Source organism: Rutidosis leptorrhynchoides, chromosome 5 (assembly GCF_046630445.1).
Source record: "Rutidosis leptorrhynchoides isolate AG116_Rl617_1_P2 chromosome 5, CSIRO_AGI_Rlap_v1, whole genome shotgun sequence".
NCBI classification, from domain to species: domain Eukaryota; kingdom Viridiplantae; phylum Streptophyta; class Magnoliopsida; order Asterales; family Asteraceae; genus Rutidosis; species Rutidosis leptorrhynchoides.
The window spans coordinates 445626406-445770584 of record NC_092337.1 but is presented as its reverse complement, the minus strand read 5'-3'; the positions used below and the strand labels follow the sequence as shown (position 1 = coordinate 445770584).

The 144179-nt window shown below is 33.5% G+C and overlaps 7 protein-coding genes across 7 annotated transcripts; 4 read left to right on the top strand and 3 right to left on the bottom strand.

The window, feature by feature from the left end:
* Nucleotides 1-73882: 73882 nt before the first annotated feature.
* Nucleotides 73883-77664, bottom strand: LOC139847344 (mitochondrial adenine nucleotide transporter ADNT1-like). The gene is made up of 8 exons (XM_071837011.1): nt 77345-77664; nt 76974-77022; nt 76373-76536; nt 76203-76240; nt 75981-76093; nt 75784-75897; nt 74952-75290; nt 73883-74244 (listed from the first exon to the last, which is right to left on the bottom strand). Exons 1-8 carry the CDS (start codon nt 77497-77499, stop codon nt 74161-74163), a joined length of 1056 nt encoding a protein of 351 aa, XP_071693112.1. The 5' UTR covers nt 77500-77664; the 3' UTR covers nt 73883-74160.
* Nucleotides 77665-96993: 19329 nt separating this feature from the next.
* On the bottom strand, nt 96994-97845 carry LOC139850132 (uncharacterized). Its single transcript, XM_071839721.1, has 2 exons — nt 97656-97845; nt 96994-97340 (listed from the first exon to the last, which is right to left on the bottom strand). Exons 1-2 carry the CDS (start codon nt 97843-97845, stop codon nt 96994-96996), a joined length of 537 nt encoding a protein of 178 aa, XP_071695822.1.
* Nucleotides 97846-97872: 27 nt separating this feature from the next.
* Nucleotides 97873-98919, bottom strand: LOC139850131 (uncharacterized). Its single transcript, XM_071839719.1, has one exon. It carries the CDS (start codon nt 98917-98919, stop codon nt 97873-97875), a length of 1047 nt encoding a protein of 348 aa, XP_071695820.1.
* Nucleotides 98920-100192: 1273 nt separating this feature from the next.
* On the top strand, nt 100193-103044 carry LOC139850130 (uncharacterized). The gene is made up of 5 exons (XM_071839718.1): nt 100193-100310; nt 100856-102407; nt 102529-102589; nt 102676-102899; nt 102987-103044. The coding sequence occupies exons 1-5, from the start codon at nt 100193-100195 to the stop codon at nt 103042-103044; spliced, it is 2013 nt and encodes a 670-aa protein (XP_071695819.1).
* Nucleotides 103045-119749: 16705 nt separating this feature from the next.
* Nucleotides 119750-122587, top strand: LOC139848368 (protein trichome birefringence-like 23). The gene is made up of 3 exons (XM_071838100.1): nt 119750-120076; nt 120597-120886; nt 121650-122587. Exons 1-3 carry the CDS (start codon nt 119860-119862, stop codon nt 122421-122423), a joined length of 1281 nt encoding a protein of 426 aa, XP_071694201.1. The 5' UTR covers nt 119750-119859; the 3' UTR covers nt 122424-122587.
* A 676-nt stretch (nt 122588-123263) lies between these two features.
* Nucleotides 123264-124940, top strand: LOC139850129 (protein trichome birefringence-like 24). Its single transcript, XM_071839717.1, has 3 exons — nt 123264-123480; nt 123637-123926; nt 124170-124940. The coding sequence occupies exons 1-3, from the start codon at nt 123264-123266 to the stop codon at nt 124938-124940; spliced, it is 1278 nt and encodes a 425-aa protein (XP_071695818.1).
* Nucleotides 124941-125564: 624 nt separating this feature from the next.
* LOC139848001 (high mobility group B protein 13-like) lies at nt 125565-128302 on the top strand. Its single transcript, XM_071837739.1, has 7 exons — nt 125565-125969; nt 126451-126570; nt 126670-126947; nt 127022-127127; nt 127224-127460; nt 127557-127657; nt 127901-128302. Exons 1-7 carry the CDS (start codon nt 125565-125567, stop codon nt 128115-128117), a joined length of 1464 nt encoding a protein of 487 aa, XP_071693840.1. The 3' UTR covers nt 128118-128302.
* Nucleotides 128303-144179: the final 15877 nt, after the last annotated feature.

Below are 144179 nucleotides of genomic sequence, written 5' to 3'. Positions count from 1 at the left end.
CCCCATCATCAACGCCGACAATACCCTTATCACCCCAACCACAATCACGTCATAAATCTCAACGTCACGATCTGTACCTCGGATATCAACATCACACGCTTCAATATCATCATCTGTACTTCAAGTATACTCCTTGTTTTACATATCATTCTACATCGATTAATTTCGTTCTACGTATTGTTCTACCTCATTTACCTTCGTTCGGCATGGCAATTATGTAATCTCTAAAGTTTTAGAGATCATATAATCAAGTGCTAACAATAAATCAAATGAGTAAAAAAAAAAAAATATCTTATTGACTCATTAAATCCATAATTACATCTGAAGAAAATATATATGCAAGTATATTTTCATAAAGATCGTAATTAAAAATTCTTTCGTACAAACTATTAATGATGAAAATATTTTAACGGGTGGGTAGTACCCAAGGAATATTTAAAATTCACATTAACAAGTTACACTGTACATTCTTCGAATCTGATTCAACGGTCATTTACTATCCTACTTACAATCACCGATATACGTATCCATTCATCACAGAATAACCATTTCCATTCAAATTTCATATTTGGATTTTTACCTATCCGAATCCAACAAGTGGCATAAAGAAGAAACATTGGACAAATTAAAAATTATTAGAAACACACGAATTAACTAATTGAAAATCTGTTAAGGATTCTACGCTAACTGTTCCGGCTAACTATTCCCAGCTAACTGATTAACATTTAATTTATCGCAGTTTACATTCTCGCAATTTTAATTTCTGCACTGTCAGGACACATGTACAACAATACGTCGGATTAATTCTGAGACAACACGTTGTATAATGGGTCATGATATACATTTATTTATTTTACGCACTTTAAATAACGGGACACGTATGCAAGATTTCGACTTATCATATCGACCCATCTATATATACATTTCGGAACAACCGTAGACACTCTATATGTGAAGGTGGGAGTTGGCTATACAGGGTCGGAGTTGATTCCAAAATATATATATACTTTGAGTTGTGATCGACACCGAGACCGGTACACGGGTCACGATACGTATTAAGTAATTCGAATATTATATATATCAAATTTATATATGAATCTATTGAACCATTGGACAATCGGACTATTGGACTGCTAACTTTGGATAACTAAAATGAGTTAAAATACTGATTATAACATATGAAAATAAACAATTCTTCAAGTTTGCCACTTGATTCCATTTTAAACCTCATTCGTATCTTGACGATTACAATTCGCATTCACAACTTTTCATGATTCTTGAAAACGCCTCGATCGAGAAGTTGAACCAGTCGCACCTCGTCTACGGAAGAAAGATTCATGCATATGGTTATGCACCTGAAAACTCTCGGAAACTGAGTCAACACGTAGCAGTGTAAATTCCTTTAGTGTTATTATTACTCAAAATAACTTTGCAATTTCTTTCCAAATTAGCCACTTTTATCACAACTCCACTTTGACTTCTCAGTAAAACTAGTCTCATTATCATCTCGATATAAATACGTTGTCCTTTCGCCGTCGTTACTGGAGACCCTTTCACGACATCATGTACCAGCAGCTCGACATCCTTTTGACGGAATCCGCAAGTCGTATTTTGAAAATCAGGCAGAACTTCTCCAGCTATACTTACGACGTTTATTTCTAAGAATTTCATACCCCGAATGTGAAGTTTCTGAAAAACGTCTTGAACTATGAAGTAGTTCTTGAAATGCTGACAAAGTAGTATGTTGTAGACAGTTTTAATGACCAAAAGTTGATGATAAAAGGAGGAAGTGTTAGGAACGCTCGATAGAAAATTTGGTACTGAAAACCGGATTAAGCAAACCGTGAAAGAGACTCTGAACAAATTACAAGGACTAAACTTGTACATAAAAAAAATAAAAATAAAAAAAAAATATGACGATTCTGTAGCAAACATCTTGCTTCTGAATCCAAACCCTTACGGGTCAATCTTCATCATCACCCTTCGACATTAGAAATTCCAAGATATTATCATATCTTTCATTATAAATATCCTTAATATTTCTGAAAATATTTTCACAGCTATCCTTATCTGAAATCATTTATTCCTCCGTAATATCTGCGTTACAGTATAAAAGAAACTGTGTTAGTTTCTAAGTTCTAAAACCTTCGAGTTTAAAATAGGAATGTTCTGAAGCAGTGTTGGGAACTGATGCATGAATTAGTATAATATAATGAAACTTGATCAACTTCATCATATTACAGTAAGTCATGTTGAGTTTCTAATGGAATGTGATGATTCACAGTACCATCATCATATGCCATGTTACACGACTCTTACATTCTATTCAAATTCTAAAAATATCAGGAAATTATTTCTTGATAATTCAGTCTGTTCCAAGATAATATGGTAATTTGACAAATCAAAAATCGTGTCGTTACCATTTCTTTCTAAGAGCATTAGCTATGTTCATCCCGAAATCTCTACCTACGAATTCCGGACCATTATTCGCTTGACTCGAAGTCGGGTGGAGAAAACGATAGCATGAAGCTCCGAAGAATAATGAAAAATAAAAAGCTCAATAACGACTTCGAAATTTCAAACTGTGTATATCGATACAGATAGCGATATAAAGACACGGGAGAACTAGAAACACTATAAACACAAGAGTATAGTAGAAGTAAATAGATTCTTCTGGTGGTAGATGAAAAAGAAGAATTATAAATACCAAAGTTAAGAATATATCAAGAATTAGGACTGGATGGAGCATATTGATGAATACTTTAAAGTATGAATCAGGGAAGAAAGAATAGAAGGTGTGAGTTGTGAAAAATAAGGAAATGAAGGGGGTGAATTTATAGTGAAATATCCGACAGAGAAATCAAAACAGATTGCCGCATCAAATCAAAGAAGATCCTGATCGCCGAAAGAACCAAATCTTATTACATAAGATTTTCTTTAAATCCCTTAAATTCTGGAAACCAATCCTAATCGCGTCATCGGTTAAAACAATTCCATATTCACTCATTTCACTCTTTTGTGATAGCTTCATTCGTGCGTTTCACATGATCGAATCGTTTTATCCATATCTTCCAATAATGATAAAACTCTATTATTACCTCATATTCGTCATTGTTATTTATGACAACCTCTACCAAATTTCGGGGACGAAATTTCTTTAACGGGTGGGTACTGTAACGACTCGGAAATTTCCGACCAAATTTAAACCTTAAACTCTATATGTTTCCGACACGATAAGCAAAATCTTTATTATTGAGTCTAGAGAGTCTGAAATCTATAATCAGACAGTCAGTTACCCTTTGACCGTGCCTGACGATTCACGAACCTATAATTAAACTGAAATATATTATATAATTAATAAATATTACATGGCTAATGAATTATAATATATATATATTAAATATGGTTTCAAGAAGAATATAGTTGTTATACTAATATAATTATCATTACTTCGTTATTGTATAATATTCATGTTAATATTAATAACAGCATTATTGATATTATTAAATACGAAACTTGATACAAATAATGCGATAAAATTTCTAATATTATTATTATCAATATAAGTACTATTATTATATTGTTGTTACTAAATTATCATAAAGATTTAAGATATTAATATGATTATTTTTTTTTTAAAATATTAGTATTATATTGATATTATTTATCTTTATTGTTAACTCTATTATTATTATTTTTAACTTATTAGCAACATTATAATATTAATAAAAATTAAAATATATATATATATATATATATATATATATATATTTAAATACAGAATCAAATACAGATTCATTATAAGTTAAAAAAAAATATACAAGTAATTCATATTCAGATATATAATAAACAGATTTATATAAATAATTACCTAAACAAATACAGAATTATAGATATATACGGATTATATGTAAATAAATAAAAATTTTGTATAATTTCTGTTTCCAATCGTTATCCCAACTGTATCATAATTTAATTTAGTCAACTAATCAGTACAATTTGATTTTTTGTGTTTCAATAACAAACAAAAATTAGTGGATTCGATTGAATTTTTAGAACTAACCGAATATTTTGTGTCGGGTAAATTGAACTACAAAACAAACGTTTCATTGAACCATATTAGCTGTACTATTATCTTCAACCTGTATATAATACTCTGTAAATGTAAAACGGTTCAAAATAACAAGAATTAAATTTAATTTCAAAATCTCTGCACGTCGTCCCTGTTCTTAGTTCATTTTCCAGACTTCATAAATTCGAATAATATCTCAAAATGTGTAAATGCAGTAACATCATAAATCATTCGTTTTAACTGTCTGCAAAATTTCATAACTCGAATTTTCCTATCGATGTTCAATTTCGAAATCAGAAGTTTATGAACAAAAAGTCAAGCGGCCGTTCATCATGAAATTCGAGTTTAAAACCGATGTTTTGAATCCAATTAAGGTTACAGAAAGATTATAGAAGCAAGTTAGAATCTTTTTCATGAAGAAACTATAAGCTAAAACGTTCAAAAGTTTTAATTTGATTTATGGGTTCTTCGTGTGAAAATATAACTGATACAGGTTATTTAATTTCTTTGTTTTCTGTTTTAAATAATTTAATCAATCCAATTTTGTTTCTGTATCAACCCTTAATCCTAAAACTAGATGAGATATTCGTGGATGGTATGATTTGATTCTCTGGTCGAATCCAAAGATGAAGAAGATGATCGGTAACAGGAATTAGTTAAATATAAATGGGTTGAGTGTCTAAACAGAAAAGCGGAATCAGAGGGATGGTTAGGACGAGTGTGGGTAATCAACAGGTTATGGGTTCGAGTCCCGGGGCTATTCAGTTTTTTTTTTAAGAGTTTCTACAAAGGTATAAATTAATAAAATTATTATAATTATTATAATCATTATTACTTTGATTAATATCATTTACGTTACTACTATTATAACTGTTATAATTATTATTATGACTACTATAATCATTATTATAATTATTATTATTTTGTTATCACTTTCATTATTATTATTATTATTATTATTATTATTATTATTATTATTATTATTATTATTATTATTATTATTATTATTATTTTCACCATTATAAATAAATCTAATAAAATATTATATTTTTTTTTTCTTAAAATTTAATATTATTATCAAAGTTGTTACTTTTATTAAAGCTATTAATCTAAAAATTAACATCATTATTGGTATTATTATTATCATCATTATAATTATTATTATTATTATTGTTAAATATTAACATTATAACTCAAATTAATATTATTATTACTATTATTATTAACATAAATATATTAATAATGTTATTATTATCATTAATTTTATCTTTACTAATATTAATTTAATATAAATAGAACTATTGTTTTGATAAACAAATTAAATATATATACATAAATAACAAAGTATTTCTATATATAAAAACGAACATATGAAGCATAAATAAATTATATATATGAAAATGATATAAATAATAAGTTATATGTATACAAATTTATTAGACTGCGATTGTGTGTACTTATAAATATATAATTAATATAGGTTCGTGAATCCGAGGCCAACCTTAAACGTGTTCAAAGATGTTATATGTATTTTTACTACAAAATACATTAGGTGAGTATATTGACCCCTTTTAAACTCTAAATATTTTTGGGCTGAGAATACATGCGCTATTTTTATAAATGATTTACATTATGGACACAAGTGATCAAAAATAAATTCTACGTTGAGTTGTACCATGGCATATCTCTTTATACTTGGTAACTGCTAATTACGTGAGGAGCGTAAACGCGAATCCTGTTGATAGATCTATCGGGCTGACATCCCCAACCGGGCTGGACGACCAGCATTTAACGGTTGCACAGTACTTCGTTCTCGTTACTACACTTGGTACGGTGTAGGGTTTATTTAAGAGTATGCTGCTGTGACTTTTAGTTAAGTATGGTTACCAAGTGCTCAACGTCTTTTCTATACAAGAGGAGTGTATTATGTATAAACTTTAAATCTTGTGGTCCATTGTTATAACGCTGCTAGCATCAAACCTATATATCTCACCAACTTTATGTTGACCTTTTAAAGCATGTTATTCTCAGGTACGAATTAAGTCTTCCGCTGTGCAATAGCTCATATTAAGGACCTTACTTGGAGCCGATCATCGCAATGGGACCAACTGTTGAAGACTTCGTCCGGGAGGATTAGTTCGGGTCTCTACACCTGTTCACGGGATCCTCATACCTAGTTAGAAGGCCGTTCGACCCTCTCATCAAAATGTTCGCCCTTGTATAACTCACTCTATCAAAGGCAATCATATGTTTCTCCTCTAACCCACTTGTGTTGATTCAAAAATGTTCGGCAATCCTGGTTACAAAATGGCCGCCCATGATTGGTGTAATCTTTTTCCTTTCTTCGAGGGGGAAAGTGAGAATCATTCGTGGGATATGAACATGGGAGTGATCCATTATCGCGTGAATGTACCATATATCCAAGTTGGTGACTTTTTCACTACTGTCTTTTCGACAGTTTATGGTACTTGAAATGAATCGTTGGACGTATCGGTGCTCGTAGGTACGTAGCTTGCTACAAGTCTGATTGCTTGCACTATATGCGGTATTGCTCATGTCCACCCATGCTTCTGATTGATTAAAAGAAGAAACATAGTATATACATTGATTAAAGTAATTTTGCATCAGTTGATGTGGCAACCCTTCATAAATATCCAACGCCTTCACAAATTGCAGCAGCGTTAATGTCCTATCTTGCCCTCCAAGACGAAATCTCATAAATGTACCCGATGTTGGTGACGTGTAATCAACCCTAAGTGAACCAACGAATTCTTTGACTAAAAGTGGATACACTTTTTCTTGCATTCTGAACAGGTTTTCCCAAGCATATATTCGATGGCCGTGATACGTTACTCGGAAAAGGTTGCGAAAATTTTGATATTCGCCGGCTTCCTCTAATGGTGTCCAATCGATATATTTCCCCGGATATACATCTTTGTGTAGAAGTGCCTTCATCCGTTCATGGTATTCCGGATGCCTCAAAACTGCATTGATCCATGGATCCGGAGTGGTTAATCCACGGACATTTAACTGCCGGTTATCAATATCCATTTCTTCCTCTTCAGCAGCATGTTCTTCTTCACTTGTATCCTCATCTACAATTGCTGGGGCTTTTTGCTTCTTTGATTTTGGGTTTGATGATGATGCTCTAGTCTACAAAAACACAACAAAACCAAACAAACAAAATAACAAACCAAGTTGATTAGCGTTAAAGAATTTCAAAACATCTTTCATATTGTACCTAGCGAAAACCATGTGGATATGTTAAGTTCCAATTAAATCTCAATGTTTATGTTAACCAATATCTTAACATGGTATGAACTATTTTCACTCTTAGCAAACATGAACTAGTATGCCAATTGATTCAAATCACTTTACAAGTATAATCATACATAGCATGTTTCATTTCACCAAACACTTGCAATGTCATAACATATGGAACCATAGGCATTCATCAAAAAGCATGTTAAACAATATGCAATCAATGGTTTTCATACATTTAGAACATTAAATTCATCTCAAGTCAACAACTTCATCAAAATGCTTAATCATATAATCCTTAACTTATATAATAATTACTTTCAAATCGAAATAACACCAAGTTAAGGTTCACATGTGTTTACCATAAGTAATGATTTGCATAACTTCAACTTAGAACACTTACTAGTTAACAAAGGTCAAAATCCCTAATTCAAGAACCCTAAAATTCAATAATTTGTGTGTTCGTGTAATTCAACAAAGGTTCATGCGATTTTGTTAATGTATACTAGTAATCAAACTTCAAAATATCTCAATTGAATAATTTAATGGCCAAAAGTCCGAAACCCCTAAATTCATGAAGAACCCTAATTTCCAAAGTAAAGATTTAAGCAAATAATCATGAAATTAGAGCATGAATAAGGATTAGTAGCAACAATTTAAGCATATAATGACCAAAACATGAACATTCAAACATCCTCACACTAAGAACAAGCTAAATCTGATTTTTAGATTGAAGAACACAAGAATCATGAAGTGTTTAGGATTAATCTTACATTTCTCATGTTGATATTCGGATTTGATGCTCAAAGATGGGATTAATCGGTTCAATTAGTGAGTAGAGATTGAAATTTTGAGAGAGAATGAGATGGAATTCGGAGTAGTAGGTGAAAAAATGAGAAAAAATGATAGACTCCCGTATTTGTGCAAAAAAAATTGGGCAGAATCCAACATACAGACACAGATGCGGCGCATCTGGCTCAGATGCGGCACATCAGATGGTCCAAACGCGGCGCATGACCCTTTCTTGGCGCATTCAAAGTTTACGGGATTTTTCTTGTCTGCAGATGCGGCGCATCCATCACAGATGCGGCGCATCTGCACCTGTTGCACCAGCTTTTGACGTTTTTTCGCGTTTTAAACATTTCGGAAGGTCCCTAAACAACTTGGTTCGTATAATAACTTAGAAATCACTCAAAACACTCAAATATATTAAAATACGTACACGAATGGGACTATATACATGTTGTGAAGTTTAACGAGTCGTTCACGCGACTCCGTCCCAAGCTAATTAGCGTTGGGGAATAGGGTGATGTCATCTCGAACCGTGGTGTCCACTCCATCGAAATAGAGTTTCAAGCGATGACCATTCACCTTGAAGGTATTTCCGTTTCCAAACAACTCAACATATCCCGATGGGAATGCTTGTTTCACCAAATAAGGTCCCGTCCATCGGGACTTCAACTTTCAGGGAGAAAATTTAAACCGTGAGTTAAAAACCAAAACCTTATCACCGGTTTTAAATTCTTTCACTTCTTTCAATCGGGCATCATGCCACCTTTTCGTTTTCTCCTTATACGAGCTCGAATTCTCGTACGCTTCTAACCTCAACTCTTCCAATTCATGCAATTGCATGAATCGGTTTTCACCAGCCTTTTCCATGTCTAAATTACAAAGTTTTAATGCCCAGTATGCTCTATGTTCTACTTCAACCGGAAGATGTCATGCTTTACCGTATACAAGTCTAAATGGTGTGGTACCGATTGGTATTTTAAAAGCAGTCCTAAAGGCCCACAACGCATCATCCAACTTGCGTTGCCAAATCTTAGGGTTGTTATCAACCGTCTTCTCAAGTATGCGTTTCAAGGCACAATTTGTGTTCTCCACTTGACCACTCGTTTGCGGGTGGTACGGAGTAGAGAAACGATGAGTTACACCATACTTCTTCAACACCTTTTCAAGAAGGTTGTTGGCAAAATGAGTTCCTCGATCGGATATGAGCACTTTTGGGATTTCAAAGCGCGAGAAGAGATTTTTCAAGAAGTTCACCACCACCCTAGCATCATTCGTAGGTAAAGCTTTTGCTTCAGCCCACTTAGATACATAGTCAACGGATACTAGGATGTATTTGCACTTATGGGAACTTGGAAATGGTCCCATGAAATCGATTCCCCAAATATCAAAGATTTCACAAACTTGGATGCCGGTTTGAGGCATCTCATCCTTTTTCGTGATGTTACCCGTTCGTTGGCATGCATTGCAAGTCCGAACAAAATTATGGGCATCTTTAAAGATCGTGGGCCAATAAAAGCCCGAGTCAAGGATTTTTCTTGCGGTGTGGTTTGGTCCGAAATGACCGCCGGTGGGCCCTTGATGGCAATGCTCGAGAATTTGTTGAACCTCTTTTCCGTACACACAACGGCGAATCATTTGATCTGCACCAACACGGAATAGGTCGGGATGTTCCCAGAAATAGGACTTCAAATCCGCAAAGAATTTCTTCTTTTGTTGATAAGAAAGTCCTTTTTGAAGAATGCTTGAAGCAAGATAGTTTGCAAAATGGGCAAACCATGGGATTTCAGATTCCTTGTCAACCCTCATTAGAGATTCGTCCGGAAATGTGTCCTTGATGATTGTATCATCGAGTTTATCTAATTCGGGGTTTTCTAGTCGGGATAAATGATCGGCGGCTAGATTCTCGGCTCCTTTCTTATCACGTATCTCAATGTCAAACTCTTGAAGTAGAAGAACCCAACGTATGAGACGATGTTTTGCATCTAGTTTCGAGAATAAGTACCTAAGAGCCGAATGATCCGTGTAAACAATAGTTTTGGACAACACCAAATATGACCAAAATTTATCAAACGCATAAACAATCGCTAGGAGCTCTTTTTCCGTGGTGGTGTAATTAATTTGAGTTCCCGTTAGCGTTTTGCTTGCATAATAAATTGGAAGAAAATGATTATCGGGTCGTTGTCCTAAGACAGCACCTAAGGCATAGTCGCTTGCGTCACACATTAGCTCAAATGGCATACTCCAATCCGGAGATACGATAATGGGAGCTTGTGTGAGTTTTGACTTTAGAATCGATAATGCATTTTCGCAATTAGAATCAAAGTCAAATGGAGCATCCTTTTCAAGAAGCTTGGTCAATGGGCGGGCGATTTTAGAATTTCTTTGATAAATCGCCTATAGAATCCCGCGTGACCAAGAAAGCTTCTAATTGCCTTGACATTCGTTGGTATAGGTAGCTTAGAGATAACTTCAATTTTAGCTTTATCTACCTCTATTCCCGCACGAGATATTTTGTGACCAAGTACAATGCCCTCCTTCACCATGAAGTGGCATTTTTCCCAATTCAGAACCAAATTTGCTTTCTCACATCGGATAAGCATACGTTCAAGGTTAAAAAGACACGATTCAAAGGAGTCTCCAAACACGGAAAAGTCATCCATGAAGACTTCCATACAATCCTCTACCATATCATCAAAAATTGCCATCATGCACCTTTGAAAGGTTCCGGGTGCATTGCATAAACCAAATGGCATGCCGAGATAGGCAAAGGTCCCAAAAGGACAAGTGAATGTGGTCTTTTCTTGGTCGTTGGGATCAATTGGAATTTGGAAGTAACCGGAGAAACCATCTAGAAAGCAATAGTATTCTTTCCCCGCTAATCGTTCAATCATTTGATCAATAAAAGGTAACGGGAAATGATCTTTTCTAGTGGCATCATTGAGACGCCTGTAATCAATACAGACTCTCCAGCCGGTAACCGTTCTAGTTGGAACGAGTTCGTCTTTTTCATTTACAATAACGGTTGTACCCCCCTTTTTGGGTACTACTTGTACTGGACTAACCCAAGGACTATCGGAGATGGGGTAGATTAACCCGGCGTCAAGAAGCTTGACTACCTCCTTTTTAACAACCTCTTTCATATTAGGATTTAGCCTGCGTTGTCTTTGTACTGCTGGTTTGAAGTCATTTTCAAGGAGAATTTTATGTGTACAATAAGACGGGTTTATCCCTGGAATGTCGGTCGTTTTCCAGGCTATAGCCTTTTTGTGGGTTTTCAAAACAGAGATTAACCTTTTCTTCTCGTTACCGGAAAGATGTGAAGCAATAATTACTAGCAATTGAGATGTACCTTCGAGGTAAGCATACTCCAAGTGTTTGGGTAGCTCCTTAAGCTCTAGTATGGGTGGTTCTTCCAAGGAATTCTTTATTCGGAATCTATCTTTATTTCCGATATCTTCAAATGATTCTTCTTCCTTAGGAAACTCTTCTTTCATGGTCTCATCATCCGTGACCGCTTTCATCAACTCATCAAAATCCTCATCAATATTGAAATATTGATTTTCACTCACCGGGGCAAACCCCGAGGTATCAATTTCAAGTAGCTCCTGTAATTCATTCTCAACACAAAAGTTTATAACATCAATTTGAAAACAAGAGTCATCGGTGGAAGTGGGTCTTTTCATGGCTTTGTCAATATTACAAACTATTCTCTCGTCTCCCACACCTAGACTTAATTGTTCTTTTTGGACATTAATGATAGCATCTGCAGTGTTAAGGAAAGGACGTCCTAAAATGATAGGAACTTTTGTGTCCTCTTGCATTTCTAGAATAACAAAGTCGACGGGAAAGACAAGTGAGCCAACTTTTACAAGAATATCCTCGGCTATACCTATGGGGGTATCAAATGATTGGTTTACTAATCGAATACCCATCCGGGTTGGTTTCAAATCTCCTAAGTCAAGTTTCAAGTATAACGAGTAAGGCATTAGGTTAACACTTGCACCTAGGTCGGCTAGCGCATCATACACTACCGAATCACCCATCATACATGGTATGATAAAACTACCCGGATCTCCCAATTTTGGAGGTACATTTTGCTTTTTCAAGATGGCCGAACACTCCTCGTGGAGGAATGTGGCAGATACTTTTTGGTATTTTCCTTTCGAGGATATGAGATCTTTCAAAAACTTCCCGTAATGGGGCATACCCTTAAGAACCTCTGCGAGTGGCATGTTAATGCTGATTTGCTTGATCATATCTGCAAATTTCTGATATTGGCTCGCGATTCTGTCTTTCTTCAACGCTTTTGGGTATGGAATAGGTGCCTTGTACACCTTCACTGGTGGTTCTTCACTTTTCTTCGATATGACCTCCGGTGGATCACCTTTCTCTTGCTCTTTTTCAACATGCTCATCTATATAAACAGGCTCCTGCAAAACAGAAGGAGACAAGGGAACTTTCGGGGACTTAAGGGTCTCTGGGTTAGTAGTTAAACCGCTTCTAGTGGTTATAGCATTTACATGCTCATTCCTTGTTTGATTGTTACTAGGATTCACTTGAGTATTTGAGGGGAGAGCACCAGGTGGTCTCTCTGCTAGTAACTGTGAGATCCTTCCAACATCCCTTTCTAAGTTTTGAATCGTAGCTTGTTGATTGCGAATTTGCTGAGTTTGAATTTCTGCATTTTGTTCGTGTTTAACCATAAAATCTCTCAACAGATCTTCTAAACCGGATTTCTTCTCAGGTTGTGGTTGTATAATTGCTTGTGGTTGTGCTTGTGGTTGATTGTGTTGGAAATTATTTTGGTAATTTCGTGGCGGTTGATTACGATTGTTTAGATGATTGTAACCCGGTGGTGTATTTCTTTGATTTTGATTCTGGAAATTTCGGTTATTTTGGTAACCTGCATTCCCTCCGTGGTAGTTGTTGTTTGAACTTGAAGGTCCTCCTATTTGATAACTGTTGACAGGAGGATATTTCCGGTTATTTGCTTCAACCGCCGCAAAGTCGTCAAAATTCATCTCACCTTTTCGCATGTAACCTAGGAAATTTGCTTGCTCTTCCATCGTCGTTTGGTCGCAATCTCGTGTGAGATGGGGACCTTGGCACAACTCGCACCCTACCCTGATAGCGTGCATTTCTTTGGTTACCTTCTAAATTTGCCTTGCTTGATTTGCCAATTGAACTTTTAATGCAGCGATTTCATCGTTGCTTTCGACATTAGCAACTGTTGACGATCTAGAGAATTCCATCTCCTGATGCCAATTATGAGAATGGGCTGCTATATCGGCAATTATCGTGTGAGCGTCTTCGGGAGTTTTTTTCATGATTGATCCTCCTGCTGCAACATATATATCCTTCCGGGTAGCCACATTGACTCCTTTATAGAAAATTTGGACTTTTTGGAATGTATTCAACCCATGTTGAGGACATACCCTAAGCATTTTATTAAATCGGGTCCAAGCTTCATAAAGAGTCTCGTTAGACTTTTGCTTGAAGTGATTTATGTCACTTTGCAATTTTGCTGCTTTCGAAGCGGGGAAGAATTCTGACAAAAATTTGTCCATCATATCATTCCAGTTTTCAATATAACCTTCCGGTAATGAGTCTAGCCAATCTCTTGCATCATCCTTTAGGGACCATGGAAAGATTTTTAGACATGCAACTTCATCGGAGACATCTTTGATTTTGAAAAGCTTGCAAATGCTTACAAACTTACGAAGATGCTCGTTAGCATCCTCATTTGGGGCTCCACCGAATTGACATGTATTATTCACCATGTGGAGAAATTATCCCTTTATTTCAAAACCATCAGTCATCGTAGGTTGAACAATTGCGTGGCCTTGTCCTGTCCTTGTTGCCTTCATCAAAGCATCCATCGTTTGATTTGTAGCAGTCATCTCTTCCTCTTCTTTAATGACTGGCTCGATGATTGGTTGAACAATTGGTTCAGAGTTAGAATCTAACGAAAGTGATTCTAAACCTTGAGCAAGAGATTCTACTTCTTGAGCTCTTAAGCGTTCGTGAAGTTCTCTTTCAGGTTCAGGATATGAAGGAATTAAATTAGAGTTGGAAGAACGTAGATTCATGCACTAATGCCTATCCTGCAATCACAACACCACAAACAAACCAATTGCAAAAATACAAGCTTACAATAAAAAGTAACTTTTCTAGGAATTGAATTCCTACAAAAGGATCGAATAATTCAAAGTTTATTAAAATCTTTTAACAAAACCGCTCCCCGGCAGCGGCGCCAAAAAGTTGATGTGTCAAGACGTAACCTTTAAAATGTAGACAATATGCTTAATAATTAACACATAATACAGGCAACTAAAACCCGATCATGTAGTAACTAGCAAGTAAATTGACCAGTTCGATCCACAGGGAGAAGTTTGTTTAAATGATTTTACCACGATTAATTATTCTAAAAAGGGGGTTTATATTTGAAGTTGTGTTTTTGTTTAACGAAACAGTAAATAAATATAATGAATGACAATAATGAGAATGCGGTGTTTACTTCTATGCTTGATAGATGACAGGGATTGTTCTTTTATAATTAAAACCGTTATGCGATAGTTACAATAGAGTAGTTTATATCAATTTCACAATATCTATAAACTTAAGAACTATGTTTAATCAACAGGATTCTTTCTTGGTTAAATTCACATAAAACTTAGTTTACTAAGATCACTCTAAGTAAACTACATGATTGTAAAACCTAAATATCATCCAATTACCATCCTATATTCACATATAGGTGTCTAGATCACTAGGTGTTGAAGTACAAATTATAGCCTTTGATAAATTCACATAAATCAAGTCATAATTCATATAATTGAACTAGAATATAAAGATAGTTACAACAATGGATTTCTTGAAAGAACATGGTGATTTAGATTGATTAACTAACTAGATTCAACCCGGTTAAACTCACGTGAAACCTTAATTACAACAATCACTTGAGGTAATTTCATAACTATGTTGCTTTGGAACTTATTCAATTACCGAATTAAACACATAACAAAATCACTTAAGTGTATGTATCTAATCGTCTAGATTACCAGATGTATTGAAGTATAGATTGTTTTCCTAGTTAACTCACATTAATAGGTTGCAATCTATATAATTGAAGTAATGATCTAAACATGCATAACAATGGTTCTTACGGTTAAACTAGATAATTAAATCAATCAAACATATCTATAACTAGCATAACATCAAAGTATAGAACAATCCCAAGCCATAAATCTTACATTGAAGCAAACACACAAGGCTTTTAGCCTAACATAATCATAGTAGAACTAATGAAACAGTAAATACAAGTTGAATTCATGTTAAAAAGATATAGAACAATAGTACCAATTACGATAAACGATCCTAGCTTAATATTGATGTTGAAAGAGTGGAGATTAACTTGCAGCCTTCCTTGGACCTTGAAAATCGTCTTAAAACTGGGGGAGAACGTAGCAGTGAAAAATCTCCAGTAAGTAACCATTTGCCTCATTAAATAGCCTAAAAAGTTAGGTATTTTGGCCAGAAAGTGACCAGATGCGCCGCATCTCTTTGGGATGCGCCGTATCTCTTTACGTTCAGTAGATTCCAGCTCGATTCTGCACTCAGGACTGTCGACAGGGGGTCAGATGCGCCGCATCTGGGACAGATGCGCCGCATCTGGCTTGGATGCACCGCATCCATCTCAGATGCGCCGCATCTGTTGCTATTTTGGCCCAGAAGTCTTCATGCTCCGCATCTGAAACTGTCGGGAGTTATTTGGTGTAAAGATGCGCCGCATCTAAGAGAGATGCGCCGCATTTGGACCTGTTTCAGTGGTTTCAGGCTGTTTTACGCATTCGATCTTCATTTTAACTCTGTTTTCGCTGTTGGTCTTCATTTATTCATTCACAATGGACTTTTTACAAATGTACATGAATTACAATACATACGTATAACAATTACATACAAATGGAACAACAATGGATCGAAATAACGACAATAATCATGTAAAATTTTGGCGTTATTAGTGGCCGGGCATGAAGCGTGATGTTGTGAAGTATGTTGAGCAATGCGTCACGTGTTTGCAAGTAAAAGCCGAACACCAAAAGCCGTATGGTAAATTGCAACCGTTAGAAATCCCGAAATGGAAATGGGAGCACATTACCATGGATTTCATTACAAAGTTACCTAAAACGGCGAGAACCCAATTCGATTCGATTTGGGTTATAGTTGACCGATTGACAAAGAGCGCTTTGTTTCTTCCCATTAAAGAAGCGATATCGTCGGAGACCTTGGCTAAGTTGTTTATCAAGGAAGTGGTCTCGCGACATGGGGTTCCTATATCTATTATTTCGGATCGAGATACCCATTTTACATCTCGGTTTTGGGAAAAGTTTCATGAAGATATGGGTACGCAATTGAAGTTGAGCACGGCGTATCATCCTCAAACGGACGGTCAAACCGAACGTACGAATCAAACTTTGGAAGATATGTTACGGGCATGCATCATTGACTTTGGTGGTAGTTGGGATGAGCATTTGCCTTTGGTGGAATTCTCGTACAATAATAGTTATCATACTAGTATCGGGTGTAGTGACCCGAACTTTTCCATGTTTATATATATTAATTGAGATTGATATTTACATGATTAAATGTTTCCAACATGTTAAGCAATCAAACTTGTTAAGACTTGATTAATTGAAATATGTTTCATATAGACAATTGACCACCCAAGTTGACCGGTGATTCACGAACGTTAAAACTTGTAAAAACTATATGATGACATATATATGGATATATATATAGTTAACATGATACTATGATAAGTAAACATATCATTAAGTATATTAACAATGAACTACATATGTAAAAACAAGACTACTAACTTAATGATTTTTAAACGAGACATATATGTAACGATTATCGTTGTAAAGACATTTAATGTATATATATCATATTAAGAGATATTCATACATGATAATATCATGATAATATAATAATTTAAAATCTCATTTGATATTATAAACATTGGGTTAACAACATTTAACAAGATTGTTAACCTAAAGGTTTCAAAACAACACTTACATGTAACGACTAACGATGACTTAACGACTCAGTTAAAATGTATATACATGTAGTGTTTTAATATGTATTTATACACTTTTAAAAGACTTCAATACACTTATCAAAATACTTCTACTTAACAAAAATGCTTACAATTACATCCTCGTTCAGTTTCATCAACAATTCTACTCGTATGCACCCGTATTCGTACTCGTACAATACACAGCTTTTAGATGTATGTACTATTGGTATATACACTCCAATGATCAGCTCTTAGCAGCCCATGTGAGTCACCTAACACATGTGGGAACCATCATTTGGCAACTAGCATGAAATATCTCATAAAATTACAAAAATATGAGTAATCATTCATGACTTATTTACATGAAAACAAAATTACATATCCTTTATATCTAATCCATACACCAACGACCAAAAACACCTAAAAACACTTTCATTCTTCAATTTTCTTCATCTAATTGATCTCTCTCAAGTTCTATCTTCAAGTTCTAAGTGTTCTTCATAAATTCCAAAAGTTCTAGTTTCATAAAATCAAGAATACTTTCAAGTTTGCTAGCTCACTTCCAATCTTGTAAGGTGATCATCCAACCTCAAGAAATCTTTGTTTCTTACAGTAGGTTATCATTCTAATACAAGGTAATAATCATATTCAAACTTTGGTTCAATTTCTATAACTATAACAATCTTATTTCAAGTGATGATCTTACTTGAACTTGTTTTCGTGTCATGATTCTGCTTCAAGAACTTCGAGCCATCCAAGGATCCATTGAAGCTAGATCCATTTTTCTATTTTCCAGTAGGTTTATCCAAGGAACTTAAGGTAGTAATGATGTTCATAACATCATTCGATTCATACATATAAAGCTATCTTATTCGAAGGTTTAAACTTGTAATCACTAGAACATAGTTTAGTTAATTCTAAACTTGTTCGCAAACAAAAGTTAATCCTTCTAACTTGACTTTTAAAATCAACTAAACACATGTTCTATATCTATATGATATGCTAACTTAATGATTTAAAACCTGGAAACACGAAAAACACCGTAAAACCGGATTTACGCCGTCGTAGTAACACCGCGGGCTGTTTTGGGTTAGTTAATTAAAAACTATGATAAACTTTGATTTAAAAGTTGTTATTCAGAGAAAATGATTTTTATTATGAACATGAAACTATATCCAAAAATTATGGTTAAACTCAAAGTGGAAGTATGTTTTCTAAAATGGTCATCTAGACGTCGTTCTTTCGACTGAAATGACTACCTTTACAAAAACGACTTGTAACTTATTTTTCCGACTATAAACCTATACTTTTCTGTTTAGATTCATAAAATAGAGTTCAATATGAAACCATAGCAATTTGATTCACTCAAAACGGATTTAAAATGAAGAAGTTATGGGTAAAACAAGATTGGATAATTTTTCTCATTTTAGCTACGTGAAAATTGGTAACAAATCTATTTCAACCATAACTTAATCAACTTGTATTGTATATTATGTAATCTTGAGATACCATAGACACGTATACAATGTTTCGACCTATCATGTCGACACATCTATATATATTTCGGAACAACCATAGACACTCTATATGTGAATGTTGGAGTTAGCTATACAGGGTTGAGGTTGATTCCAAAATATATATAGTTTGAGTTGTGATCAATACTGAGATACGTATACACTGGGTCGTGGATTGATTCAAGATAATATTTATCGATTTATTTCTGTACATCTAACTGTGGACAACTAGTTGTAGGTTACTAACGAGGACAGCTGACTTAATAAACTTAAAACATCAAAATATATTAAAAGTGTTGTAAATATATTTTGAACATACTTTGATATATATGTATATATTGTTATAGGTTCGTGAATCAACCAGTGGCCAAGTCTTACTTCCCGACGAAGTAAAAATCTGTGAAAGTGAGTTATAGTCCCACTTTTAAAATCTAATATTTTTGGGATGAGAATACATGCAGGTTTTATAAATGATTTACAAAATAGACACAAGTACGTGAAACTACATTCTATGGTTGAATTATCGAAATCGAATATGCCCCTTTTTATTAAGTCTGGTAATCTAAGAATTAGGGAACAGACACCCTAATTGATGCGAATCCTAAAGATAGATCTATCGGGCCCAACAAGCCCCATCCAAAGTACCAGATGCTTTAGTACTTCGAAATTTATATCATATCCGAAGGGTGTCCCGGAATGATGGGGATATTCTTATATATGCATCTTGTTAATGTCGGTTACCAGGTGTTCACCATATGAATGATTTTTATCTCTATGTATGGGATGTGTATTGAAATATGAAATCTTGTGGTCTATTATTATGATTTGATATATATAGGTTAAACCTATAACTCACCAACATTTTTGTTGACGTTTTAAGCATGTTTATTCTCAGGTGATTATTAAGAGCTTCCGCTGTCGCATAGTTAAATAAGGACGAGATTTGGAGTCCATGCTTATATGATATTGTGTAAAAACTGCATTCAAGAAACTTATTTTGTTGTAACATATTTGTATTGTAAACTATTATGTAATGGTCGTGTGTAAACAGGATATTTTAGATTATCATTATTTGATAATCTACGTAAAGCTTTTTAAAACCTTTATCTATGAAATAAAGGTTATGGTTTGTTTTAAAAATGAATGCAGTCTTTGAAAAACGTCTCATATAGAGGTCAAAACCTCGCAACGAAATCAATTAATATGGAACGTTTTTAATCAATAAGAACGGGACATTTCATCGGGATGCCACCTTACGAAATGCTTTATGGGCGTAGGTGTCGAACTCCCGTTTGTTGGGGAGAAGTGGGTCAAAGAGAGATCGGGAGTACCGATTTGGTTTTAGAGACCAATAGCAAGATCGATTTGATTCGGGAACATTTGAAGAAGGCTCAAGATAGGCAAAAGTCGTATGCCGATAGACGTAGGCGATTGATTGAGTTCCAAGAAGGCGATATGGTGATGCTTAAGGTTTCGCCATGGAAGGGTATTATTCGATTTCGAAAACGGGGAAAGTTAGCTCCTCGGTTTATTGGGCCGTTCAAGGTTTCAGCTCGTGTTGGTAAAGTTGCATATCGATTGGAATTACCCGAAGAGCTTGCGGGGATCCATAATACATTTCATGTTTCCCACCTCCGTAAGTGTCTTGCGGATGATTCCTCATGGATGCCTTTAGACGAGATCGAGCTAAACAACAAGTTAGAATATGTCGAGGAACCGATTGCTATCCTTGACGAGAAGGTGAAAATGTTGAGGAATAAAGAGGTGAGAACTTTCAAGGTTCAATGGCGGCGAAGTAAAGGTTCCGAGTTTACTTGGGAGCCCGAAGAGTTTGTCGTGGTTTATCTTCCTACTTGTCATGCGGCGTGGATTGCGAGGTCGCAATCCGGTTCAAGTAGGGGAGAGTTGTAAGATCCTGTTTTCCTTTTCGAGTTTGGACGCCGTCCAAAAATTTGGGACGCCGTCCCATTTTGAAGACCTGGACGCCGTCCAACATTCTGGGATGCCGTCCAGGATGGCTGGCAGGCATGTCTTTTTGCTTTTAAATATTTTAGATGGGTAAATTGGTAATTTCACTTGGTGGACGAATTAAAGGCCTTAGGATCAGTTTGGTGAGCTCATTACTTCATTTTGGTGAGCTCATTACTTCATTTCTCAACCACCAAACATCATCCATTCATTCTAGAGAGAGAGGGGGTGGTTAAGTGTGAGAAAGCTTAAATCGGGGAAGAAGAAGCTCATTTCGGGTTAGAACTCGGGAGTTAAAGTTGTTCATCTCCTCCTTAACTATGTTTTGATTGTTGTGGTAAGCCCTAAACTTGATTACCTTAGTTTAATGTGTTTAAGGGTTAGGGTTTGGGTTAGTATTGCACATAAAACCCATTTGTGAGTAATTGGGGGTTTTGGGTAAGTTTGGGTCATGAAGACCCAAATGGTGACTAACCTAGGGTTTTGAAAGGGTTAATGGTGTAAATGGGTCTTAAAGACCTAAGTAAATACTAATACACTTATAGTTAATGTTAGTGGGTATGATTTGGGTTGTGGGTGACCCAAATGGGTCTGTTGACCTAGAAATGGGTCAAATGGGTCTTTGATGACCTAGGTTGTCTTGCATGTATAAAAACGAGTTAACTTTATGGTTAAAAGTGTGTTAATACCTTAATCGGCTAAAGTTAGGGTTTTTGGTGAAGTTAACCCATTATTAGGGTTAAAGGTGCAAAATGGGTCGGGATTGCACTTAGGGTCAAAAGACTCTAGGTTGTTGAGTAAGTTGCTTGACCGACTTGAGTTGTGAATTGATTATGTGCTAAAATGTAATAGGTACGTTACATTGACGTTGCAAGTTCGGTTATCTTACACGAAAACTTTGAGGTGAGTGGAATAATTATATGCGTATGTATATAATGTATCTATTTGTTGTAGCGTGAAAGGTGTAGTGTCGAGGTGTTAAGACACCACGTTTCACGTGAAGAGTGTAGCATCGAGGTGTTAAGATGCCACTCGGGTGTAGCATCGAGGTGTTAAGATGCCACCTAGGAGTGTAGTGTCGAGGTGTTAAGACACCACTCCGTAAAATAATGAGTGTTGCATCGAGGTGTTAAGATGCCACTCGGGGTGATGTGCCGAGGTGTTAAGGTGCCACCCTAGGGGTTAGTGGTGCGAGGTGTTAAGTGCCCTAACGGATGTTATGAACACCGATGGCGTTTTCGCGAGCGTCGTTCCCTTGTACTATTGGTTAACCATGGTTATTTGTGTTGTAAGCATATTATATTATTCGAGTTATATTTATATGCGGTTGTTATGCTAGCTTGTGGTATTGGCAAATTATAGCTTGTTATTGCGACGATAAGCTAATGTTGTTTGCTAGCATGTTTGCGGTTGTGTAAGTGTATGCAAGTAGGTATAATTATATATGTATTCGTATAATTATTGCATTCACTAAGCTTTGCTTACCCTCTCGTTGTTTACTTTTTTTATAGGCTCGGGCGTTGACAAGGGTAAGAGCGTTCAATTGGATTAGTGATCTCCCGCTTGTTTTGTTAGGGGATGCTTTTGGGTGTTAGCTTTTGGAGTTCGACCGAGATTGGGTAGTTTAACCCCAAACACCATGCTCTAGTGTCGTTTGGAACTTAAACTTATATTTGGTCGAAACTTTTATTTTTGAACGAAACTCGTAAAATGGGCGATGTGGGCCCGTTGATGTAAAACTTGATTTGATGATGAAAATCTCTTAGTTTCACTTATATTGACTTGTGGTAAAAAGGTTTTCGTTTGAAAGTGTCGGGAAGCGGGTTTTCCGCTCGTGTGAGTTGGACCCGTGATCAGTGGCTGTAAGGCCATTGGGACGCCGTCCCAATTTCTTGGACGCCGTACCAGTTGCTTGAGCTGGACGCCGTCCTAAAACTCTGGACGCCGTCCCACCTTTCTGAGCTGGACGCCGTCCAGGATTCTGGACGCCGTCCAGATGCACTGACCTACAAATTTTTTTTTTGGTACGCGTTTTGAGTTTATGAAGTCGGGTTGTTACAGAACGTATTCTCACGATTTGACTTGTCAAATTACCAGAATTTCTGAGGATAGAACTATCAAGAATATATTTTCTTGATATGTTTAGAAGTTAAGCAGAATGAAAGAGTTATGTAACATGGCACATGATGACGTTATGTTTTGTGAATCATCACGTCCCATTAGAAACTTAGCATGACTTACTGTAATATAATCACGTTGGCCAAGCATCATTATATTATACTAACCCATGCTTCAATTTCCAACACTTCTCCACAATTCATTCATAATTTATACTTAGATTTTACAGAAGTTTCCAATATAATGAAATACAGAAAACACGAAGAGGTAGAGGATTTCGGACAAGAATATTTATGAAAATATCCTCAGAAATATCGAAGATATTTATGATGATATTTTGGAATTTCTAAGTTCGAAGGTTGATGAAGAAAATTTTTCGCAAGATTTTTAACATGACTTCGGAGCAAGATATTCTCTAAAGATTTCGTCGGATCCTGTATTACCGGGATTCTTTGAATATAGGGTTTGGTCCTTGTATTTGTCCTTGGTCTCATTCATGGTTAGCTCAATCCGTTTTTCAGTACCAAATTTTCTATCGAGCGTTCCCAACACTCCATTCTTTATCATCAAACTCTTGGCTATTCAGGCCATCTACAATTTTACTGTTTCGTATGCATTTAATGCAGCCATATCTGAATTGTTGGTTATCAATCCGAGGTGGTTTCAAGAGAATTGTGTTTTTAGGTGATTAAATGCTGATGGTAAAATGGTGGAATTTAAAAGATTCCCTAGTAAAAATAAGAGAGCACGCAGATATATCAAAATTATAATAAGGTTGTTTCGAATGAAAGGTCGAAGTTGTCTTGCTGGAGCTGTGATAAAATTGGCTATTTTGAAAAAGAATTGCAAAGTTATTTTGGGTAATAATAACACTAAAGGAACTAGCACAGCTACGTGTTAAACGTTTACTCGGTTTCCGAGAGTTTTTTAGGTGCATAACTATATGTATCAACCTTTCCTTCCGTATATGAAATGCGGTTGGTTCATTCTCTCAATCGAAGTGTTTTCAAGAATTATGAAAGGTTTGAATCGCAGATTGTAATCGTCAAGATACAAATGAGGTTTAAGACGAAATCAAGTGGCAAACTTGAAGAATTGTTTAGTTTCATATGTTATAATCAATATTTTAATTCATTTTAATTGTCCAATGTCGGCAGTCCACAGTTGATAGTCCACAGTTGACAGTCCAATATTTCATATATAGCTTAATATATAATATTCGAATTAATTAATATGTATCGTGGCCCGTGTACATGTCTTAAACTCGATCACAACTCAAAGTATATATATTATTTGAGAATCAACCTCAACCCTATATAGAGAACTCGATCATTACTGTATATAGAGTGTCTATGGTGATTCCAAATAATATATATAGATGCGTCGATATGATATGTCAAAACCTTGTATACGTGTCCCGATATTTAAAGTGCGTAAAATAAATAACAGAAATTAAATGACGATAAATTAAATGCGTAAAGTAAATATCAGAAATTAAATGACAATAAATAAAATTGTGATAATTAAACTGCGATAAATAAAATGTAATCAGTTAGCTAGGAACAGTTAGCTAGGAACAGTTAGCGTGGATTCTTAACAAAATTCTTCATAGTTAATTTGTTTGTTTCTAACAAATTTTATTTTGTCAAATGTTTTTTTTCATTATGCCACTTGTTGGATTCTGATAAATCAAAATCCAAATATGAAATTGGATGAATATGGTTATTCTATGGTGAACGGTTTTGTATATCGGTGAATGTAAGTAGGATAGTAAACGACTGTTGAATCAGCTTTGAAGAATGTACATTGTAACTTATTAATGTGAAATCTGAATATTCCTCGGGTATTACCTACCCGTTAAAATATTTTCACAATTAACACTTTGTACGAAAGAATTTTTAATTATAATCTTTATGAAAACATATATACATATATATTTTCATCAGATGTAATCATATATTCAATGAGTTAATATGTAACACCCCAGCTTAACATGACCACAATATTGTCCGCTTTGCCCGTAGGCGCACGGCTTTTTTCTTGGCGACCACACACGAGAAGCACTTTCCCAGGAGGTCACCCATCCTGGTAGTGCTCTCGCCCGAGCACGCTTAACTGCAGTATACTCACACATCTGCTCTGCCTGTGGTCCCAAAACGCGTTGTGTCATTTAAGCGTGAGTATTACCTTATAATCCCATGATCACTCATGTCCGTGGGCGATGTGGGATTTGCCTAGGGTGTTACATTCACCCCCCCTTAGGGACTCATCGTCCTCGATGAGGTTTGCCCCACCACCCCCAACGGCACATGAGTGGCTCTGATACCATTCTGTAACACCCCAGCTTAACATGACCACAATATTGTCCGCTTTGCCCGTAGGCGCACGGCTTTTTTCTTGGCGACCACACACGAGAAGCACTTTTCCAGGAGGTCAGCCATCCTGGTAGTGCTCTCGCCCGAGCACGCTTAACTGCAGCATACTCACACATCTGCTCTGCCTGTGGTCCCAAAACGCGTTGTGTCATTTAAGCGTGAGTATTACCTTATAATCCCATGATCACTCATGTCTGTGGGCGATGTGGGATTTGCCTAGGGTGTTACATAATATAATATTAATCTCATTTGATTTACCGTTATAACTAGAATACATAATCTCTAAAACCTTAGAGATTACATAATCGCCATGAAGAACGAAGATAATTGATGTAGAACGATACGTAGAACGATGATTGTACTCGAGGTACTGAATGGGATGTTGAGGCATGGATTGTTGATGGTACTGGTGCTGTTACTGATGATACTGTTGGTGCTACTGAAGCTGCTAAATTTTGCACCATATTCTCCAAATTGATTACTCGAGCGCGAAGTTCGTTGAATTCTTCTATTACACCGGGATGATTGTCGGTCGGAACGAGCGGATGAATAAGGTGTAGAATTTTAGATAGAATATAATCGTGGTGAGATATTCGGGAAATGAGAGTGAAAATGGTGTTTCGGACTGGTTCACTGGTAAGTGGTTCAGGTTTTTCGCCAAGAGGTAAATTTGGTTGGTGGAAAAAATTGCCTTCTTCGCTTCTCCATTGATTAAGTCGACTACGAACCCATCTCCAATTTATCCAGAATAAATGATGGCTAATTGGTTGATTCATTTTGGTTACACTGCTTTCAGAGATCGAGTGGAAATCCATATCGGAATAGCTGTCGGAATAACTATCGGAATTGCTATCGAAATCTGAGGGACTCGAACTGGTTGAGGGATTCATCTTGTACGATCAGATAAAGGATTTTCGATAAGAAATAGATTATAGGATGTAGATTAGTACCCTGCAATACATAATTTACATATGCATATATAATACTAAAATCCCATAAGTTACGGAGGAATATACGGAAGCTGTCAGGCAAAGGTCTATAGTAACAGATACGCTAAGATATGAATTTTTGTCTATACACTATCGATGCACTAAATGCAGTAAGACGTGTCTAGACTTAAGATGATAAGCAAGCAATTCCCTAAGAATGATAAGTAGATAATTTTCGACACGAAATGATAAGCAAAACTTTTGACATGCAGACACGGTCGAAGTCCAGACCCACTAATTGTAGTGACCCGAACTTTTCCATGTTTATATATATTAATTGAGATTGATATTTACATGATTAAATGTTTCCAACATGTTAAGCAATCAAACTTGTTAAGACTTGATTAATTGAAATATGTTTCATATAGACAATTGACCACCCAAGTTGATCGGTGATTCACGAACGTTAAAACTTGTAAAAACTATATGATGACATATATATGGATATATATATATAGTTAACATGATACTATGATAAGAAAACATATCATAAAGTATATTAACAATGAACTACATATGTAAAAACAAGTCTACTAACTTAATGATTTTTAAACGAGACATATATGTAACGATTATCGTTGTAAAGACATTTAATGTATATATATCATATTAAGAGATATTCATACATGATAATATCATGATAATATAATAATTTAAAATCTCATTTGATATTATAAACATTGGGTTAACAACATTTAACAAGATCGTTAACCTAAAGGTTTCAAAACAACACTTACATGTAACGACTAACGATGACTTAACGACTCAGTTAAAATGTATATACATGTAGTGTTTTAATATGTATTTATACACTTTTGAAAGACTTCAATACACTTATCAAAATACTTCTACTTAACAAAAATGCTTACAATTACATCCTCGTTCAGTTTCATCAACAATTCTACTCGTATGCACCCGTATTCGTACTCGTACAATACACAGCTTTTAGATGTATGTACTATTGGTATATACACTCCAATGATCAGCTCTTAGCAGCCCATGTGAGTCACCTAACACATGTGGGAACCATCATTTGGCAACTAGCATGAAATATCTCATAAGATTACAAAAATATGAGTAATCATTCATGACTTATTTACATGAAAACAAAATTACATATCCTTTATATCTAATCCATACACCAACGACCAAAAACACCTACAAACACTTTCATTCTTCAATTTTCTTCATCTAATTGAACTCTCTCAAGTTCTATCTTCAAGTTCTAAGTGTTCTTCATAAATTCCAAAAGTTCTAGTTTCATAAAATCAAGAATACTTTCAAGTTTGCTAGCTCACTTCCAATCTTGTAAGGTGATCATCCAACCTCAAGAAATCTTTGTTTCTTACAGTAGGTTATCATTCTAATACAAGGTAATAATCATATTCAAACTTTGGTTCAATTTCTATAACTATAACAATCTTATTTCAAGTGATGATCTTACTTGAACTTGTTTTCGTGTCATGATTTTGCTTCAAGAACTTTGAGCCATCCAAGGATCCATTGAAGCTAGATCCATTTTTCTCTTTTCCAGTAGGTTCATCCAAGGAACTTAAGGTAGTAATGATGTTCATAACATCATTCGATTCATACATATAAAGCTATCTTATTCGAAGGTTTAAACTTGTAATCACTAGAACATAGTTTAGTTAATTCTAAACTTGTTCGCAAACAAAAGTTAATCCTTCTAACTTGACTTTTAAAATCAACTAAACACATGTTCTATATCTATATGATATGCTAACTTAATGATTTAAAACCTGGAAACACGAAAAACACCGTAAAACCGAATTTACGCCGTCGTAGTAACACCGCGGGCTGTTTTGGGTTAGTTAATTAAAAACTATGATAAACTTTGATTTAAAAGTTTTTATTCTGAGAAAATGATTTTTATTATGAACATGAAACTATATCCAAAAATTATGGTTAAACTCAAAGTGGAAGTATGTTTTCTAAAATGGTCATCTAGACGTCGTTCTTTCGACTGAAATGACTACCTTTACAAAAACGACTTGTAACTTATTTTTCCGACTAGAAACCTATACTTTTTTGGTTTAGATTCATAAAATAGAGTTCAATATGAAACCATAGCAATTTGATTCACTTAAAACGGATTTAAAATGAAGAAGTTATGGGTAAAACAAGATTGGATAATTTTTCTCATTTTAGCTACGTGAAAATTGGTAACAAATCAATTCCAACCATAACTTAATCAACTTGTATTATATATTATGTAATCTTGAGATACCATAGACACGTATACAATGTTTCGACCTATCATGTCGACACATCTATATATATTTCGGAACAACCATAGACACTCTATATGTGAATGTTGGAGTTAGCTATACAGGGTTGAGGTTGATTCCAAAATATATATAGTTTGAGTTGTGATCAATACTGAGATACGTATACACTGGGTCGTGGATTGATTCAAGATAATATTTATCGATTTATTTCTCTACATCTAACTGTGGACAACTAGTTGTAGGTTACTAACGAGGACAGCTGACTTAATAAACTTAAAACATCAAAATATATTAAAAGTGTTGTAAATATATTTTGAACATACTTTGATATATATGTATATATTGTTATAGGTTCGTGAATCAACCAGTGGCCAAGTCTTACTTCCCGACGAAGTAAAAATCTGTGAAAGTGAGTTATAGTCCCACTTTTAAAATCTAATATTTTTGGGATGAGAATACATGCAGGTTTTATAAATGATTTACAAAATAGACACAAGTACGTGAAACTACATTCTATGGTTGAATTATCGAAATCGAATATGCCCCTTTTTATTAAGTCTGGTAATCTAAGAATTAGGGAACAGACACCCTAATTGACGCGAATCCTAAAGATAGATCTATTGGGCCTAACAAACCCCATCCAAAGTACCGGATGCTTTAGTACTTCGAAATTTATATCATATCCGAAGGGTGTCCCGGAATGATGGGGATATTCTTATATATGCATCTTGTTATTGTCGGTTACCAGGTGTTCACCATATGAATGATTTTTATCTCTATGTATGGGATGTGTATTGAAATATGAAATCTTGTGGTCTATTGTTACGATTTGATATATATAGGTTAAACCTATAACTCACCAACATTTTTGTTGACGTTTTAAGCATGTTTATTCTCAGGTGATTATTAAGAGCTTCCGCTGTCGCATACTTAAATAAGGACAAGATTTGGAGTCCATGCTTGTATGATATTGTGTAAAAACTGCATTCAAGAAACTTATTTTGTTGTAACATATTTGTATTGTAAACCATTATGTAATGGTCGTGTGTAAACAGGATATTTTAGATTATCATTATTTGATAATCTACGTAAAGCTTTTTAAACCTTTATTGATGAAATAAAGGTTATGGTTTGTTTAAAAATGAATGCAGTCTTTGAAAAACGTCTCATATAGAGGTCAAAACCTCGCAACGAAATCAATTAATATGGAACGTTTTTAATCAATAAGAACGGGACATTTCAGTTGGTATCCGAGCGTTGGTCTTAGAGAACCAGAAAATTTGCATTAGTGTGTCTTATCGAGTTTGTTAGGATGCATTAGTGAGTCTGGACTTCGACCGTGTTTTCTTTAAAAATGATTGCTTAACATTTTTGTTGGAAACTATATATTTTTAACATATGAATATTATGTGATATATTAATCTCTTAACGTGTTTGATATTATGTGATAGATGTCTACCTCTAGAACAAGTCCCATTGACTCACCTAATAATAATGAAGAGTCAAATGTAAATTGGAATGATTTGTGGACTGATTCACAAGTTCCCGAAGAGGAACCGGAAGAAGAGTCGGAACCGGAAGAAGAATCGGAACCGGAGGAAGAATCGGAACCGGATGAAGAAATAGAACCGGTGGGGGAAATAATAAAACGGTTAAGTAAAAGAAAATCCTCAACCAACCGACCAAAGTTAATTATGGTCAATGGTGTTTCCGCCAAGGAAGCAAAATATTGGGAGGATTACCAATTCTCCGATGAATCGGATTTCGACGAGAATTCCGATGATGTTATAGAAATTACCCCAACTGAATTTAAAAAGACAAAAGAAAATAATAAGGGAAAGGGCATAAAAATAGAGAAATCTAATTCCAACCCCGATGAACTTTATATGTATCGTCAACCCCCGAAGTCCTTAAGTTGTAACAATGACCCGGGAACCTCTAAACCACCAGGTTTTTCTAAACCAATGTGGACAACGACGGCTCGTATTAGGGGAACATCATATATCCCTAGAAACTTGGAAAAACGAACCAAAACCGAAGAAGAAGAAACGAGCGAGTCGGAATAAGATAGTTGTATTCGTGTGGTGTAATATATGTAATATAGTGTTCTTATGCTTTATGATATATGTAAAAATTGCTTGTATTAATACGTATTTTTTTTATGAAACTAACTCTTGTCTATTTTACAGTTTAAAAACACAAAATGGATAGACAACCCAATATTTTAAGAGACCTACCCGGAGACATGATTGATGAAATCTTGTCTAGAGTCGGCCAGAATTCTTCGGCACAACTATTTAAGGCGAGATCAGTTTGTAAGACATTCGAAGAACGTTCCAAGAATGTCTTGGTTTATAAGAGACTTTTGTTTGAAAGATGGGGGATATCACATTGGGAAACCCATAAGTTACGATGTGTTTACTTTGACGCATATATTGCGGGGAACCCAAATGCTATTTTACGCAACGGGTTAAGAAATTATTTTGACTCAATATATCCGAATATTGGACTTCGTGATTTAGAAAAAGCGGCTAACGTGCAACATAAAGAAGCATGTTATGCTTACGGATTAGTAATGTTCGCTTCTCACCAAAGTGAGAACAAGAACATCGGGCTACAACTATTAAACAAAACGTTTCCACAAGTGACGGAGTCGGTAATTGGGGTAAGAAATGAGGTTTTTAGATTATTACGGGACTGTTGGACATTACGTAACCCTCGTCCCTTTGATGACGTTACAACACGCTGTCTTATCAACGGCCATAACGGTTATGTTGCACAAGACCAAGGATGGGAAGTAGTCCTAGTAAAACCAGAATGCATGACTTGTTTCTGGACGTATGAATTACGTGTCTTTATTGCCTTTGCCGAACGACTTGTGTACTAGCTAGAATTGTCTTCACAACTATCTTGTATCAAAGTTATTGTGTGCTATATTTCATGCTTTATGTAAAATAAGCGGTATTGTAAGTTTGTAAAATATTGTATAAAAGTTTGAACGCGAAATATTATTACAATCAGTTTTTCATATAGAATTGTAGTAGTTGAATTGTATATTAGCTACTAAGTATGAACTTAACGGGTAGGTACTACCCGAATTTAAACTTATAAAACGCTAATATGAAGAAAAAGCTTTTATAAATGAGTTCATATTATGCTACGAAATACTATTAACTACTCTTAATATTCTGTATGATTAACTTGTTCCATTTAACTATTTTGAAGGAAATGGCACCGACTACTCGACACACCGTGAATATGAATGAAGAAGAATTCCGTACTTTTCTAGCTTCAAACATAGCCGCAGTACAGGCTGCGCTACATACCAACAATAACCTTGGATCTAGCAGTACAGGAAATCGTGTAGGATGCACCTACAAAGAATTCACTGCCTGCAAACCTTTGGAATTTGATGGAACCGAAGGACCGATCGGATTGAAACGGTGGACCGAGAAGGTTGAATCGGTGTTTGCCATAAGTAAGTGTACTGAAGAGGACAAAGTGAAGTACGCTACGCATACCTTCACAGGTTCTGCGTTAACATGGTGGAATACCTATCTAGAGCAAGTGGGACAAGATGATGCGTACGCACTACCGTGGTCAGCATTCAAGCACTTGATGAACGAGAAGTACCGTCCCAGAACCGAGGTCAATAAGCTCAAGACAGAACTTAGAGGGTTACGAACCCAAGGATTTGATATTACCACGTACGAAAGACGATTCACAGAATTGTGCCTATTGTGTCCGGGAGCATTCGAAGATGAGGAAGAGAAGATCGACGCGTTTGTGAAAGGATTACCGGAAAGAATCCAAGAAGATATAAGTTCACACGAGCCCGCCTCCATACAACAGGCATGTAGAATGGCTCACAAACTAGTGAACCAGATTGAAGAAAGAATTAAAGAACAGACTGCTGAAGAGGCCAATGTGAAGCAAGTCAAAAGAAAGTGGGAGGAAAACGGTGATAAGAATCACCAATACAACAACAACAGCAATTACAACAATAATCGCAACAATTATCCCAACAATCGCAACATCAATCGCAACTACAACAAATGGCCCAACAACAACAACAATAACAACAACAGCAACTACAACAATCATCCCAACAACAATAATAACCGCAACAACAACAACAATCAGAAGCAGCTATGCCAAAGGTGTGAAAAGAATCACTCGGGGTTCTGCACCAAATTTTGCAACAAGTGTAAAAGAAATGGTCATAGCGCGGCGAAGTGTGAGGTCTACGGACCAGGGGTTAATAGAACGAAAGGAACAAATGGTGTCGGAACGAGTAATGGCGGAGCAAGTAGTGTCGGAGCAAGTTATGCCAATGTAGTTTGTTATAAATGTGGAAAACCAGGCCACATTATTAGAAATTGCCCGAACCAGGAGAACACGAATGGACAAGGCCGTGGAAGAGTTTTCAATATTAATGCGGTAGAGGCACAGGAAGACCCGGAGCTTGTTACGGGTACGTTTCTTATTGACAATAAATCTGCTTACGTTTTATTTGATTCGGGTGCGGATAGAAGCTATATGAGTAGAGATTTTTGTGCTAAATTAAGTTGTCCATTGACGCCTTTGGATAGTAAATTTTTACTCGAATTAGCAAATGGTAAATTAATTTCAGCAGATAATATATGTCGGAATCGAGAAATTAAACTGGTTAGCGAAACATTTAAGATTGATTTGATACCAGTAGAGTTAGGGAGTTTTGATGTGATAATCGGTATGGACTGGTTGAAAGAAGTGAAAGCGGAGATCGTTTGTTACAAAAATGCAATTCGCATTATACGAGAAAAAGGAAAACCCTTAATGGTGTATGGAGAAAAGGGCAACACGAAGCTACATCTTATTAGTAATTTGAAGGCACAAAAACTAATAAGAAAAGGTTGCTATGCTGTTCTAGCACACGTCGAGAAAGTACAAACTGAAGAAAAGAGCATCAATGATGTTCCCATTGCAAAAGAATTTCCCGATGTATTTCCGAAAGAATTACCGGGATTACCCCCACATCGATCCGTTGAATTTCAAATAGATCTTGTACCAGGAGCTGCACCAATAGCTCGTGCTCCTTACAGACTCGCACCCAGCGAGATGAAAGAACTGCAAAGCCAATTACAAGAACTTTTAGAGCGTGGTTTCATTCGACCAAGCACATCACCGTGGGGAGCTCCTGTTTTGTTTGTCAAGAAGAAAGATGGTACATTCAGGTTGTGTATCGACTACCGAGAGTTGAACAAACTTACCATCAAGAACCGCTACCCACTACCGAGAATTGACGACTTATTTGATCAACTACAAGGCTCGTCTGTTTATTCAAAGATTGACTTACGTTCCGGGTATCATCAAATGCGGGTGAAAGAAGATGATATTCCAAAGACTGCTTTCAGAACACGTTACGGTCATTACGAGTTTATGGTCATGCCGTTTGGTTTAACTAATGCACCAGCTGTGTTCATGGACCTTATGAACCGAGTGTGTGGACCATACCTTGACAAGTTTGTCATTGTTTTCATTGATGACATACTTATTTACTCAAAGAATGACCAAGAACACGGTGAACATTTGAGAAAGGTGTTAGAAGTATTGAGGAAGGAAGAATTGTACGCTAAGTTTTCAAAGTGTGCATTTTGGTTGGAAGAAGTTCAATTCCTCGGTCACATAGTGAACAAAGAAGGTATTAAGGTGGATCCGGCAAAGATAGAAACTGTTGAAAAGTGGGAAACCCCGAAAACTCCGAAACACATACGCCAGTTTTTAGGACTAGCTGGTTACTACAGAAGGTTCATCCAAGACTTTTCCAGAATAGCAAAACCCTTGACTGCATTAACGCATAAAGGGAAGAAATTTGAATGGAATGATGAACAAGAGAAAGCGTTTCAGTTATTGAAGAAAAAGCTAACTACGGCACCTATATTGTCATTGCCTGAAGGGAATGATGATTTTGTGATTTATTGTGACGCATCAAAGCAAGGTCTCGGTTGTGTATTAATGCAACGAACGAAGGTGATTGCTTATGCGTCTAGACAATTGAAGATTCACGAACAAAATTATACGACGCATGATTTGGAATTAGGCGCGGTTGTTTTTGCATTAAAGACTTGGAGGCACTACTTATATGGGGTCAAAAGTATTATATATACCGACCACAAAAGTCTTCAACACATATTTAATCAGAAACAACTGAATATGAGGCAGCGTAGGTGGATTGAATTATTGAATGATTACGATTTTGAGATTCGTTACCACCCGGGGAAGGCAAATGTGGTAGCCGATGCCTTGAGCAGGAAGGATAGAGAACCCATTCGAGTAAAATCTATGAATATAATGATTCATAATAACATTACTACTCAAATAAAGGAGGCGCAACAAGGAGTTTTAAAAGAGGGAAATTTAAAGGATGAAATACCCAAAGGATCGGAGCAACATCTTAATATTCGGGAAGACGGAACCCGGTATAGGGCTGAAAGGATTTGGGTACCAAAATTTGGAGATATGAGAGAAATGGTACTTAGAGAAGCTCATAAAACCAGATACTCAATACATCCTGGAACGGGGAAGATGTACAAGGATCTCAAGAAACATTTTTGGTGGCCGGGTATGAAAACCGATGTTGCTAAATACGTAGGAGAATGTTTGACGTGTTCTAAGGTCAAAGCTGAGCATCAGAAACCATCAGGTCTACTTCAACAACCCGAAATCCCGGAATGGAAATGGGAAAACATTACCATGGATTTCATCACTAAATTGCCAAGGACTGCAAGTGGTTTTGATACTATTTGGGTAATAGTTGATCGTCTCACCAAATCAGCACACTTCCTACCAATAAGAGAAGATGACAAGATGGAGAAGTTAGCACGACTGTATTTGAAGGAAGTCGTCTCTAGACATGGAATACCAATCTCTATTATCTCTGATAGGGATGGCAGATTTATTTCAAGATTCTGGCAGACATTACAGCAAGCATTAGGAACTCGTCTAGACATGAGTACTGCCTATCATCCACAAACTGATGGGCAGAGCTAAAGGACGATACAAACGCTTGAAGACATGCTACGAGCATGTGTTATTGATTTCGGAAACAGTTGGGATCGACATCTACCGTTAGCAGAATTTTCCTACAACAACAGCTACCATTCAAGCATTGAGATGGCGCCGTTTGAAGCACTTTATGGTAGAAAGTGCAGGTCTCCGATTTGTTGGAGTGAGGTGGGGGATAGACAGATTACGGGTCCGGAGATTATACAAGAAACTACCGAGAAGATCATCCAAATTCAACAACGGTTGAAAACCGCCCAAAGTCGACAAAAGAGCTACGCTGACATTAAAAGAAAAGATATAGAATTTGAAATTGGAGAGATGGTCATGCTTAAAGTTTCACCTTGGAAAGGCGTTGTTCGATTTGGTAAACGAGGGAAATTAAATCCAAGGTATATTGGACCATTCAAGATTATTGATCGTGTCGGACCAGTAGCTTACCGACTTGAGTTACCTCAACAACTCGCGGCTGTACATAACACTTTCCACGTCTCGAATTTAAAGAAATGTTTTGCTAAAGAAGATCTCACTATTCCGTTAGATGAAATCCAAATCAACGAAAAACTTCAATTCATCGAAGAACCCGTCGAAATAATGGATCGTGAGGTTAAAAGACTTAAGCAAAACAAGATACCAATTGTTAAGGTTCGATGGAATGCTCGTAGAGGACCCGAGTTCACCTGGGAGCGTGAAGATCAGATGAAGAAGAAATACCCGCATCTATTTCCAGAAGATTCGTCAACACCTTCAACAGCTTAAAATTTCGGGACGAAATTTATTTAACGGGTAGGTACTGTAGTGACCCGAACTTTTCCATGTTTATATATATTAATTGAGATTGATATTTACATGATTAAATGTTTCCAACATGTTAAGCAATCAAACTTGTTAAGACTTGATTAATTGAAATATGTTTCATATAGACAATTGACCACCCAAGTTGATCGGTGATTCACGAACGTTAAAACTTGTAAAAACTATATGATGACATATATATGGATATATATATATAGTTAACATGATACTATGATAAGAAAACATATCATAAAGTATATTAACAATGAACTACATATGTAAAAACAAGTCTACTAACTTAATGATTTTTAAACGAGACATATATGTAACGATTATCGTTGTAAAGACATTTAATGTATATATATCATATTAAGAGATATTCATACATGATAATATCATGATAATATAATAATTTAAAATCTCATTTGATATTATAAACATTGGGTTAACAACATTTAACAAGATCGTTAACCTAAAGGTTTCAAAACAACACTTACATGTAACGACTAACGATGACTTAACGACTCAGTTAAAATGTATATACATGTAGTGTTTTAATATGTATTTATACACTTTTGAAAGACTTCAATACACTTATCAAAATACTTCTACTTAACAAAAATGCTTACAATTACATCCTCGTTCAGTTTCATCAACAATTCTACTCGTATGCACCCGTATTCGTACTCGTACAATACACAGCTTTTAGATGTATGTACTATTGGTATATACACTCCAATGATCAGCTCTTAGCAGCCCATGTGAGTCACCTAACACATGTGGGAACCATCATTTGGCAACTAGCATGAAATATCTCATAAGATTACAAAAATATGAGTAATCATTCATGACTTATTTACATGAAAACAAAATTACATATCCTTTATATCTAATCCATACACCAACGACCAAAAACACCTACAAACACTTTCATTCTTCAATTTTCTTCATCTAATTGAACTCTCTCAAGTTCTATCTTCAAGTTCTAAGTGTTCTTCATAAATTCCAAAAGTTCTAGTTTCATAAAATCAAGAATACTTTCAAGTTTGCTAGCTCACTTCCAATCTTGTAAGTGTAGCGACCCCGACAAATCGTCAAGTGACGGCGTCGGCTACGTGGGTCCCATTACCTGATTATAAGTCTTTAAGATAACGTTTGACCAAAATATGTCGCCTTCATTTCAAAATAAGGATTGTTTCAAAGTTTACAAGAATTGTTCAACCACAAGTTAAGTTACAACGTTATAAGTACGATTGAAATCTAGGCGACACGGTTTAAAGTAAAGTCAAAAGACGCTCCATGAAATGCATGTATACTCGACATCGGATGCAAGTATCAAATAGTGAGCGGAAGCATGTATCACATATCGTGCAAGACCTGAGAAAAACATAGAAATCTGTCAACGAAAACGTTGGTGAAATCATAGGTTTAGTAAGTATTAAACGTTGTTTTTGAACCACAAGATTTTGTATTTCCATAACGTAGATTATCCAAATCATTTGCATTCCAAAAGTGTTGTTATACGCGAGCACTCAATTATCAAAACTTAACCAACGTTACCCCATCACACAGTGCTAGAACCCACACTAAAACACAAAAATATATTTCATCCGCATAACGGTAGCGAACCGTCCGAATGAGGGTTTGTTAAACCCGTATGGCCACACAATATAAGTTCTCGCTTACACCCTGCAAGTGTAACTAATGATAATCGAATTGAGGCATTTTTGTTCTAACTCGCACGTGGAATGTTTGTTTTCACACTTGTGTTCAAAACATAAAAGTAAGTAGTACAAGATGTAACAAAGTATATGTTTTCTCAGCCCACGATTTAAAAGTATAAAAGTTGTTGAAAAGGTGGGACTATGATCTCACCTTGAGCGCGAGAGTTAATAAAGTACTTCAACAAGTAAACGTGTGCAAAGAACAATGCTAGTCTTGACCTAAACAATAGGTTTGTATCAATAACGGTAAACATGATAGGTCAAAGATGTTCAATTAGTCCTATGGCTCGTTACGACTCAATAATGTAGCATGTGAATCAAGTTGTCATGTTTCAGGCAAGATACAAGTATAAAAGCATGTTAGAATGATTACACAACCATTTGGTTAAGTTTGATTAAAAGTCAAACTTGGTCAAAGTCAAAGTCAACGGGGTCGGGTCGGGTATCCGACAATTTTTCTAAGTTATATAATCATATATGAGTATGTTGGCCAAGTTTCATGTTAATCGGAGGTCCGTGGCATAGCAAACATTTTTACGTCAAAAGACAACCCAAACAGCCAGTTTTAGTACAATGGGACGGCGTCCCAATTGGCTAGACGACGTCCCACAATGAAGGGTGGGACGGCGTCCTGATATCCTAGACGGCGTCTAGGTTCAAAAGGTGGGACGGCGTCTAGGAGGTTGGGACGGCGTCCCAAAAGGCTTACAGGTCCTGTTTGCAGAAAACACAAGGCACGAGCCAAACTTCAATCAATCCTAGTTTATGATCCGCAAACAATCAAGACATGTATTTTATATCACCGGAAAGCTCTTTCGACAAGGAACATAACTAGATACATTTCCTAAATCAAATTTATCATTGTAGACAACAAAAATCTCGTCGAAAGTTCGTTAAACGTTCCAAAACAAGGTTTCAAGTTCATCAATTGCAATTCAAGTTTCGGGAATCCAATTTATACATATGATATGCCGTTTTGAAGGTAATGAAACATGTAATACAACTAAACACTTATCAATAACATTAATAAGCATTCAACGCATCAAAAGTTCGTTTTAAGAGTTGTCAAACCCTAACCAAACCTCAAATTCACTAATCATGTTAATGTAAGGTTTTCATGTCAATCAACACACCAAAACGAAGCTATTGAAGTAACTAACACTTTGAACACACAACCATTAACATCTAAACACATTTCATCATCCAAAATCAAAGATTAAGCATACACTTTTCATTTTCAAGCTAGTTACACCAAAACATCAAGATCGAGCATACAAATCATATATTCATGTTATACACGAGCCATAGACACTAACTAACAACATATCAAGTCAAAAACACGAATTTGAGAAATCTAGAGTTTTAGAAATGTTACCCAAAATCGATGAAGTTAGTATCAAATCGTGGAGGATGACGAGAGGATTAAGAATATGTAGTCGGATTTGTTGTGAGCTTCCAAGATCAAAATTAGATGATGAATTTTGTGTTTGTGTTCTTGAGAGAAAAGGAAGAAAGAAAAAGAGAAAGAAGATGGTGAAATGAAGTGTGGGGTGGTGAGGAGTCACTAGTTAGCCAAGTTTACCCGAGTGGCGAGATTAGTCCCTCAAGTTTGTTGTCGGGTGCGGGAAATAACCAAACGAATATTTTCAAAACGCAAGTTAACGAGAGATGTTAAAATCGAGTAACGGGATTATCATGAACACTAGTTAACGAAGTGCACGAGTATAGGTGACGAGGGATATTATTTTAAAAAAAAAAGACGGTGTTAAAATAATTTAACGGAAAAACGCGGGATGTTACATTATCCACACCTTAAAAGAAATTTCGTCCCGAAATTTAGTTGGAAGTAGTAGTCGATATCTCTTACTCGAGACCTAGTGTAGTAACTCTACGAATGATTGAAGGTACTTTCTTGGACATTCCACGAATCCGGATAGTCGGGGTGTTACGTTGTATTAGGGCTTGGTTTTACGATCCACAAGTTCAGCCAGTTTTTCCTATGAGGAGGAGTTTGTCATCAATAGTTGGTGCATCTAGAAGGATTGCACGTTCCTGTTCCGCAGGACACGTTTCTAAGTTTGTTACACGAAACGTAGAGTAAACGGAAACTTAATTGAGTCGGCCGTTCTAAATGGTAGGAAGCGGCTCCAATACGCCCCAAGGTTTCAAAAGGTTCGATATTGCGGATATAGCCTTCCTCGATTTCCAAAAATGAATTACACCTTTTCAAGGTGCGGTTTCTCAATATTTCGCGGTTACACACTGGAATTTGTGAGGTTTTCATCTAAGTTTGGTATAACTCTTTTGGGCGACTACGGGTCGTCTCGAGCCCTTCTCGGACTTGGATTATCTCAATTGTTGTTTCTTGGGTGAGTTAAGATTCCGGTGGTTGATGCTTTGGTTAAATGAACAGGGGTATGACATTAGCGGTCATATAGGGTTTCGGAAAGTGCGCGTGAACACACGAGTGGTAACTACTGTTGTAAGAGTGATCTACTAAAGGTGACAATACGAGTTTGTGACATGTCTTTCCAAGACGTAAATCGTTCGTTTGCTCGGTTCGTCAGTTTGTGGGTGGTACGCGGTACTCGTGTCTAAGCGGGTTCCCAAGGTTCCTTGTAAAACTAGAAGTGAAACGAGTATTTCAATACGGAATAATTGACAAAGATACACCGTGTTGGAATAGAATCTCTTAAGATACGTTTGAACAAGTTAGTTAGGGTTCGAAAAATGTTCGTTAGGACTATTCACCCTAGTGGCGAATACTAATGTAATATGAGGAATTTCTCTATCCATGGAGAAATGTTACAAGGAGTTTCTTTAAACGGAAATGCGAACGGTAAAGATAGTAGTGAAATGAGGACTTAGAATACGATGAGTTTACATCTCGAGGTTGCCATAACGTGCCTCTAGTTGTCAAAAGTTGAAGTCTGAAAGGGAAACGAGGTAGTACACGTAGTTGTATAGTTCGGGGTTGAATAATAGTTGACCGATTATCAGAAACACAAGGGCGTTAAGTCAAAGAAGAGTGAAGTATCGTTGGATTGTGTGTTATCTTAATTTCCAGTAATATCAGACGGTAACGGTGAAATAACAGAGGTATGTAGTGTGGTACGTGATGACGAGAATATTTATCGGATCTACAGTTTAGTATTCGAATTCTTCGTGCAAAATAACGAATTTTAGTTATGTTGATTTTTGAGTCGAGAGAGTATGCCTTTCGGCGTTCAAGTAGAAATATTTCCATGTTTGAGTTCCATCTGTTGCTATACGATTTTTAACTAGAAATGTTGGTGTGAAGAATCAGGCTCAAGGCGCGAACACGGAGAGGTTTAAAGTTTTCCTTAGTGAGTTAACGAGTTTAAAAGTCGTGTAACACGAGAAAAGTCAGAAATGAATCTTCGGTAAGAACCGGTGAGATCTAAGATTTTTTTTTTTTTTTTTTTTTTTTTTTTACAAGTCCGAGTTGGTAGAGTTTCCTGATTACATGTGGCTTGATTTCGAGATTGATTGTAATGCCTTGACCATTAATATCATGGTCTAGAAAATTGGACTTCGTTCAACAGAAATTCTCACTCGGAGAATTTGGTATAGAGTTGCTCTTTTCTCAAAAGTTCGAGCGTAAGATGGTGATGTTGTTCGTTTTCTTTCTTTACTTAAATAAGTTAAGATGTCATCTATAAATACGATAATAGATTAGTCTATATAAATTTGCATACGCGGTTTAGGAGGTTTATGAATACGGACGGAGTCCTAAATAAATCAAACGGTACTAAGAGAGATTTACAACTAACGTTGCGAGTTCGGAAATGGCTTAGGAGACATCGTCTCCCTTAACCCCCAATTGGTGATAACCGGAACGGAGGTCGATTTGGAACATACGGGATTCGTGCAAATAATCATGAGGTCATGGATGCGAGGGAGAGGGTATCGGTTTCCAACCGAAAATTTCTTAGTTCACAATAACCTTATACATAAATGTAGGGTAAAAATTTCTCCTTAATGAATAGGTTTTGAGTTCCTTAGTTCTATTGGTTTCGAGTTCAATTTCTTAACGTATATCCTCCGATAATATTTATAGGCACACAATATTTTTTCCGTTGGTCGCTTAAATCGTCTAAGTAGTATCTAGGGGAAAGAGGTGGAATATAAAGAGCACGAGTCAAATCCTTGGTTATAAAACGTCTAACGGTACTCGAATCGAATAAGTATGAAATATACGGTTTGTTGTGAAGAAACGTACCCGTGACTAGTCCATCATCGTCTCGGGCATCCTAGGTGTCGATGTTGTAAGTTCAACGGCGCGCGTTGGTTTTTGCTTTATTCTTTGGGCATTCATTCCTAAAATGACCCGATTGGCCACATTTGTAGCAAATACTCGGCTTTGGTGCGTCGGGCCCCTTTTGAGTGACGGGGGCGGTACTTCCACAATACTTGGCAATATGACCACTACCGTGGCACCGATGGCAAATTAGCTTGCCACATTCATCAAAATGATGCTTGTGGCATTTGTTGCAAAAAGGTCGTGTCCCGGCATAACTTTTCTTGCCGACGGGGGTGAGAGGTTCCTTGGCAAAGTTGTTGTTGTAGTTGCTCGATTGAGGGGCTTCCCATTTTCTTTTGTTGTCACCCGACTCATCCTCGGCTTTAGGTGCCGGCACTTCAATCTCGTCTACCGTTTCGATCAATTGACGGGCCATATTCAGGGCCTCTTGGTGATTACTGGGTTTGGATGACATTACTCCTTGTTTGATGCTCTTGGGAAGACCATCCATGTAAAGTTCAACCCTTAGAGGTTCGGGGGTCACGAGGTTTGGGCACATCAAGGATAGCTCAGAAAATCGTTGATTATATGCCTTTAGGTCATTCCCGACCGCTTTTAAAGTTCTTAGTTCGTGTTCGAGCTTACGGGTCTCTTCGCGCGGGAAGTATTCGGTGATCATCTTTTTCTTTAAGTCGGCCCATGAGAGAGTGTGAGCTTCATCGATACCCACCGACAGCACATACGTATTCCACCATGTGAGGGCGATACCGGCAAAAGTGTGGGTGGAATATTTGACTTTGTCTTGGTCCCGACAACCGCTTATGCTAAAAACGGCTTCTGTTTGCTCAAACCATCGGGTGAGCACAACCGGTCCTCCGGTCCCATCGAAGGTGTGAGGTTTGCACCCCATGAAAGTTTTGTAGGAGCAACCCTCGTTTGAATTACCGGTTCCATGGTTGTTGTGGTTGTGGTTGTTATTGATGTCGGAGGAGATACTAGCCATAGCCGCACCTATGGCGGTGGCTATCATACGTTGGAGGGCTTGTTCGGGAGTTTCGGGAGGAGCGCGTCGACGAGCCATTGTTCCTTCATGACACAAGAATATCGTTGGTTAGTATTCTAAATAATACTAACCGTGGCATGGAATAAGGATAGAGAGAAAATTTTCCTTGACTCGCCTTAAATTCTCTATGTCATAATGTCGGAACGTCCATGTGAATCACCGTAATATAATCCCGGAAATTATATTACCCTGATTCTCATGTGCATTTAACATTACTTCATAAAGTCAAGGTGGCGCGTCAACAAAATTTATTAACGTAAGATCAAGATCGAATACGAGTTAGATATGATAGAAGAGTTCGAGTATAAATGCACAAATAGTCAAGTAATTCCTACTTCAGTCTATATGCCGGTTGTAGTCTAGATTCACCTATGTACCCTATGACTCGGGGTGGACACAAATGAACTCTAAATCCCTACAACCAAGGCTCTGATACCACTTGTAGCGACCCCGACAAATCGTCAAGTGACGGCGTCGGCTACGTGGGTCCCATTACCTGATTATAAGTCTTTAAGATAACGTTTGACCAAAATATGTCGCCTTCATTTCAAAATAAGGATTGTTTCAAAGTTTACAAGAATTGTTCAACCACAAGTTAAGTTACAACGTTATAAGTACGATTGAAATCTAGGCGACACGGTTTAAAGTAAAGTCAAAAGACGCTCCATGAAATGCATGTATACTCGACATCGGATGCAAGTATCAAATAGTGAGCGGAAGCATGTATCACATATCGTGCAAGACCTGAGAAAAACATAGAAATCTGTCAACGAAAACGTTGGTGAAATCATAGGTTTAGTAAGTATTAAACGTTGTTTTTGAACCACAAGATTTTGTATTTCCATAACGTAGATTATCCAAATCATTTGCATTCCAAAAGTGTTGTTATACGCGAGCACTCAATTATCAAAACTTAACCAACGTTACCCCATCACACAGTGCTAGAACCCACACTAAAACACAAAAATATATTTCATCCGCATAACGGTAGCGAACCGTCCGAATGAGGGTTTGTTAAACCCGTATGGCCACACAATATAAGTTCTCGCTTACACCCTGCAAGTGTAACTAATGATAATCGAATTGAGGCATTTTTGTTCTAACTCGCACGTGGAATGTTTGTTTTCACACTTGTGTTCAAAACATAAAAGTAAGTAGTACAAGATGTAACAAAGTATATGTTTTCTCAGCCCACGATTTAAAAGTATAAAAGTTGTTGAAAAGGTGGGACTATGATCTCACCTTGAGCGCGAGAGTTAATAAAGTACTTCAACAAGTAAACGTGTGCAAAGAACAATGCTAGTCTTGACCTAAACAATAGGTTTGTATCAATAACGGTAAACATGATAGGTCAAAGATGTTCAATTAGTCCTATGGCTCGTTACGACTCAATAATGTAGCATGTGAATCAAGTTGTCATGTTTCAGGCAAGATACAAGTATAAAAGCATGTTAGAATGATTACACAACCATTTGGTTAAGTTTGATTAAAAGTCAAACTTGGTCAAAGTCAAAGTCAACGGGGTCGGGTCGGGTATCCGACAATTTTTCTAAGTTATATAATCATATATGAGTATGTTGGCCAAGTTTCATGTTAATCGGAGGTCCGTGGCATAGCAAACATTTTTACGTCAAAAGACAACCCAAACAGCCAGTTTTAGTACAATGGGACGGCGTCCCAATTGGCTAGACGACGTCCCACAATGAAGGGTGGGACGGCGTCCTGATATCCTAGACGGCGTCTAGGTTCAAAAGGTGGGACGGCGTCTAGGAGGTTGGGACGGCGTCCCAAAAGGCTTACAGGTCCTGTTTGCAGAAAACACAAGGCACGAGCCAAACTTCAATCAATCCTAGTTTATGATCCGCAAACAATCAAGACATGTATTTTATATCACCGGAAAGCTCTTTCGACAAGGAACATAACTAGATACATTTCCTAAATCAAATTTATCATTGTAGACAACAAAAATCTCGTCGAAAGTTCGTTAAACGTTCCAAAACAAGGTTTCAAGTTCATCAATTGCAATTCAAGTTTCGGGAATCCAATTTATACATATGATATGCCGTTTTGAAGGTAATGAAACATGTAATACAACTAAACACTTATCAATAACATTAATAAGCATTCAACGCATCAAAAGTTCGTTTTAAGAGTTGTCAAACCCTAACCAAACCTCAAATTCACTAATCATGTTAATGTAAGGTTTTCATGTCAATCAACACACCAAAACGAAGCTATTGAAGTAACTAACACTTTGAACACACAACCATTAACATCTAAACACATTTCATCATCCAAAATCAAAGATTAAGCATACACTTTTCATTTTCAAGCTAGTTACACCAAAACATCAAGATCGAGCATACAAATCATATATTCATGTTATACACGAGCCATAGACACTAACTAACAACATATCAAGTCAAAAACACGAATTTGAGAAATCTAGAGTTTTAGAAATGTTACCCAAAATCGATGAAGTTAGTATCAAATCGTGGAGGATGACGAGAGGATTAAGAATATGTAGTCGGATTTGTTGTGAGCTTCCAAGATCAAAATTAGATGATGAATTTTGTGTTTGTGTTCTTGAGAGAAAAGGAAGAAAGAAAAAGAGAAAGAAGATGGTGAAATGAAGTGTGGGGTGGTGAGGAGTCACTAGTTAGCCAAGTTTACCCGAGTGGCGAGATTAGTCCCTCAAGTTTGTTGTCGGGTGCGGGAAATAACCAAACGAATATTTTCAAAACGCAAGTTAACGAGAGATGTTAAAATCGAGTAACGGGATTATCATGAACACTAGTTAACGAAGTGCACGAGTATAGGTGACGAGGGATATTATTTTAAAAAAAAAAGACGGTGTTAAAATAATTTAACGGAAAAACGCGGGATGTTACAGTAAGGTGATCATCCAACCTCAAGAAATCTTTGTTTCTTACAGTAGGTTATCATTCTAATACAAGGTAATAATCATATTCAAACTTTGGTTCAATTTCTATAACTATAACAATCTTATTTCAAGTGATGATCTTACTTGAACTTGTTTTCGTGTCATGATTTTGCTTCAAGAACTTTGAGCCATCCAAGGATCCATTGAAGCTAGATCCATTTTTCTCTTTTCCAGTAGGTTCATCCAAGGAACTTAAGGTAGTAATGATGTTCATAACATCATTCGATTCATACATATAAATCTATCTTATTCGAAGGTTTAAACTTGTAATCACTAGAACATAGTTTAGTTAATTCTAAACTTGTTCGCAAACAAAAGTTAATCCTTCTAACTTGACTTTTAAAATCAACTAAACACATGTTCTATATCTATATGATATGCTAACTTAATGATTTAAAACCTGGAAACACGAAAAACACCGTAAAACCGAATTTACGCCGTCGTAGTAACACCGCGGGCTGTTTTGGGTTAGTTAATTAAAAACTATGATAAACTTTGATTTAAAAGTTTTTATTCTGAGAAAATGATTTTTATTATGAACATGAAACTATATCCAAAAATTATGGTTAAACTCAAAGTGGAAGTATGTTTTCTAAAATGGTCATCTAGACGTCGTTCTTTCGACTGAAATGACTACCTTTACAAAAACGACTTGTAACTTATTTTTCCGACTAGAAACCTATACTTTTTTGGTTTAGATTCATAAAATATAGTTCAATATGAAACCATAGCAATTTGATTCACTTAAAACGGATTTAAAATGAAGAAGTTATGGGTAAAACAAGATTGGATAATTTTTCTCATTTTAGCTACGTGAAAATTGGTAACAAATCAATTCCAACCATAACTTAATCAACTTGTATTATATATTATGTAATCTTGAGATACCATAGACACGTATACAATGTTTCGACCTATCATGTCGACACATCTATATATATTTCGGAACAACCATAGACACTCTATATGTGAATGTTGGAGTTAGCTATACAGGGTTGAGGTTGATTCCAAAATATATATAGTTTGAGTTGTGATCAATACTGAGATACGTATACACTGGGTCGTGGATTGATTCAAGATAATATTTATCGATTTATTTCTCTACATCTAACTGTGGACAACTAGTTGTAGGTTACTAACGAGGACAGCTGACTTAATAAACTTAAAACATCAAAATATATTAAAAGTGTTGTAAATATATTTTGAACATACTTTGATATATATGTATATATTGTTATAGGTTCGTGAATCAACCAGTGGCCAAGTCTTACTTCCCGACGAAGTAAAAATCTGTGAAAGTGAGTTATAGTCCCACTTTTAAAATCTAATATTTTTGGGATGAGAATACATGCAGGTTTTATAAATGATTTACAAAATAGACACAAGTACGTGAAACTACATTCTATGGTTGAATTATCGAAATCGAATATGCCCCTTTTTATTAAGTCTGGTAATCTAAGAATTAGGGAACAGACACCCTAATTGACGCGAATCCTAAAGATAGATCTATTGGGCCTAACAAACCCCATCCAAAGTACCGGATGCTTTAGTACTTCGAAATTTATATCATATCCGAAGGGTGTCCCGGAATGATGGGGATATTCTTATATATGCATCTTGTTATTGTCGGTTACCAGGTGTTCACCATATGAATGATTTTTATCTCTATGTATGGGATGTGTATTGAAATATGAAATCTTGTGGTCTATTGTTACGATTTGATATATATAGGTTAAACCTATAACTCACCAACATTTTTGTTGACGTTTTAAGCATGTTTATTCTCAGGTGATTATTAAGAGCTTCCGCTATCGCATACTTAAATAAGGACAAGATTTGGAGTCCATGCTTGTATGATATTGTGTAAAAACTGCATTCAAGAAACTTATTTTGTTGTAACATATTTGTATTGTAAACCATTATGTAATGGTCGTGTGTAAACAGGATATTTTAGATTATCATTATTTGATAATCTACGTAAAGCTTTTTAAACCTTTATTGATGAAATAAAGGTTATGGTTTGTTTAAAAATGAATGCAGTCTTTGAAAAACGTCTCATATAGAGGTCAAAACCTCGCAACGAAATCAATTAATATGGAACGTTTTTAATCAATAAGAACGGGACATTTCACTAATGTATCTAAACAACTATCAGTTAGACACACTAATGCAAGACCTGGTTCGCTAAGACCACCGCTCTGATACTAACTGAAACACCCCGTCCTAATCCATCTGGACGAAGTCTTCAACAGTTGATCCCATTGCGAGGTTCTGACCTCTATATGCCATGAACGACTCCATGTAATATGAGCAAATGCACAGCGGAAGATTTCTTTCATACCTGAGAATAAAGATGCTTTAAAGTGTCAACCAAAAGGTTGGTGAGTTCATAGGTTTATCATAAAACAATAAAATTCATCATTTTGATAGACCACAAGATTTAAATCCTGCATGGTACAAATGGGCCCGAATCCTATACCCACCTGTAATGTACATGCTATATCTTTTAAATACAGTACATCTTTCTCGTGTACGAAACCATTTTCATAAATCATAGTAACCGTACACATATCTTGTGCACAAAAATAACATACACATAACCTGTGCAAAAAATATTCTCTCGATATATAACATTCACATCAATTGGTGGCAATTATCATGTTTACATAATTCAATGGTGGCAATTATCATGTCCACATAATTCAATGGTGGCTATTATCATGTCCACATAATTCAATAATAATCCGCAGAACTTCTGTCTGCATAATAATTCATTCGAGGAATGTTTTGCTTGTGTCTATCTCGTCAAACATTTATAAAAGCATTTCATGTATTCGTAGTTCAAAATATATTTCAAAAGCATCTAATAAAGCAGTTGTAAATACAGCGCATGTATTCTCAGTCCCAAAAATGTAAAGAGTAAAAGGGAATCAAATGAACTCACCATACTGTATTTTGTAGTAAAAATACATATGACGTCATTTAAAAAGTGTAGGGTTGACCTCGGATTCACGAACCTATATCAAGTGTACATATTAACGCATATAATTAACAGGTAATAACAATCAAACTGGTTTATATATATTACCTATTTAATTTGGTAATATATTTGTTATTTCCAAGGTTATATATATATATATATATATATATATATATATATATATATATATATATATATATATATATATATATATATATATATATTTTTAATTTGTATACTAATATTTATACATATAGTTATGCTAATACATATATATCTATATAATTAGTATTATATTGTTAAATCAAAAATTTGTTATATGTAAATATTTATGTAAACGATCTTATTAGGTTTGATATATAATGTATATGTAATATTAACGTAGTTATAGTATATGTAGTAAGTATATTTTTATATACAAATTATTTATTTGTTAAAATGATAGTTTTGAAAATAGTGATTTACTAATAATAATAATAATAATAATAATAATAATAATAATAATAATAATAATAATAATAATAGCTTTATTAATAATGATAATACTTAGTAACAACAATGATAATACTAACATTTAATTGTGTTAATGATGGTAATTATAATAATTAGCTTATCCCTATTAAGAATGTTTAATAATAATAATAATAATAATAATAATAATAATAATAATAATAATAATAATAATAATAATAATAATAATAATAATAATTAAGTGTACTACCTCAAAGTAACAAGTTCTTCAAAAAAATAAATGTCGTTGCACGGGCTCGAACTCGCGACCTCCCGCTAACTCAATAATATCCTTAACCATTGAGCTACTAGCTTGATCTTAATTTAAACCCCATATTTATTTTATTTAACCCATCTTTCCAGCCTTAACTATATTTCTAAAAAAAAAGTGTTGCCCCCAAGTCTCGAACCCTTGACCTCTGGTTCCCATATCACACGCCTAACCCATTGAGCTCTTACATGATTTTCTAAAGTAATTCGTATCTTAAATCTATTAACCCTTTAACTGTTTTCATCATCATCATTAAACCTCTTCATCTATCAACACAGGTTTAATCATCTTTATTATAATCTTAGTTCATCTTAAATTCATCATCATTTACGACTTCACTGTTATCATCCACTATCATCATGTTAAACATCTTTATCGTGAACTTCATCATTCATTATCTTTCGGATTATTATTAATTACAGTCACCAACGTTTCATCATCATTACTGTTACAGAAGTTGTAACGTACAGCTGTAGTATTAATTCAGCATTATCGTATCATCTTAGCAAGATCAAACCGTCACCATCGTGTAATTACCAACATGTCAATTCGGCCCAATCCAAAAAGAATTATAACTCGGCCCAATTAAGGAGAAGATATAACTTGGCCCATAGGGATTTTTCATCCACCGTCATTTATTAATCCGAACAATTCGGTGACTAGCATATAATAATATTAAGTATAATACTTGTTCTTTTATACAATTTGAATGGATGAGTTCTTCCTACGATAAAAAAAATAAAAAGCCTAGTTGTCTTCCCACTCATGTCTGCCATACTTCCATTTTGGGTTCCACTTGCATATACAATAATATGATATAAGATAGTACACTTTATTGACAAACTTTAATAAAGTTAAAGTATACAGGATTTGTGTTGTTGACATGGATAGGTGACGGATCGAGTACAGGAGCCAGTAAGTCGAACAAGTAGGTGATGTCGTGAAACTCGTTCCCGTAAAAAAACTGAAGTAAGTAACAAAAAAAATATAAATGATGATGGTGGTTTAGTGGTGAGGATCAATGAAGATAGTGAGGGTGATTGATATATGGGTGTTCGGTTATGGTTACTCAGGACAACAATAGGATCAAGTGGAAGTAAAAAAAATATAGCAACAATCTTTTGTCCAATAACGATGGGGCCGTCTTGACTCAGAAACAGACACGTAAACAATAGTAGCAAACGAACTTGTTTTGATGGTGTTTTAAGCTTTCGAATTTATTGCAACAGTGGCTAATGATAACATAAATGAAAGAGAAGTTGCAGGTGTTGGTTGAATTCGATGATGATGGTGGTCTAGGTTGGCGAGCACGAGCAGCAACCTGAAGTAAAAGTGGTGTTCTGTGGTGGTTGTTCATAATGAAGTGGTGTTTAACTGGTGATAAGGTTGGGTGGTGATAAATGGAGGGTGGCGGTTATAGGTGATATTGTTGGTGGGTTTTGGTGGTTATAAGGTGATGGTTGTTCATTAATCCAAGAATAAGAAAAAGAAAAAGAAAGAAGTGAGTAGCAGTGGTTTGAGTGATAGTTCATAAAGATGAGATAGATAGAGATATTTGAAATGAAGTGAAGCACTAACAAACACACAGTGAGCACAGTAATCATTCAATCAATATCTAAAATGAAATCACGGGTGCATGAATCAGGGAAAGTGAAAAGAGACTTGTAACAGAAATTGAAATCTGTCTGTTTGATTTTATGTATTTAATAATTAATGAATATAATCCTATTAATAATAATAATATTTTTAATATTATTAATAATAATTAATAATAATAAAAGTAATAATACAAATAACAAGAATAATGATAATAAATTTAAATAAAAATACTAACTTAATAATAATTAATAATATTTAAATTACAATTAATTTATAATTTTAATCATTCTTATAATAGTATTCACAACTACTTTAGTAATAAGAATAATAATACTAATATCGATATTAATATTAATAATAATGAACATAGTAAAATAATATTAATGTTAATACAATAACTATACTTTAGCTTGAAATTAAATTTATTATATAAATTTTATGTATTATGTAATATTCAAAAATTTTATAATATATATTATATAATAGTATATATATTTATTCATTTATATATATATATATATATATATATATATATATATACTCTTAGTTATTCGTGAATCGTCGGGAGCAGTCGAAGGTCAATTGAATATATAAACATTGTTCCAAAATTTTCTTGACTCAATATTACATACCTTGCTCATCGTGTCGGAACATATAAAGATTAAGTTTAAATTTGGTCGGAAATTTCCGGGTCGTCACAACAAACACAGGAAATCCAACATCAAAACACGACCCAAACAGGAGGTTAATGGGTCTGTTTTGCCACGCAAACAAGCAAAAAAAAATCGCTGTTTTGACCACGAAATCTTGCATGAAAAACAGGAGGATGAAGACTGTTGTGGTGTCTACTTGAAGGGCTGTTACAGCACCAACAATAAATCAAATCCTGTTTCTGTTGGGTCACGTATACAGCAGCAGAAAGACGGGAAGAAATAGGAGAAAAATAGCAACTACACAGATGAATTGTAGGGCTGTTTTACTGGCGTATTTGCAGCAGGAAAATAGGAGTTTAAAGGGTCGATTAGGGGCTGTTTAGGTGTCGACTTTGTAGCAAAAACAAGCAGTTTTGGTGGTGGTTTGTAACTGCAACAATGGACTGCAGAAGACAGCCGAATATGGTTGTTTGGGTGGTGGTTTTGGGCTGTCACAGGTGATCAATTGCAGGCTCGTGGAGGGCTGTTTTGGAGGGGTTAAAGTCGACTGAAATCACAGCAGCAGGAGGTGGCGACTTGATGGTGATTTTGGGCTGTTTTTGGTCGAAAAAATAGAGGGAAAAACAAGCTGCAACTTGTCGACTAAAAAGAGGGAGAGCTGGTGATTTTAGTCGACTAAATGCAAGGAAAATAGGAGAGATTTTTGTGATGAAATTTAGGAAATATAATGAGGCTATATATAGTTGTGTTTAGGTTTCCTAATCACACTAGGTTTACTTGAAGATCAAGGTCTAGTATTAGGATTAGATTAGGATGGAAAAGTTTGAAGTTGATTAGGATATTAGACTTTGAGTTAGGCTAGGACTAGTTTGCTTAATGATCAAGAACAAATAATTAGGATTTCACTAGGATTAAATTACTTGGTGATCAAGTTTAGTCTTCTTCTTTTTTTTTCCTAGTCTAGCCGTATTTTTTATACATGTAGTATATTTATTTATTTTTTTTAACCGGCATTATGTAATTATATATATTATTTATATATATTTTTTATATTATTAATATTAGGGTTACATTTAAATTACATTTTATTTAATTATTAACCCCTAACTTTTAATTTATACTTAGTTTTAATTTAATACTTATAATAGTCACATTTAATTTATTACATATAGTTTATGTTATTAATTCAGTATTAGGGTTAGGTTTTATTATTAATAAACCTTTAGGGTTAGAGTTTAGATTATTAATTATTATTAGATTTAGGGTTTCAGATTTTTTTTTTACGAGCATTATTTATAAAGCATTTAATACGTCTTGATAACAACCCTAATGATGAGACACAGAACACGAAAATGAAACCCTAATTAGTAAATTCAGAATGGAAAAATGAGGGTTGTTATAGTGTCTCCCCGTTAATTTAAACTTCGTCCCGAAGTTTCAGGAAGACTTCTAGGATGCATCTATGTTTAAGAAAAGATGGGATATTTCCGCCTCATTTGGTCTTCACGTTCCCAGGTATACTCGGGGCCTCTACGTGAATTCCAACGGATTTTGACAATAGGAACTGTTGTCCTATTTCAAGCTTTTGGATCTCACGATCCACAACTTCTACATGTTCTTCTATGAAGTGCATTTTATTATCAATGCGAAGGTAATTAAAAGGGATAACATGAGTATCATCTGACTAGGTTTCCTTAAAAGGGATTGTGATATTTTAGTCGTACAAGCATTTCAGTAAGTTGGACACCTGAAATGTGCAACGAACATTACTAAGTTTATTTAAAACTATTGTACACTTATGTCGCCATGCTAGGGCAGACAATCAGAGAGAAGTACTTGGAGATCACAGCCATGTAGTTTGATGCATGGCTTGTGTTTGTTAGATATGTTACCGACTTCAAATTCTGGAAGATAACCATAGACATGATACCTTTTGGTTTTCAAGAAATATCTAATTTGAATATATACGTAACGAGATTTCAGCTGAGGAGTCATTAATCAGGCTTATATGTAAAGCAAGCCATAATTACTAAAATACCCTCAGAATGGTATGAGTGATTAATGAAATATATCGTTCAGTATATTATAATACATGCGAACTTATCCTTGCAGAAAGCACCTTATGATCATGATTTCAGCTATATGTTGAAACAGAGGTCGAAATTTGTCTAGAATCACATCTAGTTGTAACTAGTTTAGAGTAAACACATAAACATCATAAATGTTTAAGGTAACTCCTTTAGAGGGGATAGCGAGGATCATAAATTATATCTCTAATAGAAAACCGCACGAAAGGTGTGATCTCTTAACGAAAAGGACGTTCTCGCACCTATGGCGAGTCGATATATCATTCACTTACGAGTTTAAGTGCGGATAAAAAGAAATATGAATCATTGGCTATAAAGAATAGTTTACACCGGGTAAGGAAATTTCTGAGAAATGTTTTCTTGTGCCATAAGGATATTAAATCATAGAATTGACGTTTTACGAGGTTGTTGTGGTTTAGCCGTGAGATATCAGAAGTAAAATCTTCTCAACGGTCAACCTTACAAGGGAATAGTTACTGATAATATAGAGTTTTGAATGATGAACTCAATGGTAAGTTTCGAAGAGCAAGAGGAATTGTGATTACTATGTGGTGTAGAATAATACGAAAATTTTTACATAAACAAGCAATAAAAATTTTTACAGAAGTTCGTGTCGTTTAAGGTGACAATTTAAAAAGGAAATGAAGTTCTTAGTAAAACTAGAGTTATGTACAACATGTACTATTTTAAGTAAAATATCTTTTGATTAAAAGAATTGATTTATAAAAGTCAAAGTATAATTTTATATGTACTAGTCAAAAATAAGTAAGGGTAAATTTTATTTATATAAACATATACGATTTATAAAATTTGCACGAATGGTAGTAAATAAATTTATAAAATTTCGAGAGGATCGCACAGTAAAATAGTGTATGTAAAATTTGGTAACAGAATTTTTATATTTGGAGAAAGACTAAGAAAAATTGAGTGAAAGACCTCGAAAATTCCGGGTGATATTTGAGCAACAATGTTGCGGGGTAATGATAACTATTGAATTTAAGTGTGGTTGATGACTAATATAAGTTTTTGGAATTCAAATGTTCATGTGTGAAGCTATTGTTGTCAAGTGAGATATGAATGGTAGAGTTTGAGAACGTGATAGTGAATGTGGTGTTTATAATATCTTCGTTTGAATATTCAAATGAAAATCTTGCGAGTGGTTGTCGCTTATCTTCGACGGGTTTCCTAATGGGTTTATGAAAATCTACACTAGGAGCGTAATTGCAGATATCAGGAGGCATGCTTCGAAGAAGTTTCGAGGGTGTCACTTCAGATCACTTAAGAACATGCATCCTTCCTTCCAGCGGGGATGTGATAATTAAGCATCAAAGAGATAAGTTGTTTAAGAATGCAAAGCTTTACAACTTTTATGGCATAGGAGAATTTGTTAATCTACTCATGGGTATGAGATAGATAGTTTGGTTGAAAAACGAGCTATTAATATCTCTACAAATCAGATGATGATTACCCTTCATGTAATGACATTGAGATTTTTGAATGAATGACTTGGAAATTTTTCTTTGATTCACTTTCTATTCCATATGTCATGATATTGGAATTTCTATATAAATTACCGTAATATAATCACGTCGGCCAAGCGTCATTATATTTCACTAATTCATATTTCCATTTCAATATCACTCCACAAGGTCAGGATATGTGATCAAACTTAGATAGTTGACATTGGAATGTTGAGTCATGAGTGACATCCCTTCGAGTGAGTCAAGAATACTTTGAATCACAATGACGAAGTCAGGTTATAAGATATGTATGGATATGATAACAATCACATACTAACCGATCCTTTAGAGTCGGGACCAAGCAAGATGATAGGGTTTTTGGCTTGATATCCTTAGGAAAAGATACAGAATATCAACAGAGGTAAAAGCAGGAAATAAGATGAAATAGCATTATAAAGATTAAAGGAAAGCGCTTAAAACTAAGGCAGGAAAGGTTATAGTCCTATAGATTGCTAAGGCACCTAACTAACACATAAGGCACACATAAAATGCAATCCTGGTTCTCTATAACAAACCTGGCTCTGATACCACTCTGTCATACCCCAAATAGGGTCGGGGAAATATGACTTCACAATATCACAACACAAGTATGTAAAAATGAGAACGACTCTATATGAGACGTTTTATTTGATAACCAATGTACTAAAGCAGCGGAAAGTACTAAGTCATTACAATTGTATACTTTAATATTCTAATGCAATAATATGAATGTATATATACGGACTCCAAAAGCAGCAAAGTCCAAATAGAAAATAATCTTTAGCAATCTTCACCTGAGACAAAACATGCTTAAAAGTGTCAACCAAAAATGGTTGAGTGAACAACATAGGTTTAATATATAGTTTTAGACCACAAGATTTAGTTATAAAAAGGTAAATGCTGAAGTTATGATATCGAAACGTAAACAAAGTTACCCCTGGAGACCTTGAACTGTCAGTGTTGTAATCATTATTATGTAACCAAAGACCAACGGTCAAATGGTTAGAGACGTCACTCTCAATAGCGCTATTCACAATAACTAAGCTTACCAAATTCCAGTAATTAACGATATCATGGTAGGAATTTAGCATGAATCAAAGCATGTCAGCACAGTTAAACAGTTTGCGGGTACTTGTGTCTAAGCGTAAAACAGTTTTAAAAGCAAGCATGTGTCTCACCCCAAAGTTTAAAACAAGTATATAAAGATAGTTAAAAAGTGGGGCTACGAAGTTCACCTTAATAGCAGATAGATATTCCACGCAAGTTATATGATCGGAGTGTTGAACACGGAGATCTCAACCTAGAGATATTATGTTCGATTAGTTAATGTCTAATAGACATAAAGTTTGTTTATTAATATAGCAAACTATATTAAGAGTGACCGTTCTCGAGAAAAGTTATGTTTATATAAGTGATACTATACTTTGTGTACTTAAGTGTTACTATATAGATAAGTGTATAAGTTATAATAATAATAATAGTATTATTCTTTAGTTAATCAATTATTAAGTAATCTCATTAATACAGGTATTGTATATATATATCCATACCTACACGTTACATATACATATAATCTTTATTATTATATTATGTATATGTTTATAACTATACTATATATGTATATATCTTATGTTTGTGTTACATATATATTAGTGTAAGATGATACATATATATATACTTATTACTTTTATTATTATGTTTACTAATCGCATATAACTTACATAATGCACATTCATTCATACATACACACGTACATATACATACATATATACACGTATGTATATATTTACATATACACACACATATACCTACCTATACATATGTACATACATACGTATGCATGCATGCATGCATGTATATCATGATCATTACTACGTTACTAATCAACCCCTCAAATATTACCAATCACTATTCTCCTACATAAAATCATAACTTTTTATTTTTTTACAATTCCTATTAATCATCACCTTAACCTTCATTATCTCTTTTAATCACAATCTTTATCTATTTAGCCTCATAACATAAATCATGATCATAACTTAACCCTACTATTTACAATTTAACCTACTTAATCTCATTAACATAATAACTTATTAATCTAATTATGATCATGCATCTTTTAACCCTAATCATAATAATCATAATCAATTCTTATTCAATATCTTTTAACCATTTACTTATCCATAAACAATCATAATATTTACTCATAATCATAATCTCTAACTTATTTATCTAGTTTTATGATCTTCCTAATTATTTATAGTTTATATTCATAACACTTTATTCATAATAATTAACTAGTTCAATATCATAATAACTTACCCATAATACTTATAATTCATCATTCTTAATCTTATTTATTATAATCATAATCTTTAGCTATTTTATCAAGTTCATGATCAATTTATAATCATACCAACTTAAAAGTATTAGATTAAAAAGTAATAGATTAAAAAGCAAGATTAAGTTAGGATTCTAGATATACCTCAACAAGATTAGAATCAAGAAGAGGTGATGAACATGGACCGAAACAAACACAGGAAATCCAACAGCAAAACACGACCCAAACAGGAGGTTAATAGGTCTGTTTTGCCACGCAAATAAGCAGGAAAAAAACCGGGCAGCAACCAGAGCACCTTGGGGCTGTTTTGACCACGAAATCTTGCATAAAAAACATGAGGATGAAGACTGTTGTGGTGTCTACTTGAAGGGCTATTACAGCACCAACAATAAATCAAATCCTGGGTCTGTTGGGTCACGTATACAGCAGCAGAAAGACAGGAAGAAATAGGAGCAAAATAGCAGCTACACAGATGAATTGTAGGGCTGTTTTACTGGCGTATTTGCAGCAGGAAAACAGGAGTTTAAAGGGTTAATTAGGGGCTGTTTAGGTGTCGACTTTGCAGCAGAAACAAGCAGTTTTGGTGGTGGTTTGTAACAGCAATAATGGACTGCAGAAGACAGCCGAATATGGTTGTTTGGGTGGCAGTTTTGGGCTGTCACAGGTGATCAATTGCAGGCTCGTGGAGGGCTGTTTTGGAGAGGTTAAAGTCGACTGAAATCATAGCAGCAGGAGGTGGCGACTTGATGGTGATTTTGGGCTGTTTTTGGTCGACAAAATAGAGGGAAAAACAGGCTGCAACTTGTCGACTAAAAAGAGGGAGAGCTGGTGATTTTAGTCGACTAAATGCAAGGAAAATATGAGAGATTTTTGTGATGTAATTTAGGAAATATAATGAGGCTATATATAGTTGTGTTTAGGTTTCCTAATCACACTAGGTTTACTTGAAGATCAAGGTCTAGTATTAGGATTAGATTATGATGGAAAAGTTTGAAGTTGATTAGGATATTAGACTTTGAGTTAGGCTAGGACTAGTTTGCTTAATGATCAAGAACAAATAATTAGGATTTCACTAGGATTAAATTACTTGGTGATCAAGTTTAGTCTTCTTCTTCTTTTTTTTTTCTAGTCTAGCCGTATTTTTTATACATGTAGTATATTTATTTATTTATTTTTTTTTAACCGGCATTATGTAATTATATATATATATATTATTTATATATATATTTTTATATTATTAATATTAGGGTTACATTTAAATTATATTTTATTTAATTATTAACCCCTAACTTTTAATTTATACTTAGTTTTAGTTTAATACTTATAATAGTCACATTTAATTTATTACATATAGTTTATGTTATTAATTCAGTATTAGGGTTAGGTTTTATTATTAATAAACCTTTAGGGTTAGAGTTTAGATTATTAATTATTATTAGATTTAGGGTTTCAGATTTTTTTTTACGAGCATTATTTATAAAGCATTTAATACGTCTTGATAACAACTCTAATGATGAGACACAGAACAAGAAAATGGAACCCAAATTAGTAAATTCAGAATGGAAAAATGAGGGTTGTTATAGAAGTTACCACTCATTAATCACTTTCTGATTAGTGTAAGAGAGAGGTTCGGTTGTAGATATAACTAGCTCGGTTCGGCCCGCGCGATGCGACTGGGGTTTTCGGCCTACATATTCGTATTTAACATAGCGTTTGCCCATATGTTAAGATCCGGTTTAGATGTAGGTGCGCGTACCGTTTTTGAAAAATTGTCCATTTCGAACGTACTTAGTCTCGTTTTGTTCGTAAAATTATTTCAAGTTTAATGGTGGTAGCGGTGAAAATTAACTCGCGTCGAGTAGGAAGATAAGACCCGTTTTAGATGTGGGTGTGTTTTTGAAAAATTGTCCATTTCAAATGTAGTTATTATTGTTTTGATAGAAAAATTATTTCAAGTTTAATGGTAGTAGCGGTGAAAATTAACTCGCGCCGAGTGGGACGATAAGGCCCGTTGAAGTTTATGGTGGGTTTTGTATTTTGAATTAAAAAAAAAAATTACTGAAAAATTGTATTTGTTGGATTGTTAAGGGGGGTTGGGGGTAATTTGTTGGTGTGAAAGGAATGGGCGAGACGACAAAAAATGTCTCCAACGACATCAAAACCCATTTGTTATAGTATAATAGTATACTATAATATAATATAATATAATAAAGTATAATATAATATAATATAATATAATATAATATAATATAAATAAATATATATATATATATATATATATATATATATATATATATAATTAAGAATATATACAATATACAATTAAATGTGTGTTTATAAAAACGTATATACATACTAACTTATGTAAAAGAGGTTAATTTGTATAATTGTTATGATCACATACAAAAAAGGGTTTAAGCTATTAGTAGTTATATACTTTTTTTTTCTTTCTAAAATAGGATATACCCAAAAAATACTATTATATGTTATATACATTAAAATAGTATGTTAATATAAATCAACATAACTTGTTAACCGAGAAAAAAAATCTTCATTGCCACGTCAGTTTTTCGGTCATCTTCTCATATCAAATTGTGACGACCCGGAAAATTTTGACTAATTTTAAACCAAACTCTCGATATGATGTAATATTTTCGACTCAATAAGAAAAGTCTGTTAGGTTGGATCTCAAAAATTTTGAACTGTTTCATATATTTAATTGACCTTCGACTATTCCCGACGAGTCACGAACCACTATTTGTAAATAGATATGTATATATATATATATATTTATATAGTAAATGTTATTAATCGTTTGTATGATTTAGTTGTTATATCATTTAATATAGAGTTAGACGTGGTGAATATTAGGTTATAAACCTACTAATGTTTGATTAATTTTAATATTGAATCTATGTTAATTGTCTATGAACTTGGTAGATGATTAAAATTTTTGAGGTTGACATATGCTTTCACATGTAAATATTATTATTGTTGTTGTTATCATAAACATTTACCTTTATCTTAAATGATTGTTGCTTATTGTTTACGAACTATGAAAATGATATTAATTATTACTGATTGATACGGAGTATAGTTATTGGTATTGATTAATATTGATATACTATATGTTATTATGAGAGTAGGTAATTAACAAAACTACAAAATACGATTTCCTTAAATCTTGCTTTCAACTTTAATCATGCATACAAACACGTCATTTTCTTCTGTACCTTTTTAAAAACTTAATGCCCTTATTCAACATCACTTAACATCAACAACTTTAGATAAAGCAAATACTCTTTACAAATATATGAATGAGCGATTACATGAGTCTCGAATTTTCGGTACAAGAGAATAAAGTAGAGGTGGCTAATTACATTTAAAACACTTTCTTTTCACATCTCAATCACATAACCTTCCGATGATTTTCCTATTTACACAGTATATCATGTGAATTGAATTATTAGAATGGACCTGTTTCAACTTTTTCATATTCAACATCTCTATATATATTTAATCACATAGTATAATGAGGAATCATAAAAGTTTGATCACTCTCCTTCTTCTTCTACAAATAACCGCCACCTTGCACCACTCACCACCCATCGGCCACCATGAACCACCATGGTTCCTACATCACCCTGGGTTCTTTCTTTTTATTCTTCGCGAAATATTAAAACATCACCACTTTCATCACCCATATCACCAACACCGAAGTCACCCTTCATATCACCTTCTATAACCACCTTTTTACAATCAAGCCACCTGCTACCCGTCTTCCACAACAAACCAACATTATCTGCTGCTGCAAACCTACTGATACGGCTGCTACCATGCTGATTACTCTTCTGTTTCTATCAGGAATCACCCAAAACAAACCATACATCCCCTCACCACCTCAATGAACACCACTAACACACACCATCGTCCAACCCTGGCTACTACTGCTACAGTTGCTGCACTACTTCTGTTTTCTATTCAAACCGTCCAAGAATTCACCTACAATGATCTAGTCACCTTCAACGACACCACCACTACCCTAACCGTTGACTTCCTCAACGACCATCACCACCACAAAAACCAAACCCAAAACCCTTTTTATTATTGTTGTATCTATTTACCACTAAGTACTATTCGATAAACACAATCCAAAGAACACTAAACTGTCGTGAATAGCAGCCCAATTGCCACCCTGCTACTTTCAATTCCTGTTTGAAACCCACATTCACAATCACCATCGAAACCCACCAAACTAAATCAACATCATTAAAGCATAAGTTTGTTGTTTCGTTTTCTGTTAAACCACAGACCCGTTTCCTGTTCGACAAATATTACCCAAACCAAACACCCTGTTGTTGTAGACAATCAAGAACCCACGAAAACTACTTCATATATGTTGCTACTGTTACTCGTTTCTATACAGTTCCGATCATCCAAACAAAAACCCACAAAAATTAACCTAATCCCTAAAAATACAATTAAGTTCATAACTCAAAATCGTAACTATGTACACAATTTCAGCATAACCAATTCAATCGATCTAATAAGATCCCTAGCATACAAATGAATTAAACAGAAATCGAATTACTTACATAGATCCTTGAGTGAATGTCGATCGCCATAGTTTGATCATGATTTTTGAGTTGTGTCTGTTATAAATTGATAAACGATGATGAATAATAAGGGTAAACGATGGTGTTAGATGTTTGATGATGATGATAATCACGATGAAGACGATGATGATGAATTCGTATAAAGCGTGTCTGCTCGAGACCTTCGTACGCCATTTAATCCGACCGATTTATACAGTGTTGGACTCATAGGATCGATCAATTTAATGGGTTGATGATTTGGGCTTCTTAAATTAGGATATTGAACTAAAGCCCACATGTTTTTAAATGGTATATCTTTATTATTATTATTATTATTATTATTATTATTATTATTATTATTATTATTATTATTATTATTATTACACTAATACTAATATTGATTTTATGAATATTATCATTAATAATATAATTAAGATTATGAATGTATGAGTTTTAATAAGGTTATAAACATAAAAATAAAAAGTATAAATACAAATATTAAAATGAGAATGAGTGATTAAAATTATATTTAAGATACGATTTAAATTAATTATTAAGTATTATTATCATTAATATTATTACTAATATTATTATGATCATCAATATTATTATTATTATGATTATGATTAGTATTATTATAAATTATTAACATCTATATTAATTTAACAAAATATTATTATTACTTTCTATTAACAATATTTTTTTATAACAACTAAATATTTTCTAAATAAGAATACATTTATTACAAATTAAATATATAATATATATAAATTAAAGAATAAATTTGTTCGAATACAATTATATGTATTAATATATATACCTGATATAGGTTCGTGAATCCGAGGCCAACTTACACTTGTTCAATGATGTTATATGTATTTTTACTACGAAATACAGTATGGTGAGTTCATTTGCTCCCTTTTACTCATTACATTTTTGGGCTGAGAATACATGCACTGTTTTAATAACTGTTTTACAATATTTATATGTGTGAGTTTCATTTGCTCCCTTTTTATATATATTTTTGGGCTGAGAATACATGCGCTGATTTATAAATGTTTTACGAAATAGGCACAAGTACTAAAACTAATTCTATGTGGGTTTAAACCAGAAATATACCCTTAGCTTGGTAACATTAAACTACTTGTCTATGTACGGTAGGCGCGAATCCTAAAGATAGATCTATTGGGTCTGACAAACCCCATCCTGACTATGGGATGCTTTAGTACTTCGAGGTTATTTTAAATACACCTGATCAGGTGTACTTCAGAGGGTAAAACATGAACGTTAAAGCTTGTTACCGGGTGCCTACAACTTATAGAATACTTTTATACACTTGCGAGTGTACATATATTTATAAACGGAAATCTTGTGGTCTATTGATATATTGAAATGATTGATATGATAAACCTATGAACTCACCAACCTTTTGGTTGACACTTTTAAGCATGTTTATTCTCAGGTACGAATTTCGCTGTGCATTTGCTCTTTTTAAGAACATTACTTGGAGTTGATCATCGCAATGGGACCAGATGTTGATGATTTCGTCCAGGTGGATAAGGACGGGTTATTACATGTGGTATCAGAGCGTTGGTCCTAGCGAACCAGGTCTTGCATTAGTGTGTCTAATTGATAGCTGTTAGGATGTATTAGCAAGTCTGGACTTCAACCTTAGCCACATATTATAAGTTTTGCTTATCATTTCTTGTCGGAAATTACCTGCTTATCATTCCTAAGTCTAGACACGACTTCCTGCATTTTTTTATAGATAGTGTACAGATAAATTCATATCCTAGTGTATCAGTTACTGTAAACTTTGCTTGACACGTTTCCTTATTTTTCTTCGTATTCTATGGGATCTTTTGTACTATAGATAGGTATTCTATGTAATTAGAATATCATCCGACATCCCGAAATTCATTTCCTATCAAAAAATCCTTTATTCATTCGTACGAAATGGAACTCATCACTAGTTCAAGTCCCTCGGATTCCGATATGGATTTTCACTCGAGATCTGAAGACAACGTCACTAGAATGAATCAACCAATCAGCCATCCTCAATTTATCTGATGGGTTCGTAGTCGACTTAACTAATAGAGACAAGAAGAAGGCGATCCTTTCCACCAATCAAATTCACCTCTTGACGTAGAACCTGAAGCACTTATCGGTGAACCTATTAGAAACACCATTTTCTCTCTCATTTCCCGAATATCTTGCCATGATTATATACTATCTCAAATTCTAAATCTTATTCATCCGCTCATTCTGACCGACAATCATTCCGGAGTAATAGAAGAAGTCAATGAGCTTCGCGCTCGAGTAGTGGCTTTGGAGAATATGGTGTAAAATGTACCAGCTTCAGCAACATCACCGGCACCAACAGTACCACCAACAACCCAAGTTTCAACATCACATGCCTCAACATCTCATTCTGTACCTCGAGCATAATCATCGTTCTACGTATCGTTCTACACCGACTATCTTTGTTCTACATATCGTTCTATATCAATTACCTTTGTTCTACACGACGATTTTATAATCTCTAATATTTTAGAGATTATGTATTCTAGTTCTAACGGTAAATCAAATGAGTTTAATATCATATTAACTCATTAAATCCATGATTACATCTGAAGAAAATATATATGTAAGTATATTTTCATAAAGATTGTAATTAAAAAAAAATTCTTTTGTACAAACTTTAATGGTGAAAATATTTTAACGGGTAGGTAATACCCGAGGAATATTTAGTTTCACATTAATAAGTTACACTGTACATTCTTCGAATCTGATTCAACAGTCATTTACTATCCTACTTACATCCACATATATACGAATTCGTTCACCACGGAATAACCATTTTCATTCAATTTCATATTGGATTTTGACTTCTCAGAATCCAACAAGTGGCATAATGAAGAAAACATTGGACAAAATAAAATTTGTTAGAAACAAACACATTAACTACGGAAAAAAAAAATTGTTAAGAATCCACGCTAACTGTTCCTAGCTAACTGGTTACATTTTAATTATCGCAATTTAATTATCGCAATTTACATTCTCGCAATTTTATTTATCGTCATTTAATTTCTGTTATTTATTTTACGCACTTTAAATATCGGGACATGTATACAAGGTTTTGACATATCATATCGACCCATCTATATATATATTTCGGAACAACCATAGGCACTCTATATGCAAATGTTGGTGTTAGCTATACAGGGTTGAGGTTGATTCCAAAATATATATATAGTTTGAGTTGTGATCGAGTCTGAGACCGGTACACGGGTCATGATACGTATTAATTAATTCGAATATTATATATTAAAATTATATATGAATTATTGGACTGTTGGACTATTGGACTATTGGACTGCTAACATTGGACAATTAAAATGAATTTAAATATTGATTATAACCTATGAAACTAAACAACTCTTCTAGTTTGCCACTTGATTTCATCTTAAACCTCATTTGAATCTTGACGATTCCAATCCATGTTCAAATCTTTCATGATTCTTGAAAACACCTCGATCGAGAGGATGAACCAGCCGCACTTCATCTACGAAAGACATCCACGGAAGAAGAGATTGACGCATATAGTTATGCACCTGAAAACTCTCGGAAACTGAATAAACGTTTAACACATAGCTGTGTTAATTCCTTTAGTGTTATTATTACCCAAAATAACTTCGCAATCCCTTTCCAAAGTAGCCAATTTTGTCACAGCTCCAGCAAGTCAACTCCGACTTTTCATTCGATTCAACCTTATTATAACATTGTTATATATGCGTGCTCATTTATTGTTAACAGAGAACCTTTTATATTCCACCATACTACCATCAGCATTTAATCAATCTCAAAACACAGTTCTCTTGAAACCACCTCGGAATGATAACCGACGATTCAGATATGGCTACATTAAATGCAGAGGAAACAGTAAAATTGTAGATGGCCTAATTGGCCAAGAGTTTGATGATAAAGAATGGAGAGTTGGGAACGTTTGATAGAAGATTTGGTACTGAAAAACGGATTGAACTAACCAAGAAGGAGACCAAGGACAAATACAAGGACCAAACCCTATATTTAAAGAATCCAGGTAATTCTGGATCCGATGAAATCTCTAGAGAATATCTTGCTCCGTACCCACGTTAAAATCTTGCGGAAATTTTTTTCTTATCACCTTTCGAACTTAGAAATTCCAAAATATCATCATAAATATCCTCGATATTTCTGAGGGTATATTTATAAATATTCTTGTTCGAAATTATCTACCTCTTTGTATTTCTGAATTTCATTATATTGGAAACTTCTGTAAAGTCTAAGTATAAATTATGAATGAATTGTGGAGAAGTGTTGGGAACTGAAGCATGAGTTAGTATAATATAATGTGCTTGGCCAACGTGATTATATTACAGTAAGCCATGCTGAGTTTCTAATGAAACATGATGATTCACAGACTATAACGTCATCATATGCCATGTCACTCGACTCTTTAATTCTACTTAATTTCTAAGCATATCACGGAAATATTTTCTTGATATTTTTGTTCTTCCGTAACTCCGACAATCTGCTAATAAATCGTGCGATTACATTTTCTTTCTGATTAGAAGATTTCTTTAAATTCCATGAATTCTGGAAATTCACCATGACTACGTCAAAAATTATGATGAAACTTATTTTCCTCATTCCACTATTTTGTGATAGCTTCACTCATACGCTTCGAGTAATCGGATCATTTTATCCATATTACTCTATGGTAATAAAATCCTATCTATCAACACATATCCATCATGAAAACATTTTTATGGTTAGCCATGACGACCTCGATCAAATTTCGGGGACGAAATTTCTTTAACAGGTAGGTACTGTGACGACCCGGAAAATTTTGACTAATTTTAAACCAAACTCTCGATATGATGTAATATTTTTGACTCAATAAGAAAAGTCTGTTAGGTTGGATCTCAAAAATTTTGAACTGTTTCATATATTTAATTGACCTTCGACTATTCCCGACGAGTCACGAACCACTATTTGTAAATAGATATGTATATATATATATATATATATATATATATTTATATAGTAAATGTTATTAATCTTTTGTATGATTTAGTTGTTATATCATTTAATATAGAGTTAGACGTGGTGAATATTAGGTTATAAACCTACTAATGTTTGATTAATTTTAATATTGAATCTATGTTAATTGTCTATGAACTTGGTAGATGATTAAAATTTTTGAGGTTGACATATGCTTTCACATGTAAATATTATTATTGTTGTTGTTATCATAAACATTTACCTTTATCTTAAATGATTGTTGCTTATTGTTTACGAACTATGAAAATGATATTAATTATTACTGATTGATACGGAGTATAGTTATTGGTATTGATTAATATTGATATACTATATGTTATTATGAGAGTAGGTAATTAACAAAACTACAAAATACGATTTCCTTAAATCTTGCTTTCAACTTTAATCATGCATACAAACACGTCATTTTCTTCTGTACCTTTTTAAAAACTTAATGCCCTTATTCAACATCACTTAACATCAACAACTTTAGATAAAGCAAATACTCTTTACAAATATATGAATGAGCGATTACATGAGTCTCGAATTTTCGGTACAAGAGAATAAAGTAGAGGTGGCTAATTATATTTAAAACACTTTCTTTTCACATCTCAATCACATAACCTTCCGATGATTTTCCTATTTACATAGTATATCATGTGAATTGAATTATTAGAATGGACCTGTTTCAACCTTTTCATATTCAACATCTCTATATATATTTAATCACATAGTATAATGAGGAATCATAAAAGTTTGATCACTCTCCTTCTTCTTCTACAAATAACCGCCACCTTGCACCACTCACCACCCATCGGCCACCATGAACCACCATGGTTCCTACATCACCCTGGGTTCTTTCTTTTTATTCTTCGCGAAATATTAAACCATCACCACTTTCATCACCCATATCACCACCACCGAAGTCACCCTTCATATCACCTTCTATAACCACCTTTTTACAATCAAGCCACCTGCTACCCATCTTCCACAACAAACCAACATCATCTGCTGCTGCAAACCTACTGCTACGGCTGCTACCATGCTGATTACTCTTCTGTTTCTATCAGGAATCACCCAAAACAAACCATACATCCCCTCACCACCTCAATGAACACCACTAACACCCACCATCGTCCAACCCTGGCTACTACTGCTACAGTTGCTGCACTACTTCTGTTTTCTATTCAAACCGTCCAAGAATTCACCTACAATGATCTAGTCACCTTCAACGACACCACCACTACCCTAACCGTTGACGTCCTCAACGACCATCACCACCACAAAAACCAAACCCAAAACCCTTTTTATTATTGTTGTATCTATTTACCACTAATTACTATTCGATAAACACAATCCAAAGAACACTAAACTGTCGTGAATAGCAGCTCAATTGCCACCCTGCTACTTTCAATTCCTGTTTGAAACCCACATTCACAGTCACCATCGAAACCCACCAAACTAAATCATCATCATTAAAGCATAAGTTTGTTGTTTCATTTTCTGTTAAACCACAGACCCGTTTCCTGTTCGACAAATATTACCCAAACCAAACACCCTGTTGTTGTAGACAATCAAGAACCCACGAAAACTACTTCATATATGTTGCTACTGTTACTCGTTTCTATACAGTTCCGATCATCCAAACAAAAACCCACAAAAATTAACCTAATCCCTAAAAATACAATTAAGTTCATAACTCAAAATCGTAACTATGTACACAATTTCAGCATAACCAATTCAATCTATCTAATAAGATCCCTAGCATACAAATGAATTAAACAGAAATCGAATTACTTACATAGATCCTTGAGTGAATGTCGATCGCCATAGTTTGATCATGATTTTTGAGTTGTGTCTGTTATAAATTGATGAACGATGATGAATAATAAGGGTAAACGATGGTGTTAGATGTTTGATGATGATGATAATCGCGATGAAGACGATGATGATGAATTCGTATAAAGCGTGTCTGCTCGAGACCTTCGTACGCCATTTAATCCGACCGATTTATACAGTGTTGGACTCATAGGATCGATCAATTTAATGGGTTGATGATTTGGGCTTCTTAAATTAGGATATTGAACTAAAGCCCACATGTTTTTAAATGGTATATCTTTATTATTATTATTATTATTATTATTATTATTATTATTATTATTATTATTATTATTATTATTATTATTACACTAATATTAATATTGATTTTATGAATATTATCATTAATAATATAATTAAGATTATGAATGTATGAGTTTTAATAAGGTTATAAACATAAAAATAAAAAGTATAAATACAAATATTAAAATGAGAATGATTAAAATTATATTTAAGATACGATTTAAATTAATTATTAAGTATTATTATCATTAATATTATTACTAATATTATTATGATCATCAATATTATTATTATTATGATTATGATTAGTATTATTATAAATTATTAACATCTTTATTAATTTAACAAAATATTATTATTACTTTCTATTAACAATATTTTTTTATAACAACTAAATATTTTCTAAATAAGAATACATTTATTACAAATTAAATATATAATAAATATAAATTAAAGAATAAATTTGTTCGAATACAATTATATGTATTAATATATATACCTGATATAGGTTCGTGAATCCGAGGCCAACTTACACTTGTTCAATGATGTTATATGTATTTTTACTACGAAATACAGTATGGTGAGTTCATTTGCTCCCTTTTACTCATTACATTTTTGGGCTGAGAATACATGCACTGTTTTAATAACTGTTTTACAATATTTATATGTGTGAGTTTCATTTGCTCCCTTTTTATATATATTTTTGGGCTGAGAATACATGCGCTGATTTATAAATGTTTTACGAAATAGGCACAAGTACTAAAACTAATTCTATGTGGGTTTAAACCAGAAATATACCCTTAGCTTGGTAACATTAAACTACTTGTCTATGTACGGTAGGCGCGAATCCTAAAGATAGATCTATTGGGTCTGACAAACCCCATCCTGACTATGGGATGCTTTAGTACTTCGAGGTTATTTTAAACACACCTGATCAGGTGTACTTCAGAGGGTAAAACATGAACGTTAAAGCTTGTTACCGGGTGCCTACAACTTATAGAATACTTTTATACACTTGCGAGTGTACATATATTTATAAACGGAAATCTTGTGGTCTATTGATATATTGAAATGATTGATATGATAAACCTATGAACTCACCAACCTTTTGGTGGACACTTTTAAGCATGTTTATTCTCAGGTACGAATTAAGTCTTTCGCTGTGCATTTGCTCATTTTAAGGACATTACTTGGAGTTGATCATCGCAATGGGACCAGATATTGATGATTTCGTCCAGGTGGATAAGGACGGGTTATTACACAAATACCGGCAAAAAAAATCAATTATTAATAAGATCAAACCATTTGTTTCAAATCCAAAATAATTCTTACTCCGTATTTGATTTTTATTTTCTTTACTACGTATTTGATTTTTATAAATTCTATTCATCTCGAACGAGATATCCTCAAGATGTTAGATTGTTAGGCACGTTTGCATATAATACGTATTGTTATTTTTATGGATCTCCATACCATACAACAGTCACTAGATCTGTTAAGTGAGCAGCACAGGTTGACCTAGTACTTTTTCGTCTAGCTTTATACGGAGTATTTTTTATTACTCCAATAATATGTAAATGGGGCGAAATGGGCATGGTGGTGGTTGGGGTTGGATCTCGGGTCAGAACTAGCAACTGTTGATAGAACTGAGAAAAGGGTAGGTTAGGGTCTAAATGACACTTGAAGACTGATTTCATCAAGTTATGAGCATTTTTTCGAAAAATTGTTACTAAAGCCGACTTATTTTAGTAATTTGGTTATGTGTTTGTGAAATCCACCAATGGGTTTATATTTGGAATGACCTAACGCAACTAACTGCAAATTTTGATGAATTTTCGTTAAGATTTGAGGTATTTTCGATTTGCACCACCTGAACATGGTTTTTTGGAAACCTAAGAAACTCTATGTTGTTTTATGGGTGTTGTATTGAGGATCTTACCATTATATCCGACAGGGCACCGGCAATAGTTGCTGGCATATCAATTGTTTTTCCAGAAGTATTTCATGCACTATTTTGTCGTCAGTTGTTGGGGAACCTCAAAAGCGTATCTAAAAGGGTTAGAAGTTACGAATGACACTACTGGAAGATGTGCACAACGTATAGTGTTAAAGTTCAAATGAGAAAAAAAAAATCAGGAGAACCGCGAGAACCAACCAATTATATAGTTTTTCATATATCATTCATTTCAATCATGTGTGAACATTGTTCAAGTTATGCATAGCTAGCCAAACCACAATGGCATGTTTTGGAATGCAGTGTGCCTGCCATATTACCATGTACCATTTAACTATTGAATCGTTCCTTCTAAAATCAAGTCATGTTTTCTTGGTCAAGTAATTCATTTTCTTAGTTACCCATAATACTTTATCCCTTGCACCTTCATTTAACCATGCTACATTTAGTTATGTAATTTCGGGGTATAACTCATTCCACTCCTGAGGCCATTTTGATCGATTATTCTCTATCATATCTACTAACGTTGGTTCCTCATTAAGACACGCATTGACGCATAATATATATCTATGTTCGTCAAGTGATCAATCAAAGGACTATTTGTAGTCCATTTATCAAACCACATTGATGTACTTCTTCCATCACCAAGTAAATGAAAGATTATGTTCTTTATAACATCTCTCATTTTCAGCATTTGTATATATGTAGCCCCAACTATCATTTGCATTTGCTTGGGCTTCCCATATACTTCTACCTTTGAGCTTGACAAGATTGACCCATTCGACCCATAAAAATTAGGGAAATTGTTCAAAATACACTTTTTTTAAGGCTTCAAACAAAATACACTTTTTTAAAAAAATTTGTCTTTTTACACCATTCAGTAGACGGAATTTCTGTCTACCACATTTATCTGTCGTCTACTACCATTTTTACAAAGTAGTAGACAGTAACAACAAGGTAGTAGACAGTGAGAACAAAGCAGTAGACAGCCAATTACAAGGTAGTTGACCGTCTACTGCCTTGTTGTTATTGTCTACTACCTTGTTGTAGGTGTCGACACCAATAATACATATCAGTCGACACCTACAACAAGGTAGTAGACAGTAACAACAAGGCAGTAGACGGTCAGCTACCTTGTAATTGGCTGTCTACTGCTTTGTTCTCACTGTCTACTACCTTGTTGTTACTGTCTACTACTTTGTAAAAATGGTAGTAGACGACAGATAAAGGTGGTAGACAGAAATCCCGTCTACCGAATGGTGTAAAAAGGCAAATTTTTTTAAAAAAGTGTATTTTGTTTGAAGCCTTAAAAAAAGTGTATTTTCATCAATTTCCCTAAAAACTGTTGTTTGATCTATAAGTTCTTTTAACACATAACTTTTAATAACTTCATATTATATTATGTATTGATGAATGTGTTTATTTACAATAAGTTAATGAATTTTCTTTGACATCATTGTTGAGAGCTAAGATGGTTACTTTTCACTTGTTCATCTATAAGTTTTTAGTATTTTATCAAAAAATAAAATAAGTTTTGGCTGTTGGTATTCAAAAAATATTTTTGAATACTGATTTATTCATATACAATGATGTATTCATATACAATGAATGTGTTTATTTAGAATAATATTTATGAATATGAATATACATATACATTGTTATTTGTTATTATGGTAAAAATGAAAAATGAATTGAGAATCTGTAGTTTTTGCATAATTCAAAAATGAAGAGATATATGAAGCCATGAAAGAGGATATCCTTTTCTAGAACTACTACTACTACTGTGAACAAATTTATTGATCCAAAAGCAAGCCACAAACGAATAACCAACAGAAAGTAATTTAATACCCTGTTTAAATGATTTATTTATTATCATTTATCATAATCATAATCATGATCATGATTCATAATAATACTGATCAAACAACTCACTAGCTGTTTGAAGTATCCTTATTTGGTGGTGTTGGTGTGACATAAATGACAACACCCAAAATCCACAACATAAAGAGAATGTGTAGGCATCGGTACATACCGGGGTCTACTCTATCAACAATAACAAATTCTAAATCTCTTCAAATAAGTAAAGAGACAACTGAAAGAGAGTAGAGAACAACAAAAGTTACGACCTCCATAGTTTTTACCGCCTATCTCTCTTTTGCGAGCAAAAATAGTTGTATTCATTCAAAGATACTATTATTATTATTAAGATGTTTTTCAATCAGATATCCTCATCTCTACTCCAAGGAGATCTTTAACCACCTCATATGACACAAACGCAATCGCTATGGATGGAACCACCTGTTTTTCCAAATATAAGTATAAATTTGCATTAGAATAGTTTCCAAAGGGCCAAATTTATACTTAAAATAAACCATACTAACCACATAAAGAATAAACACAGTTGGCTATTTAGTTAATAGCCAAAAGCTAATAACTTCTGCACATTGGGGCTATCATAATTTCATTTAATCAAGTCAAAACTAACTCAGGGTTAAAGAAATTGGAATTACTCGGCGTGTACTGGGTCAAAACTCGAGATTACTCCGTAAATCGGTCAAAACTCAGTATCAGTCAAAGTCAAACTTGGTCAACATTGGTCAAACTCGGTCAAAACTCAGGATTACTCCAGAAAATCAGTCAAAACTCAGCATAAAATCAGGACTACTCTGAAAATTGGTCAAATCCAAACAGTCAACATTGTACTCGGTCAAATTTGGTCAACTTTGATCAAAACTCAGCATAAAATCAGAATTACTATGAAAATCAGTCAAAACTTGGTCAAAATCTGTCAAAGTCAAACTTGGCCAACATCCAAATACTCCCCGAGTTGCCAAGTACTCCCTAAAAAGTCCAGACCGATTACCCCCTTTGTATCAATTTTTGTAGCCTTAAACAACCATGCAAGATAATTTTTATAAGACCAGTCACCTTTTATCAAAAATTTTGCAAAGTTGGTTACTTTTTCAGCTACAATTAGACCCAAAAAGCTAACAACACACACTAACCTTAACCGAGTTAGGAACCAATCCCTTATACAAGGCACCAAAACCCTCGTACCGAACCGTTTTCCTAAACGCATCAACCATTCCGGTGTACTCGAGAGCCGATTTGCCGTCTGCAGTAACAACAGAACCTGCATGTTTCCAACCAACCATTTGCATTCTTCGACGAATCACATCGAGAGGATACGCAACTGTTTGTCCAACTGTACCGGCTGCGGCCCCACATGCAAGCTTTGTTGTCACACTCAACTCGGTGTCTTCAACTAGTCCAAATGGTCTTGTTTTAACCAACCAGTCTTTTAATGATTCGTAGACTGCAAAATTAAGACCAACATATGGTACCTAAAAACCACAACGAACAAGACATTGTTAAAGCTCTTGATACATATTATTGAGAAACATGTGGCTCACTTATTGTGTCAAAATGGACCTGGTCCAAACAGGTCGAATTGGGTCGGTTTATGTTTACATGATACAGTTTTGTCCAAATTTAATACATGACTTCCATTTATAAGTAGAGTTTCAAACATGATGCCAACTTATAAATTGTTTAAATATAGATAGAATGTTTCCAAACAGGTCGAATTGGGTCAGGTTAAAACTCTTATTACAGTTTGAAATAACTTTTAAGTTATTTCAACAGAATACAAACCAGACCAGCCGATTCATAACAAAATGGGTAGAAATCACCACCTGTAGACAGTGACAACCCTTAAACCTAAGGATATAGAATGTAATATTCAGCACAACACAAGTTCATAGGGGCAAGATCACAACATATTTAGGTTTTTAAACTTTTTTTTTTTTTTTGAAAGATTTAGGTTTTTAAACTTACAACACCAATAACAGAAGGAAGCCATCCTTTGTATAATGCACGTGGACCTTCTTCACGAAGCACAGTTCTAAGAGCATGTGCAATTCCTCGATATTGGCTTGAAGATTTATCAGTCTGAATACATCAAACCATTAACAACATTACGTATCAATAATAAGTGAACAGTTGTTTAATTAGTGGATATAAGCGTCGAATACCTGCACAGTAATTCGACCTCGGACCAAATCCATTGGGTAAGTTGCTGACATGGCAATTATTCCAGCACATGCACCAGCTCCAAGACGTAACAGAGGGGTAAGCTCAGCATCCTCTGTTAAAATAAAGAAAAAAATCATACTCTTTTAGTTTCACATGTGAGCAGATACGTGTTGACTCGATTTAATAAACGTAAGTTTACAAAAAATATATCATTTTCGTACCATTTCCAGGTTGTTGCCGGTAGAGCCATAAAATTCCCCTGTTTATCATAATGGGTAAGAATATTGAATCAAAGTTAAGTTAAAAGATATACCATCTACCATATGTAACAGTTAATGGAAACAAAAACTATAACAGAATTTATAAATGAAGAAGATGCAGGAATACATACTTTGATGCCTCCTCGTAACTAAAGAATTTGACAGCAGAGTTTGGAACAATACGAGCACAATTAGTGCCATTTCCTTTAAACAATCCACGAAAACCCTCTGTTCTCCATATATATTTCAACCCCTGGATCGTACCATTATATTTTATTGCATGATGATTTTGAACCTACAAAAAGAGCCAATCGAGTGTGTTGAGCATTCCAATATTTTCTCAAAGGGTAAGGTGTGAAACAAGGTTATCTATACTTATCTCAGTTTGGTTATATGCTTATTAAAATGGCTTTATAAGAGAGAACAATTTAACATCTTGTATCTGATTTTAATTTTAATTACATTTATTCATGCTTATTCCTTTGACCCATTTCCCTTTCATGTGGTTAGCTATGGTTGGTTTCTTCTATCCTACCTGTTATTATCCAAATAACACAACTTAATGCCCAATACCATTACCACAACATAACTATTAAGACTAAATTACCAAACTTTCATCATATACTTCAGTTTTTTTAAACTCTGTTATGCCACTTTTCATAAGCGGCAATGAGCGAATTAATAATTATTAACTGTTAATGGAAAAAGATACCAACAAGATAGACGGTCTACCTGGAGCAAAATTTTTAGTCGTTCTAGAGGAGCAACTGCAGTTCTTGATCTAAACCATAACATAACGAAAAAAAATTAAAATCGGTAATCGGTAATTAACCAGTCATAGTGGAGCTATAAATCAATCAAATTCATATAAACCAATCAAATTCATATATATATTGGAAAGCAATCAAATTTTTGAGAGAAATATTATTAGGTAAAATCTAAAAGACGTAAATTAACATAAATCTTTCCAGGGAACAGACACAAAATCTACCCCAAATAATTCAATCATGAGCTCTATATAATAAAATGTATCTATATATATCAACAATTCAAATTAATCAATCAATAAATATAAATAAATAAATAAAGATGAAGGAACTAACACTCCACCAGCAACGCCGCCGGCGACGAGAGATTTACAGATACTGAGTAAGGCATGGCGGCTGGGGGCTTTAACGCCTTCACTAGCAATCTTAGCTTCTTCAGCAAGATTAGCGATCGTAGCGCTTGTTTTCCCTACCACATCTTCAGACGCCATTTCAAAGGCCTAAAACCCTAGGTATAATTAATTTACTATAATAACTATAATTAAAAATTAAAAATAAACTATATAATTAATTAAAAGCTATATCGAAACCCTAACCCTACCGTAAACTAATAATCTAATAGCATAAGATTCGCCGTCGCAGAGGCTGCTTCCGGCGATCTCAGTATATGTTAAATAAAAATAACGAAAATACAAATACAAATACAAAAATTGAATGAAAGTGAAATGTGATGGAAAAAAATGAGTTTTATGTATGCTCTGTGTGTGTGTTTTGTAAGTTGGTGTACGCGCGCGCGTGGTGGATTAATTATTGGTAGTGGGCGAGCGTCCGCACTAATTATTGGACTGTATTTATCGTTCCAACATGTATTATTTTAAGCACCAAAGTCGAATGGCAGCCCAAAATGCTAATGAAAGATCGATTAAGTACTTGTCTTTAAGTTAGGGTTAAGAGTGTACTATATAATTTGTTTGTATATCGACAAAATATTAAAGTTTGGTTAAAATGCAAGACCACACTACCTATAGATAAATTTTTTATATTATTTTTTTTTTTTAAAAGCAAACTAAACTATTATATTAAATATATACAAATTTACAAGAATGAGGAGATGCGGGGCAAAAACAAAAGCCACCAACATCACCTGCGAATACACACAAAGCAGCCTCACAGCTTGCTGATGCACAATTACAACTTAAACACTAAACATATACACACTAAACATGTACACACATTCAACATATACTCCACGAAAAAGATCGACGCAAACTCAATCACCCAGGATCAAAAGTATTAGTACAGTTCACTCCCACCCTGGATGGATTGAGTAGCCATTGTGTCCACTCAGATACTTTATGTTTCGAACGGTTGTTAATCCACTCGTATGACATGACTTGAACTTCATTTATTAACTTTGGAGGTGCCCAAGCCTCATTACGGAATACTTTTTGGTTTCTGTTTTTCCAAATTAAGTACCCCGTCACCCACTCTATCGCCTGCCAATTTTTTTTCGATGACCCGAATGCCCACCAGAACCGATACCAATGAATGAGTTCTGCAAGTTAGCGTTTACTGGAAAGCTTAACCCCCACCATTTGTAGATGCCTACCCAAATCTCTTTAGCAAACTTACAAGATTAGAGCATGGTCCACATAGGACATAAGAGTGTATCTAGATCAACGCCTTTTCTGTCCAGCTCAACTCTAGTCAGAATTCGGCTTCTAGTTGCCCTCCAAATGAAAATGCCTACCTTTTTGCACCATTCATAATTAATGACACAATTTGCTCCAATTTGCTCCAAAAATATTATATATATTATATATTGAGAAAAACATGAGGATAGAATATAGTTCATGTCAAGCTAGAAACAACCCTAGTACCTATAGACAACTGATTACAGTATTAAATATTGATACAATCCTATTGTATTTCTTAGAAAAATTAAAGTTTCACGTCATAGTTATTTCAACACTTACTACAAAGATAACCACGCAGGCTTGCCTGAGTGGTCACCGAGTTGTCCGATGAAGCAGACCACCCGGGTTCAATTTCTGGCTATGCCAAATTGTTCAAAAAGGGAGTGTGACTTGAGAGTGCGCATAATGCGCAATTCACCGGTACCAGGTCTCGCGCTCGGGAGGCTTGATTACCCGAGGTTTTACCTTCTATGGGGGAGCCAATGTGCTCGTTCATATGAAAGTTTCCTCGCTTACCAAAAAAACTTACTACGATGATTGATTAAATACTAGGAAAATCATACTATCGGGTGGAATTTTGAGTGAATTGAGGTTCTTTCTGCCTTTAACTATCGAGTCTTTTCTTTGTGTTTTATTTCGTTGATATTTGTATATATCATGGGCTTTGATCCGTTATGTTGTAATTCCTTTTAATTTTTAATATAATTTTGGCTTTCAAAAAAATAAAAATCACTAAAGGGCCCTTGGTCTAGCGGTATGAGAGGAACCCTTCAACCAAGAGGTTGTGGCTTCAAGCATCACCTGAGGCAGTGATATGTAAATATTCGTGGGTTCGTGTGTGTGAGATGTAAATATTCGTGAGTTCGTGTGTAGATTGTAGGTTTGCCTTAAAAAAAATATCATATTATCCATGATATACTTTTTAGACCAACTATATCCCACTATATTATTTAATTTATTTGTTTGTACAAATGTTAATGTCTCTAGTACAATTATTTATAATAGGATGTGTAATGGAAGGGTTTCACAGGAAAAAAAAAAAAAAAAAAAAAAAAGAAAGAAAAAAAGAAAAAAGGCAACGTACCGATGACTTGTGATAGTATGCCCGTGCTATCGACATCTTCCTATAACTTGAACGTCGTGTGAATAATGGACCATTGGCGGCGAATGATATTTGAGATGTTTTTGTTGCATGTGTTGATCTTAAATTTGTCTTTCAAGGCCTGCTAAACTTTATGTAAGACAATTGATGCCTCGTCTGTAGCTATAATGGGCTTATCATTTATCAAGCAAAAGCTATAATGGGTTGTCAAGGAAAAGCTATAAGCGCTTGTGTGGTTTTGTTTGAAAGCTTATACAACTTCCGTCAGGTTTAAAACTCATGAAATTTGATTCCACTATTTTAATGACGTCTAGCATTTTTTTTAACCCATTCATTGGTCAGAGGTCTATTCAGATGCAATCTTTCTATCCATAAAACATTGAAAGGAATGACTTTCTCTACTCTTGAGGGTGTTTTACTTTTGGTGAAGAAATGACATCTCTTTATTCTAGGATAGCGAAAAGATTGTCTACATCTTAGCTCCTCCATACACCACTTTCGTGAGACTGAATTTTGTTGTTGATGTTGAAAATAAAAACATTCGAACTACATAAACACATATACTACCAAGAACATCAAAAGAGTTTGGTATTATTTAGTCATAACAAAATGACGTGAATACCCTTAAAAATTATGTGAATGGACAACCCAGGCCAAAGCGAACAGTAATCTCATGGGGTTAGTAGTAAGTTTGTGTAATATTATATGGGGATAATATATACATCGAATAATTTTTTTTTGTAGAACAGCCAAAATTTTATAACTCACAACTTCTTAGTAAGCAATTAAGGAGCAACGAACCACCAAATTACAACGAATTTAACATCCAATCGTTCCACTTTGCATTACATCGACTTTTACTTGTTAAATAATTAAAAGAAATATTACATAAAGAATTAAAAATGACACATTTCTTCATCGTGCGAGGTTGAAAAATAGCACTATTTCAAAATCTCTAAATGTGCCATAATAAGCAAGCAATGATGACGTATAACCTGCTCTTCTTTTCTGCCAACACACGTCAATCTTCGTACCACATTATCCATTCGGACTAAGCGAAAAAACTGGAATTTGCACCCTGACCCAAATCCGCACCTTGCTCCAAAGCTCCATAGAGATGTTACAACCAAACCAGAACGTGATCCAAGCTCTCAACCCGATGATCGCATAAAGCGCATCCAATGATTAAAAACTACATTTGTAAGCATATTTTAAGATCGGAAACGATACTTATTAAACTCAATGTCATCTACCCTTCATTTTCCAAAGACAAAATTTCTCAACACTATAAAAAAGTGCGTCACTACTCACTAGTTCCTTTGCTTTTAATATCGTAATTGAAACTTGAAAGGTCAACATTTAGAAGATTGTTACGAAGTATATATAGTTTTTGACCTAGTCCGTTAGATGAACTCGCCAATCGCCAATCACGTAACCGTGATGCATAACTTATTTTATCTTATCTAGTCAAACGCTAGATTATTTTTCGTTGTCATTTTCTTGTAGTAGGATTAGGATTATAAATTATACGTAAATAATTGCTAAGATAAACAACATATACTTATATTTCTACCCCAAGTTACATCATGTTCCTACGCATATGAAAAGCACAAATTTCACAAAAAAAAAAAAAAGAAAAAAAAATAGTCATTACAGATCTTGAATGATCAACAACCGAATTCGAAAGATTCAAATGAATATATCAAACTTGCGTAAATGATATTTTATTTGTTTTCATCATCGATCATTTTCCATAACTTGCGGACATAGTCCAACGGTTCTTCCCATGTACTTTGTGTCATGAGATATGGAGAGGTCATGAGTTCTATTCTTAGGGATGGCAATTATACAGTAATAATTATAGTTATGGTTATTGTAATCACTTAAAACAACATATATATATATATTTTTTATTAAAAACAACGTTACGTCTTAAGTTGTGTACATTTATTTTCTTTGCGACTTTAATTAATTAATAATTAATATATAGATGATATCTTAATCCTAAAGGCTAAAACCCAAGTTAATCCATGATATTGACAATTGTAGGTGAATAAGAGAAGGAATGATGTACAATAAATATAAATGATTGCTAGGATCACAGAATCATCCACAGTTTTCTTTAACTACATATCTAAACACAAGCTCAATGATAAAACTTACTTTTATTTTTTATGAATCTAGTATTACATTTATACATTAACAAGTTGTACATTACAATTAGTTAATGCATAAATATAATGCATCTATCCTAAATTAACGTGGATAACTCAACTCCCATCCATACAATTACTCCGTAAGAGCTAAATTATTCAGTTTTTGGATCACGGTAAAAGTTAAGAGGATTTTAGATTAGTTGAAATATAAAGTAAACATTTGAAATGACACACCTCAAGATTGTATTGTGGAAATTTTAGATGAGACGAAAGAAGTATATATTCTAAAGTATTTTAAATTGAATGTGAAAGAGAAGGAAAAGTGGAAGATAGGTAAGAAGATGACATTACCCTCAATGCCAGACGCATGACAGAATTTAACCGAAAAAGTTCACGACAATTAGCTACAAAGATCACCAGCTAACTTGTATAATCCACGGTGACAAACTACATCAAAATAAATTAAAAGGACCACCTTACGTAATATGAGATAAACTACATATACCAGCTGTGTAACTTTTTCATAAAACTATAAAAAAAAAATACAAATTTTCTGACAAATTTAATGATTCTATTATGATTTAGTTTCCTTGTCAATTGTAGAACAACAACATACCCAATCTCACATGTGTGACGTATGAGGGAGGTGAGACGTAGACAATCCTTCCTTTATCATAGAATAAAGAGAAATCATTTCTCCACCCCGAGTGAAACACTCACAAGAGTAGAGAAAGTCCTCCCCCTCTCTGTTCGACGGATAAAGAGATTGCTTCCAAGAGGACATCCGGCCCAAAAGCAGGAGAAAATAAATAATAATAAAATAAAATAAAAAATAGAACAAAATAAAACAAAATAAAAAATAATAAACAAATAAAGTAAATAATAAATAATTTAAATAAAAAAATAAAATAGATACATACATGATAAAAAAAAAGTAATAAAAAAGAGACGCCCATGAAAATGGTAGAAGCAAATTTTTATGGGTTTTAAATCAAATCTGGAGTTCAATTTAGCCACTAAGCGGCAGTCAAGTCGCCAATAAATATAAATCGACGCTTGCTGTTGCCTCAAATAATATGGCCATATATATATACACGTAATAATAATAATAATAGTAATAATAATAATAATAGTAAAAAAAAGGTATAAACTATATATATATATATATATATATATATATATATATATATATATATATATATATATATATATATATATATATATTATATATATACAGTTGTGCGGGGCTCAAGACATATCGAGAAATGCTACACTAAAAGAACAATAAACATATATGACCACATACCAATAACCATAAACACACCTAAACAATAACTACAAAACATGAACCTACATACATACCTCCATACATCCACACATGCATACATACATACATACATACATACATACATACATCATACATACATACATACATACATACATACATACATACATACATACATACATACATACATACATACATACATACATACATACATAAATCCGTACCTAAACGCAACATAAAGCAAACATACATGAAACATACTGTGAAGACCCGTCCTAATCCATCCAGATGAAGTCCGTATCGATTATAAACGATTCACAATAGTTGATTACATCGCGAGGTACTTGACCTCTATATGATACATTTTACAAACATTGCATTCGTTTTTGAAAAGACAATATTTCATTTCATCGAAAGTTGACGGCATGCATACCATCTCATAATATATCTAACTATAATTGACTTAATATTAATCTTGATGAACTCAACGACTCGAGTGCAACGTCTTTTGAAATATGACATGAATGACTCCAAGTAATGTTTCTAAAATGAGCAAATGCAGAGCGGAAGATTTCATTCGTACCTGAGAATAACATACTTTCAAGTGTCAACCAAAAGGTTGGTGAGTTCATTAGTTTAACATAAATAATCATTTCCATCATTTTAATAGACCACAAGATTTTCATATTTCAATACACATCCCATACATAGAGATAAAAATCATTCATATGGTGAACACCTGGTAACCGACATTAACAAGATGCATAAGAATATCCCCATCATTCCGGGATCCTCCTTCGGACATGATACAAATTTCGAAGTACTAAAGCATCTGGTACTTTGGATGGGGCTTGTTGGGCCCGATAGATCTATCTTTAGGATTCGCGTCAATTAGGGTGTCTGTTCCCTAATTCTTAGATTACCAGACTAAAAAGGGGCATATTCGATTTCAATCATTCAACCATATAATGTAGTTTCAATTACTTGTGTCTATTTCGTAAAACAGTTATAAAAGCAGCGCATGTATTCTCAATCCCAAAAATATATATTGCAAAAGCATTTAAAAAGGGAGCAAATGAAACTCACCTAATGTATTTTGTAGTAAAAATACATATGACTATATTGAACAACTGAACAATGCAAGGTTGACCTCGGATTCACGAACCTATATCAAGTATATATATTAACACATATAGTAATATTTAAATACGTTTATATATATTAATATTTATATTTATTAATAAATAACTTAATTATGTATATTTATATATTTTAAATAAATACTAATTAATTATATTTTAGATTCATATTTAAAGTGTTTTAATTAAAATATATATAATGTATTAAAATTTATATATATGATTATATAAGTGTATATTTATATATTATATGTAACTTAAATAATAATAATATTTTAGTTTTTTTTTTTTAAAGTAACATTTAATATGGTATATATCTAAAAAAAATCATTATAATAATACTAAAATAATGATAATATTAATATTATTAATAATTCATTTTAAATTATAACCTAATCATTTTCATAATAACATTTGTATTTATAATCTTATAATGATAATAATAATGTTAATAATAATAATAATAATAATAATAATTATTATTATTATTATTATTATTATTATTATTATATTTATTTTCTTATACCTCATATAAAGAACAGATCGAGATGGCAAAATTGAAACGCAGAGGAGAATTGTCGCGGTTTTTAGGGTTCTTTGATTCATCCACAGATCGATCAAACATAAATCATAATTGTTTCATAGGTCATCGATTTATCCTTATCATTGATCAAAGTCTTCATCAGTTTTCAATTATCGTTGATCACTACCCCTCATCAATCGATTAGGTAACCGATCCATCAATTGATTCAAGTAAGTAGTAGATTCAATAATTTTCTCTTAATTACTTAAATCCCTCTATATTTTTGGTATACTTATTTATTCGAACGGAGCAATAATTCATGGATTCCAGGTTTGAAGGATTTATTGATTAGAATAAAAATATAGAAATTTTTAATAGTGTGAACTTGGTATTTTGGTATAGTGAAGATGGTTTTGCGGGTGGTGATTTCTAATGGTTGTGATAGGATTTCAATGATGCTATTATAGTGTCGTCATAGTGTGAACTAAATAGAAAATCATCAAACAGATAGGAGAAAAACAAGATGGCCGTCCACAATGGTTTTTGAACCAACAGTAGTTGAGATACTTTGCAAGTTATGGTTGTGGTGGTTTGAACCAAAACAGAAACTATAACAGTATTTGAGGTTTGTCCTTGATTGTAATAGAAGGTATTGTTTTGTGGGTGAGTGTGTGATGGTATTCTAACTCACACAAGAAAACAGGAGATGAGTTGTAGCACTTAGCAGGACATGTAGCAGCAGCAGCATGTAATGAAAATGATGGTGATGATGTTAGAGACGATAACAGTAGCAGTGACAATAGAAGATTAATAAGTGAGTATTTGGTTAATTGGTTTCCCTGTGAGACTTGTTTGGTGTGAGTTTACAAAAAGGTTGTTGATGTTGTGTTCTAGGATGCTGTAATTGGAGTCCTTTTTTCACTAGAAGGTTGCAGCATATACAGCAGCATAGTGAGTACAAATGTATTCACAGTCGCCTAAATCTCTGTAAGAACTTCTCAACATTTTATATAAAGAGCATAAGGTTACTCATTAGACAAACATATCATGATCTGTATATATTGTTACCTCGTATTATATAAAGTGTTATATAGAAGGAAAGAAGCTTTTATATTTGTTACAATTAACTGTAATTTTATTGTATTGAAACTTATTAACAACCCGTGTTCTATTATTTTCATAGTTAATCATTGTCGGGTTTTTACTACCTTAGATTCTTGATTTGAATTTGATGACTCATCTTACCAGGTATTAGCTTTGTAATGGCTGCAGGTATTATACTAGTTACAGTCATGATAAACTGCAATAACAGCAAGTGTGTAGTGGGTTTTCAAGGGTTGTTATGGTGGTTTGGATTGGTGATCGTAATATGACGGTTTGATGATAGAAGGGTGACTTTGGGTTTGTTTTTACAGCGGACAGCAGCAGCCCCCATGGTGGTTGTTTGTGGATTCAACAAGACAGGAGTAGGAGATAGATAGGGACGTTGTTCTTGGTGGTTTGAGGTTACTGTGGGGTGGTGTTGGGTTTTCCTTTGGGTGCAGGAAGATAAGTAAACGGCAGCAGTAAATACACTCGATAACCTTGAGTGTTGGTGTTTAAACTTGAAACAAAAAGAAGTGTATAAAAATATATTGAACTGTAAATCACAGGTGCTTCTTGTAGGCAATTGATTTGACTATGGCCCCTCTAATATTCGGTCACCCCACCCATATAAAGTGAATGACAAAATGTTGATTGTAGTTGCAATATTCACCTTTTTCTTTTTGTATAGAAAATTTATGTGGTCCGTGAACTTAGAAAAGTTAAGCCAACACATCACCCTATTCATATATTAAATTGCCATGTTTTCAATTATCATCAACTTTATCATAATAACTATCACACAAATGAATGCATCGATAGTTTGATGGTTTTGGTTGTGAGTGTTTTCATGGATACATGGTTTATTACATTAATTCAATATATTGTGAGTTGTTGTCTGCCCAATAGATATATTGATTTGTATAGATGTAGATTACACGTAAAGGAAAATAGAACATGGTAGTCACTAATAACTTAAATCACGGAGGAATGATACAAGTGAGTTTGAGATTGAATTGAATATGCATTACGAGTATGTATATATAATTTATATTCAATATTAATAATAAATAAATATAATTATATTAATAATAATACAATTAATTAGAAATAATTAAAAGACTTATAATAATAGTAATATGAATAACAATAATAATAATATTGATCATAAACATTATAATCATAATAATAATTAATAATAATGAATATATTTATATTTATTATAAAAATGATAGTAATAATAATATTAATGGTAACAAATAATAATTTGTATTATTTAATATTAATGCTATAACAATTTAAATATATCATATTTCTATCTATATATTATATATTAAATTAATAATATTAATAATGCAGATATCGATATTAATAATAAAAGAAATAATAATATTATTAATATAATGACTATATTTTAACTCGTAATTACATTTAATATACTAATATCACAATTTATTAATTATGTAATATATATATATATATATATATATATATATATATATATATATATATATATATATATATATATATATATATATATATCCTATCTATCAATTATATAATATATTGAATCTTTATTATTTATATATTACAATATATATGATATTACTTATATATAGAATTCATATATATTTACATTTTTATTTACGCATAAATGTTCGTGAATCGTCGGGATTGTTAAAGGGTAATTGATTACATGAATTAAATTCCAAAACTTTCGTGACTCAACATTACAGACTTTGCTTATTGTGTCGAAATCATATAAGAATAAAGTTTAAATTTGGTCGAAAATCTCCGGGTCGTCACAGTACCTACCCGTTAAAGAAATTTCGTCCCGAAATTTGAGTGAGGTGGTCATGGCTAACAATAAAAATGTTTTCACTACGAATTTGAGCTGATAAATAGAATTTTATTACTGTTGAATAATATGGATAAGATATTTCGATTACTCGAAGAGTATGAGTGAAGCTATCACTAAATAGTGAAATGAGAAAGGCATGTTTCCTCATAACTTTTGACTAGTCATGGTTGAATTTAAAAAAATAAGGTGCGTCTTAGCTTTTGACATTATCTTGGTTGAATTCCGGAATTCAAGGGATTTAAAGAAAAACTTCGAAATCTAAAAGATTTGATTCTTCGGTGAGTAAGGAAATTAAGATCTTTAGAATTAAATACGGTGATTTGCCTCGATTACTCTGTCTGATATTACCATTATAAATTAAACTCTTCCGTTCCATTATTCTCACCATTCCTATACTTTCTTTCTTAGTTCATACATCCAAAAGATTATGAAATTGCTTAATCCTGTTCTAATCCTTGTTATTTTCCTAATTATCATTTTTGTCATCCATCTTTTCAATCTTCCACCAGAAAATCTGTTTACTTTTGCTATTATCTTGGGGTGATACTATTCTTAATTATACCGTGTCTTTATATTGTTATTCGTATTAATACCCACAGTTTGTAATTTCGGCGTTGTTATTGGACTTTATATTTTTCTTTATATTTCGAAGTCCCATCTTCTGTCTTCTATAATCATTGTCATCCACAGTTAATGCTCTCTTTTATTTGCTGCGATTTATACCCCCTTTCCATTTTGGAGCTTCATGCTTTTGTTTTCTTTTCGCATGTAATGGTCCAGAATTCGTAGGTATGAAGTTTCGAATTATCATAATATACAAAGTAGAAAAGGAGGGTAGTAGCACGATTTGATTTGTCAAATTACAAGAATATCTGGAAAAGATCGATTCATCAATAAAATATTTTCTTGATATTTTTGAGGTTAAACAGAATACAAGTGTCGTGTAACATGGCACGTGATGACGGTATGATCTGTGAATCATCACGTTCCATTAGAAACTCAGCATGACTTACTGTAATATAATCACGTTGATCAAGTGTCATTATATTATACTAACTCATGCATCAGTTCTCAACATTATTTCAATAACATTCATATTTTAAGCTTGATAGTTTACAAAATATAGAAACTAACCGTTTCTATATGATGTAACACTGATAGCACGAAGAGATTAATGATTTCAGATAAGAATAATTATGAAAATATCTTCAGAAATATGGAGGATGAAAGATACGATGATATCTTGGAATTTCTAATATCGAAGGATGGTGATGAAAAATTTTCCGCAAGATTTTAACATGACTTCGGAGCAAGATATTCTATAAAGATTTCATCGGATCCAGAACTACCTGGATTCTTTGAATATAGGATATGGTCCTTGTATTTATCCTTGATCTCCTTCGTGGTTAGCTCAATCCGTTTTCCAGTTCCAACTTTTCTGAGCTTTTCCAACATAATATTCTTTATCATCAAACTTCTGATGATTAAGGTCGTTTACGGCTGTCTACGGTTTCTGCTGCTTCTTTCAACTTTTTCAACATTCAGAGTATTGATTTGTAGACTGAGTGCTTTTCAGAATTTCAGAATGAAAGATCATAATTTTAAGAGATAAATGTTATACATATAACGGTTGATGTAGATATGCTGTGAGTTTTCAAAGTACTGTTTGCTGATTCCCGATAATTGGTATGGCAATTATTGTTACAAGATGTAGATGAGTACATGATAAGGTTCAACGAACAATAATGATTTTTCGGAAAGTCAAAGATCAATGAAGTTGCTGGTAAGTTTACCGCTAATGTGGTGGAATATAAATGGTTCTCCGGTAACGATGACGAAAGGTAAACTTATATATCAAAGTTATACTAGAGTTTACTCGAATGAAAAGTCGAAATTGATTTGCTGAAGCTGTGACAAATTTGGCTAATTTGAAAAGGAATTGCAATGTTATTTTCGGTAATAACAATGCCAAAGGAGCTAGTACAGATACGTGTTAAACTTTTACTCAGGTTCCGAGAGTTTTTCAGGTGCATAACTATATGCATCAATCTTTTCTTCTGTAGATGAAGTGTGGTTGGTTCATCCTCTCGGTTGAGGTGTTTTCAAGAATCATGAAAGGTTTAAACGCAGGTTGTAATCGTCAAGATACCAATGAGGTTTAAGATGAAATCAAGTGGCAAATTTGAAGAATTGTTTAGTTTCATATATTATAATCAATATTTTAATTCATCTTAATTATCCAATCTTATTAGTCCACAGTCGATAGTCCACAGTTAGCTAGGAACAGTTAGCTAGGATCTTGTTAGCGTGGATTCTTAACAAAATTTCTTATAGTTAATTTGTTTGTTTCTAATAAATTTTATTCCTTCAAATGTTTTCTTCATTATGCCACTTGTTGGATTCTGATAGGTCAAAATCCAATATGAAATTGAACTTGGATGAAAATAGTTGCTCTTTGGTGAACAGATACGTATATGCGTGAGTTTGAGCAGTGTTGTTAATGACTGCTGAGTCTGAATTGAAGAATGTACAGTGTAACTTATTAATGTGAAATCTTAAGTATTCTTCGGGTATTACCTACCCGTTAAAATATTTTCATCATTAACAGTTTGTATGAAAGAATTTTTAATCACAATCTTTATGAAGATATATATACATATATATTTTCTTCAGATGTAATTATGGATTTAATGAGTCAATATAATATTAGACTCATTTGATTTTTGATTTGAGCTAGAATAAGTAATCTCTAAAACTATTAGGATCCACATATTCTTCGCAAAATATTAATGAAGTTATGGATCAATACTTCATTATTAATTACTGTTGGTACTCCTTGGTATCCATGGTGCGTATGATGTTGATGTTCGTGGGTCAGATTGTGATGTTGAGGCTTGGGATGCAGATGTTGTTGTTGGTGGTACTGTTGGTGCCGATAACGTTGCTGAATCTGGTACATTTTGCACCATATTTTTCAAGGCTACAACTCGGGTACGAAGCTCGTTGCCTTATTACTCCGGGATGATTGTCGGTCGGAACGAGCGGATGAATAAGATCTAGAATTCGAGATAGTATAAATTCGCGACGAGATACTCTGGAAATGAGGGAGAAAATAGTATTACGAACAGATTCGCCGGTACGTGCTTCGGGTTCTTCGTCAAGAGGGCAATTTGGTTGGTGGAAAGGATCGCCTTCTTCTTGTCTCCAATGATTGCGTAGACTACGAACCCATCAGATGAATTGAGGATAGCTGATTGATTGATTCATTCTGGTGACGCTGCTTTCAGAGCTGGAGTGGGACTCCATATCGGAATCCGAGGGACTTGAACTAGTGGTGAGTTCCATTACGTACGATTGAATAAAGGATTTTTCGATATGAAATGATTTTCGGATATCGGATGATATTCTAATTACATAAAATACCTATACATAGTACAGAAGATCCTGTAGATTACGAAGGGAATTAAGGAAACGTGTCAGATTAAGTCTACGGTAACAGATACGTTAAGATATGAATTAGCAGATACGCTAAGATATGAATTTTGTCTATACACTATTCATGCAATCAATGCAGTAAGATGTGTCTAGACTAAGAATGATAAGTAGGTAATTTTAGACAAGAAATGATAAGCAAAACTTTTGTCATGCAGACACGGTCGAAGTCCAGACTCACTAATGCATCCTAACGACTTATCAGTTAGACACACTAATGCAGACATGGTTCGCTAAGACCACCGTTCTGATACCAACTGTGAAGACCCGTCCTAATCCATCCAGACGAAGTCCGTATCGATTATAAACGATTCACAATAGTTGATTACATCGCGAGGTACTTGACCTCTATATGATACATTTTACAAACATTGCATTCATTTTTGAAAAGACAATATTTCATTTCATCGAAAGTTGACGGCATGTATACCATCTCATAATATATATAATATATCTAATTATAATTGACTTAATATTAATCTTGATGAACTCAACGACTCGAGTGCAACGTCTTTTGAAATATGTCATGAATGACTCCAAGTAATGTTTCTAAAATGAGCAAATGCAGAGCGGAAGATTTCTTTCATACCTGAGAATAACATACTTTCAAGTGACAACCAAAAGGCTGGTGAGTTCATTAGTTTAACATAAATAATCATTTCCATCATTTTAATAGACCACAAGATTTTCATATTTCAATACACATCCCATACATAGAGATAAAAATCATTCATATGGTGAACACCTGGTAACCGACATTAACAAGATGCATATAAGAATATCCCCATCATTCCGGGATCCTCCTTCGGACATGATATAAATTTCGAAGTACTAAAGCATTTGGTACTTTGGATGGGGCTTGTTGGGCCCGATAGATCTATCTTTAGGATCCGCGTCAATTAGGGTGTCTGTTCCCTAATTCTTAGATTACCAGACTAAAAAGGGGCATATTCGATTTCAATCATTCAACCATATAATGTAGTTTCAATTACTTGTGTCTATTTCGTAAAACAGTTATAAAAGCAGCGCATGTATTCTCAGTCCCAAAAATATATATTGCAAAAGCATTTAAAAAGGGAGCAAATGAAACTCACCTAATGTATTTTGTAGTAAAAATACATATGACTATATTGAACAACAGAACAATGCAAGGTTGACCTCGGATTCATGAACCTATATCAAGTATATATATTAACACATATAGTAATATTTAAATACGTTTATATATATTAATATTTATATTTATTAATAAATAACTTAATTTTGTATATTTATATATTTTAAATAAATACTAATTAATTATATTTTACATTCATATTTAAAGTGTTTTAATTAAAATATATATAATGTATTAAAATTTATATATATGATTATATAAGAGTATAATTATATATTATATGTAACTTAAATAATAATAATATTTTAGTTTTTTTTTTTTAAAAGTAACATTTAATATGGTATATATCTAAAAAAATCATTATAATAATACTAAAATAATGATAATATTAATATTATTAATAATTCATTTTAAATTATAACCTAATCATTTTCATAATAACATTTGTATTTATAATCTTATAATGATAATAATAATGTTAATAATAATAATAATAATAATTATTATTATTATTATTATTATTATTATTATTATTATTATTATTATTATAATTATATTTATTTTCTTATACCTCATATAAAGAACAGATCGAGATGGCAAAATTGAAACGCAGAGGAGAATTGTCGCGGTTTTTAGGGTTCTTTGATTCATCCACAGATCGATCAAACATAAATCATAATTGTTTCATAGGTCATCGATTTATCCTTATCATTGATCAAAGTCTTCATCAGTTTTCAATTATCGTTGATCGCTACCCCTCATCAATCGATTAGGTAACCGATCCATCAATTGATTCAAGCAAGTAGTAGATTCAATAATTTTCTCTTAATTTCTTAAATCCCTCTATATTTTTGGTATACTTATTTATTCGAACAGAGCAATAATTCATGGATTCCAGGTTTGAAGGATTTATTGATTAGAATAAAAATATAGAAATTTTTAATAGTGTGAACTTGGTATTTTGGTATAGTGAAGATGGTTTTGCGGGTGGTGATTTCTAATGGTTGTGATGGGATTTCAATGATGCTGTTATAGTGTCGTCTTAGTGTGAACTAAATCGAAAATCATCAAACAGATAGGAGAAAAACAAGATGGCCGTCCACAATGGTTTTTAAACCAACAGTAGTTGAGATACTTTGCAAGTTATGGTTGTGGTGGTTTGAACCAAAACAGAAACTATAACAGTATTTGAGGTTTGTCCTTGATTGTAATAGAAGGTATTGTTTTGTGGGTGAGTGTGTGATGGTATTCTAACTCGCACAAGAAAACAGGAGATGAGTTGCAGCAGTTAGCAGAGCATGTAGCAGCAGCAACATGTAATGAAAATGATGGTGATGATGCTAGAGACGATAACAGTAGCAGTGACAATAGAAGATTAATAAGTGAGTATTTGGTTAATTGGTTTCCCTGTGAGACTTGTTTGGTGTGAGTTTACAAAAAGGTTGTTGATGTTGTGTTCTAGGATGCTATAATTGGAGTCCTTTTTTCACTAGAAGGTTGCAGCATATACAGCAGCATAGTGAGTACAAATGTATTCACAGTTGCCTAAATCTCCGTAAGAACTTCTCAACATTTTATATAAAGAGTATAAGGTTACTCATTAGACAAACATATCATGATCTGTATATATTGTTACCTCGTATTATATAAAGTGTTATATAGAAGGAAAGAAGCTTCTATATTTGTTACAATTAACTGTAATTTTATTGTATTGAAACTTATTAACAACCCGTGTTCTATTGTTTTCATAGTTAATCATTGTCGGGTTTTTTACTACCTTAGATTCTTGATTTGAATTTGATGACTCATCTTACCAGGTATTAGCTTTGTAATGGCTGCAGGTATTATACTAGTTACAGTCATGATAAACTGCAATAACAGTAAGTGTGTAGTGGGTTTTAAAGGTTTGTTATGGTGGTTTGGATTGGTGATCATAATATGACGGTTTGATGATAGAAGGGTGACTTTGGGTTTGTTTTTACAGCGGACAGCAGCAGCCCCCATGGTGGTTGTTTGTGGATTCAACAAGACAGGAGTAGGAGATAGATAGGGACGTTGTTCTTGGTGGTTTGAGGTTGCTGTGGGGTGGTGTTGGGTTTTCCTTTGGGTGCAGGAAGATAAGTAAACGGCAGCAGTAAATACACTCGATAACCTTGAGTGTTGGTGTTTAAACTTGAAACAAAAAGAAGTGTATAAAAATATATTGAACTGTAAATCACGGGTGCTTCTTGTAGGCAATTGATTTGACTATGGCCCCTCTAATATTCGGTCACCCCACCCATATAAAGTGAATGACAAAATGTTGATTGTAGTTGCAATATTCACCTTTTTCTTTTTGTATAGAAAATTTATGTGGTCCGTGAACTTAGAAAAGTTAAGCCAACACATCACCCTATTCATATATTAAATTGCCATGTTTTCAATTATCATCAACTTTATCATAATAACTATCACACAAATGAATGCATCGATAGTTTGATGGTTTTGGTTGTGAGTGTTTTCATGGATACAGGGTTTATTACATTAATTCAATATATTGTGAGTTGTTGTCTGCCCAATAGATATATTGATTTGTATAGATGTAGATTACACGTAAATGAAAAGAGAACATGGTAGTCACTAATAACTTAAATCACGGAGGAATGATACAAGTGAGTTTGAGATTGAATTGAATATGCATTACGAGTATGTATATATAATTTATATTCAATATTAATAATAAATAAATATAATTATATTAATAATAATACAATTAATTAGAAATAATTAAAAGACTTATAATAATAGTAATATGAATAATAATAATAATAATATTAATCATAAACATTATAATCATAATAATAATTAATAATAATGAATATATTTATATTTATTATAAAAACGATAGTAATAATAATATTAATGGTAACAAATAATAATTTGTATTATTTAATATTAATGCTATAACAATTTAAATATATCATATTTCTATCTATATATTATATATTAAATTAATAATATTAATAATACAGATATCGATATTAATAATAAAAGAAATAATAATATTATTAATATAATGACTATATTTTAACTCGTAATTACATTTAATATACTAATATCACAATTTATTAATTATGTAATATATATATATATATATATATATATATATATATATATATATATATATATATATATATATATATATATATATTTTATATATATATTTTATATCATATCTATCAATTATATAATATATTGAATCTTTATTATTTATATATTACAATATATATGATATTACTTATATATAGAATTCATATATATTTACATTTTTATTTACGCATAAATGTTCGTGAATCGTCGGGATTGTTAAAGGGTAATTGATTACATGAATTAAATTCCAAAACTTTCGTGACTCAACATTACAGACTTTGCTTATTGTGTCGAAATCATATAAGAATAAAGTTTAAATTTGGTCGGAAATCTCCGGGTCGTCACACATACCTGGGTACATACATACATACACACATATATGCATACATACACACTAACATACCTACATCGCTAAACATACAAAACATAGATACAAGCATAAGCATACTTACATACGCATACATACATCCATACAAAAACATACTTACAAACATCCATAAACATACACCAAGCAAACATATATGCACACATAAAAACAACCATAAACATACATACCCAAAAACATCCAAACCTAAACATGCAAACATCCATACCCGACACCCTAAACATGCGTACATACATACACAAACATACCTGCACACACAAACATACCCAAAACCGAGACGGAGTCCTGGTTAGATGCGAAGCACGGAAATACATGAGGATACATACGTACACAAACAATCATACGAACAACACTTTAAAAGAAGACACATACACACAATAACCCATACCCACAAGCACCCCTACCCCCAAACACACATACATATCAAAGCCTACTCGTCTATTCTAATTCTAGCCCTCCACGCGTTCCTATCAGAGGTCATGTCCTCGGTCAGTAAAAGCTCCTTCAAGTCGAGCTTTATTCTATCCTCCCACCTACGTGTGGGTCTACCCCTTCTCCTTACACCGTCAACTGTAAGTGCTTCGAATCTCCTAACATGTGCAGTAAGAGGTCGTCTCCTCACATGCCCAAACCATCGAAGTCATTCTTCTCTTAGCTTGTCGATGATGCTTCTAACTTTCAGGTTCTCCCTTAAAACACTATTTGGAATCATATCCAACATCGTCTTACCGCATGTCCACCTAAGCATCCTTATCTCTGCCACGTCCATCCTTCTCTCTTGCGCCTTCGTCATTGGCCAACACTCTGATCCTTATAGCATGGCAGGTCTAATTGCCACATTGAAGAATTTCCCTTTCAGCTTTAGGGGATCTTCCTATAGCATAAGACTCCAGTCGCTGCTCTCTACTTCACCCATCCTACTTTAATACGGTAAGACACGTCTTCATCTATCCTCCCGATTTGTGGAGCATCGAGCCTAGCCCTAGGTATTTAAATGAGGTTTGTGGATGCAAGATCTAGTCTCCAATGCAGATGTTCACTCCATCATCTTGTTCATCATTGTTTCTATCGAAATCACATCTAAGATATTCCGTATTTTGTCTACTAATTTGTAGACCATTACCTTCTAAATCCACCCTCCATTGCTCCAGTCTTCTAGTAAGCTCCTCCTTAGATTCAGAAACAAACACAATATCATCGGCAAAGATTAAGCACCAAGGGATACACTTTTGTATCCCTCGAGAAAGCTCATCAAGAATCAATGTGAAAAGAAAAGGGCTAAGGGCCGATCCCTGATGCAGGCCTACTTCTATTGGGAAAACTTCGGTATTTCCCACTGGCGTTCGAATGCAAGACTTCGCCCCTTCGTACATATCCCTAATAACATTAATATATCTACTCGGGATACTTCTACCTTTAAGGGTCTTCCAAATCAAATTTCGTGGGACGCAATCGTAGGCCTTTTCCAAGTCTAAGAAAACCATCTCAAGGTTCTTTTGCTTTTCTCTATACTTCTCCATAAGATTCCTAATAATATGGATTGCCTCTATCGAAGAGTGCCCTGGCATGAAACCAAATTGGTTTTCCGACACATTTGTTACGCGTCAAAGTCTAGTCTCGATCACTCTCTCCCAACGCTTCATAGTATGACTAAGTAATTTTATGCCTCTATAGTTACCGCAGGTTTGAGCATCCCCCTTGTTCTTATAGATGGGAATAATCTCGCTCACTCTCCATTCCATAGGCATTTTAGAGCTTCGATACGTCTTGTTGAAAAGGCAAGTCAACCACCTAACACCATCGTCGCCTAGGCACCGCCACGCCTCGATGGGGATCAGGTCCGGTCCCGCAGATTTATTTCTCCCCATCTTTCGTAGTGCCGATCTTACTTCCTCTTAGTTGATCCTCCCACCATATATGTTGTTATGAGATTGTTCTATATCAGAATCTTGCGGATCTTCATGACATTCAGGTCTTCCTCCAATGAAAAGGGATGAGAAATACCCTTCCCATATTTTCCGAATTTCATCTTCCTTTACTAAGGTTTGACCATCTTCATTTTTGATAAAATTGATGCTATCTAGGTCCCTGCGCCTTCGTTCCCTAGCTTTGGCTATCCTGTAGATATCATTTGCTCCTTCTTTGGAGTCTAGTTTCCTATATAAATCTTCATATGCCTTATCTTTTGCATGGGCTACAGCCTTCTTAGCTTCTATTTTGGCTTCTTTATATCTCTCTTCAACCCTAGTTCTACTCGCTGGAGTCCCCTCCCGACAAGTGATGAGCTCCCTATACCTTAGTTGCTTAAGCGCGACTTTGCTTTGAACCTCGTCACTAAGCCACCATGATTCTCTATCCGACCCATGTCCTCTCAATGTTCCTACTACCACACCTAAGGCTTCATTTGCTGCCTCTCTAATGGTGGACGCTAGAAAAGTCCACATCTTGTCCGCATCATCATGAGATACCATTTCCACATCTGCCTCAACTCTTACACCAACCAAAGTTTTAAAAGTCTCCGCCTTCTCTCCGTTCAACTTCTTCCATAGGATTTTAGGTTGGACGGGCCTCAAGCTCTTGGTGACCCGACTCTGGAGAACCAAATCCATGACCAACAATCTGTGCTGGGAGGAGCATGTCAAGTCCGTCAGGGCCTTACAGTCCACACATATCCTAAGATCCCCTTTGCGAAGTAACAAATAGTCAATTTGGGTACTATGACCCCCACTATGAAAATTTGCTAACTGAGCATTCGTCTTCTTGAAGAACGAATTCGCAACAACCAAATCGTAAGCAACAGCAAAATCGAGAATAGAAAGCCCTTCCTCATTTCTTACTTCGTACCCAAAGCCTCCATGGGCACTCGGATAACCCTCGACATTCGTTCCTATATGACCATTTAGATCTCCACCAATAAGTAATCGATGGTCCGGAGGGCACATCCTCACAACCTCGTGTTTCACCTTAATGGTAAGATCGGTGTATTTAAGTAATTAGGGTTGTAAGTATGTCGCTTATTTAGCTAGGTTTAATTTTTTTTTTTTTTTTTACAATTGATGTACTTATTAATATTTAAATCCGTTTAGATGTTATTAAGTTTTTTACTTTTTAAATTCTTTTAGTATAAATATCAAACATAATAATTCCAATTATATTATGTAAATGGTATACCTATAAGCTATAAGTTATAACTCTCATCATACTTATAGAAAACAAAAATACAAAAAATCAACTACCATACCTATTTACCTATAGATGCTTAAAAAATTGTGTAGTATCTCTCGGTTTGCTTTTGGTTCTAGCAAAGAAGCTTGAAACTATAAAAGCATTTCCCTCCCCAATCTTTTACATTTACTTTATTAAAGCAATTTAACTAATCCTCACACACCACTTTTTGATTCATGTATACCTAATAATCTATTTTACCCTTAATTATACTTAAAATAATAATATAAGTTCAGCTTTTTAGAGACATAAATATAATTTTATGAGGTAAAAGTGTACATAAATAAAAAAATGATGTGTGAGAATCACCGCTGTTCATCTAAATATTTACATTTTGATTTAGATTGTCGTAGTATCAAATATTGCAAAAGATAACACCAATGAGTCTGTTACTCTTAAATTACACTACTCATCCCTACTTTTATAATTTTGCGCACTCTCAATCCCTGGAATAGATAGCCGTTTAAATGCTCCGTTAACTCTAATTCTCATAGTGGTAGGGTTTTACCGGAAAATGGAAGAAATTGGGTGGTCCAATTATTGGTTTTTGTTACCTTAGTGAAGGGGTTATGTTTTATACAATGGGTGATGATTTTTCAAACGATTTCACTACAATTATACATTACGCGTAGTTTTATTCTATACATAAGTAATGGAAAGTTACGATGAATTGACTATTAAAAAACATGAATAATAGTGAATTTACTCTTCACATAATTCATACTATGTTTATTATTTATGTTTATGGCAGGACGTCATTTCTACCTTTATTCTTTTACAAACCCCATGAGAAATATTCAATGTTTCTCATATTTATTATTACAGTTTTAATGGTTTATTGAAAACAACAGGTTTTGAACAAGTCTTTTATATGTGGGTTTATTGTAATTAAATATATATAGGTTAAGTCACTTGTGGGTTGGGTGAATTGAATTCAATTTTAATATGATATCAGTGAAATAGTAAAAATTCATTTTCTTGTTGAAAAAAATGGAGGATGAAGGTTCGAGTGTGAGATTGGTTCGTTGCCCTAAATGTGAGAATCATTTACATGAGCTTCCTGAGCATTCTGTTTACCAGTGTGGCGGTTGTGGTGCTGTTCTTAGCGGTAAAGTTTCAATCTTTAAAAAAAAAAAATAAATTAAATTAAGTTAATTTAAACGTTAGAAGAAACCATGATCTTTTATGTGGTTGTGTACTTGTGATGATGCATTTTAAGTAGCAAATTGTGTAAGAGTCTAAGAACCATAAAAATTTTGTTGATTGTATTGGTTTATGTGGATTCAGTTTCATATTGGAACTCATTATGAAGTAACAATAATGAGCATTATGATTTAACAAAGCACCAAGTCTTACCTTTTTTCAAAATTTAAGGTGAATTCTATATTGAAATGGGTGATAATATGTTGCTAGGACCTTTATATGAAATATTTGAATTTTATGATGTTAAATTTTGTGCAAAATTGCTGTATGGCTGTTTTTGAGCTTAACTGATGTTGTGTTTATTTATTTATTTGCAATGTAAATTGCTGATCATGGATTTAATGATGCATGATATTCAAGTGTTATCTGATTATATGATATCTGAAAAACACAATTTTCTTGAGATAATGGTGTATATATGTGATTAAATTCACGTCTTCGATGAATCAGGAAAACAATCGACACCAGCTAGTGAAAAGAGACCGTTAGAAAAATCTGATAACGAGAGTGGTATAAGGGTAGAATCGTCAAAAAAAGTTTCAAACTTTACTGCTAGTTCTTCATCAATAAACGAGAAACATGAAATTTTCACCGATTATGATCAAAGTAGGAGAAGAAGGCTCAATTTCAACCAAACCAACTATGGCGTGTCACGTGAAGTTAACCACTCGTTTGCACATGTAATGTCAAGGCCCATTAGGTTTCATAGGAATGTTAGTACAGTCGAAAAGGGTAAATTTGGAAATTTACCATATTCAAACGAAGGTCCTTCGAGTTCTCACTTAAATAGTTTTAATAGCTTCGGTAATCACATCATTAACCATGGTGGTTTACACGAGCTCTCGAGGGTTCAAGATTTAGAAAACGATAGAACTACACTTCTTAAGAAGATTGATGAGTTAAGAACTCAACTTAGCAGAACCTGGGTTACCTGGCCACATCAGCTTCCACCAATGCCACGTCAGCCTCCACCAATGCCACATCAGCCTCTGCATCATCAATATCTACCTCCCGTATACCATGACCCTTATCTTCACCAACCCTCATGCTCTTGTTCACAATGCTACAACATGAACTGGCAGCCAAATCCGCCAAAGATTCATCCTTATTCGTTTTACAAAAGTCAACCTGAACCTTTGACTTACGGTCCACGTCAGATGCCACATCATCACGCACGTTCTATTGATTTGAAAAACGGCAGCTTTGTAAGAAAATATCCTAGAAGAAGGTTGATTTTGAGATATGGAAGTGAACTTATATCTCAACCCGTATCAGGCGGGGCCCCATTTATAAGCTGTTGTAATTGCTTTGAGTTGCTGAAAATTCCGAAAAAGCTTAGATTTTCGGAATCGAACTGTAACAACACGATAAAATGTGCAGTTTGTTCCTGTATAATATCGCTGAGACTCGAGGATAACAAAATGATCGCTTCAGTTTCTTCATCTATCATACAACAAAAAGTCAATGAACGAAAGTCAAACAAAAGCTCTCCTGATTATGATAAATGCGGTTATAATTTTCAGTTAACAGACGCTAATCCAAATTTATCAACCAGTGGAGCTGAAAAGAGGGTTACGCAAAGCCCTAATAGTGTGACTGAAAGTCAAAACGATGGTACAAGTCCAAACGATGAATTGAGTAAAAGTCAAAATGATGACTTGAGCAAAAGTCAAACAACTGATCAAGAAAGGGCTATTGTTGATCAGTATACTATTAAGAATTTTGTGAAAGATGCATTGGTCACAAGTGAGATAGATGTGTCTTTAAACGAGTATTTAAATTGTGATGTTAGCATACAAGACGATCGATTAAAGGGCAAAAAAGAGGGGAGTGAATCTTTTTTTGCGGGTTTAATCAAAAAAAGACTAAAAGATTTTTCAAGATCAAGCAGTGGTGTAGAGAAGTTACGATCAGACGTTTTTGTGAATGGTCAACTTTTGACCGATCATAAAGTCAAAAATGCTGAGAAGTTAGCAGGACCAATTCATCCTGGAGAGTACTGGTAAGTCTATTCTATTGATATAAATAAAAGCTTCTACTTTGACATTTGTAGTCAAACATTTTGACCTTAAAAGTCAAACCGTGTCACAAATCCCTTAATATATTTCCGTTTGTTCAATCAGGTATGATTCCATAGCTGGATTTTGGGGTGTGATGAACCAGCCATGCTTCGGTATTATCCCTGTAAGATCAATTTTCATATCTTGAGATTTTGACTTTTTGTAGTCTATTTGACTTCAAAAGTCAAACTAATTGTCACCATATTGCAGCCATTTATTGAAGAATTTGACTATCCACTACCTAAAAACTGTGCTGCTGGGAACACGGGAGTGTTTGTAAACGGTAGAGAACTTAATCAAAAAGATTTAGATCTTCTTGTTAACAGAGGGCTACCAACAACTAAAGATCGGTCTTATATTATTGACATTTTTGGAAAAGTTGTTGATGAAGACACGGGCGAAGAACTAGATGGTCTTGGCAAGCTTGCTCCAACGTAAAGTTTCAATTTTTGTTCTGTTAATTGTTTTCTTATTTCTTGAAATTTTTGGTTTAAATATTTTTTCTTGATTTATATGAACAGGGTTGAAAAAGTAAACCATGGATTTGGCATGAAAGTCCCAAAATCTGTTTCTAAATAAATCTACATGTTGGTGTTGATAAGATGGTCCAAGTGAAGAACTTTATTCAGGTTGTGCAAATTTCAGTTTGTTTAGGTTTTATGTCATGGGTACATTGTCACATATTCCTTGTTTCTGCCTTCTTAAATCTGACTACATCACTACAAGTATGTATATGTATATAGTATATAATAGTATATAATATATAATATATAATTTTATTATTAAATATACAAGAAAGTGTGAAAAGGACAGAGCATTTTTCCTGCAGTGTGTATAGTTGGTTAATATTTACCACATCAGTTGGTTCTTAACAGTTTCATTATACAAAGTTTCAGGAAACCCATTCATAAAAGATTGTATCCTCTTGTCACACTTAATGTTACAACAGAGATAATTACTGTTAGTGCATAATTGTAATTCCTAGTTTTATTCGTTGTTTTATGATTATTTTTTGTTATCATTATGTAACTGTACGTTGACTTTTGGATATTGATTGTTTACGTTTTGTTAAAGTTTAAGTCCAAGGTTAATATGACTTACTTTTTGACTGACAGACAAAGTCTTTTGATCGACAGAAAGCCTCTGTCGGTAGACAGAGCTAAGTCGGAGGAATAATTATTTAGGTTGACTAACGATCGACTGAGGAAGTCAGTCAGATGAATATAAATATAGGTTTCAGGTTACATTGTCATGTGACGCACCATTTACAACCCTAGCCGTTTTCTCCGTCTTCTCTATGGTTCCCATAGCACCCAACACGAATAACAACTTATAGGCATCGATCTAATCTATTCCTTAGGTCTAGGTTTGATTCATTCAATCCCACAAGTTTAGCTTTATTCGATTAATACTTTGTCTACTGTTTTTCATCTCTAGATCGTGTCTATGATAAGCATAAGATCTGTTTTAGTGTCTACAATTATAGAATATTATACATAAAAGATTGTATTCGTAAAAGATTGCATTCTCCATGTTGTACTTATTTGCATTATACAAAGTCATAATTATCTTCTAGCTTGTACCGTTCCTCGGAAACTAACTGTTCCGAGTTTTATTAGGAAAGAAAGAAAAGAAATGAAGAGGAATTAAAGAGAAGAAAATGAATGGTTTTTTGAAAGAAAAGATTTTAAAGAAAATTAAATTTAAACAACATTTATGTTTCCTTTTCTTTCTTCCATATCAAAACTCGTGAACTCAATAAACTTTAATTTCTTTTCATTACTTTTTTTTGAAACGGCAAACAACACATCCATATTTATCCACGACGGGACTCAAACTGATAAGTTAAGAGATTTCTTGATACCGCTAGGCCACAAGCCTCCTGGTAAATGAAATCTTAAGATAGGGTAAATGAAACCTTTGATCGAATTTCTTCTTCAGATTCTCAATTTTTAGGAACTCTTATAATTATTTAACGTCACTCTTTTCAAACTCTTTTACCGTATCATTATTTAACCTTTAGTCTCATATCTTATTTTTTACTACGTATCAACTAATAATGATAAGTGATGATGATAACTATAATAATATATGCATGATCATACAAATGGGCTTAAACATACTCAACTAGCCCAATACTACGTGCAATTTCAGCATCCAAAGATTTTTCAACGATTACCTTGTTTTAAGCCGCATGCGTAAAAGAAAATGAGGACATAATTCAAATGTTATTTTTAACTGTTTCCAAGTAATATAATAAATTAAAAGGCCGATCAGAAATCTTACCAACTGTCTAATGGAGTATTAGTTTTTTATATCTAAAAATAAACGTTAGATAGAAATCTTACCAACTGTCTAATGGAGTATTATTTTTTTATATCTAAAAATAAACGTTAGATAGAAGGAATATATGCATTGGATGTAGTAGTCATTGAGTCAATAACTCAATATCAAGTCAGAAGCATGTGAGTGTGTAAGGTTTTGATAATAAGAAAACATTTTCTATTGTTATTTTGGAAAGAGCAAATCTTTTTCCGAACAAGAAAGGTGGGGATCGCGCGCTGCTGCTTGAAAAGTGCTAGCGATTTAGAAAGCGACAAACATACTTTACATATTACATTGTTCATAGTTTAGAACCGATGTTCGCGTTCACGACACACATAATTTACATATTCTAAGTCGATATTGCCTAGCTATGCAGGCCAAAAGAGTGCTTACAAATTACAGTGTTCTAACGCGACACGAGCGACACACATAATTTACATATTTTAAGGTGATGATGCCTAGCTATGCAGACCAAAAGAGTGTTCTAAACGGTCAGGGGTGGTCTACATGCTGCCTTCATCGCGCCTTGTCGTGCCTCTGGATGGTCCCTCTTTTGGCTGTTCGCAGGTTTCCAAACGGAAATATAGTTGGTTTCCAAACACACACATGAATAGTCTAGGCCCAATCAAAATCAAGCCAAAAAAATTGACCAATGAGAGCCAAGTGTCTACTTTGATAAATAGGAGATAAGGGAATAAGTATACAAAATGACTTTGTTACAATGAGTGATACAAAATCTCATGGCCATTTACAATTGGTCAAAAGAGAAGAGTAACACCCATGGCATGGTGGGTTACATTAATTCCGTTAAAAGATCACATGTATCAAACATTAACCAAACACTTCAATGTTCAAATTTTTGCCAACTCAAGTGTAGTACATACCTCTCTTAGCAAGTATATTCTAACTAAATCAGCAAAAAACCAGCACTTATATAACACATAAGCAATAAATCTATTAACCAAACACTATCAATTTTGAACAAAAATGACAGTGGAACAAACCTGCTTTTGAAGTGAGAAAAAACTGATGTGAGACCTAAATAGCGTTATGTACAGGTCCGCTACATACCTTGATCTTGTTCATTAGTCATACATTCATAAATTTATGAACTTCCTTCAACCCTGGTATAAACAGCCACTGGTAATTATTTATGAACTTCCTTCAGCCCCATATTTACAAATTCATTTTACCAAAATCTGAACTTCATTTTGTTGCTCGTGTTTTACTCCTCGAGCTGAGATGCATATACAACTTAAATTGAGTTTTGCATTATCTAGTCATTAGGATCCCTAAAATTGATATGTAGAAAAATGATATACCAAAATAACATAACCATGCACACATTAATTCTCGAATCACAAACCACTATCTTAAGTTAATTTGAATCAATCTAAATGGTCCAAATGGGCAAATCAAACAAAAATTTAGCTTAGCCAAATCTAATTTGACAATGCATTTGAACATATTCACATGGGTCATTATCTTAGAAGGAAAAACATTTTGACTATGATAAAAAACAAAAAAATCCAAGAGACTGATGAAAAAAAAAAGATCTTTAAAAATCACTATGATAGCCGCTGACAACATCAAAACGATCAATGACTTATTTACTTATACTTTAGCAAATTTACTATATATGTTCTTTACTCCTATTTTGTATTGTAACGACCCGTCAAAATCGCTATTGACGCGGCACGTTAATCATTGATTCCACAGTGAGGTTTTGACCTCTATATGATACGTTTTGATAAAATATTGCATTCATTAAAATAAGTGACTTTCTAAACATAGAAAGTTATAAACATGTGGGCGAGTGCTTAGGTATAAGCAAAACCCCGAAATACATAAGTCTTTAATTTAAAGGTTGACATCACAGTCCAATTATTTATTACACAACGCAGTTTTATTTTGAATGCAATAAACTTTGTACAAAGCATGAGAGACTCCATGCAGGCAACAAGCACATCACAGCGGAAGCATTCTAAGGACCTGAGAATAAAACATGCTAAAAAAAGTCAACACGAATGTTGGTGAGTTATAGGTTTAATTGCTCGAGTCATAAACATGTATAAAGATAGACCACAAGATTTCATCAAAAGTTTATCAATAGATTCTACGTAACAGAGCACCCTGGTAACTAAACTTAACGCTATAGTGATAATTACCCCATTCGTTTTAATACACGCAAACCAACGTGTCTTAAACTCAAATAACATACGTCCGTTAAAAGGCTAGCGCTCTAGCTCGGACGGGGATGTCAAGCCCTATGGATCCATATACAATTATTCGCGCCCACCAGTCCATATCCTATGTACTGGCAGCTACTAGTTACCAAAGCTAAGGGATTTCCGGTTTAACTCAGTGTAGAATTTAGTATGTACTTGTGTCTTATCGCGTTTAAAATAAATTGCATGCATTCTCAGCCCAAAAATATTTAAAGTATTTAAAAAGGGAGACTATAAACTCACAGTTCAATATTGAGACTCAATATTGTAGGCAAATTGCGTAGACGTAATGACGGTAGATGACTGTATGGTTGGCCTTGAATTCAAGAACAATACCCCAAACAATACCCAATATTTCCTTAGCTTAAAGCGGTTTGAAACCCGAATTAAAACACCCTCGAATATACTTTATTATTATTAACTTAAATTAAAATTATAATTATAATTATAAATTAAAATTTATATTACATAAGAAAATATATTGTGAAGTATTTCGTCGAACAAACTGGCATTTTTATAGTACTTTTCGATTTACTGTAGCTCATGCGATCGCATGAGTTTTCAGTGTTTTTGCCATGCGATCGCATGGCCGCCTTTTCTGTTTTTGTTTGCTAGTTCGTCGACATCAAATAGTGTTTTACTGTAGCAAATAGTGTTTACTGTAGCAAATAGTGTTTTACTGTAGCAAATAGTGTTTACTGTACCAAATAGTGTTTACTGTAGCAAATCACTGTAGCACTGTAGCAAAATACGGTTTCACTGTAGCAAATAGTGTTTTACTGTAGCAAAGTCATTTTTACTGTAGCAATTAATGTTTTACTGTAGGAAAGTCGTTTTTACTTGTACATCTTATAATATATATATATATATATATACATACATATATGTATATTTACATAATATTAAATCATAAAGAGAATTGGTTTAAATTAGTCGAAATTTTTCGGATCATCACATGTATACACATATAAGACCCAAAGTTAATACAATGAAGACACTTATATATTTTCATACAAAAACATATTATGACATAGATCAACTGAAGCAAACATCATAGATCCAAGATAATTTTAATTGTTGAAACAAAACACTTACCAACAGCACATATAAATCAAGAAAAAAAAAATCAACTATATTGTACCTTCAATAGTCTTTTTTGTTTTTGGCATTTCAACGAACAGTTTATTGGCACACGTATTCTTTTGGAAAGTTCCTTAACTATTTCTTTTATGTATTCAGTCTCTAGCCTGCAAATTATTTTTCAGAGAGAATGGTACATTAGAAGAAGTCATACATTTAGTAAGATATTATTAAACGCATACAACATCTTATGTGGTCCTTTTAACCAGAAGATGCAAGATCACAATATCACTTTTACTTTTACTTTTTCGATAAAAACAAAACAATGGTATCACATGTAATCCAAATAAAGAAAACAATAAAAGAATTTTATAGTAAATATGTAAATGTTTGATGTCTGTCCTAACACACTTGGATTAAGTTACAATTTACAACTATAACTAAATCCTCAATCTAGAACATAAATATATCCGAAAACTCAAACCCGTCAATGGTATTAAAAAATGCAAAAAATTGGAATTATATACTTTTTGTAACAACACAAGTCATCTAATCTTTAAGTATTGATAAAGTAGTTTACCTGCCCTTTACTTCCAATCCAGTTAATTTAGAAACTTGTGTAAGTGCTTTCTTCCATATTTCTATATTCTCTGCTAATACTCTTTTTTTCTCCACATCAGTCTCTGCTTCCATCTTCTTTTTATGCCAAATCAGTTAAAATTTGAGCCCTAAATCAGTTTAAATTTAGCCGATTACCTTGTTAGCAGGAGAATTAGTGTCAATTTTGAATGCTACCTGCAAAGAAGCTCACAATTACAACACCTTTAGATTAAATCCTGTAGGATATTTTGGGGAGAGATTAGGAGCTAATAGATGAAGAGGAGAAGGGTATGGGGATGGGAGGGATGGGTTCAAGTCTGAAGAAGATGGGAGGGATGGAGAGGAAGGTGGGAGGTATGGGTGCGAGACATATACACTTTTGTGAGGGAAAAAAATGATATACCGGTTGTTATAATACGGGTTGAGTCACGGGTTCACGGGTCGGTTTATGGGTTGTCGGATATGTGGCCACTATACATGAATAGTCTAGGCCCAATCAAAATCAAGTAAAAAATAAATTGACCAATGAGAGTGTGGCTGTTTACTTTTTCTTTCGTTAAGCTCTGTATGGATATTGATGTCAGTATGGAGTCATCAGTGAAATACAAATGTTGTTTACTTTTTGTGCTGAATAAAATGACTAAATTACCCTTAACTAGTTGGAAGATACAATCAAATTCAATACCCCTTTAAAGTAATTAGCAAATAAAATATCATCACAACTTACAGTTCAATACTCTTCTAGAATTCACTATAAATAATAAATAAATATAAATAAACTACATTATAGTTCGGTTTAAACTATTACTACTAATCACCAATCAGCCATAACTGCACTTTGAACACCAACACCTCTTCTATCACTCCCTTCAACACCAATACACCATCGACGGAGCCACCAAAACATCACACTCCATATGTATATAATAAATATAGATAACAATACAAAATACGTTTGTATAAGGAACCACTAGTCTAAATAAAATGTGAAATTATGAGTAATTGATAGTGAAATTGAAGAGTTGGGACCTGTTAAGGTTTCCCGGTGAGTAAATTTGTATATTATTGTGTTAAGAAGGAATTATATGATTGTATATTTGGAGATCGATTGTCGAAAACAACAGGTGACGGCAATTTTACAATATCAATTGTTTCATTTGGTGGTCGTAGATGAAAGAGAAAAAGGTGTACGTTCACTGATGAAAGAAGAAAAGAGAAGGGTACTGTTGTAAAAAGGAGGGCTGTATCCAGACTACATAGGTTTTTGGAGTGACCCATTAATGTCTCCATTTAAATGCGTTGACCCAAAAAGTCCCAGGTAAACACACAAAATGCTGACCGAATAATGTCTCCAAACAATTAATTTCATTAAGCTTCAAGTAAACAGGCCCTAAGTGTCTACTTTGATCAATAGAAGATAGGGAATACGGAAGTTAAATAGGATATTTTTATAACCACTTATATTTATGAACTGTACTTGAAATGATTGAGCTGATTATATTCGATATATTCTTTCTTTTAAAAAAAGGCAACAATTTTATTGATAAATTTAAAGAGGTTTACACATACAACTATATATAATTACACGAAAGAACAACTCGAAAGCCATACACAAAGACCACAACTAAATCATGATGTTAAGATGGCATCCGGATTTTATGAAAGGAAGACTTGAGAGTTGTGGATCCATGTATGTCAATCCAACGACTTTGTCATACATCTTTTGGCAACTCACTCGTAGCTTTTTAGTTGTATCTCGTTTAATGCCATAGGTGTGTTCCACGATTTATTTGAAAAAACCTTTTGATTTCGGCTTTTTCAAAGAAGATAGCTAGTCGACCAAATCACCGCTTGCCATAAACTTTTGCCTACATATGTATTTGTTTGACCCGCATCCGTGAACATATCTTCAACATTAACAAAGGGAATACCACCTCGTCCCCACCAATCGAACACTTTGCACCACACATCGAAAGCATGTTTACACAAGATATAGAGTGGTTAACCGTTTCAATACCGCCATCACATAGCGGATAACGAACCGAATGAAGATCAATACCTCTCTTATCAAGCTCTATCAATATCGGAAGACGGTTTTTATTTGCTCTCCAAACAAATACTTCAATTTTTTCCTGCACCAATTTGTTACACAATGTTTCACAACTATCGTTACATGGAATTAAAAGTCTCGAGTTGATCAAGTTTGTTAGACCTTTTGTTGAGAAAATGTGACAATCGCTCCAAATCCATATGGACGAACACGTCATTCATTGATTTCATTGCGAGGTATTTGACCTCTATATGATACATTTTGTAAACATTGCATTCTTTTGAAAAGGCACACCATAAATGAATATTTAAATCAAAGGTTTTCGACATCTGATGATTTCTACATATAGACAATCACCATAAGTAATAGTTTACAACAGTATTTTCGTTGACAATGCAGTCAAAATAAGATACATGGTGATGATTTGGTGAATGCAACGTCTCCTTGAAAAATATGTCATGTAAGACTCCATGCACATAGCTTGTTTAACATCTAAGCAAACAGCGGAAGACTTCTAGGAAACCTGAGAATAAACATGCTAACAAGTGTCAACACAAAGGTTGGTGAGTTCATAGTTTTAATGTTGCGCATAATCTGTATATAAAGGTGGATCACAAGATTTCAGTTGTTCAATCCAAAAATGTTTATCAAAATATTCTACGAAATTGAGCACCCTGGTAACTAAACTTAACGTATATATAATTTGTACCCTTTGTATAATCATCTTAATAATACACGCAAACCAACGTGTACGCTTCTCAAATATCATACGTCCGTTAAAAGGCTAGTGCTCTAGCTCGAACGGGGATATCAAGCCCTGTGGATCCATATACTACTACTCGCGCCCACCAGTTCTTATAACTGGCAGTTAACAGTTACCAAAGCTAAGGGATTTTCGGTTCAAACTCAGTGTAGAATTTAGTATGTACTTGTATCCATTGCGTTTTAAATAAAGTGCATGTATTCTCAGCTCAAAAATATATATTGCAAAAGCAATTAAAAAAGGGATCAATGAAACTCACCTTAGCAGCATATAAAGTCGTTCACCAAAATGTGATCGAAACACGGATTACCAAATAACCGTAGATCTCAACCTAGAGGACATATGTTGGTCAATAAATGTCTATCAAGCTAGGTCAGGTCATAGTGTATCACAATCCTAATGCTCGATATTGACATACAAAAGTTATCCAATGTTGTTTCAAAAAGTCAATTCTGACAATAGTTTAACAAAACGAGACGTACCTTATACAAGGATTTATTTACTCGGTTGGTAATATTCAAAAATCCAATTTATCAATCTCGTAAACAAGTTGTTTAAATCTTAATTGTAGATTCAAAAGCAATTTTAATTAACTTCAATCATAATTCAGTTGCTCATATCTTTTAATCCGTTCATCAAAATTATTCGATATCTAAATGAAAAGTTATTGATTTTTCGTCAGCTTTCCAAAAACATGTATATCATATATCTTTTACCAGTAATATATGTATTTAATTCGTGGTACATCATAAACTGTTTAACAAGGAAATTTAGCATACAAGCATGTATAAATATATATACTCGAGCACTAGACATGGATACACAATTATTATATAAAAGATAAAATATAAGTACTTACATATCAATATTGAGATTCAATATTGTAGAAAAGTACGTAGACCTAACGGAGATGATAACACTAGGTTTGACTTGCAAATAATACCGATGAATATTACCCATAACCTCCTTGGCAATAACTCATAATTTCCTTAGCTTTATCCGGCTCATAAAACTATTTTGAAAGTGACACGCTCATGACCTCGTCGTAGTATTTTATGTATAATACTAATAATAATACAAATACTACTAATAATAATAAAATTGATAATAATATTAATCTTAATAATAATAATAATAATAATAATAATAATAATAATAATAATAATAATAATAATAATAATAATAATAATAATAATAATATAATTAATAAATATAATACGTAGTAATTTTTAAATTAAAACAGAGGCAGATATCTCGAGCTTTATAGGTGTGGCCTGTCCAGGACTGCCATGCGATCGCATGGCCTCCAAGACCATTTCCCATGCGATCGCATGGGATGGATTTCCAGCTCATGATCTTTTAACTTCTAGTTTGTCGACATATTTTTTAATTATTAATATAATATATTTAATTTATATTAAATTCACATGCACAGTTGACTTGTAATTTTCGTTTCGATAAGTTGTACGTCGTCACTCGACTTATGTCCCGGTTCCGGTTTTTCAAACGTCCTATCGTATACTGATAAAACTTGTACTTTACGTTTCGTGAATCGTACCTTTGTCAAAATATAGTCTTAAATCATCCATAAACTATACCGCTGTAGCAATTCACTGTAGCAAATAGTGATTTTCAAAAACACTGTAGCATTTTTGGTACTGTAGCAATTTGAAAATGTTACTATCGTTTACTAAATAACTTGAAATTATATATATGTATATATCTTTTTAATATACATAAATCAGTTTTTAAATACACATTGGAAGTTATTTATAAATAAATTTTAATAATAAATATTTTAACTTATCATATATATTCAAATAGATATTTAAACCAATAAGTTTAATGTACGTTATCAAATAATTAATACATTGTTACCTTTTCAAGTTATAGTATATATGTAATGACCCGAAAATTTGCGACTAAATTTAAACTTAATCTTTAAAGGATTAATGATTTCGACACGATAAACAAAGTCTGTAAAACTGAATCTCAAAATTTTTGAACTATTCAAGTACCCTTCGATTTTCTCAACGATTCGCGAACAATTATATGTAAATAGATACATATATATACTATAACTTGAAAACGTAACAAAGTTTTCATTGCATAATACCGTACATTAAACTTATTGGTTTATATATCTAATTGAATATATATGATTTCAAGTTATTTAGTAAACGATAGTAACATTCGATTATTGATTTGATTGATATTTAGATAAGTTAACTAAAACGTTTAAGATGAACCAGTAAAACACTAATTTGATAAAGTATTTTCAAATTGCTACAGTACCCAAAATGCTACAGTGTTTTCGAAAATCACTATTTGCTACAGTAAAATTGACTTTGCTACAGTGAATTGCTACAGTAAAATTAACTTTGCTACAGTAACTTTGCTACAGTAAACCACTATTTTAAAAATGTATTTTAACAAATAGTGAGACGATGATTTATAGAAGTAAATGACCAAAATACTCGAAAGTTTAAGATATACTTTGAGTGGTATAGTTTAGGAATAATTTAAGGCTATATTTTAACAAAGGTACGAGTCACGAAATGTAAAATGCAAGTTTTCTCAGCGTACGAAAGGACATTCGAGAAACCGGAACCGGGACATAAGTCAAGTAACAACGTACGACTTATCGGAACAAAAGTTACAAGTTAACTATGCACGTAAATATAATATAATATATAAATAATTATATAAATTAAATATAATATATATTATATTTAAATATGTCGACAAACTAAAATACAAAATGATTGTGAGCTGGAAAAAGAGGCCATGCGATCGCATGGCCATTGTGCCTCAGACCCATGCGATCGCATGGGAAGGCTGGGCAGGCAACCTCTATAAATTCAGTCGAATTCTTCCATTTTTTTTACACATATATTACTCCGTATTTATTATTATTATTATTATTATTATTATTATTATTATTATTATTATTATTATTATTATTATTATTATTATTATTATTATTATTATTAAGATTAATATTATTATTAATCTTATTATTATTATTAGTAGTATTAATATTATACATAAAATACTACGACGAGGTCTTGAGCGTGTCACTTTCAAAACGAGTTTCCGAGCGAGTTAGAGCTAAGGAAAATATGGGTTATTACCAAGGAGGTTATGGGTAATGTTCGGGGGTATTTTTGTGAAGCAAACCTCGTGTTTATCATCTCCGATGCGTCTACGTGCTTTCCTACGATATTGTATATCAATATTTAACTGTGAGTTTCATATGATCCTTTTTTCTCTTTACATTTTTGGGCTGAGAATACATGCGCAGTTTTATAAACTGTTTTACTAAATGGATACAAATACTAAAACTGATTTTGTGTGAGTTTCATAAGATCCCTTTTACTCTCTACATTTTTGGGCTGAGAATACATGCAAATGCTTTATTAACCGATATACAATATTTATATGTGTGAGTCTCATTGATCCCTTTTTTAATTGCTTTTGCAATATATATTTTTTGGGCTGAGAATACATGCACTTTATTTTAAACGCAATGGATACAAGTACATACTAAATTCTACACCGAGTTTGAACCGAAAATCCCTTAGCTTTGGTAACTAGTAACTGCCGGTTATAAGAACTGGTGGGCGCGAGTAGTTATATATGGATCCATAGGGCTTGATATCCCCGTCCGAGCTAGAGCACTAGCCTTTTAACGGACGTATGCTATTTGAGAAGCGTACACGTTGGTTTACGTGTATTATTAAGATGATTATACAAAGGGTACAAATTATATATACGTTAAGTTTAGTTACCAGGGTGCTCAATTTCGTAGAATATTTTGATAAACGTTTCTGGATGAAACAACTGAAATCTTGGTATCCACTTTTATATGCAGATTATGCGAAACACTAAAACTATGAACTCACCAACCTTTGTGTTGACACTTGTTAGCATGTTTATTCTCAGGTTCCTTAGAAGTCTTCCGCTGTTTGCTTATATGATAGACAAGCTATGTGCATGGAATCTTACATGGCATATTTTTCAAGAAAACGTTGCATTCACCAATTCATCACCATGTACCTTATTTAGACTGCATTGTCAACGGAAGTACTATTGTAAACTATTATATAAGGTGATTGTTTATATGTAGAAATCATCAGATGTCGAAAACCTTTGATTTAATATTCATTTATGGTGTGCCTTTTCAAAAGAATGCAATGTTTATAAAACGTATCATATAGAGGTCAAATACCTCGCAATGAAATCAATGAATGACGTATTCGGCCAAATGGATTTGGAGCGATCGTCACAATATATGTATCTATTTACATATAATTGTTCGCGAATCGTCAAAAACAACCGAAGGGTATTTAAATATATAAAAGTAGTTCAAAAATTTTGAGATTCAGTTTTACAGACTTTGCTTATCGTGTCGGAAATGTTAATCATACAAAGATTAAGTTTAAATTTGGTCAGAAATTTCCGGGTCATCACAGAAAATCTCACTACCGCCCGCTTAACATCTTTTGGCAACCCATTCGTAGCTTTTAAGTTGTATCTCGTTTAATGCCATAGGTGTGTTCCACGATTTATTTGAAAAAACCTTTTGGTTTCGGTTTTTCCAAAGAAGATAGCTAGTCGACCAAATCACCGCTTGCCATAAACTTTTGCCTACATATGTATTTGTTTGACCCGCATCCGTGAACATATCTTCAACATTAACAAAGGGAATACCACATCGTCCCCACCAATCGAACACTTTGCACCACACATCGAAAGCATGTTTACACAAGATAGAGAGTGGTTAACCGTTTCAATACCGCCATCACATAGCGGATAACGAACCGAATGAAGATCAATACCTCTCTTATCAAGCTCTACCAATATCGGAAGACGATTTTTATTTGCTCTCCAAACAAAGACTTCAATTTTTTCCGGCACCAATTTGTTACACAATGTTTCACAACTATCGTTACTTGGAATTAAAAGTCTCGAGTTGATCAAGTTTGTTAGACCTTTTGTTGAGAAAATCTCACTACCGCCCGCTTTCCATTTCCACAAATCTCGTGTGTGAGGATTTAATTTTACACCCGAGATCATGTCCATCAATTGTTGGAGTTCATCCTTCGCCCACCTCTTGGAGTTCTTTGCCATGACCATCGCCCTACACACTTAACACCATCCCATGAAAGTCTATCTTGAATAGAAGTTTCTAGATTTGTTTCTAATCTTGATAACCGTGTGAATTTATTCTTTAACTTCTCGTTACCAACCCACGTCTCGTTCCAAAATGAGGTAGAAGCACCGTCACCTATTTCCTTTACAAAAAAGTTTCTAAAAGGAAGACTGGAGTCTTCAATGCTAGTCCCGATTTTAATAATATCCTTTCAGAGCGACTTATAAGAGTCGTTTAGAGGGTATATTCGATATATTCAATATATGAGAAATCATAAGACTATTTATAGTGGTGACAGTGACATAAAAAGATAATGAAATATTTTAGAGGGATGACAATGACGAGACGAACGTGGTGATAAAAAAAGAAGTAATGGCGAAAGGGTAATGAAAGAGTGATCAATGATGTATTAAAATATTTAAAATATTATTAGAAGTTGATTGAAAAAGTGGTAGGAAATAGAAAAAAAATAAAAGAAACAATATTAAAATAACTCGCGCACTCGTGATTAACCCCTTGCTAACTTGCTGCCCCCCACACAAAATAACCAAACACGCCACGTTACTGGTGTGTAAACAAAATGATTAGAAATGGCAACGATGAATTCATAAAGAGTTTGGGATAATACTTTGCCAATGGATGAAAATAAAGATCAAAATATATGAATTATAGAATAGAATAATATAGTAAGTCTTAATCTATTTGAGAAGGTATGTCATGAATGACACTAATTCAATATGTATTATGGTGCATTTGATAAAACTCAATACTTTAGAACTGAATGATTCAAAGGTTTCGAATGTAGTTGCTTCTGAATGAAAATAAATTGTTTGATAATCATTTTGAACGAATAATGTGAATTTTGTAAAATTACCTTATTAACATTTGAAATGAATAAAAACTACAATATATTGTTTAATAAGTGTTCTTGAAAATTTCGGTTTGCTCTATGTCGCTTGTTCTGTGGTGTATGTATGTATTGTACAAATTTATATTTATATTTTTCATTCTGCTTGCTTTTTAAAAAAAAATAAGTGTTATTGATAAAATTTATAGAACCTAATACATATAATATACGTGCTTAATGGTTAAGAGATAGTTCCAGTTCTGAATGATTCAACATTAAATGTTGAACCATTCAACATCCTCTGTCATTCAGAGGTCATAAACAAACGCATTGAATACTTAATGTTTCAACATTCAACGCTGAACCTTTCAATTAAGAGGTAAACAAATTCACCTTAGTCCAGGAAAGAAGTGTTAACGAGGAAAGAAGTGTTAATGTGACAATGAGATATGTAATGGTTGCGAGTGATTTAAAGTTGCAATTAGTAGTAAAAAAATGAAAAAAATTATATAAAGAAAAAATCCTTCTTAATGGAGTGGTATATATTTATTTGAAAAGAAGATTGGAGATGTTGAAAGATCAATAGTCTACATGTTACTATCATAATTTCTTGTTTCTAATAATAACTAAACCCTGGACTATTGCTTAATCGGGAATAATATTTGTCTACAATAATAAACTAAATAAAACCTCAATGACGTTTGACACATATCCTTTTCTCTTTATATTTTCTCCCTCAACATACAGACATTTTTTTAAATTGATACGGAGTATTTGATATGAAAATAAAACAAACTAAAAAGAGTAAAGGGGTTTAAAGGTAGCCTTTGATGTTTTTGCTTCAATATGACATTTTATCATTAGTTTTTTTATTTTTATTTTTTCTGTTACTTTAATTTTCAAAATTAAAATTTAAAAATTAAAATTGAAAATTCAAAGCATGTAAAATAAATAATTTAAAAATTATACTGTACAATTATGCCTGGCAAACGGGTCAGGTTGGGTCGGTTTGGGTAACGGGTCAATATGGTTTTGGGTTGAAATGGGTCATAGGTCAAACGGGTTAATTTTTTAAACGGGTCAAAATGAGCCAGGTTGGGTCGGTTTGGGTAACGGGTCGAAACGGGTCACAGGTCAGTTGGGTCAAATGGGTTACATGCTTTTTTTTTTTTTTTTTTTTTTTTTTTTTACATTTATTACATTATTTTAGTTATTACGGAGTATTATTTATTATATATACATAAGAACTATTAATAAACATAATAAATGATATAACCATAAATGCTTTCATAAACTTTGACGGATGAAATTTTTTGTGCTCGACCCATTTGACCCGTTCACAAAACCCATTTGACCCATTTCTATTTATTGATTTTTGAGTATTGATACCCATTAGACCCGTTCCTTCAGTTTTTTTATAGGACTCAATAGGTTGAAAAGAAACACATTTAAATCCTTTTTTTAAGTTTTAATTTACATTTTTAGGCTTAATTTTTCTCAAGACCCAATTGACCTGAAAGCTTGACCCACTTGACCCGAATTTGAGTGTATGTGTCACAATTGCCAAGTCTATGTACAATACCGTAAAACATATAGGTTGTGTCAAGCATATAGGTTGAGGATATGTTCGAAGACATTCGGATTAACTCACAACCTTCGTCGAAATCGCAAATTTGGCAAGCAATCGAGTGGGTGTGTGGTTACACAATTTGAAAAAATCAGAACCTTACATTATTCAAAAATAATAAAAGTAGTGGTCCCATGTTGCTTAACGACATCCAAGTTAATACGTTCGAATGGATTTCGAGAAGGTCAAAGAAAATAACGCTTAATTGGAATGATTGGCTTTTAAGTCCGAATATACATGATGATCACGGTTAATGGGTCTCTTTGGGTTTCGTCTTTTTTGTTTAATGATTTTTTAAAGTTGTAGTTTTTTTTAGCATGTTCTTTGCATGCTTCTTATTGTAATCTCTGTTTTTATTTTAATAAAATCATTTAGTTGCCTTTAAAAAAAAAAAAAAATAGGTTGTGTACATAACAGTATAACAGTATAAGATTATGAACATATCATCGCCCAATATTTATATCATCACCCAATATTTATATGTATCACTATTGTGGTCTGATTGATAAATTAATTAAAAATAATCAAATCTCCTCTCACATTCTCAATTTGATAAATTAAAAATACATATCTGTCTTCCCATCTGTGAATCAAGAAAGACCCATATTGTCATTTGTCGGTATTCTTTGTCAGATTATAAATTACTCCATTATTCTTCCTAAGTCTATCTATCAACCATTCACTTTCAAACACTTAATCAACAGTCACTAAAAGGGGCAATGAAACAAAATTGGTGGAAATCTGCTTACAAGCAGAATCACTTTGTTTTTAAGTTAGGGATTTCAATTTTGTTAGTGGGGTTTGGATTAAGATTTCTTTTTTCACAATCTTCAAGTGAGATCCCTAATGTTTCTGATGATAACATTAACACCCCTGTTGTTGATATTGATGATTCTGCTGAATCACCTAAAGATTTGATCCAAATTCACCATAAAGGTACAATTTTTAGGTTATTTTTGTGTGGTTTTGCATTAGAAATGGGTTTATATATATTGTTCTTTTTGTTTATGTAATGCTTGCAATTGATTATACAATGCACTGAAAGTATAATTTCATCATAAAGATACAATTTTTTAGATCTTTATTTATGGTTTTGTAATAGATATAGATAAGATATGGTTTATGATTTCTGGGTTGTAATCTTTGATGTTGGATATTAAATAATGTTTGTAATTGATGATTTTAATTATAAATCTCAATGAAAGTACAAATTCATCTATAAAGGTACAACTTTTATTGATGGGGTTATTGTTATTATTATTTCTTGATCTGTTTTATTTGCAGTTTTTATCTGCATTTACTTATGTTTTTCCTATTTTAAAGTTGTGTTTACTTATGTGGGATTAGTATTAGTACTATGTACTAAAAGTAGACAAATTTCTTTATTAATCTGATATAAGATTTGATGTTGGCTATTGGTTTCATTGAGAACTGAAACTGAATGTATTTTTTGAAGGTAATGGATCTGAAAAGTGTGATATTTTCGACGGTGAATGGCTACCGAATCCGGGAAGTCCAGCTTATACGAATAACACGTGTAGATGGATCGAAAGTCATCAAAATTGTATGGGAAATGGGAGGCCAGACACTGGATATATGTACTGGAAATGGAAGCCTAAAGCTTGTGAATTGCCTCGTTTTGATGCGAAGAAATTTCTTGAAATGATGAGGGATAAATCTTGGGCTTTTGTCGGTGATTCGATAACTAGGAATCATCTTCAGTCCTTCATTTGTCTTCTATCTCAGGTAAAGTTTCAAACTTTAATCTCTTTATATGATACATTTCTTGATTTTAAGAGTTGCTAATGGTTTCATGTCAAGAATTATGTGTCTTTGGTGTTCTTGTTTCTTAGATTATGTTAAATGTCATTTTGAGTCATGTTAAATTGGTATGCATTGATATTTAACCTAGAAGAAATATCATTATAATGATACGCGTATTGAAATATTGAGCTGAATGAATTGTCCCAACATATATTTGTCCAATTTTTAGGTGTGTTTAGATGAGTATTTTGAAAGCGATTATGTTAGTGAATAATCACATCAAATTATCTAGTCTAGTATTATATTAACGTTATGTAAGAATTGTGTTTGCATGGGCTCCTTTTGAACTTTTAATACTCACAAGTTGTATGCTTCTAATTGTTTAGTAATTGAGTTAATAGGTAAAAGCATGGTTGCAAATGGTGGTTGCAGCAGTGGTTGCGACGATTTGGTGACTTACCCGTCCCCTTTCGCCCGAAAACGTCCAATTAGTCAGTCAATGCTAAAAAGTCAGGTCAAAGTCGGTCAAAAGTTGACCTTTTGTCTGACCTTGTTCTAATGTGAACGGAAATCCCAAACCCAATTTTAGATTTAGCTGGATATAACAAGTCCCAAACCGACTTACATAGTATCCCTTAAAGATAAATTAATAAATACACTATAATTATAAAAAACGTATATATTATTTAAACTGATAAGAGTTTTGTGGCTTCTTTGAAACTAATAATAGTTTATTGTCTCATAGGTAGAAGATGCTGTTGAACTATATCACGATAACGACTACAAGAACCGAAAGTGGCATTTTCGGTCTTATAACCTCACGGTATCAGTTATATGGTCTCCGTTTCTTGCAAAAGCCGACATTTTTGAAGACATCAACGGTGTTTCGTCATCAGAAATCCAACTCCACATGGATGTTCTTGACAAACAATGGACCGAACAATTTCACACGTGGGATTACGTTTTATTCTCTTCTGGTAAATGGTTTATCAAAACAACAATTTACTACGAAAACAATTCCATTTTGGGCTGCCATGGTTGTGAAGGAGATAAGTACGCCGATCTTGGTATCAACTTTGCTTATCGTAAAATGTTAAAAAGTCTTTTTAAGTTCATTATGGAATCTAACCATAAAGGTATGATCTTTTACCGAACATCGACCCCAGACCATTTTGAACACGGGTCATGGTCAACTGGTGGGACTTGTGATAGAACTGTTCCTGCAGATGAAGGTGAGTTTGAGTTGACTGATCTGAACCGAATCCTTCGAGAGGTTGAATTACCGGAATTTTCAAAAGCTGAAGATGAAGCTTTTGAAAAGGGGTTGAAGTTGAAACTTATTGATGTGATGCCTCTTTCGTTGGTGAGGCCCGATGGGCATCCGGGCCCTTATAGACATTTTTACCCGTTTGCGAAAGATAAGAAGGCTAAAGTTCAGTATGATTGTTTGCATTGGTGTTTGCCTGGCCCAATTGATTATTGGAATGATTTGCTCATGAATTTGGTGGTTAGTGGTTGATGCAAATGCAAATGGCTTGTGAATACAAACTCTGATCAGTCTTTTTTATTTTATTTTTATTTATTATTTTAATTTTAATCACAGTTTTGTCTTTTAGGAATGTGATGTAGTGGAAATGTTGTTTTTTAGTAGATAATAATTCATGAATGGCCATGTGGACTTAAAAGGCATATTTCTTGTTATCCAGAGCTATTTATTCTTAATGGTTTGTCTGTTTATATCAATTTTTCAATCCCTTATTAAAGTTGCAATGGTCTATTATCCAAGTCCTTATTTCTTGAAAAAATTACGCGGTTGGTCCTTAATGTTTGTTCGTAAAAGATTATGACCACCAAAAGATATATAAAGTGCTTATAGAACAAAATGAAAACACAAAAGAAATTAATCAGAATCAATATGTTTTCTGATTGAATGATTTACGTAAACTAAAAAGTCAAGAAACATTAAAATGATAAGACCTGGAATAAACAAAAATATGAAGACAGTAGGTTGACTGCCAAAGATGATAACTTTTTTGTGTGATCCAGATCAAAAAATGAACCATAAATTGGTTTATATAGTTAATGAATCTCCAAATTAACATCTGCCACCTTCTAGTTTCCTTTAGTCCAAATATAGTCCCTCCAAACGATGCAGACATGACCTTTAACTTCCTTTTATTGAGCTTGAAGATTTATCTCACATGGGCATGATTAAGAACCAATAACACACACATGATTCAGATTCATATTGAATATTTTAACATTATTAAGCCATCAACTAATCATTTTTAAGCCAACAAACTTTGAATGACTTCATAACTGTAAACACAACAGCTAGTGAAAGGGAAAACAAAAGACAATGAAGCAAAATTGGTTGAAATCAGTTTACAACCAAAATCAGTTTGTTTTTAAGTTAGGGCTTACAGTTATGCTAGTGGGGTTGGGATTAATATTTCTTCTTTCACAGTCTTCAAATGAGATTCCTAACATTTTTCATAATGGCATAAACAGCCATGTTGTTGACACTGATGATTTGGTTGAATCAGTTAAAGATTTGAGCCAAATTCATCAAAAAGGTACAACCTTTTAGCTTTTTCTGTTATGCTGGTAATTGCAGCAATGTTTATGATTGATTATGCAAATGAAAGTATAATTTGGTGTTAGTTTTGATGTTGGTTATTGATTATTGATAGTATTATGAACATAAACTGTAATTTATGTATTTCGTGAAGATAATGGTACAGAGAAGTGTGATATTTTCGATGGTGAATGGGTACCGAATCTGGGTAGTCTTGCTTACACGAATAACACATGTAAATGGATCGAAAGCCATCAAAATTGTATGGAAAATGGGAGGACAGACATTGGATATATGTACTGGAAATGGAAGCCTAAAGCTTGTGAATTGCTCCGTTTTGATGCGAAGAAATTTCTTGAAATGATGAGGGATCAATCGTGGGCTTTTGTTGGCGATTCGATTATTAGGAATCAGTTTCATTCCTTTATTTGTCTAATATCTCAGGTAACGTTTCAAACTTTAATCATTTTGTATGGTACATTTCTTGATTTTATAAGTTAAGTTTAAGCTACAAGTAAGACTCTTAAAAAGATATATTATCAAACAAGTTATTGTCATTCAGAATCGAGTTCATTCAGAACATTTGAATCATTCAAATTATTATGAACCATTCAACGCTTAATCATTCAGTTTTATCAAAAACACATTTAAGAGACTCAATATTGTAATGATTTTGTCATTTATCAGGTAGAGGAGGCTGTTGTACTTTACCACGATGATGAATACCATGACCAAAAGTGGCGTTTTCCTACACACAACCTTACGGTTTCCGTCATATGGTCTCCGTTTCTTGCAAAATCCGACGTTTTTGAAGACAAGAACGGTGTTTCATCCCCGGATATCCATGTCCACGTGGACATTCTTGACAAAATATGGACCGAACAATATCACACATGGGATTACATCTTATTTTCTTGTGGTAAATGGTTTACAAAACCAACATTTTACTACGAAAGAAACTCAATTTTGGGATGCCATGCTTGTGAAGGAAAACATACTGATCTTGGTATCGATTTTGCTTACCGAAAAACGTTAAAAAGTCTTTTTAGGTATATTATAGAATCCAACCACAAAGCTACAATCTTTTATAGAACTGCCACCCCGGACCATTTTGAAAACGGGACATGGTCAACTGGTGGGACTTGTGATAGAACGGTTCCTGCAAATGAAGGTGAGTTTGAGTTGACTTATTTTGACCGAATCCTTCAAGAGGTTGAATTACAAGAGGTTTCAAAAGTGGAAGCCGAAGCGTTTATAAAAGGGTTGAAAGTGAAACTTCTTGACGTAATGAAGCTTTCGTTGTTGAGACCCGACGGACATCCAGGCCCGTTAAGACAATTTGACCCGTTTGCTAAAGATAAGAAGGCTAAAGTTCAGTATGATTGTTTGCATTGGTGTTTGCCTGGCCCAATTGATTATTGGAATGATCTGTTGATGAATATGGTGGTAAATGGTTGATGCAATATCTTGTAAATAGTTTTGTTTTATGTTGTTTGTATCAATTTTTTTAATTAGAAGTAATTCAATCATGATATTTATTTCACTTTATCAGACATACCTTATATCATATTAGGAATTAGGAAACAGATAAAGTACATATAAGTATATAACTATTTGAGGTTTATTTTGCTGTAACATCATAATCATAATCACAGTATAAATTATTGTAATTTATTTTGGGATTATCTAACATAACTTTAAAAAATTAAAGTTGGGTAATGTAAAAGATGCAATGTAGGTTTGAAAATTTTATTGAAAAGGTTCTCATTTGACCTTGTAACATGAGTATTTTTGTATTGGATTTAAAGATTTGATTAAAAGAGTCATAACTGGAAAGAATTATTTTTATTAAAAAGTGATGATTTTGTTAGACATGAGCATTTAATATTTCCAAAGCAAATCTTAATTTACTCTTAACGGTAAAAATTCAAACTTTAGAATGAAATTTGAAAATATAACCGTTAGAAGGCTCTCACATTCTTTCTGTATAAAACCCACAAATCACTAATCACTAATTCACTAACAATACCATCTCAACCTGCAAAAGATTCCATTTTTCACATCTCAAGCCCTAACCCACAAATGGCAGACGTTGCGATCTATGATCACGTAATCATTCCATCGAAAAAGAGAACCAAAAAACCACTTGCCCCTAAAAATGATTCCAATATCATCACCGAAACAATCTATGCAGGAAAAGAGAACTCTGAAAGCCTTTCACAACCCAAATCCTTAAAGATTAAGAAATCAAACAAAACGAAAAAGAATCCACAACCCGAACCTGAAACTGAACTGGTTGCGTCTTCTTTTGAAAAGAAGTTGCAAGAAATGCAAGAAAAACTTGAAAGGATGACTCTTGAGAAACAACAAGCAGAAGAGAGGTTGAAGATGAAAGAGCAAGAACTTGAGTCACAAAACAAAGAACAAGAAAAAGTTAAAATGGAGCTTAAAAAGTTGCAGAAATTGAAAGAATTTAAACCCACAATGGTACAGTACTTACCCCCTTTACTATCATCTTTATAGTTTTATAATTTGTTCAAAGATTTTAATTTATAATTAAGGGTTTGTATCTTATCGGAACGACATAATCTTGAAATTAGGGTTTGTATCTTTGATTAGAAATTGTTAGTCCGATTCAAATTAGGGTTTTGACTGTTTGTTGTTCACATATAACAATCTTTCTGCTTAAATTATTGGTTACAGGCTCATAGAATCTTGATTATCATGTATTAGAGTTCTTGATTTTAGGACTAGGGTTTGTATCTTGAATTGGGAATTGTTATTGTTATGCAACTTCAAATTACGGTTTTGTTATCTGTCTGCTTTTATAACAATCTATATAGGTATTGGTTGTTTTTAAAAAAAAAATTAAATTTAAGACATTTCTTGAATTTGGTTCTAGGGTTTGTATGTTGAATTGGGAAACCTAAAATTAGAATTTTGATAACTTGTTTTTTATTTATCTCAGACACTGCCCATTTTGCCATCTTTGAAAGACAAAGATCAAGCTAAGAAGAAGAAGAATAGTTGTGAAACTAAAAAGCCAGCAACTCCTTATATTATGTGGTGCAAGGAACATTGGTCTGAGGTAAGAACCCAATTTGTATTTATTTATGTATATTTGAATAATATTTATAACTTATTATATGTTTAGTATCATTGGGGAATTTTCATGTTTTTTTTGTAGGTAAAGAAAGAAAATCCAGAAGCAGAGTTCAGTGAAGTAGGAAACATTTTAGGTGCAAAATGGAAGACATTAACACCCGATGAAAAGAAGCCTTACGAGGAGAAATATCAAATTGAAAAAGTGGCTTACTCGAAAATTATTGGTAATGAGAAGAGAGAAAACGAAGCTATGAAGCTTTTGGAAGAAGAACAAAAGCAGAAAACAGCTATGGAGTTGCTCGAACAATATACGCAGTTCATACAAGAAGCCGAAAAAGAGTTTGATAACAAAAAGAACAAGTAATTATCTAATTACTTGTTTAAAATAGAGAGTTTGCTTTTTTTATTTTAATTATTTTTTGTTTTGTTTATAGGAAGGAGAAAGATCCATTGAAGCCGAAGCGTCCAGAGTCTGCGTATTTCTTGTTTATCAAAGATAGACGTGCTGCGTTAATTGCTGAAAACAAGAGCGTTGTTGAGGTAATTTGTTTTTTTAATGATCAAATTCGTCAAAGTTTGTGTCTTTGTATAATTGTGAAGATTTGATGAATTTGGTTGATGTTTTGATGGTGGCAGATTGCTAAGATTACAGGAGAAGAATGGAAAAATATGACAGATAAGCAAAAAGGTAAATACGAAAAAGTGGCGAAGAAGAAACAAGAAGAATATACGCAAGAAATGGAGGCGTATAAACAGAATAGAGAAGAGGAAGCAGAAATTGCAAAGAAGGAAGAAGATGAACTGATGAAAGTTTTAAAGCAGGAAGCTTTACAATTGCTTAGAAAGAAAGAAAAAACTGAAACTATCATTAAGGTTTCTGTCCCTAACATTTTGCTGTTTTTATCGGGTTTTTTTTCTTCTATCTTTTGACAGTTTAATGATTGAGTAGAGTTTTTCTTGTTAACGTAGAAATTAAAGAAGATGAAGAATAAAAAAGACGAGAAGAAGAACAAGAAGATCAAAGATCCTAACATGCCCAAACGCCCACCGTCTTCTTTCCTCCTTTTCAGGTTTCTTCTTTTTTTTTTTAAAGAAAAAAAAAGGATTTTTCTGTTGTTAAGATGATTAACATACTTGTGAATGTTAAATAACCGTTGTCTAAAAGTCAACATAACCGCTATGTGCAAGTTTTTTAAGCACTTTAATGATAGCCCAAGAATTGTCGCTAGAAAAATCCAAAAAGAACAAGCATTTAACGTTTCTCTTATATCTATTTTAAATTTGACAATCGTGTTATTTTAATGCATTTGCAGCAAACAAGCACGGAAGGATTTGTCGGAAGAAAAACCGGGAATCAGCAATGCCCAAGTGACTGCGTTAATTTCAGTAAAGTGGAAGGAATTGAGTGAAGAAGAAAAGCAGAAATGGAATAGTGAGGCTGCAGAAGCCATGGAAGCTTACAAGAAAGAACTGGAAGAGTACAACAAAAGCGTAACGGAGATGATCAATAACGATGATGATGATAATTAGCGCAATCATGCTCAACTACTTTTGTTGAACACTATGAATGGCAATCACGTCATCACTTTATTTGCTTTAGTTGGTACTTGTTTCGATCTCCTATCGATTTATAAATACAATTCATGAACTACAAATTCAAATAAAGCATGGGCGAACACGTATTTCGTCATTTTTTTCGTTGAGCTTATTGTGAGTGCCCCTTGATCCTTGTTGTGTATTACATTCTTTGAGCTTATATGTTGTCCATCTACCTTCTACTATTATGAGTATCATTCATACTTAACATGAAAATGGATATTTTCAATATAAACATAACATGAACTTTTCAAAAAAGTTCAAACAAGAAAGGTAAACATATATTGCTTGTGGTTTTTACTATAACCACATGCACAACATAAGACCATTGCCACCAAAGAGATGAAGAATAAAAAAGACGAGAAGAAGAACAAGAAGATCAAAGACCCTAACATGCCCAAACGCCCACCATCTTCTTTCCTCCTTTTCAGGTATAACTTCTTTGACAACAAAAAGAATAAGTTGTTATCAAGTTCATTGATACACATTCTAAATTAGATAATCATGTTACTTATTTATTTAATGTGTTACGCAGCAAACAAGCACGGAAGGATTTGTCGGAAGAAAAACCGGGAATCAGCAATGCCCAAGTGACTACGCTAATTTCAGTGAAGTGGATGAATGATGTTCAACTAGTTCTGTTGAACACCATGACGTCATCACTCTCGACTGCATTATTTACTTTAATAAAGTAGTTGGTACTCGTCTCAATCTCATATCTATCTTATAAATAAAATACAATTCATGTAGTTGAGTCACTGTTCTTTTAGCCTGAATTGAATGTTGTACACTTCCTATTTATAGAAAAGGCAACACCATGTGTACAAGCTTCTTAGCTAAATGAAGGAATTATACCAAATGGCCTTAAGATTAAGCAAGAATCAAACCAATAAATAAATACTACTCTTACTGTAAGGCAATAATAAAAAGAAAAACAATAATAATGTTATCTGGGGGAAAAAGCGAGAATCAAATTCGACACCCGTAAAATGGGAATCCAATTCCCATTGCATAAATTGTTATAAATACAAGTGCTGTTTTGCTTGACCAATGTATGTGAGTGCACAATCAATCAAGCAAAAGAATTTATATGTATAATGGCTTCAATCCAATGCGAAAGGCCGGTTGACCACACCAAAAACAGCACCCAATCTAACCATTTCCAAACCAATGCCCAGAACAAATGTAACACCTGTGGCTACCAAAAACCAATTGACCACAACAGTGCAAATGCCCAACCCAAATGTAACAATGCCTGCTCCTGCTGTCAGCAGCAGCGTAAGGAAAACGAACACTCTTTTACAAACAGAATGAAAGAGATGGCAAATTCAGCTTACAAGAAAGTGGCTGACCAGATGCACCACCAGGATCAACAACAAAACAATGGACACAACAAGCCAAACTCTAGAAGAAAAAAGAAAGAATCTAACATGAGTAACTGCATACCTAGGATCATAATCATTGATCAAAGGAGAAGACACACGAACTCCAAAAAGAAGGGGAACGAATGTAAATGTAAAGACGAAAGCAGCAGCAGTAGTGACAGTGAAAGTGACAATGATGCTCATGTAAAACGCATCTAACGTGCGTAACAAATTTGATTCAAATTTCGTATGCAGATATACACATAAACTATATATTACATGGAATAAACTACAACTTGTGGTAGTGAAGTTTTTATTGATTGATGTTATGTATGAACTGCTATTTCCCCAATGTGGTATTTTCTAATGTTATATAACTCAAGTAGTTCGTAAAAACATTCTTGAATGCCATAGCTACCAATCGCGGAGATATAAATATCACCTCTTAAAATTTAACCGTCAAAATCAAATCACAGAGTTTCAAAAGATATTAGTTATATATATTCAGTAGAAAACTATGGTCATTATGCTAACATAATATAAGCCATAATTATACACAAATACTGACTGACACTAACTTATCAAGGCCCATTGATCACCTTTTCACCCATGATGCAACATCTTCAACAGCGTGTTCATCAGCATCTTCAATAGTCATGATTCCAGTTAGCTCAAGATTCTTCTTAGCTATTTGAAATGAATGGTCACCATATTCGATTACATGAAAAGCATTCAAAACTTTCAGCTTTTTCCCAACCACATCAAAGATTCCAGGGGGCAGAAACCATCATAACCACCCTATTTACGACAAAGGAAGAAAAAGAAGCAAACGTAGTAGTGCTATGTGCACTAGCATACTAACAGTTTTTGTATAAACCTCAAGATAACTGCAGTCTGCTTAATAATTTTAGCAATAAATTAACGTGTTTTTCGGCACTGTAAACTCAAACATGGAATACTCAAATTAGAATGTTTAATTTATGAGTAATATTTTACATTCTTATCCACTGTTAGAGTACCCTGGAATACAACAGATTAAACATTTAATCTAATCACACAGCTCAATAAGAAAAAAATAAAACAACATTCCAAATTTTAGTAATAATTGACACTATTTCGTGTATCGGTTAATATTAGTAAGTACAGCAGTCAAACTCTGTTCAAGTCATTTGACTGACATTTCAAGAACTGACCACTACAGCATTGAATCGATTGACCAAATTGTATTAAAAATAACACCGGCGATTCACGATTATTCAACTTCACCGACGAGCTGTCACCTCTTTTGATCGATCGGACATAAAGTTTTATTGCTACTTCATGTTCGTTTTTCGCCGTTCGCGGCCGCTTCGATGCCATTTTCCCGATCAGAAATCATAATTTAATTTATTACTTATCAGAAAAAAAAAGGATTCAAATTGATGAACCGATTGTAAAGAAATTATTAAGACAGATTTGGGCGAATACGAACCCTAATTTCATGTAAGCTGAACATTTCGCGCCAAATGACATCGGCTGACGCAGCCGTTGAATACAATTTCTAGTTGGGCCTTATTGGACTTAACTCATGTTACTATAACTCATGTTATTACAATTTCTAGTCGCGCCAAATTCCTAAAATAGGCCTCATAAACTATATAACTTGGGCTTTACTTTGGCAACATAAGGGAAATTTATGCCCTTTAAAAAAAAAAAAAAAGTATTTGATAATATGCCCTTAAAAATTTTGAAATTGCAAGAATTGCCTTCTGTCCACGCATCACGCATGATGTGCGCAAGTCCGTGTGTGATGCTTTTGTTCGAGATATTCAATGAGACAATCAGTTTCCCTCGAAAACTCGCACCACGCACTAAGCACCACCGATGGTGCGTGGTGTTTGGTGCCAAAGTTTTTGCCCAACAAGCACCAAACACTATGCACCAAACTCCATGCATCAAGCACCAAGCACAGTGCGTGTTGCATGGTTTTGGTGTGTGTTTAAGAGCAAAAAGGGCTGTCGAGCTGAATATCTCGAATTCATGCATCACGCACGGGTTTTGCACGCATCATGCATGATGCGTGGACATGGGCATATCTTGCAATTTCAATTTTTCGAGAGCAAATTATTAAAGACTTCTGGATATGGGGTTCACGGGTAACATTCACATTTAAAAAATTCTATTATTTCTGTTTCATAATTACAAATATATAAATAAATATAAAGCCTGATTACACTCCTTTTTCAAAAAAACAAAAGAACCATAGGTATATAGTTTGCAATGTTTTGGCCTCTTTCATAGTTGTTACTTTTTCATGAGTATAATATATGTTACTCCGTATATGATATGATTTTTGCTACTAGTTATTAGTACTGATATTTCGAACAGCTACATTTTGTACAACGTACATCCCTACCCGGTTTTAATCAAGTGAATATCTTAAATATCATGTGTGGTCCAACGATATACATGATGTGAACAACATGAATCATTTCTAAAATTTATTAACCCTAAAGGACAACCAGAAAAGCTGCCTCACTTGCTTGTCCAATTAGGTTCTTTCATTTGCAATATTGTTCTGAATACTTTATTGGTTCTCATTTATGAATCAATATCTTAGAGTAGAAACAAAATTAACATAATAAAAACAAAAACAAAAAAAACATAATAATGAAACAGTTGTAACTCATTATGAAACTTAAATAACCAACACAGTAATTAAAGAACAAAACCAAGATAAACACATGATGTACATAACTACACAATGAGCACCATAAGCTCAAACATGATAACTACATATGATTAATATTAAGTAAACCGATAACCCTGATATATATTAATGATCCCAATCCATCTTAGCATACGTCAACAAGGATACATCTTTTTTAGGTACTTCACAACCCGAAAGATCATATATAATAATATATTAGATATTAGATTAGATGCTATACAAATGTAGCTAGCTAGGTTTAAATTAATATAAAAAAGACTAAAAGTCTCAAGGTAACCAGCTAGATTATAAATCAAACTGCTTCAACTTAACCACCATAAATATTAGTATTTCAAGAAAGCTCTTGGTTCTTCTCCACCACTCTTACTTCTTTTGCAGATCTAAGCACATTAGCCTGAAAAAAAAAAAAAAAAAAAAACATCACAAATTTAAGTCAAATGAAACATATCATAAAACGATTATTAATCAGTCAAAAGAGTGACAATTAATGTATATATATGTAGAAAAATATATAGTTGACCTGAGCATCAGTAATTTCAACGGCAAATGCATCAACAATGAACAAAGATAAAGTCTTGTTATAGGTTCCAGGCTCAAGTTTTTTAACCAACAAGTCATTATGCTTCTTGCTTAAGTACATTTCCAACTCTCTTACACCTCTCTTTGTTCTGCAAGCACAGATTAAAAAGAAAAATCATACATACATAGGCCTATCAAACAAGTATACAAATTATAGTTCTTATATATTTAAAGACAAAATGTAGATTGTAGAGAAGTGAAAGTAGAAAAAAGAGACCTATCAGATTGAAGGTGCTCATATTGAGGATCATAGTTCATGAACACAAAATGCAGATGTTTTTCTCTGTCACTCATTATGGTTAATTGAGTAGTAGGCAACTTTGAGTGAAAAAGATCCATTGGTTATTGCCCTTTTTATAGTACACCACCAAATCACTTTGACTCTGTCAAACTATTAGTGGATCTAGAAATTCCAAAAATAAAAATGTATAAATAAAGATAATTGTTTTTATCGTATTAAATTTTGATGTGTGTTGTTTATTTTTAATAAAGGAATGTAGGGGTAAAGATAGTGAAAGACCATTACTTTTCAAAAAGCAATGAAAGAAGTCAAGAACCATCTACCTTTTGTAATATAGAGTATTAATTAATTAATGTGGAATTAAAGCAAATATATTTTTATGAGTATTATGGTAAGATTGAAATAGAACACCATTGGTGCAATTGACTCCATGAATAATATTACATGCACTTAGGTTGAAAAAATGTAAAGGGATTTATGTTATTGACATTAAAGTAAGTCGTTGACCATTATTAAGGTGGCTTAATGATAAGCTGGAGCTTATAAATGGAATTGAAGCTCATAGTTCAAGCTGATAGCTGAAATTTAACTTTTAAACTGAAAGTTTAAGTTTTTTCTTTTTAAGTGTTAGGAAAGTTGTTGGAGCTTTAAACTTATAATTGTAAATTGACAAATAAAGAAAATAAAACTTATGATATTTAATTATATGAAGGGTAATTATGTAACTTTTCATTCTATAAACTATATATGAGTTTATTTTTAAACTAATTAAGATTAAGAATTAAAATAGCTTCTTTTTCTAGAATTAGTTAAAATAGTTTCTTTTTCTAAAGCCTATTTTTTTTTTTTTTAATAAACTTTAGAAGATTTGACACCCATACAGGGCCGGGCATGATGCCGTGCGGGGTGGGCGATCGCACCGGGCATCAAATTTCAAGGGGCAACAATTTAGGAGTCCAATTTCATCTATACTAGATTCATTTCGGCCCATAGTTCTAACTCATATAAACCCTTATTTAAAAAATTGAAAAAAGCACATACATAAATTTAGAAATATTGAAAAAAAACTCATTTACACCGATTGTTGCCTCATTGGGCATCCAAACGGAGAAAATAATGTTGATGCCCATACAAATAATGTTCATGAAAATAATGTTTTCCTTCCTTACTAATGTTGATGCCCATACATAAATTGTATTGTGTTTATTGAATAAAAATCGGCGTAGGGATGAGTCGTGTAGCTTGACTAGGTTCCAAACCCTTAAAATATTGTGGCGTGCTATTTAAATTTTTGATAGGGGGCATACTTTCTACCATCTCGCACTGGGCATTCAAATTCTCAGGCCCGGCCCTGCACCCATACAAAAATAGTTTAAACTTATGGCTTAAACACTTTCATAAGTTCCCATAAACTTGTGTGACTCTTTCATAAGAATTTTTTGGTTTGAACCTTAGTAGCCCTACATTAGGATGGTTAGGAAAATAGTTGGAAAAGAGTTGAAAACACTAATAAGACTCGAATATCTCGATTAGGCAATGTATATCTTATTTGGAAAGTCCTCGCTAAATAAGTCATTAATAAAAAAATTGTGAATCCAATTTGTATTTGAGGCTATACATGCGTCATATTCGTATTTGTACATGTATAAATATGTAGTTAGGTTGATGTAGGTTTGTAGTTTTTTAATAAATTGTACAGAGTGAATTAAAATTGTAACTATCATTGACAAAAGAATCTACACCATATTATACATTATCAATAATGTAAGATACATACTACGTACTAGAAAGATAATTCATTTTGTTTGAAGCTCAAATATACTAAAAACTCAAAACAAAATCTGTAAAAGCCTTTTTATTAATGCCTTTTGCAGGCAAGTATAATATCCTTATCAAATTTCAATTATTCATAGAAGATAATGAAATTTGTGCAATTTCAATTAGTCAAGGGACAACAACATTTTACTATTTTTGAATGTGCACATGGGAATTGGTCACATGACTTTAAAAGCAACTTGGTTGCAAATTAGTGTTGACCATGCATCCTTTTATTATTAGGGATTAAATTAAACAAATAATAGGAAATAGTAATTAAGGACTTGTTTCCTTAAATCATGCATGGAAGGTTCTCTAATATGCAAGGGCCGGTGATTTTTAACAAAAGTAAAATGGTAGAATATTGGTCACCACACGTACGTACGCACGCTCGCGCACTCGATGGTGGTGAAAAAGTCAACAGATTCTCTTGAATCTAAACCAAGAAATTTATTGCCATGTTACACTGCGACGTGCACATATATCTATTATAACAATTACCATTAATTATAGTTGTCTTAGATCTATCTACGATTGGATTTGTATTCATTTTCTAATTAGTGCTTTGCTAATCACTTTCGAACTGGATTTAGAAAATCGGGTTTAACTTTTAAAAGTATAGTAGTAACTTAATTAGTTTACCATCACATGTCCACCGATTTTCTCACTTAGACCTACTTTAACGGTGGCGTGTTGCCACCGGTGTTGGCCAACACGCCGTGTAACCCCACCGTGTTCCACCATCAACCTGCGGCATGCTTCAAGTTTGCACCGAACATTTTGTACGCGTGTTGGAGTTTTGGTCGACGTGTCTGGCTCCCAACCATACACAAAGCAACGGTTCTCTTTTTTTTTTTTTTTTTGATTTCTCAAATATATATACATATTCACTTCTCAACATCTTCAAACACATATCCACTTCTATATCTCTCTGTGTACAAACAAACTCAAAATCAAAATCAAAATCAAACAATGTCTCATCCGAATGATTGGTCGTTGTATAAAAACATTATAACGGGCACCGGTGAACCGACTACTCCGGGCTCATCATCTTCATCTCGACCTTCATCTCTTGGTTTTGCCAACTATACTACTAGCTCGTTTACTATGAGCGAACAACAACTTAAGCAACAAATCCAAAGATTACAGCAAATCAAAAATTACAAGAGATTCGAAGAGAGCTCGGTTTTAGCCCGCAACAAATGTCACAACTTCAAGGTGAAACTCAACCACAAACTCAACCCGAAGATGAGGCCGAACAACATGGTGGCGTGAGGAGAAGAAAACACCAACGAAAAGGAAAAGAAAAGGCACGTGAACCAATCCAAAAAAGAGTTTGGACATCGGCCGAAGAGGTTTGGTTGGCGAGATGTTGGCTTGATGCGTCCAAAAATCCGATCGTCGAAAACTCTCAAAAATATCAATCTTTGTGGCAAACTGTAATGAACAAATTCAACAATAATGAGCACGGATGGCATCGAAATGAAGATGCGTTATCGGGGAAATGGCGTTATGTGGACAGGGGGTGTAAAGCTTTTCAAGGTTATTATGAGGCCGAAAAATGCAATCCAAGGCGTAGTGGGAAAACCGAACATTGCTTTTACGAGGGTGCGGTAAAGGCGTATGGTGCAAACGAACAGAAGACGTGGGCGTTTAAAGAAGCTTGGGAATTTTTAAAGGACAAAACAAAGTGGCTTGTGCCTGTTGCGGTTGGTGGAATGGTTTATGGAGGTTTGCCTGATGAGGATGATGATAACGTGGTACAAACGATTGATATCGCGGATGATAACGTGAACGTGCTTTTAGGTGATGATCCGATTGAAAGGCCGATGGGAAGGAATCGAGCAAAGAAGGTGGCTAGGACTTCCGCATCTTCCGACGCAACGCGAAGCTCTCGTTCAACAAGCTCTTCAAAGTTTGAAGAGTTATGTGAAAAATTTAACGAGTATAGGTCCGAAGTTGCACAGAAAAAGCTTGAACAAATGGACGCAATCACCAAAGCGGAACGTATGAAAGCCGCACTCGAAGCCACACAATTTCTGTCGAACTTGGACATTAATAACATCGCGAACCCGAGAGAGAGAAAGCGTTGCATGAAGATGAAGAAGAACTTGCTCCAAGAGCACGACGATTTGATTCAGTTGTCAGATGAAGATGACGAGTAGTAGTTTATATTTTTAGGACTTTTTTTCAAAAAAATAAAGTAACTTTAGGTCGTCTTTTTATTTATTGTAATTTTCTATTTTTAGGATTGTAATCGTATTTTTAATATTAATTTTAGTGTGTTTAATTAAATTAATTTGTTATTTATAATTACAAAATAATAATATAAACTAATTAAACAAAATAAATTAAATACAAGAAAAATGAAAAAGAAATAAAAAAATACCCCAACACGCCACTCAGCATGTGATGACCCGAAAAATTTCGACTTATTCTGAACCAAATTCTCGATATGATTTAATATTTCTGACACGATAAGCAAAGTCTGTTAAACTGAATCTCAAAACTTTTGAACTATTCAATTACCCTTCGATTGTTCTCAACGATTCGCGAACAATTATATGTAAATAGATACATATACTATAACTTGAAAACGTAACAAAGTGTTGAGTATACGGTACTGTGCATTAAACTTGTTGGTTTGAATATCTGATTGATATATTTAATTACTGAGTTAAAAGATTATGCCAAACGATTGAATTAAAAGATCTTTATTGAGTCACTTAAGTATTATGATAGGATTACGGGTCTCTGTTGAGAGGTCCACGTTGATTTGGGAAATCGTTCATTTTTAACGGTATTCGGAAAATGGTAAAGTGTTAGATAATGAAAATTAGATAAAAGTTAATGAAGAACTAAACTGCATAATATTCAATTGATTTTGTTGCAAACATGCGAAACCGTTTGTTTTCGATATAATAGAATTTGTTAATTAAGTACGTTTGTTTAAATAAAGTAATTTGGACACATACAATAATAAGGAATATTAACTATTAGAACTAGATATATGAGTAACGTGCGATGTGTATTTTAAAACTTGTTAATTAATATTGAATATATATATTTAATAATATGATAAAATATATATTAACTTGGTTATAAAACGATTTGATATTATATATACATTAGTAAATAACAAGATAATGATTTATAGAAGTAAATGATCAAAACACTCGAGAGTTTAAGATATACTTTGAGTGGTATAGTTTATGGATAATTTAAGGCTATATTTTGACAAAGGTACGTGACACAAAACGTAAAATTCAAGTTTTCTAAGTATACGAAAGGACGTTTGAAAAACCGGAACCGGGACATAAGACGAGTGACGACGTACGACTTATCGGAACGAAAATTTCAAATCAACTATGCACGTGAATTTAATATAATATATAATTAATTATATAAATTATATATATATTATATATTAATATTTAAATATGTCGACAAGCTATACGATAAAACAATGTGAGCTGGATCAGAGGGCCATGCGATCGCATGGCCTTGATGCCCAAAAACCATGCGATCGCATGGTGGGCTGGGACAGGCCTAGTTCTATAAATTCAAACGATTTTAGTTCTGTTTTTCTCACACTCTTAATATTACTCCGTAAGTATTATTATTATTATTATTATTATTATTATTATTATTATTATTATTATTATTATTATTATTATTATTATTATTATTATTAAGATTAATATTATTATTAATCTTATTATTATTAGTATTATTAATTAGTATTATACATAAAATACTACGACGAGATTATGAGCGTGTCACCTTCAAAATGGGTTTTCGAGCGGGATAGAACTAATGAAATTATGGGTTATAGCTATGGAGGTTATGGGTAATCTTCGTGGGTATTGTTCGCAAGTCAAACCTAGTGTTTATCATCTCTGTTATGTCTACGTACTGTCCTACAATATTGAATCTTAATATTGATACGTAAGCACTCATATTTTATCTTTTATATATTAATTGTGTATCCATGTCTAGTGCTCGAGTATATATTTATGCATGCTTGTATGTTAAATTTCGTCGTTAAACAGTTTATAATGAATCACGAATTAAATACATATATTAATGGTAAAAGGTATATGATATACATATTTTTGGAAAGCTGGCGAAAAATCAATAACTTTTCATTTAGATATCGAATAGTTTCGATGAACGGATTAAAAGATATGATCAACTGAATTATGATTGACGTTAATTGAAATTGCTTTTGAATCTGCAATTAAGATTTAAACAACTTGTTTGTAAGATTGATAAATTGGATTTTTGAATATTACCAACCGAGTAAATGAATCCTTATAGAAGGCACGAACTATTGTCAAAATTGACTTTTTGAAATAACTTTTTATAACTATAGCATGTCGATCTCGAGCATTAGGATTATGATACACTATGACATGACCTAGCTTGATAGACAGTTATTGACCAACATATGTTCTCTAGGTTGAGATCTACGATTATTTGATATTCCGAGTTTCGGTCACATTTTGGTGAACGACTTTATATGCTGCTAAGGTGAGTTTCATTTGCTCCCTTTTTAATTGCTTTTACAATCTATATTTTTGGGCTGAGAATACATGCAATTTATTTTAAATGCAATGGATACAAGTACATACTAAATTTTATACTGAGTTTAAACCGAAAATCCCTTAGCTTTGGTAACTAGTAACTGCCAGTTATAAGAACTGGTGGGCGCGAGTAGTAGTATATGGATCCATAGGGCTTGATATCCCCGTCCGAGCTAGAGCGCTAGCCTTTTAACGGACGTATGCTATTTGAGAAGCGTACACGTTGGTTTGCGTGTATTATTAAGATGATTATACAAAGGGTACAAATTATATATACGTTAAGTTTAGTTACCAGGGTGCTCAATTTCGTAGAATATTTTGATAAACGTTTCTGGATGAAACAACTGAAATCTTGTGATCCACCTTTATATACAGATTATGCGAAACACTAAAACTATGAACTCACCAACCTTTGTGTTGACACTTGTTAGCATGTTTATTCTCAGGTTCCCTAGAAGTCTTCCGCTGTTTGCTTATATGTTAGACAAGCTATGTGCATGGAGTCTTATATGGCATATTTATCAAGAAAACGTTGCATTCACCAAATCATCACCATGTATCTTATTTTGACCGCATTGTTAACGGAATTACTATTGTAAACTATTATTTACGGTGATTGTCTATATGTAGAAATTATCAGATGTCGAAAACCTTTGATTTAAATATTCATTTATGGTGTGCCTTTTCAAAAAAATGCAATGTTTACAAAACGTATCATATAGAGGTCAAATACCTCGCAATGAAATCGATGAATGAGGTGTTCGTCCATATGGATTTGGAGCGATTGTCACAGTTGGTATCAGAGCGTTGGTCCTAGCGAACCAGGTCTTGCATGAGTGTGTCTAACTGATAGTGGTTAGGATGCATTAGTAAGTCTGGACTTCGACCGTGTCTGCATGTTAAAAGTTTTGCTTATCATTTCTTGTCGGAAATTACCTACTTATCATTCTTAAGTCTAGACACGTTTTACTGCATTGATTGCATGAATAGTGTATAGACAAAATTCGTATCTTAGCGTATCTGCTAATTCATATCTTAGCGTATCTGTTACTGTAAACTTTTCCTGACATCTTCCGAAAATTCCTCCGTTATTTATGGAATTTTGGTATTATATATACATATGTAAATTATGTATTGAAGAGTACCAATCTAAATTATATAATCTATTTCATATCAAAAATCATCTCTCTAATTATACAAGATGGATCCCGTATCTAGTTCAAATTCCTTAAACTCCGACAGCTATTTCGATATGGATATTCACCTGAATTCCGAAGACAGTGTAACCGGAATGGATCAACCAATCAGCCATCACCTATTCTGGATGAATTGGGGATGGGTTCGTAGCATACGTAATTATTGGAGACAAGAAGAAGGCGATCCCTTTCATCCACCACATTGCCCTCTTGGCCAAGAACCTGATGCACTTACCGGCGAACCTGTTCGAGACACCATTTTCTTTCTCATTTCCAGAGTATCTCATCACGATAATATACTATCTCAAATTCTGGATCTTATTCATCCGCTCGTCTGAACCGCCAATCATCCCGGTGTAGTAGAAGAAGTCAACGAGCTTCGCGCTCGGTTAGTAGCTTTGGAGAATATGGTGCAAAGGTTACAAGCACCAGAAGCATCACCGGCATCAACAGTACCACCGACAACAACACCAACAGTACCATTACCACCACCAACAACATCCGCATCACAAACCTCAACTTCACAATCTGTTCCACGAGCATCAACGTCATACGCACCGTAGTTACCAAGAAATACCAGCAACAATAACTGATGAAGCATTATGATAATGCTAAAAACGAACATATATTTCATAGCATTATTCCTCAAGAAAGACAAGCTTTTAGTTGCAATTGTTCTATTTACAAGTGATATTCGTTTAAATAATAAAAGGTGAAGACAAAAGACAGATTCGACGATTTGAAGACGCAAACGACCAAAAAGCTCAAAAGAACAAAAGACAATCAAAAAGGTTCCAATTATTGATAAGAAACGTCTCAAAATCACAAGAGTACAAGATTCAAAACGCAAAGTACAAAATATAAAATTGTACGCAAGGACGTTCGAAAATCCGGAACCGGGACTAGAGTCAACTCTTAACGCTCGACGCAACGGACTAAAAATTACAAGTTAACTATATATATAAATATAATATAATATATAATTAATTATATTAATTATATATATATTATATATATATATTTAAAACCGTCGGCAGCAGGAAACTCCAAGGGTGTAAACTGTAAATACCTCTCCGCGACTCGCGGAGTTTTAAGGGTATTTGGCCGCGAGTCGCGGAGCCCCAAATTTCAAGTCTGGCTATAAATCAACCCGAATTCTGATCAAAATCATCATCATTTTTTTCTTCTCATTCATACGAAGTAATATATATTTATATTTATAATTTATATTTTAATTTTAATTATAATTCTAATAATAAGGGTATGTTAGCGAATGTTGTAAGGGTGTAAGTCGAAATTCTGTCCGTGTAACGCTACGCTATTTTTAATCATTGTAAGTTATGTTCAACCTTTTTATATTAATGTCTCGTAGCTAAGTTATTATTATGCTTGTTTAAAACGAAGTAATCATGATGTTAGGCTAATTATTAAAATTGGGTAATTGGGCTTTGTACCATAATTGGGGTTTGGACAAAAGAACGACACTTGTGGAAACTAGACTATGGGCTATTAATGGGCTTTATATTTGTTTAACTAAATGAAAGTTTGTTAATGTTAATATAAAGATTTACAATTGGGCGTCCCTATAAATTACCATATACACTCGATCGGACACGATGGGCGGGGTATTTATATGTACGAATAATCGTTCATTTAACCGGACACGGGAATGGATTAATAGCCACTAGAATAATTAAAACAGGGGTGAAATTACATTCAAGGGTAATTGGTGTAATTGTTAACAAAGTAGTAAAACCTTGGTTTACACGCAGTCGATAACCTGGTGTATTCATTAAACAAAGTATTAAAACCTTGTTACAATTCGAATCTCCAATTAGTTGGAATATTTATCTTCGGGTATAATAATAATTTGACAAGGACACTTGCAATTTATATTTATGACTGATGGACTGTTATGGACAAAAACCAGACGGACATATTGAATAATCCAGGACAAAGGACAATTAACCCATGGGCATAAAACTAAAATCAACACGTCAAACATCATGATTACGGAAGTTTAAATAAGCATAATTCTTTTATTTCATATTTAATTTCCTTTATTTTATATTTAATTGCACTTCTAATTATCGCACTTTTATTTATTTTATTTTATCGCACTTTTAATTATCGTATTTTTTAATTATCGCAATTTAATTTTATCGCATTTTTATTATTCGCAATTTCATTATCGTTATTTACTTTACGCTTTAATTTAAAGTCTTGTATTTATTTTATATTTTACATTAGGTTTTAACTGCGACTAAAGTTTTAAAATCGACAAACCGGTCATTAAACGGTAAAAACCCCCCTTTATAATAATAATATTACCTATATATATATTTGTATTTTTATAAAAGTTAACTAATATAGCGTTGAGCTTTGTTTAAAGATTTCCCTGTGGAACGAACCGGACTTACTAAAAACTACACTACTGTACGATTAGGTACACTGCCTATAAGTGTTGTAGCAAGGTTTAAGTATATCCATTCTATAAATAAATAAATATCTTGTGTAAAATTGTATCGTATTTAATAGTATTTCCTAGTAAAATATAAGCTATTTTATATACACCTCGTTCGACATCAAGTATTTTTGGCGCCGCTGCCGGGGAACATCTTAAAAGCCGGAAGCGCAACGCTAATATAAAAAAAAAAAACAAGATTTTTAGTTACTTTTATTAAAAATTTGCTTTTGTAGAAATACGTTTTAATTATTCAAAAATATAAAAAACAAAAATATAAGCATTTTTAAGATTTTGTTAAATATTTAAGTTTTATAAGTTTCTTTATTTTTATTTTAGTTTATAAAAATATAAGTTTTAATTTTAATATCTTTTATTTAATTAAAAAAACAGAAAACAAAATAAAAAGAAAAAAAAAATAAAAAGAAAAACGCGTAAAAAGACAAAGCTGTCAACTGAATTCCTAAACCCCGCGACTCGCGGGGTTTTCCTCTTTATTTGCCGCGACTCGCGGAGACCCTCTGACACACGGACAAAAACCCTAATCACGGGTTATTTTTAATTATTATTATTATTAAAACCTAAATATTATTATTATTATTAATTTTAGTTTTATTTTTACTTTTTACTTTATATTTATGTATTTAGTATTAATTAAGTTTTTATTAAATTGTAAAATTAATAGTTTAGTAAAATAAATAATATAAAATAATATTTTTATAAAAATTGTACTTTTTACAATTTTTTGTATATTTTTATATTTTGTACCTTTTTAATCGTTGTAGCGTAACTTTTGTATTTTTAGCTCATATTTAATTTTAAACTTAGTTTTAGCTATAGTTATTTTTACTCCTAGATTTTTAGGCTTTGCCGTAGAATTCCTTAAGTGCTTTTTCTTTAGACTAAGATTTAGGTGCTTTAGAATTTTGCGACGCCTTTTTAAGTTTTAGTTTCTTTTTAAGTTATTTCCATTTGGGATTTAGTTTTTCCTGTAAGCTTTAATATTTTTAGACCTTTTACTATGTATCAATTATCATTCCA

What these genes read in the sequence shown, in the direction of transcription:
- LOC139850129 (XM_071839717.1), top strand. Translation starts at nt 123,264, where the DNA reads ATGAAGCAAAATTGGTTGAAATCAGTTTACAACCAAAATCAGTTTGTT. An exon ending in GAGCCAAATTCATCAAAAAG is followed by an intron (nt 123,481 to 123,636) that starts GTACAACCTTTT and finishes TATTTCGTGAAG; the next exon opens with ATAATGGTACAGAGAAGTGT. An exon ending in TTATTTGTCTAATATCTCAG is followed by an intron (nt 123,927 to 124,169) that starts GTAACGTTTCAA and finishes GTCATTTATCAG; the next exon opens with GTAGAGGAGGCTGTTGTACT.
- LOC139848001 (XM_071837739.1), top strand. Translation starts at nt 125,565, where the DNA reads ATGGCAGACGTTGCGATCTATGATCACGTAATCATTCCATCGAAAAAG. An exon ending in TTTGATAACAAAAAGAACAA is followed by an intron (nt 126,948 to 127,021) that starts GTAATTATCTAA and finishes TTTTGTTTATAG; the next exon opens with GAAGGAGAAAGATCCATTGA. An exon ending in TCTTCTTTCCTCCTTTTCAG is followed by an intron (nt 127,658 to 127,900) that starts GTTTCTTCTTTT and finishes ATGCATTTGCAG; the next exon opens with CAAACAAGCACGGAAGGATT.
- LOC139848368 (XM_071838100.1), top strand. Translation starts at nt 119,860, where the DNA reads ATGAAACAAAATTGGTGGAAATCTGCTTACAAGCAGAATCACTTTGTT. An exon ending in GATCCAAATTCACCATAAAG is followed by an intron (nt 120,077 to 120,596) that starts GTACAATTTTTA and finishes TATTTTTTGAAG; the next exon opens with GTAATGGATCTGAAAAGTGT. An exon ending in TCATTTGTCTTCTATCTCAG is followed by an intron (nt 120,887 to 121,649) that starts GTAAAGTTTCAA and finishes ATTGTCTCATAG; the next exon opens with GTAGAAGATGCTGTTGAACT.
- LOC139847344 (XM_071837011.1), bottom strand. Translation starts at nt 77,499, where the DNA reads ATGGCGTCTGAAGATGTGGTAGGGAAAACAAGCGCTACGATCGCTAAT. An exon ending in AGTTACGAGGAGGCATCAAA is followed by an intron (nt 76,241 to 76,372) that starts GTATGTATTCCT and finishes TATGATAAACAG; the next exon opens with GGGAATTTTATGGCTCTACC. An exon ending in GAGGTCGAATTACTGTGCAG is followed by an intron (nt 75,898 to 75,980) that starts GTATTCGACGCT and finishes TGATGTATTCAG; the next exon opens with ACTGATAAATCTTCAAGCCA.
- LOC139850131 (XM_071839719.1), bottom strand. Translation starts at nt 98,919, where the DNA reads ATGTGCCCTCCGGACCATCGATTACTTATTGGTGGAGATCTAAATGGT.
- LOC139850130 (XM_071839718.1), top strand. Translation starts at nt 100,193, where the DNA reads ATGGAGGATGAAGGTTCGAGTGTGAGATTGGTTCGTTGCCCTAAATGT. An exon ending in ATTCATCCTGGAGAGTACTG is followed by an intron (nt 102,408 to 102,528) that starts GTAAGTCTATTC and finishes TTGTTCAATCAG; the next exon opens with GTATGATTCCATAGCTGGAT. An exon ending in CTTGGCAAGCTTGCTCCAAC is followed by an intron (nt 102,900 to 102,986) that starts GTAAAGTTTCAA and finishes TTATATGAACAG; the next exon opens with GGTTGAAAAAGTAAACCATG.
- LOC139850132 (XM_071839721.1), bottom strand. Translation starts at nt 97,845, where the DNA reads ATGGGGAGAAATAAATCTGCGGGACCGGACCTGATCCCCATCGAGGCG. An exon ending in GGGGGATGCTCAAACCTGCG is followed by an intron (nt 97,341 to 97,655) that starts GTAACTATAGAG and finishes ATATGTACGAAG; the next exon opens with GGGCGAAGTCTTGCATTCGA.